Genomic DNA, 144,179 nt, shown 5'->3' on the forward strand with positions numbered 1-144,179 from the left:
TAATGTACTGTAAAATAGGGTGTTACTCTTATTGCCACTTAACTCGTGTTTGTCTAACAGTTCAACTTTTTGCCAGTCTACAACTCACATTGACAAACTGCGCTTGACATTTATTTACAGATCAAAACAAAAGGGTAATTCCCTATTGATTTGACGTTCATCAGATCTGTCAGTAATATCTTTCTTTTATAGTTGCCGTTAAATGGAAAAAAGCAAGCTACGAGGTATTCCATGTTTCCAAGGGCAGCAGGAATATGATGTGGCAGGACATCAGGCTTGAACCCACAGCATACTGTTTAGTGCAGACCTTAATTTAGCCATGAGACAGTCTTTTGTTAGCTTGAAGTGTAGACTTAGCCTGCATGTTAACTACAAGCAACCATCCAAGATCTCAGAAAGTAGGGATGTATCCTAATTCAAGCTTGGACCACATTGGTCTATCTGTAGAGAAAAAGGGGAATGAATAGAACACTAATATTCTGTATATTTGAGAGAACTTTAGTTGTTTCTACCCATCGATGCAATACAAGGTGGTCAATTTTGAAATGAGGTAATGCATCAGCAGTTTCTCTTGTCATTGCAGAACGTGAGAGTTTATTTAGAACTTGTCAAATGTCCAGATCAACTAGCCCATGTCAGCTAATGTTTTTTAGCCTGTTGATTTTGCTGTAATGTTTGAGTCATGCATTAGCAATCGGCCAACAAGAGGGGACAGAGCTTGTGGCCATAGACTGTGCCACATCTATTTCATGAGTGAAAAGGTTTGGCAAGCTCCGCAGTAAGCCACTTAAAGGACAACACTAGCTCACTGTCAAGTGTCACTTCAAAAGCACCAGTGGATAATACTAGGGTGTGTAACCTTTAACTAGGTAAGAACAAATTCTTATTTACAATGATGGCCAAACCCGGATGACGTTGGGCCAATTGTACGCCGCCCTATGGGACTCCCAATCACGGCCGGATGTGAAACAGCCTGTATTCAAACCAGGAACTGTAGTGACGCCTTTTGCACTGAGATGCAGTGCCTTAGACCGCTGCACCACTCGGGAGCCAATCTCTAAGATGCTGCTGAATGAAAATGTCAGCATGCAGGAAAATATCAGATGCATAATTGTAAACAATCACATTTAGCCCAAAACCAATAGTCTACTTTGCATAGTTGAAGATGGCGCAAAAAGCTACCGTGTTCTGTTGGCTCCATGACCATATTCCAGGAGTGTCCATTCCAAGTGCAGGGAATAGGTTTTGACCATTACCAATCAGTGATGGACATTTTGCAGTACAGTGACTTGTGAAAGTATTCACCACCCTTGGCATTTTTCTTTTCCTATTTTGTTGCTTTACAACCTGGAATTAAAAGGGATTTTGGGGGGGGGTTGGATCATTTGAGTTACACAACATGCCTACCACTTTGAAGATGCTAAATATTTGTGAAACAAGAAATTAGACAAAAACAACTTGAGTGTGCGTAACTATTCACCCACTGGGATTTTGGCCCATTGTTCAAGGAAAAACTGTTCCAGCTCCTTCAAGTTGGATGGGTTCTGCTGGTGTACAGCAATTTTTAAGTCATACCACATTCTCAATTGGATTGAGGTCTGGGCTTTGACTAGGCCATTCCAAGACATTTAAATGTTTCCCCTTAAACCACTCAAAGGTGTTGCTTTATCAGTATGTTTAGGGTCATTGTCCTGCTGGAAGGTGAACCTTTGTCTCAAATCTCTGGAAGACAAACAGGTTTCCCTCAAGAATTTCTCTGTATTTAGCACCATCCATCATTCCTTCAATTCTGACCGATTTCCCAGTCCCTGCCGATGGAACAACATCCCCACAGCATGATACTGCCACCACCATGCTTCACTGTGGGGATGGTGAGAGGTGTTGGGTTTGTGCCAGACATAGCATTTTCCTTGATGGCCAAAAAGCTCTATTTTAGTCTCTCGCATGCCTTTTGGCAAACACCAAATGTGTTTGCTTATTTTTTTTCTCTAAGCAATGGCTTTTTTCTGGCCACTCTTCCATAAAGCCCAGCTCTGTGGAGTGTACGACTTAAAGTGGTCCTATGGACAGATCCTCCAATCTCCACTGTGGAGCTTTGCAGCTCCTTCTGGGTTATCTTTACTCTCTGTTGCCTCTCTGATTAATGCCCTCCTTGCCTGAGCTGTGAGTTTTGGTGGGCGGCCCTCTCTTGGCAGGTTTGTGGTGGTGCCATATTCTTTCAATTTTTTAATAATGGATTTAATGGTGCTTCGTGGGATGTTTAAAGTTTTGGATCTTTTTTTATAACCCAACCCTGATCTGCACTTCTCCACAACTTTGTCCCTGACCTGTTTGGAGAACTCTTTGGGCTTCATGGTGCCCCTTGCTTAGTGGTGTTGCAGACTGAGGCCTTCAAGAACAGGTGTATTTTTACTGAGATCATGTGACACTTAGATTGCACACAGGTGAACTTTATTTAACTAATAATGTGACTTCTGAAGATAATTGGTTGCACTAGATCTTATTTAGGGGCTTCATAGCAAAGGGGGTGAATACATATGTGTGCACCATTTCTGTTTTGTATAATTGTTTTAAACAAGTTATTTTTCATTTCACTTCACCAATTTGGACTATTTTCTATGTCCATTACATGAAATCCAAACAAAAAATCCAGGTTGAAATGCAACAAAATAGGAAAACTGCCAAGGGGGATGAAATCTTTTGCAAGGCACTGTTGTAGTTTCCAATGTACCTAGAAGGAAAGAGGTATACCAAAACACAATGCAGATGAGACACAGATTAGCCAGCTAGATGAAGAATAATGTTAAAGTAATTTCTTCAGAGATACCCATTTATCAGTAAATTGTGTCATTGGATAGTTCTCCCCCGCTATTCTTATGCTAGAGTAAGACTGGCTAATAGGTTGAGACGGCTCTTTAAACATCTCGTTGTATCCGCAGGAAACACTGGGGAACTCATCTGTACACTATCCTGCAAGGTGAAGTGATGTTTTTATAAATTATGTTAACAATTCAAACTGGTGAAAATAAATTGCTATTAGCTACCAAAAACTCAAGTTCAGATCCAGAACCTCACTAGGATGCTCCACATTTGGCAGATTTGCCTGATCTGATCAGGCTGATGGCGTTTAAAGTCAGTGTCCACATTGTTGACAGATTGAGGAGCATCATGGTGATAAGAAAATATGTTGCTCAGGTACACATCTCGTAAAGTGACAACAGAAAAAAGTAAAGTAAGTATATAGGATAGTGTATTCTGCCATTGTTTCCCTCTTGCTATCTATCTAGCCAGCTACAGAGCTAACGGCAGTTCGGTAGCTAGGTCGAACCGGAATGAACTAAAACATATCAGGAATTATACTTGTAAACTCGACAGTTATGCTTCTCCAGCTCTGATTTTAGAATACACTGGGGTTTTAGCACCAGATCTCAAAGTTATAAACCATATTTGCTGTAATCATTATTTTGTACAATTATTTATTAGAGCAAGCCTACTTTCTCAGTCTTGCGCACACCAACTCTCCTGAACAAGCATGGCTGCATCTGCGTAAAATTGAAACCAGAGAAATTGTTGATATGCTCGAACACATGCGTGTGAGCCAATGTGCATCGAAAGAACATGCACACATAAAGTCAACCACCAATGAAATGGTGAGAAGGGCGGGCATTGCGTGATGACAAAAAAAAACGCTTTTGAATCAGATGACCTAAAAAAAAAATCTGTCTGGCCTTGTAGCTAGTACTAGCCGTTCTAATTATACTTCAGAGGTACTAGCTATTTGAGCTAGAAGTCTCTGGCAAAAGCGTGCCAACGACATTGTTGTAGAGATCTAGCTTGTAGCTAGCGGTTTCTCAATCGTGAACTCGAAATGTGGACGTGTAAAAACCTGTGGAAGAAGTTAGCCCCACTCGCCAGATCCTCTTCAACTTTGTGCCGGCAAAATGCAAGGGGAGTAGGTAAGTAACGTTAGCAGCTTGGTGAGCCCTGGATAGCCAGTGCAACTTGGAAACTGTGCAGTTGTTAGCCGGTTGGGTAGCCGGTTTCACTGTACACTACACCCCAAGTCAAACATGAACTACTTCAGTCTGATAACTTTGTTAGGGTAGCTAGTCAGTAACGTTAATGTGCAGCAAAATGCACTAACTACAGATTCGGCTAGCTAACGTTAATTAAGTGTCATATGTATGTAGGTAGGTAGCTAACTAGACAGACAGCTAACGTTAGCTAACTAGTTACTAACGTTAGATTAGTTAGCAGTAGTCAGGTGGGTAATGAAACACACGGGTATGTCTGCTAACTAGGATGAAATATTATCGCATTTAAACCGACGTGGCCCTGTCTTATCATAACTGTTGTGGCGCAACCTCCCCATGGCCATGTATTCCGCCAAGGTCGTTGCTAGAAAGCATGTCTACCGTGGCTACGTGGTGGGCACCGTCATCTCAATTTCATTGGACCATCGTGACATATTTTCTGCAGGAAAAAAGTTAAGTAAACCAGCTGAGCTAGATATGAACTTGAAACTTCAGTAATTTGTTATTCACATTTTGGGCGATATTCGAATGTTTGCAGAAATTATATAATTTGGGGAGGGGGGGCTGGGCTTGTAACACGGTCTCGGGTGCATATACACATAACGTTTATTTCAGACTGTTTATAATGTTAAACTGGATCATCCACCAGGTCTATATGTATTTTAGGAAGTATTGGTATGATTGAGCCATGAATCATTATCAGCCAGTCAGGTTATCTTTGCAGCTAAGGTCTTATTGAGATGGTGAGACAATGAACAGATTCAACTGATCTGTTAAACTACCTTTATGAAATCACCAGAATGATTGACTAGTGTCATCACTTGTCACATGCAGGCTATTTCTGTTTACATTATAACCATTAATCCACAGAAAAGTAATGTACTATTTGAGTTAGGCTAATGGAAAACACTACAGCAGGAGTCCTCAACTCTAGTCCAGGACAGCTACTATATGTTCAGGCTTTTGCTCCGGCCCAGCTTACTTAACACACACCTTGATTCATTTCAGTGTTGAACAATGACAGAAGACTGCCACTGGTTCCACAGGCCCACATGTCCTCAGGAACTCCAGGGAGTGGAGGGGACAACAACTTGTACTACCTTCTAGTGGGAGCAACCTGTGTAGGGGGAGGATTTTATGTAAGTAATAAGTGTCCTGCCCATTTATTTCAGTTATGCACACTAGTTTCAGTGCATTATACTTTTGTCTAATCACAATGTGAATGCAAAGGATTTTGATTGTAGTACTGTGAATCATGCTTTGTTGTGAAAGTGTACTGTCACGTGCACCTGCTTAGAGCTATAGGCTAGCTTTAAAAAAAACAAACAAAAAAAAACAAGTAGGGCAAATATATTGGACACCATAGGTCGTTGACCTTTGTAGCTGATGACTGTTTTAGTTCAGTCAAAATGTCATCAAGGCTTCAAACTGTAAGGTGCTATTTCAAGTCTGGTTGGCATTTGATGTCTTCTGGGTTTTGGCCAGAACTGTGTGGGTCACCCTATTAATGATTATGTATGGACTTTATTCAATGGAATTGAACAGTTGTTGTTGTCATTGCCCTCTTGCCTCATTCACCCATGTAGTACATGTCTTTTGACAGAGGCCTTTAAATACTGTGTGTTGGACCTTCTGGTTTTAAACCTGGCAAATGTAGTTATTTAAGATTCAAGTGAGTTGGGGAGGGGGGGGTCAAAAAGGGGCCTAGGTAGTCGGGCCTGGCAGCACGGCTGAATTTTAGATAACATTTTAGAGGCCCCCATTTTGGCAACGTAGAGAAAAAAAATGTAATGATAAAAAAAAAGCTAGTTTCCTGCAATTCTATGCATTTTGCTCTGGCTAATGCTGTTATTTTGCTCAAACATAATAACAAAATCAATACTGCTAAACGTGTGGTTTTTGGAATTTTCACTTCTCCCTGACTAGCTGTCTAGCTTTTATTTTGGTGATTTGTTAGTTCTCAATGATTATATTTAAAGAAAAAATACTGTGTTTTTCCATCCCGAAAGCAAATTTATTTTTACACTGTTTGGACATAGGCATCCTGAAAAAAAAAACGCTTAGGCGGCCTGCCCAAAGATTTCAATGGCAGAAAAATCCCTGAAAAGAGGATAAAGATGTAATGTTTTGTATCTTCACAGGCTTACCGCACCATCAAAGGAGACAAAGAGCGATATCAGGAACGAATTAATGAAATTGCTTCCAGACCAAATAAGGTAGTGCCAGAACAACCAATCACAGAGGCCCCAGGTGAGAAGGTTTGATTCATAACACACATTGGCAGTCTGAAGTCACGTCTGCATTTTTGGTCTTTACATTTCAACACAATTACCCTTGTGGTGTACATCTTGTCTTTCAGGCGAACAAGCTGCTGAAACTCCACAAGGTGAGAATTTTAGTTGCTTGCCGATAACAATCCTGTCCCCAACCCTTATGTCATACATTAACATGTAGTCTCTCTGTTTTATGTAACAATGTGCATGATGGTATAACATTAGTGGTCTGGTGAGAATTTAGCCCTTTATGATTATGTTGCATAGTTCAGATTAAAGCAAAATTGTTCTTCAATTTGACCCGGTGCGTTCTAGCTAGGCATTGAGTCTATTTTCGAGAAATTTTATAAACCAGTGTTCAAAACCTGGAATAAAGGATTATTTGATGACTTTTCTTAAGAGGAAAAACATGTAAGCCTAGTTATACAGTGCATTCGGAAAGTATTCAGACCCCTTCACTTTTTCCACATTTTGATACCATACAGCCTTATTCTAAAATGGATTAAATAGTGTTTCCCCCCCCCCCCCACAAGCTACACATAATACCCCATGACAAAGCAAAAACGGGTTTTTAGAAATGTTTACAAATTTATATATACACTGCTCACACTATATACACACTAAAATAACACATCCTAGATCTGAATGAATGAAATAATCTTATTAAATACTTTTTTCTTTACATAGTTGAATGTGCTGACAACAAAATCACACACAAATAATCAATGGAAATCCAAATTATCAACCCATGGAGGTCTGGATTTGGAGTCACACTCAAAATGAAAGTGGAAAACCACACTACAGGCTGATCCAACTTTGATGTAATGTCCTTAAAACAAGTCAAAATGAGGCTCAGTAGTGTGTGTGGCCTCCACGTGCCTGTATGACCTCCCTACAACGCCTGGGCATGCTCCTGATGAGGTGGCGGATGGTCTCCTGAGGGATCTCCTTCCAGACCTGGTCTAAAGCATCCGTCAACTCCTGGACAGTCTGCGGTGCAACGTGGCGTTGGTGGATGGAGCGAGACATGATGTGCTCAATTGGATTCAGGTCTGGGGAACGGGCGGGCCAGTCCATAGCATCAATGCCTTCCTCTTGCAGGAACTGCTGACACACTCCAGCCACATGAGGTCTAGCATTGTCTTGCATTAGGAGGAACCCAGGGCCAACCGCACCAGCATATGGTCTCACAAGGGGTCTGAGGATCTCATCTCGGTACCTAATGGCAGTCAGGCTACCTCTGGCGAGGCACATGGAGGGCTGTGCGGCCCCCCAAAGAAATGCCACCCCACACCATGACTGACCCACCGCCAAACCGGTCATGCTGGAGGATGTTGCAGGCAGCAGAACGTTCTCCACGGCGTCTCCAGACTCTGTCACGTCTGTCACGTGCTCAGTGTGAACCTGCTTTCATCTGTGAAGAGCACAGGGCGCCAGTGGCGAATTTGCCAATCTTGGTGTTCTCTGGCAAATGCCAAACGTCCTGCACGGTGTTGGGCTGTAAGCACAACCCCCACCTGTGGACGTCGGGCCCTCATACCACCCTCATGGAGTCTGTTTCTGACCGTTTGAGCAGACGCATGCACATTTGTGGCCTGCTGGAGGTCATTTTGCAGGGTTCTGGCAGTGCTCCTCCTTGCACAAAGGCGGAGGTAGCGGTCCTGCTGCTGGGTTGTTGCCCACCTACGGCCTCCTCCATGTCTCCTGATGTACTGGCCTGTCTCCTGGTAGCGCCTCCATGCTCTGGACACTACGCTGACAGACACAGCAAACCTTCTTGCCACAGCTCGCATTGATGTGCCATCCTGGATGAGCTGCACTACCTGAGCCACTTGTGTGGGTTGTAGACTCTGTCTCATGCTACCACTAGAGTGAAAGCACCGCCAGCATTCAAAAGTGACCAAAACATCAGCCAGGAAGCATAGGAACTGAGAAGTGGTCTGTGGTCCCCACCTGCAGAACCACTCCTTTATTGGGGGTGTCTTGCTAATTGCCTATAATTTCCACCTGTTGTCTATTCAGTGTTGCTTCCTAAGTGGACAGTTTGATTTCACAGAAGTGTGATTGACTTGGAGTTACGTTGTGTTGTTTAAGTGTTCCCTTTATTTTTTTTATTATATATATATATATATATATATTTAAAAAAACAGATTTTACATAAGTATTCAGACCCTTAATTCGGTAGCTTTTGGCAGTGATTACAGCCTCAAGTCTTTGGTATAAAGCTACAACCTGTATTTGGGGAGTTTCTCCTATTCTTATCTGCAGATCCTCTCAAGCTCTGTCAGGTTGGATGGGGAGTGTTGCTGCACAGCTATTTTCAGGTCTCTCTAGACATGTTCGATCGGGTTCGGGCTCTGGCTGGGCCACTCAAGGACATTCAGAGACTTGTCCCGAAGCCACTCCTGAGTTGTCTTGGCTGTGTGCTAAGTGTCGTTGTCCTGTTTGAAGGTGAACCTTTGCCCCAGTCTGAGGTCCTGAGCGCTCTGAAGCAGGTTTTCATCAAGGATCTCTCAGTACTTTGCTCCGTTCATCTTTCCCTCGATCCTGAATATTCTCCCAGTCCCAGCCATTAAAACATCTCCACAGCATGATTCACCGTAGGGATGGTGCCAGGTTTCCTCCAGATGTGACGCTTGGCATTCAGGCCAAAGGGTTAAATCTTGGCTGCATCAGACCAGAGAATCTTGTTTCTCATGGTCTGAGTGTCCTTTAGGTGCCTTTTGGCAAACTCCGGAGTGGGCTGTCGTGTGCCTTTTACAGAGGAGTGTCTTCCGTCTGGCCACTCTACCGTAAAGGCCTGATTGGTGGAGTGCTGCAGAGATTGTCATCCTTCTGGAAGGTTCTCAACAGAGGAACTCTGGAGCTCTGTCAGTGACCATCGGGTTCTTGGTCACCCCCCTGACCAAGGTCCTTCTCCCCTGATTGCTCAGTTTGGCCGGGCGGCCAGCTCTAGGAAGAGTCTTGGTAGTTCCAAACTTCTTCCATTTAAGAATGCTGGAGAACACTTTGTTCTTGGGGATCTTCAATGCTGCAGAAATGTTTTAGTATCTTCCCCAGATCTGTGCCTCGACACAAACCTGTCTCTGATGTCTACTGTCAATTCCTTCCACCTCATGGCTTGTTTTTTTTCTCTGAGATGCACTGTCAACTGTGGGACCGTATATAGACAGGTGTGCCTTTTTCCCAAATCATGTTCAATCAATTGAATTTACCACAGGTGTACTCCAAGTTGTAGAAACATCTTAAGGATGACACAACAGTGGCAAGGCTGATCACTGTCAACGATGAGACAGCCTATAGGGAGGAGGTCAAAGACCTATCAGTGTGGTGCTAGGCCAACAACCTCTCCCTCAATGTGAGCAAGACAAAGGAGATGATCGTGGACTACAGGAAAAGGTGGGCCAAACAGGCCCCCATTTACATCAACGGGGCTGTAGTGGAGCGGGTCTAGAGTTTCAAGTTCTTTGGTGTCCCCATCACCAACAAATTATCATGATCCAAACACACCAAGACAGTTGTGAAGAGGGCATGACAACACCTTTTCCCCCTCAGGAGACGGAAAAGATTTTGCATGGGTCCCCAGATCCTCAAAAAGTTCTACAGCTGCACCATCGAGAGCATCCTGACCGGTTGCATCACCGCCTGGTATGGCAACTGCTTGGTATCTGACCGTAAGGTGTTACAGAGGGTAGTGCGAACGGCCCAGTACAACACTGGGTTCAAGCTTCCTGCCATCCAGGACCTATATACCAGGTGGTGTCAGAGGAAGGCCCCAAAAATGGTCAGACTCCAGTCACCCAAGTCATAGACTGTTCTCTCTGCTACTGCACGGCAAGCGGTACCAGAGTGCCAAGTCTAGGTCCAAAAGGCCCTTAACAGCTTCTACCCCCAAGCTATAAGTCTGCTGAACAGCTAATCAAATGGCCACCCGGACTATTTACATTGACCCCCCCCCCCCCCCTTTTGTTTTTGCACTGCTGTTACTCGCTGCATAGTCACTTTACCCCCACCTACATTTACAAATTACCTCGACTAACCTGTGCCCCTGCACATTTACTTGGTTACCGGGCTCCATGTATATAGCCTTGTTATTGTTATGTAATTCTGTTACTTTTATTTTAACTATTTCTTGAACCTCACTGTTGGTTAAGGGCTTGTAAGTAAGCATTTCACGGTTGTTGTATTTGGCACATGTGACAAATAACATATGATTTCAGGATCAATGGCAACAGGATGCACCTGAGCTCAATTTAGAGTCTCATAGCAAAGGGTCTGCATACTTATGTAAATAAGGAGTTTCATTTTTTTTTTTAAATATACATTAGCAAACATTTCTAAAAACCTGTTATCGCTTTGTCTTTATGGGTATTGTGTGTAGATTGAGAATTGTATTTAATACATTTTAGAATAAGGCTGTAACGTAACAAAATGTGTAAAAAGTCAAGGGGACTGAACACTTTCCGAATGTCCTGTATATTTCACATTTAGATGTTTATTGTCGAACTCTGGAAAAGCACCACTAGGGGCATGGATGCTTATGTTGGATAATTTGTATTTATTTACATGGTTCGGTTTTTATTTGTGACTTTTCAGATTTTAAAGTTTGGTGGGCATAGCAAGATTTCACTGAAAACATGAATACTCTATAAAGCAGTTACCCTGGCATCACACCAATGTCACTTCTGTTTGCAACACTAATTTGGCTGTTATTAATAGTTTGTAAATGATGTGTTCAAAGTAAAGCTAACACATGAAAACTATAGTTTTGTCTACCAACCTACCATGCTTCTGCTTTCCATTTGTTCAACCTAGTCATTGTCTATCATCTTGCACTTACCAGGCTGCCTTTAGCTTTGCTGAGCTTGATCCTTTAAGTTTGGTCAATCATATGGCCCTTAGCTGTTGGAGCAGGGTAGAAGGCCTTTAGCTACTGATATGTGTTGAGTTTGCATGTGATCTCTCACCATGAAGAGACCTCTGTGCAGGGTTCGTCTCTGAACCTATAGCAGTTGAGAGCGAGGAGAGCTCTGCGCCTATAGCGGCTGAGAGCGAGGTGTCGCTTTCAGCTGTGGAGGAGAGCTCCCCACCTCCAGAGGAACCCGCCCCCTGTGAAACAACGGAACTATCTACAGGTTCTATAGAATATATAGCTATTTATATACGTATATTCCTCTGTCATGTCTGGAACTTCCAAATGCATTCACACCCCGTTATGTGTATAGAGGTGCTTAAGTTCTTAGACTGAGAGCTAGCTTATCTAGTTGCCTGTCCTGAGTGTTGCATGGGGCCGGTTTCTGGTCAAACCTCTTCTATCTGTGGCATGTGACTATTTCTCTGTTTTAACGCCCTCTTCAAGTGGCTCTCCTCCCTTCAGCACATTTCCCTGTTGTCTACTTTGTCCCTATTCTGCCATTTTTTTTTTGTCTTCTCAAACTTGGATCAACTGTCTGGGTGCAATGTGTACTCATCCGATCTTGTTTTGTGACAGCACATATGTTCTGAAACTTCACTCACATGTCCCGCCATACCATGTCCTTGAATGTAATGTGTACTACTTCAAACGTATAGCTAGGATGGGACTGGTTGGTGGGGGCATAGTCATTGGAGTTTGTCGGCTATCTATGGATGTCTGTTGGTTGACACAATACCTAGCCCACAGGTCCATGATTGTGAATGGATCTCCTCCTGTCTCACATTTTCTGTATCAATCAAACTTCAATAAGTTTGGTTTTAATAGTTTAAAATCTTGACTAACACCACAGCCTTTCCAATCTCTGTTTCTTTTCCCGTTATAACTACTGGATGTTATGGGAATGTTCTGTTTTTTTATTACATATTGTTGAAAAAGAATTTTGTGTGTTATTGCATTATGTTTTGCCTTAATGTTCTGGTTGTGTTAATTGAGGGAGGCAGATCCCACCTTTACAGTTAACTCCTATGAAGTCCATTAAGCTGCCTACATCATAGCAAATGGAGAAGAGCTAAAACCAGTGCAGCACATTTTCAAGCGTCCCGTTTTTGTATCACTCCCCTTAACCTTTACGGTCATGCCTACTAACAGAGATTGCACCTGTTACGGAAGATGCTCCTGCGGAAACTCCGGAAATAACCCCTATTGTCGAAGGTGAGGGTGATGGCTTAAAGTTGCTAGAAGAGAACTCCCCATTTTAGTCAAATCAATGCTTGGCCTGTAAGTATCATAGACCCCCAGAACGTTTTTAAAGAATGTTGGTCAAATACACAGAAGTGTCCCCTGAAGTTGCTGCAGTGGAACAAGAGGATCCTCCCACCACACCAGAGGCTGAGATTGGTAAGGCATGGTTGCATTGGATAAAGAAAGCAGGCCCTCCACTCCCATAGGTTTTTAATGTGGAGTTCACCCTATAATCATGGACTATGGATTACCCCCAACAGCACCTGAACCGGTGGTAGGACCAGCTCCTGAAGAATCAGTAGGGACGCCTGATGCTGATCCAGTAGTTGACAGTGGTAAGATCTGACTTCATGGAATAAATAATTGTTCACTTTTATTTTAGTGGAAATAGAGAGAGTTAATAATTTAGGACCCATGCTAACAGAAGCAGCACTTGTAGCTAGATCTGTCTCAGAAGAAGCAGTGGAGCAGCCAAGTGAACCAACTCTGAGTGGTAAGGGCTTTGGCCAATGAAGATGAAGTCTTTTTTTTTTTTTTTTGTCAAGTCACTACTAGCATAATGAATAAGCAGTTCCATTTTTAAAATGCCATTGTGCTAAACAGAACCGTCAGTGGAACCGTCCCCCGTGGAGGTTACAGAAGAGCCTCCTGCTTCCGTTGTGGAGAGTGGTAAGCACTCAGACCAGTGCATAGGAAAATGATCAAAATAGATTTTTCAGATTTTTTTCCCCCAATTGCCTAACGCTTCGGTTATACTAACAGAACCAACACCAGTAGCAGAAAGCCTTCCTGCAGAAACAGCGGAGCCACAGACAGAGACAGAGAGTGAGACAGAGAGTGGTAAGACCTGAGACCAACCTCTGCTGGTGTGGGAGGGGGCAGACAGACAACACATCACTATGGTTTTTCCTGTAAACACCATATGGTTACTTCCAACACATCTCTCCTTTTTTATTTCTTTATTCATATTCTGTTTATGGTTACGTTGATTTCATTTTTTTCCTTCCCAGTTAAGGTTACTCGTTGTCTATGTTTGGGTCCTGTTTATGCTAAGTGATAAAGCTCTCACATGGATGGATAACAATTTTACTTTTTTTGTTTTCCCTTAACTCCATTTGAATCTCCTTTCCTTTTTAAGGTTACTTGTGCAATGGTCATTGTACGGCTAAACGATAATCTCCTACACATGGTTCTGGTGTTTTTAGACTTGAGGTTTTCCATTGTACAGCAGGATGGAGCATGCTTGGGGTCTACCTCTGAGTCCACAGTATCAGATCAGGCAGTGATTTTACCTATTTGCTGTCCCAGCTGCGGAACCTGCAACTGTTGCACCTGCTGAGGTCCCTGCACCTACCCCTGTAGAGTTTCCCTCACACGCCCCCTACCTCTTGATTGGCGGAGGCACGGCCTCCTTCGCTGCAGCACGCTCCATCAGGGCCAGGGACCCAGGAGCCAGGGTTAGTGGGCCTCTCTCTGTTGATCTATGGAGTGACCAAGAACTTAGCAAGCTGTGTTATGATAGTAGGCTCATTATGGTTTGAGTTTTGCAGAATAATGCAGTCCTACTCCATGTTGATTTCTTTAGACCATAACTAATCTATTTTAGCTCCTTAACCAAAATCTATTTTTCTTTTGATATCTGTCCACAGGTATTGATTATCACTGATGAACCAGACCTTCCATACATGAGGCCTCCTCTCTCCAAGGAGCTGTGGTTCTCTGATGACCCCAGTGTGGTTGACACCTTGCGCTTCAAACAGTGGAATGGCAAGGAGAGAAGGTGTGTGTGTGTGTGTGCTCACATGTTAACAGAACACAATCAACATGTGCAATATTCTTGTATTAATGCGTGTTTATTTCTGGTTTTCAGCATCTACTTCCAGCCTCCCTCATTCTACGTCAGTCCTCAGGATTTGGAGAAAGTGGAGAATGGAGGAGTGGCTGTGCTCACTGGGAAAAAGGTTGGTGATTTTTTTTGTTTTTATAGCATAGTATTCTGGTCTTGAGCTATAATTGAAGAATTTGCTTCCATTTCATTAGTTATGCTATCTTTTCCAAACTTATTCCGATTTAGTAAAAGGATTTATCAAACCTTCTTGGAGATTGCAATGGACAGCACTCCAAGGATAATCTTTTAATAATTCAATTATTGGTGAATGATTTATTGGTGAATAAATTACTAACCCTATCCTTAGAGTGCTGTCGATTTCGCTCAATGTATTTTACTAATGAGAATCCAGCACCCAACCTCCATGAAGAATAATCTATGAGTGATGAGCATGTTGTCCTAATATCACATTTTTATCAAACCTTCCCCAATCTTCTTCAGGTGGTGCACATGGACGTGAGGGGCAACAAAGTGACACTGAGTGACAACACAGAGATCTCCTATGATAAGTGCCTGATTGCCACAGGTAAACCATGGTGAAAATCCAGTTTGAGCGCATCCTGTTTAGCTGCTGACTTGGGTGCAACATTCACAACAGGCTAGGACTGAGCAGTAATTAATTTGAGCTTTTTTCTTAAGGTGGAGTCCCAAGGAATCTGCAAGTGATTGAGCGAGCAGGAGAAGAGGTGACAAAGAGGACTACACTGTTTAGAAAGGTAAACACATTGATTCTTTAGGCAATGTTTTAAAAGGTGTGTGTGCAGTAGCCACAAGACGAGGATTCATTCATTTGGTGTTTGGTACCATTGACATGACAACAAAACATGCTGAAGCTAGGTTCTTTACAATGTTAGGTAGGGGCTATTATTTAGTCATCTTCAGGGACTGGTGTTAATGCATCACAAGCCTGGGGGCTCTATTTTCGGGCTGGAGTTAAGGCGGCGCTAGTGTCAAACGCACGTTAGTTTTGCCATGACGAAATTGCAAACAGTCGCGCTGGCATTTTCCAGCCCTAACGCCAGGTTTAGCAATTTACCTGTCTTATATTAGCTCAATTGCACTCAGTTGGGTGGGGTGAAAATGTGTGCGGTGTCCTTATGTGCTAATTTCAGGCAGTACTGATAGGGATATTTAAGACCAACCAAACGCTGGTTTTATTGATAACGTAGTTGGTTATGGCATGAATTTTGACCTCAAAAACGCAGCCTATCCAGCCAAGAAGCACACTGCACATATGAACATGGAACAAGAGCAGCCTAATGTGCTTTTGGTGCCTGTATACTTTGTATTTAGAAATGTAAAAAAACGAATGTTTCTTCCCATTTTCGTTAAATTTTATTAAAAACCAAGCATTGCCTTCTCAATGAAGGCTTTTTTTGTCTGCCCAATTCAATCGCGAAGTAGTCAGAACTGTCGATAAAGGGTTTGGCTTCTGATACAGCTTGGAAGTAAATATTCATCATCAAAGCTTTCTTAAAATATCAAGTTTGAGAGGAGTAAAACTGAGCTGACATTCCTTTTTTTTTATCTATGCATTGTAGGCAGGCCCACATTATTTTAGTCATGTAGGTCCCGTTTTGGACGTGCGTAAAACCCCCTCCATGATGCAGGCTACATGTCCATGATGCAGGCTACATGTCCATGATGCAGGCTACATGTCCATGATGCAGGCTACATGTCTTTTTAACCTGTCGATTACATTTTTTTTTTTTATATACATCTTTACATTTATTATTTAAAAAACAACATATTGCTTTTTCATTTAATTTTATTACAACCAAACTTGTTAGAATAAATTACCTTCCTGGTTTTATGTTGACAACGTCCATAGCGCACTTGCAATGCAACTTCTGGAGATCTGACCTGTAAAATGGTTGGATTATGTTCATTAAAAAAACAGGCCTATTTGGGAGCAGTATTAACGACATTATCCTTTGCTATTTATATTGGATCTTTGTCCAGCTACTACTGTGAAAAGTTTGGATAAGTGTAAACTCTTCATAGTCTGTGTCATTTTAATATTATATGCCCACAGGTAGAAATGATGGTGCCTGTAAGTGTGACAGCCTATGTTTTGTTTAGAATTTGATTCAAATTATTCCTTCTCTTTTTAGGCCTTTATCAATAATTCATTTACAGTAGGCCTAGCCCCTATATCAGTGTGAATGCTATTGAAGCCATGCAATTACTTAGAACAATGTGGACTGCAAATGGGTTCAAGTTAACCTATTTATCAAAGATGGGATAGGTCTACATTTTGTTATTTCGTTTCTGTAAGTCATTTAACAAACTATAACGGACTAACATTGGAATTGGAGTTGATTCCAAGGCAATACAGAACTTGAAGCAACCACATATCGCCATACCCACAAATTGTTTATTTATCAAAACCTAGCCTTTTCGCGCCAACGCCAGCAAGTGCACCGATAACTGTGATGGTGAAATTAGTAAAAATATTTCTGACACCCCTGAACCTATAGCGCTACCTCCTGCACTTAGATTTACCATTGCGTTAGGTTGGTTACAATGGAGCCCTGAGTTATGTCATGTATTTCCTGTTTTGCGTAAAACCATAGTGACGTCGATCATTCAAAATAAATGATGGTTTAAGATAAGTGCCAGCAAGTATGTTTTTTGACAGGGAATACTTGTAGTTACTTTTCAAATCCACCTCATGAAAATGCTTTTTTGATGTCATCCCTAGGTTGAAGATTTCAAAGCTTTGGATAAGGTCTCCAGAGACACCAAATCCATCACCATCATTGGAGGAGGTTTCTTGGGGAGTGAGCTGGCCTGTGCCCTGGGCAGGAGATGTAAGTTAAGTAGGGCTGACCCCATTTTGTCCACTGGTCGATTGTTTGGTTGATAGGCTATTGGTAGACCAAGATTTCATAGTGTACAAGGCACCTGTCACAGTGGATTTATCCATTGGGGAGACCATGGAGATGGCACAGTCCATCAGTCTAATACATGTGAAACTAAAATTGTATATGGTGGTTATATTATGTGAGAACGTTGGTGCAACACAAATAAAATATTATTTTATAACAAATGCGCTTTCTCCTGCTTTGGATAGTGGTCGCTGTCCGCAATTCTGAAACACATCAGTGCGCTGTTGAATTGACGCCATTTCCTAGACCATGTTGCTATGTGCATAATATCAAAGTTAACCAGCATATTGGTGTTGAGAACAATGTAGCAGCAGAGTTGGTAGATGAGAAAACAGCCCTTGCCTTAATTATCTTAAGAAAAGTGAGGAGAGAGGAATACCCAATTTAATTAGTTTTATAATCAATAGCCTAACTGTTAAATGTGACTTGTTTTATAAATCATCTGTATATACAGTGCATTTGGAATGTCTACCCCTTTTTCCAAATTGTTACTTTACAGCCTTATTCTAAAATTGATTCAATATTTTTTTTCTCATCACAATACCTCATAATGACAAAGCAAAAACAGGTTTTTAGAAATGTTGCAAATGTATAAAAAACAAAACAAATACCGTATTCAGACCCTTTGCTGTAAGACTCGAAATTGAGCTCAGGTCCATCCTGTTTCCATTGATCATCCTTGAAATGTTTCTACAACTTGATTGGAGTCCCCTGCAATAAATTCAATTGATTGGACATGATTTGGACAGGCACACACCTGTCCTTCAGTTGACCATGCATGTCAGAACAAAAACCAAGTCATGAGGTCGAAGGAATTGTCTGTAGAGCGCGGAGACAGGATTGTGTCGAGGCACAGATCCGGGGAGGTAACAAAAAATGTCTGCAGCGTTGAAGGTCTCCAAGAACACAGTGGCCTCCTTCATTCTTAAATGGATGAAGTTTGGAACCACCAAGACTCTTCCTATAGCTGGCCACCCGGCCAAACTGAGCAATCGAGGGAGAAGGGCCTTGGTCAGAGAGGTGACTAAGAAGTTCCTGGAGAACCTTCCAGAAGGACAACCATCTCTGCAGCACTCCACCAGTCATGTCTTTATGGTAGTGGCCAGACAGAAGCCACTCCTCAGTAAAAGGTCTGATGAAACCAAGATTGAACCCTTTGGCCTGAATGCCAAGCGTCATGTCTGGAGGAAAGCTGGCACCATCCCTACGGTTAAGCATCATGCTGTGGGGATGTTTTGCAGGGACTGGGAGACTAGTCAGGATTGAGGGAAAGATGAACGGAGTACAGAGATCCTTGATGAAAACCTACACCAGAGCGCTCAGGACCTCAGACTGGGGCAAAGGTTCACCTTCCATGAGGACAATGACCCTAAGCACACAGCCAAGACAACACAGGAGTGGCTTTGGGACAAGTCTCTGAGTGGCCCAGCTAAGAGCCCGGACTTGAACCTGATCGAACATCTCTGGAGAGACCTGAAAATAGCTGTGCAGCAAAGCTCCCCATCCAACCTGATAAAGCTTGAGAGGATCTGCAGAGAAGAATGGGAGAAACTCCCCAAATACAGGTGTGCCAAGCTTTTGGTATTATAGTGGTTAGAGCGCTGGGCCAGTAACCGAAAGGTTGCTAGATCGAATCCCTGAGCTGACAAGGTAAAAATCTGTCATTCTGCTCCTGAACAAGGCATTTAACCCACTGTTCCCAGGCCGTCATTGTAAATAAGAATTTGTTCTTAACTGACTTGCCTGGTTGAATAAAGGTAAACATAAAAAATTTAAAAAAACAAGACTCGAGGCTGTAATCATGGCCAAAGGTGCTTCAAGTACTGAGTCTGAATACTTAAGGAAATGTGATATTTCAGTTTTTGTATTTTTTTGATCAGCTTGATGAAGGAAAAAAATCGATTTAATCAATTTTAGAATAAGGCTGTAACAAAATGTCAAAAGTAAAGGGGTCTGAATACTTACCAAATGCACTGTATCTACAGAAATAAGACCGATCCTGTTTGGGTGCTTGTTTAATAGCACCAAGTCTCATGCAACAATTTCACAAATGTGGTTGTTTTTAATCTTTGCTATGCTGTAATAAAGGCTTTACACTTTTTTTTTGTTAGACCATGGTATTGTTATTTAGTGTTTACGCTGTTCCAAATGGTCAAATTATGTTTATAATAGCCCTCCTTATAATAACCCTTTATAATAACTAGGTTTACTAGCCTTGTATTCCATCATTGATCTATAGGCCTAAGAGCGCATCCTGTTTAGTCTTAATAGCTTAGTTAACTTAGGCCTATATTTCAATACTGATTCAGTAGCCTATATAAATCATGAATTTGTTCATGTCACACAGCATAGGAGTCATTCATGATATGAAATGCAATCAAGTATTTTGTTTAAAATAAAATAACAAAGCGACCATTGAACAATTAGCCTTTAACAATAAATAGGCCTAAACCGTTCCATTTCGGAAATTGCATTCACAGATGAATGTGACTGTTTTTAGTCTTTTCTGTAATAAAGGCTTTGCAAAACAAAAATTACAACAGACTCTCAAGTACTTATAATTTGTGTTTATGTGGTTCCAAACGGTCAGGAAAATGATATTGTAATCTAACAGCACTTGTTTGGCGCACATAATATCCACGCAGCTCTTGCTCCATACCTTATTTTTCTTGATCGCCAGTATTTTCCACAACCAGTCAAATTTGTTCCACACATCAGACTTCCCCTTTACCTCCTGCGGAACCAGTAAACATTCCCCCGTTGCGAGTTTATTTGTCACGTCCTCTGCATCCATTTTGTTGTCACGTTACGGTGTTCAGAGTTTGTTTATAACCAATTTATTGATCTGCTAATAATATTCTATTGGTCACGTGCATTCGATAGGGAATGTTTCTGAAAGACAAATGAGAGCTTTCGGTAACACAACAGTACAATGCACACAGTTGTTTTGTGGTGGTCGCTGCAGCAGGGAGGACAGAGGGAGAACGGGTGCTAGTCACACAGTCCCTCGCCGTCTTTAAAATAATCTAAAAAATTAACACAGCGCTGTAAGTCTGTGCCAGGCACATTCAAATCAATTGCGGTCGAACTCCCTCTAGTCATTTGTGTGTCTTACTTTAAGCGAACTGTTTGAAATAATTATCAGACAAGCTCAGTGCATATAGTTGACTTGATTAAAACACATAGGATGCGTCTATGGCCCAAATTTGACACTATTGCTGAACCAACATTCACCACAGTGAAATGCCCCTTTTGTAATGTGTCTCTGTCCATCCTTCTCCCAGCTGCTGATTCTGACCTGGAGGTAATCCAGATGTTCCCTGAGAAGGGCAACATGGGAAAGGTGCTGCCGGAGTATCTAAGCAACTGGACAACAGCCAAAGTCAAGAGCGGTAAGGAGGGGAAACCTCTTAATGTCTATTACTTGTATGTTTCACTAATGGACTGTGTATGGCAGTTTCTTCTCCCCTGTGTTATTGACTGAGGCGGCCATTGCCAACCTCGCCTGGTTGATACATATTTAAAATAATTCATCTATCACCTTTTACAGAGGGAGTGACGATCATCACAGAAGCGTTGGTAAAAGCTGTGAGCTTCAAAGATGGTAAAGTGGAGATCAAACTGAAGGATGGTCGTGTGGTGAAGACGGACCATATTGTTGCAGCTGTTGGGCTTGAGCCCAGCGTAGAGCTGGCCAAGTCAGCAGGTCTGGAGGTAGACTCTGACTTTGGGGGCTTTCGGGTCAACGCAGAACTGCAGGCTAGGTCCAATATATGGGTGGTAAGTGCAAATTCAAGTGGTTGTCTTCGGCTCCTACTTCATTTTTTTCTGAAAGGTCAATTCTCAGTAAAGAAGAGCTCCCCCATTGAAAGATTGAGAACATCTCATAAGATGTGCATCCTTTACTCTCATTCTCAAGCACAAGGAAACTAAAAAGTGTTGTCATTTATTATCGATGTGTCATGACTATATAGGCCACTGTTGTGATCCTTTGTGTCCTCTGTTTACAGGCAGGTGATGCAGCGTGCTTCTATGACATCAGACTGGGCCGCAGGCGAGTGGAGCACCATGACCATGCAGTCGTGAGTGGCCGGCTGGCCGGAGAGAACATGACGGGAGCCAATAAGCCCTACTGGCATCAGTCCATGTTCTGGTACGAGTCATATCATTCAGTTTCCTTGTCAGTAGTCGTCAGTGACTCCCTCTCCTCTAACCTTTTATCTCATGTCCTATTGTGTCCCACAGGAGTGACCTGGGGCCTGATGTCGGCTATGAGGCCATTGGGATAGTAGACAGTAGCCTTCCAACGGTTGGGGTATTTGCCAAAGCCACTGCTAAGGACACCCCCAAAGCTGCCACAGAGAAGTCGGGTATAACCATCCACATTATACTGATTTACAGTCAACATAATTGTCAGATTCCAGCCACCCAAGTCATAGACTGTTTTCTCTGCTACTACACTGCAAGCGGTTCCGATGCACCAAGTCTGGAGCCAACAGGACCCTGAATAGCTTCTACCCCCAAACCATAAGACTGCTAAATAGTTAGTTAAATAGCTACCCGGACTATCTGCATTGACCCTTTTTGCATGAACTCTTTTGACTCATAACATACGTTGTTGCTACTGTTTATTATCTATCCTGTTGCCTAGTCACTTTACACCTACCTATATGTACATATCTACCTCTATTACCTTGCACATTGACTCGGTACTAGTACCCTGTGTATATTGCGAAGTTATCGTTGCTCATTGTGTAATTATTCCTCGCGGTATCATTTTTTATTTCATCTCTGCATTGTTGGGAAGGGCCTGTAAGTAAGCATTTCACTGTTAGTCTACACCTGTTGTTTACAAAGCATGTGACGACAAATATTTGATTTGATTCTACAGAAGGACCTCTATTTTACAAATCAAAAAAAACAAAAAACAATTGTTTCAAAGACATAGACTGAGCGTCTTTCCGATCCTGATAGGAACTGGAATCCGTTCGGAGAGTGAGACTGAGGGGACGGCCAGTAGCCCTGTAGCCTCCTCCACCCCTGAACCCCCTCCAGTACCCGAGCAGAAGGACAACTACGGGAAAGGAGTGATCTTCTATCTGCGAGACAAAGTGGTGGTGGGCATTATCCTGTGGAACGTGTTCAACAGAATGCCCGTTGCAAGGAAGGTGAGAACTGTCACAAATGTCAGAGGATACATATTTCTCTGTTCTTTAACCCGCTCCATGTCACTTAAGTGATGTTGAAAACAGTTAAATATAGACTGCTTTGCATTCTTGTCTTTGCAGATCATCAAAGATGGAGAGGAACATGCCGATCTGAATGAAGTGGCTAAGCTCTTCAACATTCACGAGGACTGAGTCTTCTCTCCTCTGGGGAGGCTGAGCCTATGCTGGGAGAGATGTGTGCTGTCACTACTCATAAAGGCTTTGAACTTTCACAGTCATCGCCAGGCTTTGGCAGACCCCACTATGATGCTGCACTTGAAAAGGGAGAATCTCTGGACACAAATCTACTCTGTACATTTTAATGTCGCTGAAATATTGTCATGTTTGTAATTTCTATCACATGCATGTTTTTTTCTTATTTTCTATTCAAGGTAGTGAGTAGAAATATTCCCCATGTCGATCAGTCTATATAGAATGAATGCCGCCCCCATATCCCCAGATCTATTCTGCGTTTTGTGATCAAGGTGAAATTATCCATCCCGGGAATACAGGTGACGGTGTACAAGCCTAACAACATACTGGAACATAGAGGTTGTTTTTCACTGTGACCAGAGCAGCTCCTATTGTTAAAGGCTGCAATAAACATGTTTTTAAATTGAAATGATCCTTGCATTGTTATTTCCAAAGATGTTATCACTCAGTTAGGAGAACTGGTTCTGATATAGACTAAGCACTAAAGTCCCTTGATACATTTCCAAAATAACTTGTATTATAACCTGGTTTCACATTGTTTAAATGTTGGTAATTAAATCACACAAGCTCAAATATGGAGTCTCTTATGCAGTCGCTTTTGCTATGGTTTACCATGTTGAGACCGTTTTGTTGAACAAAAGACCCATTGCTCACCTGCCTGCACTGCTCCCACATAGACTGTTGCTGTCCTGGGAGTTCTCAGGTTAAAGTGCCATGGCTCTCCTCAGAGTGGATGGGAACAGGCAGTCCTGCTCCAAGGGTGCCTGACCTGTGTGGGCTACAGCATACAGAACCACTCACTGGGAAAGTAGGTCTGCAGTATAACTTTATACTCTACAGAAGGCTGCCACATTAAAATTAAAGCTGGCCTACTTAACCACTATGGAACTGGGAATGCTTTTACATGCAGAAGACTTGCATGATTTTAAAGAAAAAAAAAATTCTCCCAATCTGCTGACACTATTTGGCTCTTAAACACCTCCCTGTGGGAAAGCGGGAAAGTTTTTATAGATGTGAAGGAAATGTCTTAACACATGTGAGGTACAGCTAGCATCGCTTTTGCTAAGATAGTCTGCCATAGGCATAATTATTAAAAGTAATGTGTGAAATGTATTGTCGCCTTATGTTTGGCCCTGTCCGGGGGGTATCATCGGATGGGGCCACAGTGTCTTCTGATCCCTCCTGTCTCAGCCTCCAGTATTTATGCTGCAGTAGTTTATGTGTCGGGGGGCTAGGGTCAGTCTGTTACATCTGGAGTATTTCTCTTGTCTTATCCGGTGTCCTGTGTGTATTTAAATATGCTCTCTCTAATTCTCTCTTTCTGTCTTTCTCTCGGAGGACCTGAGCCCTAGGACCATGCCTCAGGACTACCTGGTATGATGACTCCTTGCTGTCCCCAGTCCACCTGGCCGTGCTGCTGCTCCAGTTTCAACTGTTCTGCCTGCGGCTATGGAACCCTGACCTGTTCACCGGACGTGCTTGTTGCACCCTCGACAACTACTATGATTATTATTATTTGACCATGCTGGTCATTTATGAACATTTTAACATTTTAACATCTTGACCATGTTCTGTAATAATATCCACCCTGCACAGCCAGAAGAGGACTGGCCACCCCTCATAGCCTGGTTCCTCTCTAGGTTTCTTCCTAGGTTTTTGGCCTTTCTAGGGAGTTTTTCCTAGGGAGTTTTTCCTAGCCACCGTGCTTCTTTCACATGCTTTGCTTGCTGTTTGGGGTTTTAGGCTGGGTTTCTGTACAGCACTTTGAGAATATCAGCTGATGTACGAAGGGCTATATAAATACATTTGATTTGATTATGTCTGACTGTTCCTCCAAAGGTGTGATAATTTATCTAGGTGTTGAAAGAGACAAGTAATTAACCTGTGAACAGAAAACGTATCCCTTCGAGGGGTAGTTTAATTAACTAGTCGAGAGAACTTCTCATAAGAAAGAAATATACAAAATGTCTTTCACTTTTGTATTGTACACCTTGAAATTACTTTCCTTTTGATAACAATGTTGTGCCCTTTATTCTTTAATTTGTCTGCTTAACTGCCTTGAGTGCCCCTCTTCATTCTTGAATAATTCAAAATCCTTTTACCAATTAATGTTTATTTAATACATTCTTGAAATTAATTATTTTAATAATGGAGGTAGACTTGTATCTAGAAATATGCTTAACAAAAATATAAATGCAATTTCTAAGATTTTACTGAGTTACAGTTCATATAAGGAAATCAGTCAATTGAAATTAATTCATTAGGCCCTAATCTATGGATTTCACATGACTGGGCAGGGATGCAGCCATTGGTGGACCTTGGAGGGCATAGGCCCACCCACTGGGGAGCCAGGCACAGCCAATCAGAATGGGTTTATCCCCATAAAAGGGCTTTATTACAGACAGAAATACTCCTCAGTAATATCCCCCATGTGGTCTGCGGTTGTACGTATTACCAAATTCTCTAAAATGACGTTGGAGGGGGATAATGGTAGAGAAATTAGCATTAAATTCTCTGGCAACAACTCTGGTGGACATTCATGCAGTCAGCATGCCAATTGCACGCTCCCTTAAAACTTGAGATCTGTGGCATTGTGTTGTGTGGAAAAACTGCACATTTTAAAGTGGTATTTTATTGTCCCCCAGCCCAATGTAATGATCATGCTGTTTAATCAACTTCTTGATATGCTACACCTACCAAGGTGGATGAATTATCTTGGCAAAGGAGAAATGCTCACTAACAGGGATGTAAACAAATTTGTGCACAACATTTGAGAGAAATATGCTTTTTGTGCGTATGGAACATTTCTGGGATTTCTTTTTTCAGCTCATGAAACATGGGACCAACACTACATGTTGCGTTTATATTTTTGTTCAGTGTATATATATTTGGGGAATGTATGTCCATGTTCTCTGTTATGATTGTGTTTTTATTTTTAGGTGAAAAAGGTATTTATTTAATAGAAAATGCCTTGACTGTGGATCCAAAATGTGCTCATTAACCTGTTGGGGCTAGGGGGCAGTATTTGCACGGCCGGATAAAAAACGTACCCGATTTAAACTGGTTACTACTCTTGCCCAGAAACGAGAATATGCATATAATTAGTAGATTTGGATAGAAAACACTCAAAAGTTTCTAAAACTGTTTGAATGGTGTCTGTGAGTATAACAGAACTCATATGGCAGGCCAAAACCTGAGAAGATTCCATACAGGAAGTGCCCTGTCTGACAATTTGTTGTCCTTCTGTTGCATCTCTATCGAAAATACAGCATCTGTGCTGTAACGTGACACTTTTTAAGGCTCCCATTGGCTCTCTAAAGCCGCCAGAAAGTGGAATGGGGTGTCTGCTGTCTCTGGGCGAAGAACAGCAGGAGAGTTTGTGAGTGGTCAGCCTGGGGACAGTGACACTGGAGATGCGCGGTCACGAGAATTCTCCATTTTTTTCTTTCAGCCTTTGAATGAATACAACGTTGCCCTGTTGGAATATTATCGCTATTTTACGAGAATAGCATAAAAATGTATTTTAAACAGCATTTGACATGCTTCTAAGTACGGTAATGGAATATTTTTTAATTTTTTGTCACGAAATGCACTCGCGCGTCACCCTTCGGATAGTGACCTGAACGCACAAACAAAACGGAGCTATTTGAATATAACTATGGATTATTTGGAACCAAAACAGCATTTGTTGTTGAAGTACAAGTCCTGGGAGTGCATTCTGACGAAGAACAGCAAAGGTAATCCAATTTTTCTAATAGTAATTCTGAGTTTAGTGAGTCCCAAACTTGGTGGGTGTCAAAATAGCTAGCCGTGATCGCCGAGCTATGTACTCAGAATATTGCAAAATTTGCTTTCGCCGAAAACCTATTTTAAAATCTGACACTGCGATTGCATAAAGGAGTTCTGTATCTATAATTCTTTAAATAATTGTAATGTATTTTGTGAACATTTATCATGAGTAATTTAGTAAATTCACCGGAAGTTTTCGGTGGGTATGCTAGTTGTGAACATCACGTGCTAATGTAAAAAGCTGTTTTTTTATATAAATATGAACTTGATTGAACAAAACATGCATGTATTGTATAACATAATGTCCTAGGAGTGTCATCTGATGAAGATCATCAAAGGTTAGTGCTGCATTTAGCTGTGGTTTTGGTTTTTGTGACATATATGCTTGCTTTGAAAATGGCTGTGTGATTATTTTTGGCAGGGTACTCTCCTGACATAATCTAATGTTTTGCTTTCGCTGTAAAGCCTTTTTGAAATCGGACAATGTGGTTAGATTAACGAGAGTCTTGTCTTTAAAATGGTGTAAAATAGTCATATGTTTGAGAAATTGAAGTTATAGCTGTTGACTAGGGTGGGACGCAAGCGTCCCACCTCGCCCAGGGAGGTTACAGTCTAAAGCCATCATAAGATAAAGTCTCTAAATATTTGGAACTTTAAAGATGCATAGACTTAAAAAAAAAGAGGTCTCAAATGCTGCTGTCTCTTTAAATATTCCTGCTGTTATTCCTGGAGCATGCATTTGGCTATGAAAAAGACATAAAGCTTGTGGGTCTTCAACACAAAAAAATCACATGGCAAAACTTCCCCAGACCTTGAATTATAGACCAGCATCATCTTGGATGTTACACCTGCAGAGAGCCGGAGGCTCAGAGGGCTCAATAAGGATTTGTCTGGGTAGAGGAGCAACATCATGTTTCTCAGCCTAGGTTCACAGACTCTTCACTGAGTTATATGCCTCTAAACATTACTTCATCCATTTGTATTTTATTTTATACATAGAGCTGTAAGCAGAGAATGCTTTCACTAGTCCTATGGATGGTATGGGTCTCCTCGGTCTGCTTTCTACAATGCAGGTAAGATACATAATTTTCTTGCCTTTTGGCTTAGTAAGTACTTATTGTTTTATTATAGCCTATGCCTGTGGTTGTTTGAGTAAAACTTAAAGGAGACTAAGAAAAATGAAGATGTTTCAATGTGCATTTATGTGTAAACTGAAGAAATGGAGATCTGCTACTTTTGAAGTGAGAGAAGTTGTTGTTCCATGGGGAATGTGCAATGTTTTCCCAATTATATGAAAATCACAGAGAAATAAAATCATTTTTTTCACCTTGAAAGGTTCATATGTTCAAGATAATGTTTTTTAAATGTGCCTAAAAATAATACATGTAAAATACATATTTAATTGATTTTGATGAGCTAATCATGTTCTACATTACATTTTGTAAAAATAATGACCAATAACTGTAGGATATTTATTTGGACTGTATACTAAAAGGTGTATGACGTAGTTATTCCTCCAAATTCTGCAGACTTTTACCCTGTATTAAATATTTATTCATACAACAACTCTACATTTAGCTTAACAATTTTATACAATTCTGCTGTTAGTCTAATGCATTGGGACTAGACCGTAGAAGTCCTACACTTAACAAAGTAGGATCATCTGTGAAAGAAAAGCGCTGATAGAGGGAGCAAGGTGATTTGGACTGTTGGGAAAGACACAGTGGAGAGACGATTTTGTCCAGGGATTAGATATACGCAGTCTACATAAAGGAGAAAGCTACCTGACCTGTGTGTTTACTAAAATCAATATAAATGATCACACCAACACAAGTACCATCTCTTCATTGTAATACATGAATATTCAAATTTTATTACAAAAAATAGTCACTACTTTACTGCTTGTGGCTGATTACAAAGAAATAGTAATTACAAAAAGCATATCATCCCTACCATTCTTATTCCCGCCTTATATTTTCAAAGAAACATGTTTTGCAGAAAATCACTTGGTGAGCAGAGTATGTAACTCTTCACCTTTATGAATCAAATCCTTTCTATCACATCCCTTTATTATGACCATCTGAAACAGTAGTTGCCCATCAGTTCCAGATAATACCACTCCTGACATTCCTCTCACAGTTTGCTCCTCTTCCTCCCCTCTGGCAGGCCTGGGTCCTGTAAGGAGATGAAGCTACCTAGCAGGGTAGGGAAGGCCCCTTCCCCATCTGACTTTCTGGATAAACTCATGGGAAGGACATCTGGGTATGACGCCCGCATTAGACCCAACTTCAAAGGTATAATGCAATACATTGTAGATGATACAACAATACATATACAGTTATACACATTATGATACAGTACAGTAAAGCCTAAACAGGTGGCTGTAGTACAGTAGCTTTAAAGAATATATTTAAGATACAATTGGATATAAATCTGAAAGATTTCCACTTTCATATTATAATTATTATTTATTTTGATACTTGAAGCCGGAACTACTCAGAGCATTTGTTTTTGGTTAGAAAAGTGTCATTTTGCGTGTATGTTAACCCACAGACCTTGGGCTCTATTAAATCCGCGTCGCAGAAGTTCAGCCTTACAGTGTGATTGAAATGTAAAGGCAATATTCCCGCTTTAGCGGAGACTGCATTTACAGTATATGCTGCATATGTTAGCTCAATCGGAAATGACCTTAAAATGTTATCTCGGGATCTGAATGAATAGAGCCCCTAGTTCAGTCTGTTTCTCCACAGCCAGCGAAGCCAGCAGATTCCCTCTGACATAGTTCCTCTTTATTTCTCAAGGGTCAAATCTCATCATATATATTTTATATTTGCTGCACATCACTGAAATATGCCAGTGAATGCAATGCAAAGTAACTCCCTGCCGATTGTCTATAAATACACTAATTTAAGTAGAATCAATAAATTATACCCTCTTAGGAAATGAGATTATGAAATATTTATGATGTCAGTAGTTGAGAGATGCAATATACTAATGGGAGCATACTGGAAACGACAACCATTTTATCCTGTCTGTTTGTGATTACTCAATCTAATACAAGACAGCTTGCCACATTATAAACTGTGTAAACACATCCACCGCTGTGCAGTCAATCATCTCTAAAATGAAAGGCCACCACTTGCTCCCTACATCCCTACTCAAAACCTGCTCATCAAGCCTGCTTATGTTTCTCACCACCCTGATCAACAAGTCCCTGCTGACCGGAGAGGTACAGTACCATCAATCTTCAAAACAGCTGCAGTCACCCCCTTACTGAAGAAACCCAACTTTGACCAGCACATCCTTTCCAACTACAGGCCCATCTCCAACCTCCCCTTCCTATCAAAAGTACTGGAGAAAGTGGTTGCGAAACCAGCTTCAATCGCATCTGTCATCTAATCAGTTGTAAAAGGTTTTCCAATCTGACTTCTGGCCCTTGCACGGCACCGAAACAGCTCTGATTAAAGTTACCAATGACCTGCTGATGGCTGCTGATTCTGGATCTCCTAGCATCCTCCTCCTCTTAGATCTCAGTGCTGCTTTTGACTCTGTACACCACATCATCCTCCTGTGGCATCTCAGCGAGCACACTGCTGTCTCTGGAACAGCTCTGAACTGGTTCTCCTCCTACCTCTTCCAATAGGTCATACCATCACTCTCCCAACCAGATGCATAGAAATTCATCCACGCCTTCATCTTCTCTCAGAATGACTACGACAATGCGCTGTTTGGGGCCTCCCAGCTAAATCCCTACAGAGGCTCCAACTAATCCAGAACAGTGCTGCCAGGGTCCTGACCAGGACCAAGAAGTCAGACCATATCACCCCGACCCTGGTCCAACTCCACTGACTACCAGTCAACTACAGGATTGACTCAAAATGGTCATGCTTGTATTTAAAGCCCAGCGACCTCATCTCAATCAGCGAGCCACCTTGCACTCTCTGCTACAAGTCAATCCTACTGCTTCATGTCCTCAAGACACATCTCTGAACTATGGCGGACCGACACTTCTGGTCCCTTGCCCCTCGCCTATTGAATGCTCTCCCTGGCCATCTGAGAGCTGCACCATCACTCTGAACTTTTAAAACGGGCCTTAAAACCCACTTCTACAGACTGAATTTTTGATAGTCCTAGTCCCAATCTAAAATGTATTTAGCACCCAGCCCACTATTGCTATTTTACCTGCCTTGATTCTAAATGTATGTTGTTTTTATTGTATATATACAGTATCAAAAATAACTCTGTAATGAAAAGCTTTATACATATGTATTATTATTATTATATACTGAACAAAAATATAAACGCAACAATTTCATTGAGTTACAATTCATATAAGGAAATCAGTCAATTGAAATAAAGTGATTAGCCCCTAATCGATGGATTTCACATGACTGGGCAGGGGGACAGCCATAGGTGGGCCTGGGAGGGCATAGGCCCATTCAATTGGGAGCCAGGCCCACCCACTGGGGGAGCCAGGCCCAGCCAATCAGAATGAGGTTTTCCCCACAAAAGGGCTTTATTAACGACAGAAATACTCCTCAGTTTCATCAGCTGTCTGAGTGGCTGGTCTCAGACGATCCCGCAGGTGAACAAGATGGATGTAGAGGTCCTGGGCTGGCGTGGTTACACGTGGTCTGCGGTTGTGAGGCCAGTTGGTCATACTGACAAATTCTCTAAAATGACATTGGAGGCGGCTTATGGTAGAGACATGAACATTCAATTCTCTGGCAACAACTCTGGTGGACATTCCTACAGTCAGCATACCAATTGCACGATCCCTTAAAACTTGAGATCTGTGGCATTGGGTTGTGTGACAAAATTTAGATTGTTTATTTTTTACATTTTTACATTTACGTCATTTAGCAGACGCTCTTATCCAGAGCGACTTACAAATTGGTGCATTCACCTTATGATATCCAGTGGAACAACCACTTTACAATAGTACATCTATATATTTTTTGGGGGGGGGTTAGAAGGATTACTATATCCTATCCCAGGTATTCCTTAAAGAGGTGGGGTTTCAGGTGTCTTTGGAAGGTGGTGATTGACTCCGCTGTCCTGGCGTCGTGAGGGAGCTTGTTCCACCATTGGGGTGCCAGAGCAGCGAACAGTTTTGACTGGGCTGAGCGGGAACTGTGCTTCTGCAGCGGTAGGGGGGCCAGCAGGCCAGAGGTGGATGAACGCAGTGCCCTTGTTTGGGAGTAGGGCCTGATCAGAGCCTGAAGGTACGGAGGTGCCGTTCCCCTCACAGCTCCGTAGGCAACCAGGTAAGCTAGTTGAGAACAAGTTCTCATTTACAACTGCGACCTGGCCAAGATAAAGCAAAGCAGTGCGACAAACAACAACACAGAGTTACACATGGAATAAACAAGCGTACAGTCAATAACACAATAGAAAAAAAAGAAAGTCTATATACAGTGTGTGCAAATGGCGTGAGGAGGTAAGGCAATAAATAGGCCATAGTAGCGAAGTAATTACAATTTAGCAAATGAACACTGGAGTGATAGATGAGCAGATGGTGATGTGCAAGTAGAAATACTGGTGTGAAAAAGAGCAGAAAAGTAAATAAAAACAATATGGGGATGAAGTAGGTAGATTGGGTGGGCTATTTACAGATGGGCTATGTACAGCTGCAGCAATCGGTTAGCTGCTCAGATAGCTGATGTGAAGGAAATATAAGTCTCCAGCTTCAGCGATTTTTGCAATTCGTTCCAGTCATTGGCAGCAGAGAACTGGAAGTAAAGGCAGCCAAATGAGGTGTTGCTTTACCTAGCATAGACTTATAGATGACCTGGAGCCAGTGGGTCTGGCGACGAATATGTAGCGAGGGCCAGCCGACTAGAGCATACAGGTCGCAGTGGTGGGTGGTATAAGGGGCTTTGGTGACAAAACGGATGGCACTGTGATAGACTGCATCCAGTTTGCTGAGTAGAGTATTGGAAGCTATTTTGTAAATGACATCGCCAAAGTCGAGGATCGGTAGGATAGTCAGTTTTAGGTGGGTATGTTTGGCGGCGTGAGTGAAGGAGGCTTTGTTGCGAAATAGGAAGCCGATTCTAGATTTAAGTTTGGATTGGAGATGTTTAATATGAGTCTGGAAGGAGAGTTTACAGTCTAGCCAGACACCTAGGTATTTGTAGTTGTCCACATATTCTAAGTCAGAACTGTCCAGAGTAGTGATGCTAGTCGGGCGGGCGGGTGCGGGCAGCAAACGTTTGAAAAGCATGCATTTGGTTTTACTAGCGTTTAAGAGCAGTTGGAGGCCACGGAAGGAGAGTTCTATGGCATTGACGCTTGTTTGGAGGTTACAGTGTCCAAAGAAGGGCCAGATGTACAGTGGGGGAAAAAAGTATTTGATCCCCTGCTGATTTTGTACGTTTGCCCACTGATAAAGAAAGGATCAGTCTATCATTTTAATGGTAGGTTTATTTGAACAGTGAGAGACAGAATAACAACAAAAGAAATCCAGAAAAACGCATGTCAAAAATGTTATAAATTGATTTGCATTTTAATGAGGGAAATAAGTATTTGACCCCCTCTCAATCAGAAAGATTTCTGGCTCCCAGGTGTCTTTTATACAGGTAACGAGCTGAGATTAGGAGCACACTCTTAAAGGGAGTGCTCCTAACCGCAGCTTGTTACCTGTAAAAAAGACACCTGTCCACAGAAGCAATCAATCAATCAGATTCCAAACTCTCCACCATGGCCAAGACCAAAGAGCTCTCCAAGGATGTCAGGGACAAGATTGTAGACCTACACAAGGCTGGAATGGGCTACAGGACCATCACCAAGCAGCTTGGCGAGAAGGTGACAACATTTGGTGTGATTATTCGCAAATGGAAGAAACATAAAAGAACTGTCAATATCCCTCGGCCTGGGGCTCCATGCAAGATCTCACCTCGTGGGGTTGCAATGATCATTAGAACGGTGAGGAATCAGCCCAGAACTACACGGGAGGATCTTGTCAATGATCTCAAGGCAGCTGGGACCATAGTCACCAAGAAAACAATTGGTAACACACTACGCCGTGAAGGACTGAAATCCTGCAGCGCCCGCCAGGTCCCCCTGCTCAAGAATACATATACATGCCCGTCTGAAGTTTTCCTCTGAATCATTCAGATGTCCATTGGCAAACTGGTGAAAGTGTTGTGGTCAGATGAGACCAAAATGGAGCTCTTTGGCATCAACTCAACTTGCCGTGTTTGGAGGAGGAATGCTGCCTATGACCCCAAGAACACCATCTCCACCGTCAAACATGGAGGTGGAAACATTATGCTTTGGGGGTGTTTTTCTGCTAAGGGGACAGGACAACTTCACCGCATCAAAGGGATGATGGATGGGGCCATGTACCGTCAAATCTTGGGTGAGAACCTCCTTCCCTCAGCCAGGGCATTGAAAATGGGTCATGGATGGGTATTCCAGCATGACAATGACCCAAAACACACGGCCAAGGCAACAAAGGAGTGGCTCAAGAAGAAGCACATTTAGGTCCTCGAGTGGCCTAGCCAGTCTCCAGACATTAATCCCATAGAAAATCTGTGGAGGGAGCTGAAGGTTCGAGTTGCCAAACGTCAGCCTCGAAACCTTAATGACTTGGAGAAGATCTGCAAAGAGGAGTGGGACAAAATCCCTCCTGAGATGTGTGCAAACCTGGTGGCCAACTACAAGAAACGTCTGACCTCTGTGATTGCCAACAAGGGTTTTGCCACCAAGTACTAAGTCATGTTTTGCAGAGGGGTCAGATACTTATTTCCCTCATTAAAATGCAAATCATTTTATTACATTTTTGACATGCATTTTTCTGGATTTTTGTTTTGTTTTTCTGTCTCTCACTGTTCAAATAAACCTACCATTAAAATTATAGACTGATCATTTCTTTGTAAGTGGGCAAACGTACAAAATCAGCAGGGGATCAAATACTTTTCCCCCCCACTGTATACAGAATGGTGTCGTCTGCGTAGAGGTGGATCAGGGAATCACCCGCAGCAAGAGCGACATCAGATATATATATGTATATACATATACATACAGAGAAAAGAGTCGGTCCAAGAATTGAGCCCTGTGGTACCCCCATAGAGAATGCCAGAGGTCCAGACAACAGGCCCTCCAATTTGACACACTGAACTCTGTCTGAGAAGTAGTTGGTGAACCAGGCGAGGCAGTCATTTGAGAAACCAAGGCTGTTGAGTCTGCCGATAAGAATACGGTGATTGACAGAGTCGAAAGCCTTGGCCAGGTCGATGAAGACAGCTGCACAGTACTGTCTTTTATCGATGGCTGTTATGATTTCGTTTAGTACCTTGAGCGTGGTTGAGGTGCACCTGTGACCAGCTCGAAAACTGGATTGCACAGCGGAGAAGGTACGGTGGGATTCGAAATGGTCAGTGATCTGTTTCTAGTCTTCGAAAGCCAAGTTAATAAAGGCAGGGCAGGATGGATATAGGTCTATAACAGTTTGGGTCTAGAGTGTCACCCCCTTTGAAGAGGGGGGTGACCGCGGCAGCTTTCCAATCTTTAGGGATCTCGGACGATACGAAAGAGAGGTTGAACAGATTGGTAATAGGGGTTGCAACAATGGTGGAGGATAATTTTAGAAAGAGAGGGTCCAGATTGTCTAGCCCAGCTGATTTGTACGGGTCCAGGTTTTGCAGCTCTTTCAGAACATCTGCTATCTGGATTTGGGTGAAGGAGAAGCTGGGGAGGCTTGGGCAAGTAACTGCGGGGGGTGCAGAGTTGTTGGCCGGGGTTGGGATAGCCAGGAGGAAAGCATGGCCAGCCGTAGAGAAACGCTTATTGAAATTCTCGATTATCGTGGATTTATCGGTGGTGACAGTGTTACCTAGCCTCAGTGCAGTGGGCAGCTGGGAGGAGGTGCTCTTATTCTCCATGGACTTTACAGTGTCCTAAAACTTTTTGGAGTTAGAGCTACAGGATGCAAATTTCTGTTTGAAAAAGCTAGCCTTTGCTTTCCTGACTGACTGCGTGTATTGGTTCCTGACTTCCCTGAAAAGTTGCATATCGCGGGGACTATTCGATGCTAGTGCAGTCCGCCACAGGTGGCCTTTTATTGTCCCCAGGTTCTTGATATGCCACACCTGTTATGTGGATTGGTTATCTTGGCAAATGAGAAATGTTCACTAACAGGGATGTAATCAAATTTGTGCACAAAATTTGTGCTTATGGAAAATGTCTGGGATCTTTTATTTCAGCTCATGAAACATGGGGCCAACACTTTACATGTTGCGTTTATATTTTTGTTCAGTATATACAGTAAAATAGTTCTTATTCCATTGTGTGCTGGAATACAATATTATCCCGTCATTAAATAGACCTGACAATGTTTTCAGATCCGTTTTTATTTGCCACAGATGCTCTGCCACAGATCTTTTCCTTGAAATATGAATAAATATGTATGAATGATGAATGAACATGTATTGTATGAGTAATGCATTTTACAGTACAGGCTAAGCAATGAAAAAATGGTCTCTTTCAGAAAATAGTATAGTGAAACACATGGAAATTATAATCCAGTATATATGAGTAGCTGTGTTTCTCATGGACTATTTTTCAGGTCCTCCTGTGAATGTCACCATCAACCTGTTCATCAACAGCTTTGGGTCCATCACAGAAACCACTATGGTGAGGGCTTTTTATCCTCATCCACCTTTCCTCCAAACAGCGGCTGTTCGCTCACTTTAATACACTGTCTCTTTTCTACTATAACGACCATAGGACTATCGGCTCAATGTATTTCTACGGCAACAATGGAATGACCCACGACTAGCCTATAAGGAGTACCCTGATGACTCTCTGGACCTGGATCCTTCCATGTTGGACTCCATCTGGAAACCTGACCTTTTCTTTGCCAATGAAAAAGGGGCAAACTTTCACGAAGTCACCACAGACAACAAACTGCTGCGGATATTCCAAAATGGGAATGTCCTCTACAGTATCAGGTGACCGGTGTCTCTAAAACAGTAGTGTCTCCTCATAATGATATATAAGAGTACAATTGTGTTATTTATAACATGTGATCACTAACAATAATTATCAACACTCAATTTGAAGCCAAAAGTAATATTAGTGTACATAGCTCCCCATGCCTGTCTTCTATTTACCCTCTCACTATGTGCTTCTGGTTCTGTGAGTCAGGTTAACTCTGGTCCTGTCCTGCCCTATGGATCTGATGAACTTCCCTATGGACATTCAGACATGCTCTATGCAGCTGGAAAGCTGTGAGTTTTCTTTTACCTCTTTTTTTTTATCCATTCTTTGCACTCGGCTAGTTTCACTTCCTGGTGCCTCTTTTTCCCCATTCTCTACACTTGACTAGACAGGCTTTTGATGTTGACAACTTTATAAATAAACTTGCCTCTCCCTCTGTAGCGGGCTAGATCATGAATAAAAGAAACCCGTGTTCTCCCTTCTCCTCTGTGCTCTAGTTGGCTACACCATGAATGACCTGTGTTTCCAGTGGCTGGACATTGGCCCTGTGCAGGTGGCTGATGACCTAATGCTTCCTCAGTTTGTGTTGAAAGAGGAGAAAGACTTGGGCTACTGCACCAAACACTACAACACAGGTAGATTCTGGACTCTCAATGGAATGTTATTGCCACACTTTGCTTAATGACAATGTATTCATCTCTAACCATCTGGCATCTACTGGCAGGTAAATTCGCCTGCATCGAGGTAAAGTTCCACCTGGAGAGACAGATGGGTTACTACCTGATCCAGATGTACATCCCCAGCCTGCTAACCGTCATCCTCTCCTGGGTCTCCTTCTGGATCAACATGGATGCTGCCCCAGCTAGAGTGGGCCTTGGTATCACCACAGTGCTCACCATGACAACACAAAGCTCTGGGTCCAGGGCATCCTTGCCTAAGGTAAGAGAGGAAATGTTTGATCTTTTATTTTGCTCAGGTGTTCTAGCTGGACAATCTACATACATTCAATCAAAATTGATTTCAAAAGATTATTTAATTCAGAAAATGCCAGTTACCAGTTTTATACTTAATACTTTTATACAGTTACCAGTTTTATACTTTTATACCTATTCATCACAGGTTATTTCAGTTGTTTACCTGCATGTTGAAGTTCTAACACTTATTCATCTGTTTGTAGGTATCTTATGTGAAGGCCATTGATATCTGGATGGCTGTGTGTCTTCTTTTTGTGTTTGCTGCACTGCTGGAGTATGCCGCAGTAAACTTTGTCTCACGACAGCACAAAGAGTTCTTCAGACTGAGGAAAAAGATCAAAGAACAACAGCGGCAGAGAACTGTGAGTACAAGACCCTGTGCAGCCCACTCCCTCAGGCTGCTGTCACCTGCTATTCCCTCTATGCCCTGTTATGCAGCAGCAACACAGTTCACCTGGCTGTCGTATCATGCTGGGAGATCCACAGACCTGTTCTAAATTCAAGTCATTTTCTTCCTTCTTCTGGCTATAATTGCTCTACTCAACAGCTTGGCTTTCCATTTCACTTTGGACTTCAAAATAAACAAGTAACCCAAAAGAGTGATCAAAAAAAGAATTATCTGGAATTATTGAACTGACTTGTGGTAGTAGTTTGTCTGTAGCTCCACAGTTAGCCTTCCACTATATTATGAACATTTCCAATACTTTTCCCTGACACCTCCATCTAGATCAGTTCCAGGGACCAGGTAGCCTACTGTTTTACCTAAGTCTCATCTTATTTTGAGACCTTTACACATTCAGTTGGTATTTCTCAGACTCTGTTAACATACTTGAATGTCATCAGTAATGTGTCACTGCATGTTGTTTAGATTGAATCACAGTATTCCCGTATGCCTGCTAAACCTCCATGTTGCTCTGGCTCTATCAGCAGGGAAGTGGAAGTGGTGAGAGCAGCAAAGTGAAAGGTAACAGCGTGCCAGGCAACAACACCTGCCAGGGGACCTCGTCTGGCCCTCAGCAGTGCAGTGTCTGTGCCAGGGTAAAAACTCCTACTTTTCTCACATTGACTGGAGTCTAGTTTAATGGGGATATTCCACTGTTTGTCCACTTAGAAAAACAAAATGGTAGATCTCACAGTGATACGGTTGTCATCGCTATCTGTTTAATCTCTCATGTGAAATGTATTCATCACAAAATCCAAGTCCTTTTTTACTTTGCCACACTTGAATAATTATAATACTGTATGTGGCAAGAAATGTGGAGAAAATGTTGCAGGTTGAGGGTGACAGACATATTTGACCCTTTTCCTTTTGTTCTTTCCTAGGAGCAGGAACTGGCAGAGCAGAGTCAGGCCTATTTCCTCCATAGTTATGGAGTAGCAGAAGATGCACCACCAGAGATGGATGCCCCAATCTTTCAGGCCTTACCTCCTGGGTCTCCACTGTATGACATCCGCAGGCAGTTTGTAGATCGGGCAAAAAGGATTGACACTATATCCAGGGCTGTGTTCCCTCTGAGTTTCCTCTGCTTCAATGTTTTCTATTGGCTCACCTACAAAGTGCTGCGGAATGAAGCCATCCGAGCTACTCTGTGACAAACCAACATCTGAGGAATGGATTATAGCACTAGAAACCAATACCGAGTTGAATCTAGTCTTCCACAGAACACTTTGAGACAATGTTAGAAATCCATCAGCTGTGCCAATGGATAAAGAACTGACTGCATGTCCATTCATTTTTTTATGAAAATAAGCAAACTTTGTCTCTTCGAAGTTTCATCCTTAAGTTTTTTTTACAATTCCAATGGAACGCACTAATGGCATAATAGGCCTTCTTGCACTATGGATACTTTTAATGTCACCCCCATGGAGGGCACAAGTCCAGATACTGAAGCAGGACTGCATGGAAAAATATATATTTTTTGGTATTTCAGAATTGTATTTATTTTGTACTCTTGTGGATTGCCACATTACCGAATTGGCAAATCATAAACCCCTACAAATATATTGATTTCAACATATGGTACACTTTGTGATTGTACATTATTGGTACAGAAGTGAATGCTAGACATATTGAATTGTCTAGTTAGGCAATGTCCTTGATTATCATACTGTGTCAAGTATTGACTTTGTCATCCTCAATTAAAACAAATCAAAAAGCCAAATGAATGACTGCTGTTACCACTGTCTCAGTGATGCTCCTAAACTTGTGTCCATTCTGAAAGAAAACATACATAAGAGGGTAATGGAAGTTCAGGATACAGCTTTAGGAGTATTAAATCCACAGCTAATCCATTAGAAACACTGAATAATACATGGGGATTATCTAGTTTGTTTTCTGAGGAGTATTTAACAACTAGAACCTACATTCTGCTCACATTTGATAGTCAATTAGGGGGGGGAAGGCATCATCCAAACTTCACTACAGATCAAAATGAAATCACATTTTATTGGTCACATGGTTCGCGCTTCTAGTTCCGACCATGCAGTAATATCTAAATTTCACAACTACCTTTTACACAAAAGTGTAAAGGAATAAGAATATGTACATATATGGATGAACGGCATAGGCAAGATGCAGTAGATGGTATAGAGTACAGTATATACATATGAGATGAGTAACGTAGGGTATGTAAACATATATATATATGGATGGCCGAACGGCAGAGGCAAGCTGCAGTAGATGGTATATACATATGAAATGAGTAACATAGGATATGTAACCATTATATAAAGTGGCATTGTTAAGTGACTAGTGATACATTTATTACATCCAATTTTTTATTATAAAAGTGGCTAGAGATTTTAGTCAGTATGTTGGCAGCAGCCACTCAATGTTAGTGATGGCTGTCTGATGGCCTTGAGATAGAAGCTGTTTTCCAGTCTCTCGGTCCCAGCTTTGATGCACCTGTACTGACCTCGCCTTCTGGATGATAGCGGGGTGAACAGGCAGTGGCTTGGGGGTTGTTGTCCTTGATATTTTTGGCCTTCCTGTGACATCGGGTGGTGTAGGTGTCCTGGAGGGCACGTAGTTTGCCCCCGGTGATGCGTTGTGCAGACCTCACTACCCTCTGGAGAGCCTTACGGTTGTGGGCGGAGCAGTTGCCATACCAGGCGGTGATACAGCCTGATAGGATGCCCTCGATTGTGCATCTGGAAAAGTTTGAGTGTTTCTGGTGACAAGCCAAATTTCTTCAGCCTCCTGAGGTTGAAGAGGCGCTGTTTTGCCTTCACCACACTGTGTGTGGGTGGACCATTTGTTTGTCCGTGATGTGTACGCCGAGGAACTTTCCACCTTCTCCACTGCGGTCCCGTCGATGTGGATAGAGGGCGTGCTCCCTCTGCTGTTTCCTGAAGTCCACGATCATCTCCTTTGTTTTGTTGACGTTGAGTGTGAGGTTGTTTTCCTAACACCACACTCCAAGGGCCCTCACCTCCTCCCTGTAGGCTGTCTCATCGTTGTCGGTAATCAAGCCTACCACTGTAGTGTCGTCTGCAAACTTGATGATTGAGTTGTAGGCATGCATGGCCACGCAGTCATGGGTGAACAGGGAGTACAGGAAAGGGCTGAGAACGCACCCTTGTGGGGCCCCAGTGTTGAGGATCAGCTGGATGGAGATGTTTCCTACCCTCACCACCTGGGGGCGTCCCGTCAAAGTCCAGGACCCAGTTGCACAGGGCGGGGTCGAGATCCAGGGTCTCAAGCTTAATGACGAGTTTGGAGGCTACTATGGTGTTAAATGCTGAGCTGTAGTCGATGAACAGCATTCTTACATAGGTATACCTCTTGTCCAGATGGGTTCGGGCAGTGTGACTGCGTCGTGTGGCCCTATTGGGGCAGTAAGCAAATTGAAGTGGGTCTAGGGTGTCAGGTAGGGTGGAGGTGATATGATTTTTTTGATTAATCTCTCATAGCACTTCATGATGACAGAAGTGAGTGCTACGGGGCGATAGTCGTTTACCTCAGTTACCTTAGCTTTCTTGGGAACAGGAACAATGGTGGCCCTCTTGAAGCATATGGGAACAGCAGACTGAGATAGGGATTGATTGAATATGTCCTTAAACACACCAGCCAGCTGGTCTGTGCATGCTCTGAAGACGCGGCTAGGGATGCTGTCTGGGCCGGCAGCTTTGCGAGGGTTAACAAGTTTAAATGTTTTACTCACGTTGGCTGCAGTGAAGGAGAGGCCGCAGGTTTTGGTAGCGGGCCGTATTGGTGGCACTGTATGGTCCTCAAAGCGAGCAATGAAGTTTAGTTTGTCTTTGAGCAAGCCGTCGGGGTCCGAGACAGGGCTGGTTTTCTTTCTGTAGTCCGTGATTGACTGTAGACCCTGCCACATATTTCTCGTGTCTGAGCTGTTGAATTGGGACTACTTTGTCTCTATACTGATGCTTAACTTGTTTGATTGCCTGGCGGAGGGAATAGCTACACTGTTTGTATTCAGTCATGTTTCCGGTTGCCTTGCCCTGATTAAAAGCAGTGGTTCGTGCGAATGCTGCCATCAAACCACGGTTTCTGGTTGGGGAAGGTTTTAATAGTCGCCGTGGGTACAACATCACCGATGCACTTGCTAATAAACTCGCTCACCGAATCAGCGTATACATCAATGTTGTTCGACGCTATCCGGAAGATATCCCAGTCCACGTGATCGAAGCAATCTTGAAGCGTGGAATCAGATTGGTCGGACCAGCGTTGAACAGACCTGAGCACGGGTATTTTCTGTTTTAGTTTCTGTCTATAGGCTGGGAGCAACAAAATGGAGTCGTGGTCAGATTTGCCAAAAGGAGGGCATTTTCATGTGTAACTGCATGTGTCAGACAATTCAAGATCACTTGTCTGACTGGTTCCAATGTATACTAGAAGTTTATTATCAAGTGACAACAGTAAATACAGTACAAGTTCAGGTACAGTTAGAATATAGATTTTATTGATAAAAGCGGCCCAAGAAAAGAGAAACTGTTTAAAACTGGATGACCTGGCCCTGAAAGAGTAAGAAAAAGGATAGTGATTAGGTAAAAAAAAAAATACATTTCACAGATTGCTGCAAATAGATTCAAATCACCATCTATAAGAAGCTAAAATGTCTTAGTGTCCAACCAGTAATATTACCTTCCTCTTCTTGTCTCCTCCCAGTTCAAAGTGTTTGCATCGCTTGATGGGTACCATTCTCTTTTGCCGACAGTTGGGCTCCACACACTCCAGCCTCAACACAATCTTCTTTGTAGTTTTAGCCTGCAGGACAAATCACAAGGGTTCAAGCATGCAACATAAAAATATGGAAATTATTCATGTGCCGACTAGGGTAGACATGGTAACTAAAACAGAGGCAATTTGAAAACAAGTCCCATCTTTAGAAGGGAAGACTAGGGTAACAGTGCATTTGTAAAATATTTCCCCATTGTGATTCTTGCATACCTTCTTCCTGAAAATAGGCTTTGTCTGGCCACCATAACCAGATTGCTTTCGGTCGTATCTCCTTTTGCCTAAAATAGATTGTTACCTGATTAATGCATGCCGAGGTAGACACCACGCATAAATACATGTGAATGTTCAAGCAGACAGAGACTGGGAAGTAACGACACATGGCAGCTCTGCTTCTAGTTCCTAAGTTTAAAAGTCCTAAGTTTACAAGCATTTCGCTACAACCGCAATAACTTCTGCTAAATACGTGTATGTGACCAATACAATTTGATTTGAACGTTAAACTCCGTAGCAAACTTACCCTGTGCATACAGAGAATCCTTGCCCTTCTTGTACTGGGTAACTTTGTGAGTTTGATGTTTTTTACATTTCTTGCAGTAAGTCCTGCGGGTCTTCGGTACGTTTACCTAAATACAACATAAACACTAGTAAATGACTGTACCAAAGATATAGTTAAGACTTCCTCTCTACTGAAGCCTGTGTCACATTGCTTGCTAGCAATTTCAATAACGTTAGCTAGCGATATTGCGAAGTAACGTTACACATTGGAAGTGTTCGCTTAGCTAACGTTAGCTACGTGGCTGGCTAGCTAACACCTCTGCGAATACGTTAGCTAGGGCCGCAACCAACTGGCTCGTATGTATGTCTGTACATTAGCTAATATACATATTAGAAAAAGATGTGAATTAGAAATGCGTGGAGAATAAACATACCATGACTGCACACTCCTGGGGCAGGAGCTCAAATGAAGAAAAATGTAAGGAGACCACATGTAAATGACGTATACCGGTAGTAAACCGGAAATGTGTGGGTCGGCTGGAGAGCGTTTTCTCTAAACCTAACCCTAGCCATTTTCCTAACCTTAACCCCAGTCTCCTAACCCACTACGTTAATTATCTTAACCTGCTGTGTAAGTTCTCCTAACCTGCTACGAAAAAGTCACTTCGGTATAGTGGCGTGAAAATTGTGCCGTCATGTCGATTAAGTCCATTTAACAGAAGATAATATCCTTGTATGGAAAGTACTGCTAAGTGATTTGTATGGCTGTTCCCTCTGTGGGCCTACGTTGTGACAATGAAATATAACTTTTTCATAAATTTGAACTATTACTGAGAGCCAGAATATTGAATAACTGCATGTGGAAATGTACTTTTGTGCAAAATAATTAAACGGTTAGAGAGAAACATTGAATTATGAATTTATTAATTCTTGAAAATGTAAAAAATATCAACATCATGAAATATTACACATAGACAAAGATGGGCCTGACACCATAAAACAACACATCATATTTCCATCCAGTAGTACATTTGGCCACTGGACATCCATAATGTACACTTATTTTGTGAAACGTATTCCTTATCAGCCTGTTTGTTCACTTCAATGTGTATTAAGGTGGATAAAACACACATGGATCTCAGTAGTGATATGTGCTTGATCATAGTGAGAGGAATCTTGAAGGCTATCCGTTAAGGATAGGTGTTGTTAGGTTCACAGTCTGGTCTCTGGAATGGCAAACAAGTCAAAAAGGTGATGCAACACCTATGGGGCCAAAAACAAAAAGAACAGACATTTAAATGTACTAAGTACACACCATTAGAGAATATCCAGAGATGGTCAAAGAAGGCTGGCATACTTTTCAGACATATTTTTCTGATGTCATAAGGATTATGCAGTGGAGATATCCCATTGATCATTATCAGAAGAATGCAGCCTTTGTTTTTTAAACGTTTTTTTATTTCACCTTTATTTAACCAGGTAGGCTAGTTGAGAACAAGTTCTCATTTACAACTGCGACCTGACCAAGATAAAGCACAGCAGTTCGACACATAAAACAACACAGAGTTACACATGGAATAAGCAAACATGCAGTCAATAATACAGTAGAAAAAGAAAAATCTATATACAGTGAGTGCAAATGAGGTAAGATAAGGGAGGTATGGCAATAAATAGGCCATGGTGGCGAAGTAATTACAATATAGCAATTAGGCACTGGAATGGTAGTTGTGCAGAAGATTCATGTGCAAGTAGAGATACTGGGGTGCAAAGGAGCAAGATAAATAAATAAATACAGTATGAGGATGAGGTAGTTGGGTGGGCTGTTTACAGATGGGCTATGTACAGGTGCAGTGATCTGTGAGCTGCTCTGACAGCTGGTGCTTAAAGTTAGTGAGGGAGATATAGATCTCCAGCTTCATTGATTTTTGCAGTTCGTCCCAGTCACTGGCAGCAGAGAACTGGAAGGAAAGGCGGCCAAAGGAGGAATTGGCTTTGGGGGTGACCAGTGAGATATACCTGCTGAAGCGTGTGCTACAGGTGGGTGCTGCTATGGTGACCAGTGAGCTGAGATAAGGCGGGTCTTTACCTAGCAGAGACTTGTAGATGACCTGGAGCCAGTGGGTTTGGCGACGAGTATGAAGCGATGGCCAGCCAACGAGAGCATACAGGTCGCAGTGGTGGGTAATATATGGGGCTTTGGTGACAAAACGGATGGCACTGTGATAAACTGCATCCAATTCGTTGAGTAGAGTGTTGGAGGCTATTTTATAGATGACATCGCCGAAGTCGATGGTCAGTTTTGCGAGGGTATGTTTGGCAGCATGAGTGAAGGATGCTTTGTTGCGAAATAGGAAGCTGATTCTAGATTTAAGTTTGGATTGGAGATGCTTAATGTGAGTCTGGAAGGAGAGTTTACAGTCTAGCCAGACACCTAGGTATTTGTAGTTGTCCACATATTCTAAGTCAGAACCGTCCAGAGTAGTGATGCTGGACAGGCGGGCAGGTGCGGGCAGTGATCGGTTGAAGAGCATGCACTTAGTTTTACTAGCGTTTAAGAGCAGTTGGAGGCCACGGAAGGAGAGTTGTATGGCATTGAAGCTCGTCTGGAGGTTAGTTAACACAGTGTCCAAAGAAGGGCCAGAAGTATACAGAATGGTGTCGTCTGCGTAGAGGTGGATCAGAGAATGACCAGCAGCGAGAGCGACATCATTGATGTATACAGAGAAGAGAGTCAGCCCGAGAATTGAACCCTGTGGCACCCCCATAGAGACTGCAAGAGGTCCGGACAACAGGCCCTCCGATTTGACACACTGAACTCTATCAGAGAAGTAGTTGGTGAACCAGGCGAGGCAATAATTTGAGAAACCAAGGCTGTTGAGTCTGCCAATAGGAATACAGTGATTGACAGAGTCAAAAGCCTTGACCAGGTCGATGAATACGGCGGCACAGTAATGTCTCTTATCGATGGCGGTTATGATATCGTTTAGGACCTTGAGCGTGGCTGAGGTGCACCCATGACTGTTATGTATGGTACGACGTGCTGTACGTTGTTATGGTTTACGACAGTGTGCTGCTTTACGGACGAATGGGTTGTCAGAATGAGTGGCACATGTCATTAAAACGATAGAGTGATGTACAATGAAACTGTGCAGATGTGCGTTCTTCTACAGCTAGGCTAGATATAACATTGGCGACGAAGATGGCTGAATTCAGTTTACCACCGCCAGCACCATTCCTCCCCGTGCCTGGCGAACCTCCAGTCCCGTGGAATAACTGGCTCGAAAGCTTTAACACTTATATCGAAGCTATGGACTTTTCTACAATCTCCGACAAGCGGAGGACAGCACTGCTCCGTCACTGCCTCGGTACAGAGGGACAGAGGATTTTCAGAGCGCTTGGATCGGCTCCTACATTCACTGCTGCAGTCAGCCTCCTACGGAACCACTTCGCCGGGAAAGAGCGAGTGCTTCTCCGACGCTACCGGCTACGGAAGAGACACCAACGGCCGGGTGAGTCCATTCAAAGCTATGTGGCTAATCTGAGGGATTTGGCTAGCTCTTGTAACTATGGGACACTTCAGGACGAGATCATCAGGGATCAGTTGATAGAGGGGACGTTATGTGAAAAGACACGGGAGAAACTGCTTTTGGAATCGGATAATTTACAACTAGATGGAGCTATTAAAATAGCACTCCAGGTTGATGCGGCGTTGGAATGCTCTACTATGCTAACAGACAGATCTGCAGCATACACTCGGCCCCCAGCCATCCTCACACAGCAGCTTCAGCCCGAGCAGGCGCACTACAACGATCACGCGCTGCGCATGGCCTCCCACGTTGATAGCTGCATGGACACAGACACCGGCATGCCCGTGCAGCAGGCACACAGACAAACAAACAGAAGTAGCTGTGGCAACTGTGGGGCTAGCTCTCACAATTCAAGGGCTTCAAACTGCCCAGCCCGTGGGAAAATATGCAAGAACTGTTCAAAATACAATCACTTTGCGAAAGTGTGTCGTTCTGCCCCAGTTACTAGCTCCACCCAGCACAGGCCCTTAGTTTCATCTCACTCTCAACATGAACACACTGAAATCCGAACTGTCTCCACCAACCATGTGTCATTCAGGACATGCACTGTGTAGCTGGTTGAGGTGGGTTTGCCTTTGCTGCTGGATACTGGCGCTGCGGTGTCATTGCTCAACCTTGCCACCTTGCCACCTTGCCACAAGTTTTTCAGTCACCTACCACTCCAACAGCCCTCCACTGCCCTGTGTGGGTACGGTAGATCCAAGATAGACATTGTAGGCACCCTCCAGGTCCCAGTACACTACGGCACCAAGCATCTGCCATCATTCACATTTCATGTTGCAAAGCGGGGTGCCAACCTCTTGGGCCTCGACCTCTTCACAGGCTTGGGATTCACACTGAGAGATGACAGTGGGTCAGCTATCCACCAGGTTACCTGCACATGGCAACAGAACTGGCCAACTCTGTTTGATGGACTGGGCTGCCTCACAGCCTTTACTCACAGGCCCCTAGTGAATCCGAAAGTGACCCCAGTCATGCAGCCCCTGCGGCGCATTCCCTTTGCACTGCGTGATGACGTCACAAAAGATCTCCAGGCACAGTTGGATGCAGGCATCATTGAGCCAGTCAATGCTGCCCCCTGGATTTCAAACTTAGTCATTGCAACCAAAAAGTCAGGTGGAATCTGGGCCTGCGTGGATCTCCGTGCTGTGAACAAGGCCGTTGTCCCAGATAAGTACCCCTTGCCTACAGCTGAGGAGCTGACCGCACAATTCCATGGCTCCACGATCTTCACGAAGCTTGACCTTCGTCAGGGTTATCTTCAGGTACCCCTCCATGCAGCTAGCAGAGATCTCACGACCTTTGTCACACATGCTGGCGTGTTCAGATATACACGCATGCCTTTTGGACTTAGCTCCGCCCCCAGCTGCTTCCAGAAGGTGATGAGCACCATCCTCGCTGGAATACCTGGGGGTGGCGGTCTATCTGGATGACATCGTGGTCCATGGCCCTGACCTCCACATCCATGATTATCGACTCCACAGAGTATTCAGCGCTCTACTGCAGAACAACCTGACCCTTAACGGTGGAAAGTGCACCTTTGCAGCTCCAGCCGTCGAGTTTGTGGGGTTCCGCCTGTCGGCCAAAGGCAATGCCCCACTCATGTCGAACATTGAAGCCGTCCACAGGATCCCGGAACCGACCTCAGCCTCTCAGGTGGCCTCATTCTTGGGCATGACAGCTTACTACCTCCGGTTTCTGCCCCACTACTCCCAGACCACAGCGCCCCTTCGCCAGCTCCTCAAGAAGGATGAGCCATGGGCCTGGACGGCAGCCTACTCAGACACGGTCCGCTCACTGAAGAGCCAGCTCACCACAGCCCCAGTCTTGGCTCACTTTGACCCCGTCTGCCCCACCATTGTCACATGTGATGCCTCAGCTGGAGCACTAGGAGCTGTCCTCTCACAGCTGCAGAATGGCATTGAGAGGCCCGTCGCCTACGCCTCAAGGGCCCTGAGCCCCACAGAACAACGGTACTCTGTGGGCGAACGAGAAGCACTGGCCTGTGTCTGGGCGTGCGAAAGGTGGCACCTCTACCTATATGGCCGTCTGTTCACGCTCCGAACCGACCACCAGTCCCTCACAACGCTACTGTCGTCATCAGGAACTGGCCACAAGCCACTTCGGCTGCACAGATGGGCCGACCGCCTCAGACAGTACGACTATCAGCTGAAGTTCACTCCGGGGAGGGATAACGTGGTGGCAGACCTCCGCTCACGCTCCTTTGATGCTCCTACTCCGACTGTCTTGCCAGACGACAACGAAACAGAGCTTGTACAAATGCTTTACGCTCCTCTTCAGTCAGTCGTCTCACTGGAGGAGCTGAAGCAAGCATCGGAACAGGATCCCACACTGTCTACCCTGCGCACCTACATACGCACTGGATGGCCAGCCCACGTGCCGGAAGAGCTGGCGACTTTCGCCAGGGTGAAGCACGAACTTTCTTGCTGGGAAGAAGTCTGTGTCTCTCGAGGGTTTTGCACTGTGGTCCCAAGTGGTCTGCGTGCGCGTGTTCTATCCATGGCGCACGAGGGGCACTTGGGCATAGTGAAGGTCAAACAGCGATGTTGAGACCTTGTGTGGTGGCCAGGCATCGACCACGACATTGAAGCCCTGGTCAGGGATTGTGCTGCATGCCTCCTCAGTGGGAAAACAGGACAGTCCGCCCCACCCCCCCTGCAGCCTCTCGCATGGCCGTCCCGCCCCTGGGAGCACATCCAACTGGACACCTGTGGCGAGATCCATGGACACGCAGTCCCTCACCATCAGCGCTTCCTGGTGGTGGTGTATGACCTCCACTCTAAGTGGCCAGAAGTGGTTCCTGTCGGAACTGTCACAGCACAGGCCATCGTGGACATCCTAGACAGCCTGTTCACAAGGTGGGGCCTACCCCTCACCCTTACCACGGACAATGGGCCCCAGCTAATCTCTGCCGAGTTCTCCTCATATCTCAGCAACAAGGGAATCAAACACATCCGCACGGCCTACTACAACCCACAAGCTAACGGAGGGGTGGAACGCTTCAACCAAACGCTGAAGAACGGCATCAGAGCGCACCTGGTCCAGGGGTGCACGTTCCAAACTGCTTTGAATCAAACGCTAATGCACTACAGAGCAAGCAAACACACAACAACACAGGTCTCCCCTGCATCCCTCATGCTAGGTCGTGAGATGGAACTGCCACTGGACAGACTCAGAACACAGAGAGTTGCAGAACCGGGCGCTAGGTGCACCCAAGAAAAGCAGGCAGTGACCAGGCACCAAAGAGCAATGAAACAGCGTTTTGACAAGGCACACAGGATGAAGAAGTCGATAATCCAAGTGTCTGACTGGGTCCGAGCCCGACGGCCTCAGCAGTGCAACAAAATGGCCTCATTCTGGTCGGACCCCCTGCAGGTCAGTCGACAACTGGTACCCGCCACATTCATGTTGAGCAATGGATCACGCTGGCACGCCAGCCGCCTCAGAAAAGTCCCTGCCCCTCAAGGAATACGAATGCACACAGAACAGACATGCAGGCCAGAGACGCCACCGGATGGACCTCCCCCACCACTACCACCCGAGCCCCAGCCTCTGTGGGCTCCCCAAGGGCCAGAGCCACAAGCGGTGGCGGTTGAAGAAAGGCCTATGCGGGCACGAACTCGCCCTGCTCATCTGGGGGACTACTTAACCTCTTTTCATTCTTAGGCTCCGGTAGGTGTCTTAGTCAACCTCCAGGTTAATGGATTGAACTGGCTAGTTTGGAGAGTCCTTCCGTTTAAGGGTTAATGTTTATTTCTTACAGGTATCACTCTAGGTTCTTGCCCTATGGACATTTTATATATGCTACCAGTCCCTGGTTTTGGAAAGGGGGGGGAAATGTTATGTATGGTACGACGTGCTGTACGTCATACTGTACGTTGTTATGGTTTACGACAGTGTGCTGCTTTACGGACGAATGGGTTGTCAGAATGAGTGGCACATGTCATTAAAACGACAGAGTGATGTACAATGTGAAACTGTGCAGATGTGCGTTCTTCTACAGCTAGGCTAGATATAACAATGACCAGCTCTGAAACCAGATTGCATAGCAGAGAAGGTACGGTGGGTTATCACCCCTTTGAACTTACCGTTCTCTCTGGTCTCTAAGGGGAAGACGTTCTTCAGTTGCTCTATGACCTGTTGAAGGTGATAGGCTGTAACACCCTGCTCTGGCTCCAAGGCCGGCCCTGATTACACATAGGGAAAACACAGGCATGAGGGCTCCCTTTTAGACAAGCCCCTAATAGCAACATGTCTTTGATAGTTAATCCTCATATCAAACTAGCGTAGTATGTTACTTGGGGTTTCTGTGTTGGAGGCTCCTGAGTTTAGCTGTCTCCCCAGCTGGTCTCTTCGTGACACAGGAGAGTACACAGATGATGGTGTTCCAGTCGATACATTGTCCTCTGAATCCTCTCTGTTCTGTTGGACTCACAAAACATATTCTAATATCACAAGACAATAAAAGGATGCACTTTCATGTGGATAGGACTGTGCATTCGAGGCATCCCCCTATTTGCTAACCTCTGGCTGAGACTCACCTGTTGTAGAATCTCCCTGAGCCGGTGGAGCTGGGACTCTAGCTCCTTGTTGTGGTCCTCCAGGATCTGCATGCGGGTTTCCAGCCTGCCCTTATGGTGCCTCAGGTCTTTGGCCTCAGCCAGCAAGGCCTGGTCCTGGTAGTCCTCCTGGTCCACAGAGCCCTCCCTCAGGTGTGGACATGCCTGGGCCTCAGCGTGCTGCCACTTCAGACGTCGGTACTCCCCCTGGAGCACCCTGGGGGAAATTACACCTTTGTGACCCCAGGCACTCATTTGTGTTTTTATGTTTTCATCTATGCTCTTATGGCAGATCAGAGGTAAACACATGATGATTGGATATGATTCGATACCCTGATGGCAGAAATATTTTGATTTGGACGTGATTGGACTGACCTCACCACTCATGAAATGATAAGGACATGAGCGTTAGTGACCTCTCACCTGTTCTCATTCTCCAGCATGGCCAGTGTCCTCTGCAGCTCATCCTGGGTCTCACAGCCTGTATAACCCAGGTAATGATGACAGGAGGCCAGGGAGTCCTGCTCCAGGCGGTCAAGATACTGATCCTCATCCCTGGCCATTAACAGAGGGAAGGACAGAATGAACTATGCGGACATGTAAGAAAACCTGAGTAAAGATAATGTAATGTTAATCTTGGAAACAGTCTCATTTTGTATCATTAAGTAAGAGCTTTATATGATGAACTTACAGGCTCTCATTGAAGAAGGAGCAGTTCTGGTCCTCTATGTCAGCGAGTCTTGAACAGAAGCAGACAGTAAAAACATACAGTACCAGTCAAAAGTTTGGACACACCTACTCATTCAAGGGTTTTTCTTAATTTTTTACTATTTTCTACATTGTAGAATAATAGTGAAGACAACCAAACTATGAAATAACACATATGGAATCATGTAGTAACCCCAAAAATGTTTTAAAAAAATCGAAATATATTTGAGATTTGAGATTCTTCAAAGTAGCCACCCTTTGCCTTGATGACAGCTTTGCACACTCTTGGCATTCTCTCAACCAGATTCAAGAGGTAGTCTCCTGGAATGCATTTCAATTAACAGGTTTGCCTTTTTAAAAGTTCATTTGTAGAATTGATTTCCTTCTTAATGCGTTTGAGCCAATCAGTTGTGTTGTGACCAGGTAGGGGTGTTATACAGAAGATAGCCCTATTTGGTAAAAGACCAAGTTCATATAATGGCAAGAAAAGCTCAAATAGGCAAAGAGAAATGACAGTCCATCATTACTTTAAGACATGAAGGTCAGTCAATCCGGAAAATGTCAAGAACCTTGTAAGTTTCTTAAAGTGCAGTCGCAAAAACCATCAAGCGATATGATGAAACTGACTCTCATGAGGACCGCCACAGGAAAGAAGACCCAGAGTTACCTCTGCTGCAGAGGATAAGTTCATTAGAGTTAACTGCACCTCAGATTGCAGCACAAATAAATGCTTCACAGATTTCAAGTAACAGACAAATCTCAACATCAACTGTTCAGAGGAGACTGCGTGAATCAGGCCTTCATGCTCGAATTGCTGCAAAGAAACCACTACTAAAGGACACCAATAATAAGAAGAGACTTGCTTAGTCCAAGAAACACGAGCAATGCACATTAGACCGGTGGAAATCCATTCTTTGGTCTGATGAGCCAAAATGTGAGATTTTTGGTTCCAACCGCCATGTCTTTGTGAGACGCGGAGTAGGTGAACGGACGATCTCCGCATGTGTGGTTCCCTCCGTAAAGCATGGGGGAGGAGGTGTGATGGTGCTTTGCTGGTTACACTGTCAGTGATTTATTTAGAATTCAAGGCACACTTAACCAGCATGGCTACCACAGCATTCTGCAGCAATACACCATCCCATCTGATTGCGTTTAGTGGGACAATCATTTGTTTTTCCACTGGACAATGACCCAAAACACACCTCCAGGCTGTGTAAGGGCTATTTGACCAAGGAGAGTGGTGGAGTGCTGCATCAGATGACCTGGCCTCCACAATCACCCGATCTCAACACAAATGAGATGGTTTGGGATGAGTTGGACCGCAGAGTGAAGGAAAAGCAGCCAACGAGTTTGGGAACTCCTTCAAGACTGTTGGAAAAGCATTCCAGGTGAAGCTGGTTGAGATAATGCCAAGAGTGTGAAAAGCTGTCATCAAGATAAAGGGTGGCTACTTTGAAGAATCTCATATATAAAATATATTTTGATTTGTTTAACACTTTTTTGGTTACTACATGATTCCATATGTGATATTTCATAGTTTTGATGTCTTCACTATTATTCTACAATGTAGAAAATAGTAAAAATAAAGAAAAACCCTTGAATGAGTAGGTGTTTCCAAACCTATGACTGGAACTGTAGTTCACTGTGAGGTAAATTGAATATGTATCATGGGAGGGAATTCCAAGAAGTACAAATGCAGCAGTCTAAACATTACAAGGGGGAACAACTGTTGCTCCTTCTGTTGCTCCTAAATCAGGCTTCTGTGCTTTTCTGTAGACACTTTCCTTAGCAGAATTACATTTCTGTGTTTTCTTCACTTTTTGCTTTAATTTCTTATAAACATGATCTTGCAGAGAAAGAGGACACGCCAGACTAAATGTTTTAATATGATTAAGCCGAAATAAGGGAGTCACGCCACTCCACCATACTCATTAGTGGCATGATGTTCATCTGTGTGGAGAAGATTATTTCAGAGAAAAGGCACACTGTGAGCAGTGCTGCTGAGGGCCGAATGTAGGGACAGATAAAGACTGCATGCATGGATAGTGAACAGATGAAAATTAAGAAGTTACTAGAGAGTTTTTTTTTTAGATTTCTTCACTGACATTGAAGTAAAGAAACTGACAAATGTGTGGCTGACATAATACTTGCTTTGTTGAAGTAACCACAGTGCTGCCGGGGAACACGTAGTGTTCAGCAGGCTGCTGATCTCAGCCCAGCTGTTCCAAATATAGGCTGCAGGAGTTATTGCCTGAGAAACTGGATTATAAGGTTCTGTGGACACTGCTAACCTTTGGCGTGCTCTCCTCCTGGCCCTAGTGCTGGTAGGCTTCAGGCCCACTTTTCTGACTCAGCCTGACCCAACACCCCCAGGGTGAAGTCCACCCAGCTAATGGGCAGGAGCAGGTGGCTGATGCTATATTAGGATTTCTTGACTCATACCTGCAGGCATAGTGCTCAATCCTGGAGTGTGTGTCCGAGTGGGGAAGCCTCGGGGATGAGCTGGGCCTAAAGGAAGCACAGAGATGTCAATCAAAGTCAGGAGTCAATCTGTGCTGACAGTCTCCGGATGTGCCATCACATAAGACCTCCCAGGCTTTAGAACTAATTCTGTGGACTCACGTCTCCTCACTCCCTGACCTCAAGACAGACTGTACAGGCAGGTAGCCCCTCTGGGGATGCTTGCTGAAGTACTGCTTTGATCTGAACTTGTTCTTCAATGTTTTGGCAAAATCACGCATCCTCTCCCCTGAAGTGGTCTGTCAGAGATCAGAAAATAATGTACATTTCAATTCCATGGGACTATTCTTGTAGCCATGCTTGCGTGTAGTATGGCCTAATAAAATTAGTCTTACTGGGGTGTAGTACTCCATGATAGGGTAAATTAAAGCCTTGCCCTTGGTAGTACGCCCGGACAGGAAGCAGCTCTGACAAATGTCCACATTGAACTGCTTGAGGCTTCTGTATCTGGGGGAAAATGAGTTAAAAGCCAAAATATTATTGACATTCTCTAGATGGTTGAAATGGTGTTTCCCTGTCGAGGCCCTGTGGTTAACCTGAAGCCTTTGATGGGACACTGTTTGCAGATGGAGCACTTGGCCTGGTGTTGGGCGTTCTCTGCCTGGACCACTCGCTGCAGCACGGGCAGCCACACAACGGACTGGGGCTCCAGGCTCATCCACTCCAGGAAGTGGGACAGCTGGATGGAGGTCTTCCCAGGAGCCTACAGCCACACGGTGGGGAGGAGAAGAGGACCATGAGACCACCAGAGATCCCGAAGGCAGGGCCTGTGCTCTCTGGCACCCTGAGGGCAGCTGGTCCCCTTCAGAGACTGACTAAGTAGAGCTGTAGGAAATTACTGGAGCTTCACAGTCATTCATTGCCAGAAATAATTCATGACATTGATGATAAGAAATGTTAAAGAAAAGCCTCATGAGTCACTAATGTTCATTACTGGACTAAATTCTCATTAAAAGGGTTTGAAAGGCACTCCATGTAAAATTTCTTGAGGGCCTAGATGAGAGAAATTGCATAATTAAGTTGTCATTCCCATTTGGGTTCCAGTGGTGTGCTCTAATCCAGCTGTGGAGCCTGATAAAGCCTGTCTACTATAGTAGCATCCCGATGCCACTGGAGTAAAGGACTGCTGAGTATCTATCATGGGGACATACCAGAGGACAAATCACATATTTACTACACAAACAGACATGCATGTGGACATACAAATATACACAATATACACAAATACACCAATGTACACATATGTACCTCCGTAAAGCCCACACAAACAAGCTGACAGACAGCAAAAGGTCAGAGCGACAGAGCCTGTGGTAATTAGCCCTTTCAGATAAGTCAACACAGCCTATTAAAATGCCATGACCCCTTTGACATAGTTGACTGTTTACTAATCTCACTCAGATATGTCAAGATGAAACAGAGGCAGCAGAAATATGACTGGCTGATCTAAAAGAGTCTATCAGAAACAAGGCATGGATGTCTCAGTATTTATCATGAATGTTTGACATTAGCTTTTAACATTATACAGTTTGAGTTAGCATAACTGTCATCATAGATGGTTAGTTGAATAGGGCTCACAGTGTTTAATCAGGCATATGCATCTCTCCACCATGGTCTCAGAACTACTCAAAGACTTATTAACAGCCTCAAATCCTCTGTGACCTTAGTCTGCTGCTCACATTATTTGTTATAGATTAAAGAATGTTCAAAATCCACTTCGATAATCAACAACATCACATATCAAGATTGGAGATAATCTAATGACAAGTAGCAGTTTTTAACACAGATTGGATTTTACTTATTGTAATCTCACACAATAACAGGGAATTAGATGGGGAAAACCTTAGCTATACTTAACAGTAGCAGCTAGTTTGACCAATGTAAATCCTAGCTCACCATGCGAAAGCAGCTGGCCACGCTTGGCTCCACATTGCTCCCTCCAAAGGCAGCCACCTCTCCTAGCTGCCATGGGATCTGGATTATCTCCTGAAGCAGGGAATTGAGGTGCTGCTGGTCAGCACATCCACCAGGCCCAGACACCTGCCAGAACAGATCTGACATACCCTCTCCTCAGACAGGACATATAGGACACAACCTGCACTTCTCTGTACTCTTGAACTTGCTTGTAGTGATTATGTGAGTTACGGTTGTTTGGAAATACATCATATACAGTAACAAAGCACATCTTACATTTGCATTTCTCCTGAATGTCAGCATTGCATAGACACACCAGTCCTGTCTTGAAGGATAGGATTCTCACCTGCCCATTACGGCCACTAGAGGGAGCAGAGAGAGAAAAAGAGGACGTCTCAGTGTTTGACTGCCACACATTATGGGGTGAGGTGGATGTTTTTTCACAGTGGTATACATTCTTACTCAACAGAGTCAACTGCCATCTAAGCATGAGATAATGCAGTAATACACCCTCACTATCTCTCTCCTTCTCACACACAAATGCACATGGTTCATTACCCACGCACATTCATAAGATATCCAGGTGTTAGCCCCAGAGCGCTATACTCACTGTTTTGGCCTTCAGCTGCTCAGCTGAAGTGCATATGAATGCATTTATAGCGCCACACACACACACACACACACACACACACACACACACACACACACACACACACACACACACACACACACACACACACACACACACACACACACACACACACACACACACACACACTCACACACGTTCAGCTAACCTTGTGGGGACACACAATTCAGTCCCATTCAAAATCCTATTTTCCCTAACCCTAACCCTACTCTTACCTTAACCCTAACCCTAACCCAAGAACCCAACCTTAATCCTAAACCTAAACCTAGCTCCTAACCCTAATCCTAAAACCAACCCTAGCTCCTAACCCTAAACATAATTCTAACCCTAACACTAATTCTAACCTTAACCCTAAACCCACTAGAAATAGCATTTGACCTTGTGGGGACTAACAAAATGTCCCCAAATGGTCAAATGTTTGTTTGTTTACTACTCTTGTGGGGACTTCTGATCCCCACAAGAAGTTAAACACGTCCACACAGTCTTCACATACAATCTCCCAGGGACAAATGCACGCTATCCAAAGAGCGTAAAGGCCGCAGTATAAAACACACACACGCAAACTGAGCGCTGTCACGCAACATTGGATATTTATTTGATACTTGGTTGGTGATGTTGCCCTGGGGAATATTGTTCACTAAACTGAATGGCTAATCCAAGGAGCCCTGCTAAGAGTGATGTACTGTAGCTAAATTATCTAAGAGATAGAGAGAGCAACCCCTGATGTGGGGCTGACCTAGGATGTCTCTTAGAGGAAGAGAGAAAGATGCAGAGAGAGATGGAGGGAAAATATTTAAGGTAAAGAGTGGAGAGAGTGACATGTTATGGAATAGATAGAGATTGGAAATAGAAAGGCTAAAGGATAGACAAAAAGGGGAATAAACTGTAGAAAATGAAGAAGATGTTCCATTAGGCAGACCTGTCGTATACGTTGAGCAGCCAGTTGAGACACATGTCCACACAGAGTGGGATGTCGAGCAAGACGCCATGTTTCTCCTCCAGCTGCTCGTACAGGCTGGTCAGAGCATGGATGAATTCCAGGACATCTATAACCTCAACAGCGTCCGCCACGGGGTCATCATACCCCGACCCCAGGCCCTGGAAAACCTCTGCCACACAGCCAAGGCTCAGCTTGTCCACTTTGGGTAGAGGGGAAAGGGAGAAGGGCGCTAGCTGTGACACTACTGCTGCGGTGATTGAGTGGGGCTATTAATATGACAGGCCACTGGACACAGTAACACACTCACATCTCAAGGCCTGTTGTACACGTCGCAGCTTCAAGGCTGTTCGGTAGGCAGAGAATCTGATATTGTTCAGATCAGCTGGGGAAAGATGGTAAATAATGGCATCTTTAGATCAACACCATAATAGGAAGCATCCTTGCAATCATATGGCGATCCTTTTCTTCAGTCTTACCAAGTGCCTGGTAGAGCTCTTTCATCTGTGGATGATCCCAACAAGTGGTCTGGGTTTGATGGCTGTAGCAAGAGAGAGTAACATGTAGAGAGACGTAGAGGGACAGGGGTCACAGTAAATATGGAGGTCACAGTAAACAAACTGGGACACGGGTCACAAAAAGAGGGAAACTGTTGTGACATGCTACAGTGGTTCTTCCTTTAAAAGTTGCGGCCTTACTGCAGCACAGCTTGCGGAGTGCTGCATAATTATAAGGCACGTTATTTAAGTGTCAGCCATTGTTGCCAGAATGACACAATTTACCACAATCTGCCACCATCTACCACAAACGGTCGCTGCATAAGCTCTAAACTTTTAAAGGAAGAACCACTGTATGGTGCTAGACTTGTATTTGTGCTGGAAGGCTGCTGTTTTTTCACACTGGTTTTGTGTTTTTATTTATGCTTACTTAATGTAGTATGGCACTTTGTTGGGCGATATGGCACGTTCCCATGGAATCTGCACTGAACCTAAAATGAAACAATGTAAATCAAGCAAGCACAACAATGTAGCATGGAAAATGTAACCAGAAGAGCAAGGGCACACAACATGGCAAATGTAACCAGTGTTCTGAGGGGGTTCTCCAGCAGAGAAAGAGAGAAACAGCTTACCAGAGAGGAAATGCTGGGACCTGGGCCCAAAGTCTCTGTGGGCATCCTGCAGTTGCCTCAGCCTCTTCTCAGTGGACTCCTGCAACAGGGAAACACACACACTACAGCACACACATCTCTAAGCCTGCTACAGCATATTCCCAGGGACAGAGTAACATACTACATGGGATCTGACAACAAGAGGCTTTAGAAAAGTGATGGGAAAAATGAGACTGCTGGAGAACATTGTTGCAGGGGCAGATCAGGATTATAAAATCTCATATAGGATTTTAGCCTCTCCCTTTTTTGTACCTCCAGCAGTTTCCACCTGGCGTTGAGTTGCTGCAGACCGTGGGTGTTGTCCTCTGACAGGGGGACACTGGAGATGGTCAGCTGGTGGACTAGCTGGTTGACATGCTTCATGCCTTCCTGACCCTGAGTCAGCTCCTCCTGGAACAACTACAACATAGAGGCCATGCCAGTCACTAACATGGCAACCATTTGCCAATCATAACACAACATCCTGGTATGTAGGGTCTTTGACCAAATATGCTGTATCTGCTGGTAAAGCAATCTAGAATAAATCAAACTATATAATGTGCAGAGAATAGCTGCTAATTTAGTTATTCTATGCCCATGCGCACTCATTAAGCATTTGGAGCATATCAGCTCACTTTCAATGTTAGTCTAAGTAGTCATTATATAATGGAAAATAAAAATGGACCTTAGTAGTGGAAAACAAAATGGTTGTATGTTGTTGATTCCTGCATACCTTGGTGGCATCGATGTGGTCCTGCAGTGAGTCAATGAGGAGGTTTCCAATGGGCCCCCAGGCCTCCTGCACCCCCTCAGCCTGCTCCATGTCCAGGCACAGCTCCTCCACAGCCCGCTGTAGCTCTGTGAGGCGCTCCAGAGTACACTGCATGTGTTTGTGACGCTGAACACTGCGTGTCATCACACTCTCCCACAGGTCTCTGGCCACTGCGGCCTGCCTCCACACCCAGCGACCGACACTCTGCTGCCGAGTACTCACGTCTACAGACAGGAGATGCAGAGGAACAGAAAGGGCAGATCTCACTGGAGAGACAATGACAAATCAGGATTCAGCTTATTATGAGATAAGCATTTTCTTCCTAACCAGGAACACATAACTAACTTCTTAACTTATTGGTCTGATAATTGGGTTTGCCATATCTTGTTGACTTCCCCACCTTTGCTGTCATCTGGATCCACATTGGCACATTGTGACAGAAAGGCCTGAGCGGACTCCAACACCGAGTAAATAAAGGGTCCCCGAGACTTTAACTCCTCAACGAAAACCTAAAAAAGAGATCAACAGAACAGACATCCGTTCCATCATCATTCTATCTGCTCTGGGTTAAGTGCTGCACATAGCAGCATAACAAGATTTAACGTTAATAAAACCAGAAAACTGGAGTATGCATACGACACTGGATATCTTGTTTTTTTCATCCTTGTAACTGAATTAGATAACAGACCTCTGTGGACTTGCAAATATAGCCAGGAGCAAACAAGAGAAGAAATATTCACAAGCTTAGGCTCCAGACTGAATCTGTGTTGATTTCCAATGACAATACATTCAGACTACATCATAATGTGGGTTGAAGTACTCTCTCTCTATTTAGAATTTCACTTGGACTACATTTCATACATTGCATGCGTTGGGCATTTGTGATTCAGTACAACAGACAGACGTCAAAGACTGTAGAGATGATTTTGTATGGGCATATAAAGACCATCAAAACCATTCTTGCCAACCGCCCCATAAACAATGGCTTAATGTGAAATAACTGTACAAGGCCATTATTATATTTTATTTATATACGGCACATGTATATTGTGTACATATCCTGCAAAAAAATGGACAATAAAAGTCAAACAAATAAAATGTTCACCACCGTTCAAAAGCTTGGGGTCACTTAGAAATGCCCTTGTTTTTGAAAGAAAAGCACTATTAAAATAACATCAAATTGATCAGAAATACAGTGTAAACACTGTTAATGTTGTAAATGACTATTGTATCTGGAAACGGCTGATTTGTAATGTAATATCTACATAGGCGTTCAGAGGCCCATTATCAGCAACAATCACTCCTGTGTTCCAATGGCACGTTGTGTTAACTAATCCAAGTTTATCATTTGAAAAGGCTAATTGATCCTTAGAAAACCCTTTTGCAATTATGTTAGCATAGCTGAAAACTGTTGTTCTGATTGAAGAAGCAATAAAACTGGCCTTCCTTCGACTAGTTGAGTATCTGGAGCATCAGCATTTGTGGGCTCGATTACAGGCTCAAAATGGCCAGAAACAAAGAACTTCCTTCTGAAACTCGTCAGTCTATTCTTGTTCTGAGAAATGAAGGCTATTCCATGCGAAAAATTGCCAAGAAACTGACTATCTCGTACAACGCTGTGTACTACTCACTTCACAGAACAGCGCAAACTGGCTCTAACCAGAATAGAAAGAGGAGTGGGAGGCCCCGGTGCACAACTGAGCAAGAGGACAAGCACATTAGAGTCTAGTTTGAGAAACAGATGCCTCACAAGTCCTCAACTGGCAGCTTCTTTAAATAGTACCCGCAAAACACCAGTCTCAACGTCAACAGTGAAGAGGCGACTCTGGGATACTGGCCTTCTAGGCAGAGTTGCAAAGAAAAAGCCATATCTCAGACTGGCCAATAAAAATAAAAGATTAAGATGGGCAAAAGAACACAGACACTGGACAGAGATATGGCTTTTTCTTTGCAACTCTGCCTAGAAGGCTAGCATCCCAGAGTCGACTATTCACTTTTGACATTGAGACTGGTGTTTTGTGGGTACTATTTAATGAAGCTGCCAGTTGAGGACTTGTGAGGCATCTGTTTCTCAAACTAGACTCTAATGTGCTTGTCCTCCTGCTCAGTTGTGCACCGGGGCCTCCCACTCCTCTTTCTATTCTGGTTAGAGCCAGTTTGCGCTGTTCTGTGAAGGGAGTAGTACACAGCGTTGTACGAGATCTTCAGTTTCTTGGCAATTTCTCACATGGAATAGCCTTCATTTCTCGGAACAAGAATAGACTGACGAGTTTCAGAAGAAAGTTCTTTGTTCTGGCCATTTTGAGCCTTTAATCAAACCCACAAATGCTGATGCTCCAGATACTCAACTAGTCTATAGAAAGACAGTTTTATTGTTTCTTTAATCAGAACAACAGTTTTCAGCTGTGCTAACATAATTGCAAAATGGTTTTCTAATGATCAATTATCCTTTTCAAATGATTAACTTGGATTAGCTAACACAACGTGCCATTGGAACACAGGAGTGATGGTTGCTGATAATGGGCCTCTGTACGCCTATGTAGATATTCCATTAAAAAGAAATCTGCCGTTTCCAGCTACAATAGTCATTTACAACATTAACAATGTCTACACTGTATTTCTGATCAAATGTATGTTCTTTTAATGGACAAAAAATGTGTTTTTCTTTCAAAAACAAGGACATTTCTAAGTGAGCCCAAACTTATGAACAGTAGTGTATATCTTATAGATTGTTTTGGCCTACCTGATGTACCTCACTCTGATGCTTGTAGATTGTTATATCGCCATGTAAAGGCAAACTGTCAGATAGCTCCTCATCCTTCACAGATAGCCAATCAATGATGCCCTGTAGCGAACGCTGTAGCCTCTCGTTAATGTCTGCGAGAGTCTCCAGTCCTACACTGTGTGCATTGGAAATACATTTTGAAACACAGACAAACACTAATCGTACATGCATTGTTAAATGTTGAGTAAATACAGCATTTTTCTCACAAATCATTCCAAAATATGTGAAAAGTTTGAAAGTGGGTAATCTTTATGCGTGGGTGGTTAAGAATTTCAAACACATTAATGGATGTATTTGAAATGTACTGTAATGACTTCCTCAGAAAACCGAGCAAGACCATGCTCTCCATCTAGGCCTATCAGCACAGTGCGAGAATCTCAATTGCATAAACCTCGCATCCCCTCTCCTCGCCTCCTTCTCAAAACCTATTGGATGAGATAGCCAGAGGTGAACTTCTCCAATGGGTTTTGAGAAGGAGGCGAGGGGAGAGGACGTGAGGAGTATGCAATTGAGATTGCCCTAGAGTTCAACAGTGACCCCTGAGCTGACCTAAATTTCAAGAGTCAATCAATGTCCTGCTAGAGGCCACTTCTGAGCCCAGCAGTCTGAACGAGGGAACCCTCAAACGCACAATCCAACATGGTACTGACAAGTAACATTCTTGCAGGGCATGTTCCCCTCTGCGTTATCTATGATTCAGAGCAACGTCTACTTTCTGTCAGTTCAATGTCAACACCAGCAATTAAAATGCTACATCCAGCCTGTCTATTAAGTGCTGTGAGAGTCAGTGGGGGTCCCTTCATGGTTTATGTGCTAATTAAAGCCTGGGAGATAAGCTCTGGGTTAGCACTAATTTACCCCGCTCTCCATAGAATTCTCCCTGGTTCAATAAGTTCCACTTTCCTCAGCAGTGACAAAAACAACACAGCACACAAGTAGCAATTTACCAAAACTGTAAACGGTAACCAAACAGGAAATAATGGAATTGACAAAACAGAGCCACAGACACAGGTCCAGAAAGTCAGGGGCTAAATTAACAGATGGCAGATGATAAGTCGCATGATATAAATACATCTAGGAGGGCACATCACAACATATTTGTTAAAGAAAACACACCACAGTTAAGGATATTGTGGAATAAATATCTATTCTAATAATGATAATAATTTATTGAACTTTAATAGCACTTTTCATTACAGACAGAATCTCAAACCGCTTGTTAAGCAAAATAAACAACAAGCAATTTAAAAATGATTATGTGATCTTACCATCACACAAATGCATGCTTCAAACTACCAGGGTTGTGTTTGACTTCTACTGGCATCACAGTAAAAATAAAAATGGGTTGTTCTGTATGGAAGCTGAAAGCTAATGCCCGGGGAAATGCAGGGTTGCATCTCTCTCCTTTCGCTTGACTGGTTTACCTTGTGTAATAATTAACCCAGAAACATCAGTCCTCCCATCAGCGTACACAGGACATACACACATGGACAGGCATAACACACACACACATACTGTACACACACACTGCACAAATAAACATGCTCTTCGTGGACTCATGCTCATATTAAGACTCAACTTATACATAATATTATGAAAACACATTCATGCATATTACATTACATACATTAATACATATATTACATACAAAGTTCATACTAAGTATGTGTGGTTTCTGCAGATCCAAGGCTAACGCTAACATTTCAGACATGGCCAGTCAACAGAAATACATACTTTCTGCCCAGTGCTATACACTTCTTCTCTCCAAGCATTAGGAATAATGCATTATACACAAATCCTGCCTCTGCACAGTCCTACCTGGTGTTATGAGGACTGTGTTGGACTCCCCTACACCACAGACACATCTCACAGTCTTCACACTGCCCTCCCTGCTGGCTGGCTGGTCCTCTGCCGTCTCTGGCCCACTCCTGGTCCCTCGGAACCCCAGGGTGTGGCTGTGGCTCACACTGACACTGTGGCATGGAGAGGCGTCCCCGAGCTAGATGAGACACAAGCAGGTACACATGACAGATGGCCATTACAATACAAACAAATAAACAGCAAACGTAGACAAGAATCGGACTAAATCTTTAAGTGATTTATTCCTGCAAACTATATACTGTATCTGTTCTCATCTTTAAGCATGGTTGTGATCCTGACTGAGCCACTGTACACACTACAGTAAAATGTGTCACTGCAAATAAGGCAACCATTCTGTGTCTTGTGCCAAATCTATGAGACTTGGCATTACTGCATACTGGGAATCATGCTCTCTAGCACTACATATGTAGGACCTTAATTTGACCTATATTGTCACAGCAAAATAATCCTGCAGCAACAGGATTTGAACGGTTAGTCCATAATGTTGCTTGATCGATGGTTAGGCTATTAGCTGGCCAAACGTCAACTACATGAAAAGTGCAATACTGTTAATATGTGTGTTAGAGTGGGCTTTCAGTGAATTTATGCAAATCACAAAACTAATTTGCATTTCCTAGGGTGCAGGAAGATTCTCAGCAACAAAAGAGTGATCAAATTAAGATACTACACCTACATCATTGCCAGGAAAAACATAAAATGCTTGTGACAGACATAACTTGCAGGGCTGAGTCATTTGGCAAAAGAGCCCAATATCACACATAATACAGTTATTGTATGCCACAATATCTTAGTAAAACAGGACTAAACAGAAATGGTTTCCTTATCATTTAGGGCCCTCTCACTATCGTAAAAATATAATTTTTGTGAGAAGTGAGAACCTTGCCTATGTTTGCATTAGAGTGATGTTTCCAAAATAACTTTGGTATTAGCTGGGGCGGAGTAGTGCAGTGCAGTTTCGTGTGCCCCCGAAAGGTTAGAGTAAGCCCCCCCCTTACTTGAGGATACATTTTTTCTTCCATTGGGCAGAAAGAAAAATGTGCAGTATTTATGCGAATCTCATACGGTTTTACACATTTTGCCACGAGGCTGAGAGAAAATGTTCCTGTTTTAGAGCTCAGTACCTTGACACAAGGCGAGACCAAGATGCAGACACAGAAGGCAGATGGTTGGAGTCTTACAATATTTATTAATCCAATAGGGGAAGGCAAGAATGGTTGTGGACAGGCAAAAGGGTCAAAACCAGTTCAGAGTCCAAAAGGTACCGAAGGGCAGGCAGAATCAAGGTCAGGACAGGCAGGATGATCAGGCAGGTGGGAAGGTAGTACAGAGTCAGGCAGTGGTCAAAACCAGGAAGACTAACAAAAGGAGAATAGCAAAAGGAGTACAGGAAAAATACACTGGTTGACTTGACTAACAGACAAGGCAAACTGGCACAGAGAGACAGGAAACACAGGGATAAATACACCGGGGAGAATAAGTGACACCTGTAGGGGGTGGACACAATCACAAGGACAGGTGAAATAAATCAGGGTGTGACATTCAGAGATTTTTGAAAGACGGGACAATCTAAAAAAAAAACACTAAAATGTATCTTAATAATATTAACAACATTTTAATATATACACTGAACAAAAATATAAACACAGCATCAAGTTTCAAGTTTCAATGTCACAAGTGCAGTAAAATGCCTTTCTTGCAAACTCAAAACAAGATTTGAAAGTTACAGTTCATAAGGAAATCAGTCAGTTGAAATAAATAAATTAGGCCTTAATCTATGGATTTCACATGACTGAGAATACAGATATGCCTCTGTTGGTCACAGACACCTTAAAAAAAGGTACAGTTGAAGTCGGAAGTTTACATACACTTAGGTTGGAGTCATTAAAACTCGTTTTTCAACCACTCCACAAATTTCTTGTTAACAAACTATAGTTTTGGCAAGTCGGTTAGGACATCTACTTCGTGCATGACACAAGTCATTTTTCCAACAATTGTTTACAGACAGATTATTTCACTTATAATTCACTGTATCATAATTCCAGTGGGTCAGAAGTTTACATACACTAAGTTGACTGTGCCTTTAAACAGCTTGAAAAATTCCAGAAAATGATGTCATGGCTTTAGAAGCTTCTGATAGGCTAATTGACATCATTTGAGTCAATTGGAGATGTACCTGTGGATGTATTTCAAGGCTTACCTTCAAACTCAGTGCCTCTTTGCTTGACATCATGGGAAAATCAAAAGAAATCAGCCAAGACCTCAGAAAAAAAATTGTAGACCTCCACAAGTCTGGTTTGTCCTTGGGAGCAATTTCCAAACATCTGAAGGTACCACGTTTATCAGTACAAACAATAGTACGCAAGTATAAACACCATGGGACCACGCAGCCGTCATACCGCTCAGGAAGGAGACACGTTCTGTCTCCTAGAGATGAACGTACTTTGGTGCAAAAAGTGCAAATCAATCCCAGAACAACAGCAAAGGACCTTGTAAATATGCTGGAGGAAACAGGTACAAAAGTATCTATATCCACAGTAAAACGAGTCCTATATCAACATGACCTGAAAGGCCGCTCAGCAAGGAAGAAGCAACTGCTCCAAAACCGCCATAAAAAAGCCAGACTACGGTTTGCAACTGCACATGGGAACAAAGATCGTACTTTTTGGAGAAATGTCCTTTAGTCTGATGAAACAAAAATAGAACTGTTTGGCCATATTCACCATCGTTATGTTTGGAGGAAAAAGGGGGAGGCTTGCAAGGCGAAGAACACCATCCCAACCGTGAAGGACGGAGGTGGCAGCATCATGTTGTGGGGGTGCTTTGCTGCAGGAGGGACTGGTGCACTTCACAAAATAGATGGCATCATGAGGAAGTAAAATTATGTGGATATATTGAAGCAACATCGCAAGACATCAGTCAGGACGTTAAAGCTTGATCGCAAATGGGTCTTCCAAATGGACAGTGACCCCAAGCATACTTCCAAAGTTGTGGCAAAATGGCTTAAGGACAATAAAGTCAAGGTATTGGAGTGGCCATCACAAAGCCCTGACCTCAACCTTAGAGAAAATTTGTGGGCAGAACTGAAAAAGCGTGTGCGAGCAAAGAGGTCTACAAACCTGACTCAGTTACACCAGCTCTGTCAGGAGGAATTTGCCAAAATTCACCCAACTTATTGTGGGAAGCTTGTGGAAGGCTACCCGAAACGTTTGACCCAAGTTAAACAATTTAAAGGAAATGCTACCACATACTAATTGAGTGTATGTAAACTTCTGACCAACTGGGAATGTGATGAAAGAAATAAAAGCTGAAATAAATAATTCTGTCTACTATTATTCTGACATTTCACATTCTTAAAATAAAGTGGCGATCCTAACTGACATAAGACAGGGAATTTTTACTCTGATTAAATGTCAGGAATTGTGAAAAACTGAGTTTAAATGTATTTGTCTAAGGTGTATGTAGACTTCCGACTTCAACTGTAGGGGCTTGGATCAGAAAACCAGTCAGTATTTGGTGTGACCACCATTTGCCTCATGCAGCAAGACACATCTCCTTCGCATAGAGTTGATCAGGTTGTTGATTGTGGCCTGTGGAATGTTGTCCCACTCCTCTTCAATGGCTGTGCAAAGTTGCTGGATATTGGCGGAAACTGGAACATGCTGTTGTACACATCGATCCAGAGCATCCCAAAGGTACTCAATGGGTGACATGTATGGTGAATACTCACTCACCAGAACTGGGACATTTTCAGCTTCCAGGAATTGTGTACAGATCCTTGCGACATGGGGCCGTGCATTATCATGCTGAAACATGAGGTGATGGCGGCGGATGAATGCCACGACAATGGGCCTCAGGATCTCGTTATGGCATCTCTGTTTATTCAAATTGCCATCTGTAAAATGCAATTGTGTTTGTTGTCTGTAGATTATCCCTGCCCATACCATAACCCCACCGCCACCATGGGGCACTCTGTTCACAACGTTGACATCAGCAAACCACTCACCCACACGACGCCATCTGCCCGGTACAACTGAAACCAGTGGCCATCGAAGGAGAGCATATGCCCACTGAAGTCGGTTACGACTCCGAACTACAGTCAGGTCAATACCCTGGTGAGGATGATGAGCATGCAGATGAGTTTTCTGAGACGCTTTCTGATAGTTTCTGCAGAAATTCTTCGGTTGTGCAAACCCACAGTTTCATCAGCTGTCCAGGTGGTTGGTCTCAGACGATCCCGCAGGTGATGAAGCCGGATTTGGAAGTCCTGGACCGGCGTGGTTACATGTGGTCTGCAGTTGTGAAGCCGGTTGGGCATACGGCCAAATTCTCTAAAATGACGTTGGAGGAGGCTTATGGTAGAGACATTAACATTAAATTCTCTGGCAACAGCTCTGGTGGATATTCCTGCAGTCAGCATGCCAACTGCACACTCCCTCAAAACTTGAGACATCTGTGACATGGTGTTGTGAGACAAAACTGCATATTTAGAGTGGCCTTGTATTATCCCAAGGACGAGGTGCAACTGTGTAATGATCATGCTGTTATGATTGTGACAATGGTGGTTCGAATATTGTATGTTTAAATTGATAAAAAATAGAGAACTTTATAGACCATGAGTGTCTTATTGCACTATATGTAATGAAGACATGAATAAGGGGTCATGGTATAGCTGACCCTGCTCATTCCTGATTCATTTAGGATTATAGACAAACCTGATGGAGTTATCCAAATCTCCGGACAATATTTTTTAGGAATCACAGTTTTGCGAAGAATAACTATTTAAAGTCACTGCAAGAAACTACATTTTTTTGTTAATATCCATTATTGGCAGTTTTTAGATTTTTTTTACTTTTTGGGAGAGTTTATAATTGTGATCCTTTGCTCCAAACAAGGGAATTTCCAAGCATAGAGCCGACATGGAAATTAATAATATTGAAAGTATTTTGAAAAATCACCAAACACATCTTTTCCCTTATAAAATTCCACTAAATGTCATTTTTAAGCAAAATAATTATGCAACAAAATCCTTAATTTTTTTACTATAAAAAGAAAGTTTCCGATGGACAAGGGTTGTCCCGACTTTCAAGAATCTCTGAGCTAATTTCCTGCTTTTCTACACATTTTGCCATGAGGTTGAGAGAAAATGTTGCAGTTTTAAAGCTATTTTCCTATAATTCTAAACATTTCTTTCATATGCTATGCTATCTGAGGGGCCCGACCCCCTGGGCTCGGGGGTGTGTGCTACGCCAGTGCTGGCGCGGGAATTCAACTCTGTTGCCTGACAAGAAGCAAGTTTGTCTCACACTGTCTGCTCTATGATACGTGATCTGATATAAGCCTTTTAGATTCAATTTCTGGCTTAGGACCAGAGCTTTAGAATTAGTGAAGTGCCCTTAAAAAAGAATGAACTGAAAAAACATGTTGACACTTACAACTGTGGCCTAAGGAATTACATGACAGAAAAAAGTGACTGCATTTATGCATATATGCATATCCGCTGCTGTAAAGAAGTACTCATCATTATTTGTTGATGAGCACACAACTCAATACATCAAATTCCCTGAGTGAGATCTGATCTTCTCTGATTGAAAGGGTTTTTACAGTGGTGGTGGTCAACTAGTCTTTTTTCTACCTCCCAGCAGGCTCAACAGCCTGGTCTCATAGACAGCTATGGAAAATATAGATGCAAACTCCCTTGGTAGGTAGTGTGGTCTACAGCTTATCATGAGGTACTCTACCTCAGGTGAGCAATACCTCGAGACTTCCTTAATATTAGACATCACGCACAAGCTGTTATTGACAAATAGACACACACACCACCACATTTACTATATAACGTTTAGCAAACGTCTCCAGTGCGTCTCTACGGCCCAGGTTATCCTGCGCCTGCTCTACGCACGGTACCCCCCGTTCACCAGCACAGCCTAGTTCGTCCTGTGCCGGCGCTCCGCCCTTGCTTGGCTCAAATAACCATCCAGCCAGGACGCGGTGTGCCAGCTCTAAGCTCCAGACCTCCGGTACGCCTCCGGAGCCCAGTACGTCCTGTGCCTCCTCCTCGCACTCGCCCTGAGGTGCGTGTTACTAGTCTGGCGCCTCCTATGCCAGCTCCACGCATCAAGCCTCCAGTGCGCCTGCCCAGTCCGAGGTGTCCTGTTCCTGCTCCCCGCACTCGCACTGAGGTGCGTGTTACTAGTCTGGCGCCTCCTATGCCAGTCCCACGCATCAGGCCTCCAGCGACACTCCCCAGTCCAGAGCCTCCAGCGACGCTCCCCAGCCAGGGGCCTCCAGCGACGCTCCCCAGCCCGGAGCCTCCAGCAACGCTCCCCAGCCCGGGGCCTCCAGCGACGCTCCCCAGCCCGGAGCCTCCAGCGACGCTCCCAAGCCCGGAGCCTCCAGCGACGCTCCTCAGCCGACGAACTAGGCTGTGCTTGTCCGCAGCCCGGAGCCTCCAGCGGCGGTCCGCAGCCCGGAGTCTTCAGCGGCGGCCTTTAGCCCGGAGTCTTCAGCGGCGGTTGGCGGTCCGAAGCCTCCGGCGATGATCCATGGTCTGGTTCCTCCAGACATACAGAAGGGGGTGGATCAGCGGGAGCCGCCGCCATAGACATTAGTCACCCAGCCTACCCTCCCTTTGTGTTTTTTTTTGGGGGGTTTGTTGTTTGGGGGGGGTTTGTTGTTGGTTTTGTAGGTGTGGTCGAAGTCCGCACCTTTGGGGGGGGGGGTACTGTCACGTCCTGACCATAGTAAGTTGTTATTTTCTATGGTAGAGTAGGTCAGGACGTGACAGGGGGTGTTTGTCCATTTTTGTATTTCTATGTTTAGTTTGTAGTTTTGTATTTCTAAAAAACTCTCCTTTATCTAACCACATTGCCCGATTTCAAAAAGGCTTTACAATGAAAGCAAAACATTAGATTATGTCAGGAGAGTACCCAGCCAGAAATAATCACACACCCATTTTTCAAGCTAGCATATAATGTCCCAAAAACCAAAACCACAGCTAAATGCAGCACTAACCTTTGATGATCTTCATCAGATGACACTCCTAGTACATTATGTTATACAATACATGCATGTTTTGTTCAATCAAGTTCATATTTATAGCAAAAAACTGCTTTTTACATTAGCATGTTTTGTTCAGAACTAGCATACCCACCGAAAACTTCCGGTGAATTTACTAAATTACTCACGATAAACGTTCACAAAAAACATAACAATTATTTTAAGAATTATAGATACAGAACTCCTTTATGCAATCGCGGTGTCCAATTTTAAAATAGCTTTTCGGTGAAAGCACATTTTGCAATATTCTGAGTAGATAGCCCGGCCATCATGGCTAGCTATTTTGACACCCACCAAGTTTGGCACTCACCAAACTCAGATTTACTATAAGAAAAATTGGATTACCTTTGCTGTTCTTCGTCAGAATGCACTCCCAGGACTTCTACTTCAACACCCAATGTTGTTTTGGTTCCAAATAATCCATAGTTATATCCAAATAGCTGCGTTTTGTTCTTGCGTTCAAGACACTATCCAAAGGGTGACGCGCCGGCGCGTATCGTGAGAAAAAAAATTCAAAATATTCCATTACCGTACTTCGAAGCATGTCAAACGCTGTTTAAAATCTAATTTTATGCGATTTTTCTCGTAAAACAGCGATAATATTCCAACCGGGAGACGTTGTTTTCGTTCAAACACTGAAAATAGAAAATGGGGTCTTCACATGCACACGCGCGCCAGTGTCATTGTTCTCAGAACGACCACTTTCCAAAACCCCTACTGTTTTTTGCCCAGGGACTGCAGAGTTATCATTCAACGTTCTGGTGCCTTCTGAGAGCCTATGGGAGCCTTAGAAAATGTCACGTTACAGCAGAGATCCTCTATTTTCGATAAAGAGGCTACAGAAGGCCAAGAAATGGTCAGACAGGGCACTTCCCATATAGAATCTTCTCAGGTTTTGGCCTGCCATATGAGTTCTGTTATACTCACAGACACCATTCAAACAGTTTTAGAAACTTTAGGGTGTTTTCTATCCAAATCAAATAATTATATGCATATTCTAGTTTCTGGGCAGGAGTAATAACCAGATTAAATCGGGTACGTTTTTTATCCGGCCGTGAAAATACTGCCCCCTATCCTAAACAGGTTAAAATGCAAATCAATTTATAACATTTTTGACATGTGTTTTTCTGGATTTTTTTTGCTGTTATTCTGACTCTCACTGTTCAAATAAACCTACCATTAAAATTATAGACTGATAATTTCTTTGTCAGTAGGCAAACGTACAAAATCAGCAGGGGATCAAATACTTTTTTCCCTCACTGTATGTAGTCACTCCCCTTGCTACGAAGCCCCTAAATAAGATCTGGTGCAACCAATTACATTCAGAAGTCACATAATTAGTTAAATAAAGTCTACCTGTGTGCAATCTAAGTGTCACATTATCTCAGTATATATACACCTGTTCTGAAAGCCCCCAGAGTCTGCAAAACCACTAAGCAAGGGGCACCACCAACCAAGCAGCACTATAAAGACCAAGGAGCTCTCCAAACAGGTCAGGGACAAAGTTGTGGAGAAGTACAGATCAGGGTATCAATCAATCAGATTCCAAGCAATCAAGATTCCAAGCAATCAATCAGATTCCAAACTCTCCACCATGGCCAAGACCAAAGAGCTCTCCAAGGATGTCAGGGACAAGATTGTAGACCTACACAAGGCTGGAATGGGCTACAAGACCATCGCCAAGCAGCTTGGTGAGAAGGTGACAACAGTTGGTGCAATTATTCGCAAATGGAAGAAACACAAAAGAACTGTCAATCTCCCTCGGCCTGGGGCTCCATGCAAGATTTCACCTTGTGGAGTTGCAATGATCATGAGAACGGTGAGGAATCAGCCCAGAACTACACGGGAGGATCTTGTCAATGATCTCAAGGCAGCTGGGACCATAGTCACCAAGAAAACAATTGGTAACACACTACGCCGTGAAGGACTGAAATCCTGGAGCGCCCGCAAGGTCCCCTTGCTCAAGAAAGCACATATACATGCCCGTCTGAAGTTTGCCAATGAACATCTGAATGATTCAGAGGACAACTGGGTGAAAGTGTTGTGGTCAGATGAGACCAAAATGGAGCTTTTTGGCATCAACTCAACTCGCCGTGTTTGGAGGAGGAGGAATGCTGCCTATGTCCCCAAGAACACCATCCTCACCGTCAAACATAGAGGTGGAAACATTATGCTTTGGCGGTGTTTTTCTGCTAAGGGACAGGACAACTTCATCGCATCAAAGGGACGATGGACGGGGCCATGTACCGTCAAATCTTGGGTGAGAACCTCCTTCCCTCAGCCAGGGCATTGAAAATGGGTCGTGGATGGGTATTCCAGCATGACAATGACCCAAAACATACGGCCAAGGCAACAAAGGAGTGGCTCAAGAAGAAGCACATTAAGGTCCTGGAGTGGCCTAGCCAGTCTCCAGACCTCAATCCCATAGAAAATCTGTGGAGGGAGCTGAAGGTTCGAGTTGCCAAACGTCAGCCTCGAAACCTTAATGACTTGGAGAAGATCTGCAAAGAGGAGTGGGACAAAATCCCTCCTGAGATGTGTGCAAACCTGGGGGCCAACTACAAGAAACGTCTGACCTCTGTGATCGCCAACAAGGGTTTTGCCACCAAGAACTAAGTCATGTTTTGCAGAGGGGTCAAATACTTATTACTCTCATTAAAATGCTAATCATTTTATAAGATTTTTGACATGCGTTTTTCTGGATTTTTTTGTTGTTATTCTGTCTCTCACTGTTCAAATAAACCTACCATTAAAATTATAGACTGATCATTTCTTTGTCAGTGGGAAAACGTACAAAATCAGCAGGGGATCAAATACTTTTTTCCTTCACTGTATGCACGCACCACTTTTCCGTTGTTTATTTTTTCACATTTTTTTGAAACAAGTTATTTTTTTCATTTCACTTCACCAATTTGGACTATTTTGTGTATGTCCATTACATGAAATCCAAATAAAAATCTATTTAAATTACAGGTTGTAATGCAACAAAATAGGAAAAACGCTAAGGGGGTGAATACTTTTGCAAGGCACTGTATAACAGTAAAAGTAACTATTATTTTCAACCCAGCAAGCCTTGGAAATCTGTGTTAAAGGTTTAGACATTCTCATCCTACCACAGAGAAAATCCTTTAAATAGTTAAATTAATTCACTCCTCAGGCTTTCAAATTATTTCATGAGCACTCTTTTTGAAGACAAGTCTCTGAAATAATGAACTGTACAATGCAGAGAAATAAAATGGTTAATACGCTTAGCTGAGCAGAAAATCTAATTAATCTGGTGTTTTCAGCCAGAGAGGAAAACAAGTCAACACCTCTGTCTCTGCAAACTAACACAGACACACATACGGGATAAACGAACAAAGCAAACATTCAAAGTAAATCAACGTCATACGTAAATATCAATATTTGTCTATTGTGCAAAGACATGGCTTTTCCCCACAATAGCATTCAAGCTGTGGCAATTTGGTATCAGCATAAACAAAGCACTGATTTGAACCCATTTTAAGCAGACCTCAGAGTTCCAGCAGCACTATATTAGTATGGTAATAGTATGGTTACTGCCGTTTATTTTATTTAACCTTTATTTAACTAGGCAAGTCAGTTAAGAACAAATTCGTATTTACAATGACGGCCTACCAAAACGCAAAAGGCCTCATGCGGGGACGGGGGCATGGGATTCAAAATAAAAAATAAATACAATATAAATATAGGACAAAACACACAACAAGAGAGACAACGCAACACTACATAAAGAGAGACCTAAGACAACAACATACTGTAACAAGGCAGCAACACATGAGGCAGCAACACAGCATTGTAGCAACACAACATTGTAGCAGCACAAAACATGGTACAAACATGATTGGGCACAGACAACAGCACAAAGGACAAGAAGGTTGAGACAACAATACATCACACAAAGCAGCAACAACTGTCAGTAAGAGTGTCCATGATTGAGTCTTTTAATGAAGAGATTGAGATAAAACTGTCCAGTTTGAGTGTTTGTTGCAGCTCGTTCCAGTCGCTAGCTGCAGCGAACTGAAAAGAGGAGCGACCCAGGGATGTGTGTGCTTTGGGGACCTTTAACAGAATGTGACTGACAGAACGGGTGTTGTATGTGGAGGATGAGGGCTGCCTTAAGAGTCTGGCACATACACTTTAGTACAGACACTTTAGTAAATAAGGCAAGTGCCTTCACATCCCTCTATGTTGCCTGAGTGACTGAAAACCAAAGACACATTATTAAAAGATTACAGTTTCAGAGTAGTACACATGCTTGACTGTTGTATTTCTACTTACGGTCAATGTCCCTGGTCAGGTTGGTGGTCATCCTGTTACAGAGCCCTGATTCCATTCCATTGGAGTGACTGTGGTCTGGAGGACATCGCATAATGTGCTGCTGTTTCACATGGATCTCCTCATGCAGTCTGTGAGTCTTTAACATACAATGACAGCATAACAATCTCAGACTGCTTACGACTTCACATTAGTTAATTGCACTTCTGGGCAAATTGTGTTATACAACTCTTGATTGGTATGAAGGAAAATACACAACTTACAAACTATTATCAACTACATAGAAATGAATGACTCCAGATATCAACACACACAGACAAAAGTGATTCACATCTGAATCTTACCATTGTGCTCAATCGTTCCACAGACTGGACAATGTTCCGAGGACCACCAAAAGTCTCTGTGGCTCCTGAGAGAGAGGACGTCCACAATCTGCTCACTGCCACACCCGTCCTGCTGCATCACCCACAGCGCCAAAAGGAGGAGAGAAATTGAAAAGCAAATGAAAGCGAGCAGCCAGCAGCAACGGAGCCGATGAGGATAATGCCACATTAACTCATCCTCATCTTCACTGCACTCAAGTAGACTTCCAGAGGACAACACATGCACAGGGACCTCCAGCGCCTCATAGAGTAGGCTGAGGGGGAAGGGAAGGGTGAGGAGGGGAGGGGAGGGGGTGGCTGAATCACTGGAACTGGCAGTGTCTAGGTTCTCTATGGGGAAGGATTCTCTTGTGATGTCCAATATTACATATCTTCTGTGATGAGATGTCTAGTGGTGCCTTATGGTAATCAATAAGTAAATGGGAAATAGTGGGGTTATCTTCATGCTATAATGAAAGCTATTCACAGTTCAAGGTCATTTCTTATTATGGCATGGTAGTACCCTTAGGACATATGTCTATACAAGGATTAATATCAGTATGTGCTTCTAAAAGCCAAATTCAGAGTCGCTCTCAGTGGTCAAACATTCATTGACTACCAGCATTTAAAGTTTATGAAATCTATGGGATCAAATCTATAAACTAAGAAATGGCACCACCTGGTGCCTGGATAGCAATTTACAGTAGCTCTAACAGGGGAAGAGCTGTCCACCAGTGGTGTAAACTACTTTAAAGTACTACTTAAGTTGTTTTTTGGGGTATCTGTACTTTACTTTACTATTTCTATTTTTTACAACTTTTAATTTTACATCACTACATTCCTAACGAAAATATTATACTTTTTAATCCATACATTTTCCCTGACAACCCAAAGTACATGTTGAATGCTTAGCAGAACAGGAAAATTGTGAAATTCACACATTAATCAAGATAACACATGGTCATCCCTACTGCCTATGTTCTGGGGGACTCACTAAACACACATGCATCTTTTGTAAATAATGTGTGTGTTGGTGTGTGCCCCTGGCTATCCGTACATTTTAAAAACAAGACAATGGTGCCATCTGCTTTGCTTAATATAAGGAATATGAAATTATTTATACTTTTACTTTTACTTTTGATACTTAAGTATATTTAAAACCAAATACTTAAAAAACTTCTACTCAAGTACTATTTTACTGGGTGACTTTCACTTGAGTAACCTTCTAATAAGGTATCAATACTTTTACTCAGCGATGACAATTGGGTTATTTGCCCACCACTGCTGTCCACCACACACCACTCAATAAATGGCTACAACAACACATATTTGAAAATTCTAAATTTGTTCAACAATATTATCTAATTGGTATGCTTTTCACACAGACAGTTTAGTATGTCGATTAAATTATATCCTGTGTGAGTTGAATACCAGCTAGAATGAAGCACATTACAGAATTACAAATTGTAAAAACCATTCTGCTGTGCAGCTAGTACCCCACAATGTGTGTCAGCCATTGTGATAGATAGAGGACTCTAGATGGATATAACCAATGATGTATATACACCAAATGACTGACAATGGGTACTGTTTTGAAATCCCGCACCTCCATCTTAGCACTCCCCCACCAGTCTAAAATATTTTATTAATGTATACATTTGTTTTTGCCATGTTTATTCTATTACAGACACCTTAATGCATACTTTTAAATTATATGTGATCAACAAAAAATGTAAAATAATTAAAGTTCTAATGTTACTGTACTGACTAAAACAATAAAATACTTAAATACATGTAATTTTGTCTTTGAAACATTTTACTGAAATACTGTAGAATTCCATTCATTCCTTTGGAGGAATGCTCCTTCAAAGCCTCCCACTGGCCAATACATAGCATCAGCAATTCAGGGTTTATATACATCACTGGGTATAACTCGTTTTAATTTCGACATTGCCATTGAGGGCTTCTACCATTTTAAAGTAGTCAACTGGGTGGGGATTCCTCTGGGTTGGGAGCAATGACTGTATATATGAATGGACAAAGCTATCGATCACGTGACACCATTCATACCTATGTGAAGACTCAATAGCGCATTGAAGCCAAATGAAGTCAGACATAACATGCGCAATTTGAGCTATTATAGGAAGTGACGTTGCAGGTTAGCTCAGTGCTCCCTCTCTCATTGAGTAACTCAAGTTGAAGGCCTACCAGGCTACTGCAGGCTGCCATTAGCAACTAAATTATCCTTAATTTCTTCTGTGGGTGATTTTAAAATAATCGGTTCAAGGACATACAGTGCATTCAAAAAGTATTCAGGCCCCTTGACTTTTTCCACATTTTGTTACATTACAGCCTTATTCTAAAATGTATAAAATTGGTTTTCCCCTTATCAATTTACACACAATACCCCACAATGACAAAGCAAAAAATGTTTTAGACATTTTTGCAAATTTATAAAAGAAAAAAACTGAAATATCAACATTTACATAAGTATTCAGACCCTTTACTCAGTACTTTGTTGAAGCACCTTAAGCAGTGATTATAGTCTTGAGTCTTCTTGGGTATTGTCACGTCTGTGTCTGCGTCTGCGTCTGCGTCTGCTCCTGCTCCTGCTCCTGCTCCTCCCCTCCAGCGTACAACGTCGCCAGAGTACTAACCACCGGTCCTGGGATACATCATTACGCACACCTGGCACTCATCATTAATTGCACCTGTGACTCATTATGATTCACACCTGGACTCCATTACCTTCATTTCCTCCCCTTTATATGTCTCCCTTCTCAGGCCGGTGGTTTCTGGTCCCCTAGCTGATGCTGTCCCCCACGACACACCTCCACCCCTGGACATCAAGGGGAGCCCGGCGTATGCTGTCAGATCCCTACTGGACTCCCAACGTCGTGGGGGTCGGCTCCAGTATCTGGTGGACTGGGAGGAGTATGGCCCAGAGGAGCGGTGTTGGGTTCCGGTGGAGGACATTCTGGACCCAAACATCCTCCCTGATTTCCACCATTCGCCGCCTGGAACGACCCGCTCCTCGTCCTCGGGTCGTCCTGCGGCTGGAGCCGCACATCAGAGGGAAGGGGGTACTGTCACGTCTGCTCCTTCTCCTCCCCTCTGGCGTACGACGTCGCCAGAGTACTAACCACCGGTCCTGGGATTCCTTGATTCACACCTAGACTCCATTACCTTAATTTCCTCCCCTTTATGTCACTCTCCCAGGTTCACTCACCAGTTGGTATTGTTATTGTGTATCGGCATACTGCCTTATGTTAGTGTCGTGGTCTTGTTTTATTAAAGCGTTTCACCTGCACCTGCTTCCGACTCACCGCCCCATCATTACAGGTATGAGACTACAGGCTTGGCGCGTATTTGGGGAGTTTCTCCCATTCTTCTCTGTAGATCCTCTCAAGCTCTGTCAGGTTGGATGAGGAGCATCGTTGCACAGCTATTTTCAAGTCTCTCCAGAGATGTTCAATCGGGTTCAAGTCCGGGCCACTGAAGGACATTCAGAGTCTTGTCCCTTTGCCCAAGTCTGAGGTCCTGAGCACAATGGAGCAGGTTTTCATCAAGGATCTCTCTTTGTACTTTGCTTAGTTCATCTTCCCCTCGATCCTGACTAGTCTTCCAGTCACTGCTGCCAAAAAACCCAGCCACAGCCTGATGCTATGATCACCATGCTTCACCGTAGGGATGGTCCCAGGTTTACTCTAGACGTGACGCTTAGAATTCAGGCCAAAGGGTTCAATCTTGGTTTCATCAGACCAGAGAATCTTGTTTCTCATGGTCTGATTTGTCCTTTAGGTGCCTTTTGGCAAACTCCAAGCGGGCTGTCATGTGCCTTTTACTGAGGAGTGGCTTCCGTCTGGCCACTCTACCATAAAGGCCTGATTGGTGGAGGGATGTAGAGATAGTTGTCCTTCTGGAAGGTTCTCCCATCTCCACAGAGGAACTTTGGAGCTCTGTCAGAGTTATCGGGTTCTTGGTCACCATCCTGACCAAGACGCTTCTCCCCCGATTGTTCAGTTTGCCCAGGCGGCCAGCTCTAGAAAGTCTTGGTGGTTCCAAACTTCTTCCATTGAAGAATGATGCAGAAATGTTTTGATACCCTTGCCCAGATCTGTGCCTTGACACAATCCTGTCTATGAGCGCTACGGACATTTCCTTCGACCTCATGGCTTGGTTTTTGCTCTTACATGCACTGTCAACTGTGGGACATTATTTAGACAGGTGTGCCTTTCCAAATCATGTGCAATTAATTGAATTAACCACAGGTGGACTCCAATCAAGTTGTAGACTCATCTCAAGGATGATCAATGGAAACAGGATGCACCTGAGCTCAATTTCGAGTCTCAAAGCAATGGGTCTCAATACTTATGTAAATAAGGTATTTCGGTTTTATTATTTTGTATACATTTGCAAAAAGTTCTAAACCTGTTTCCACTTTGTCATTATGGGGTATTGTGTGTAGATTGATGAGGGAAAAAATGAATTTAATACATTTTAGAACAAGGCTGTAATGTAACAAAATATGGAAAAAGGTTAGGGGTCTGAATACTTTCTGAAAGCACTGTACATCTGCTGTATTAGAAGCAATTATTGGTACCATGATTGTCTTTGAAGAAAAAAATATTTACATAAAGATTGCCTCCATTCACTATAATGGGGGATCCTGTTTTTTGCTAACAATGCCTTTAGTACCGGGTCGGTCTTGAATTTCAATGAGAGGGGGAAGTCTTTCTCCTCTGGTCAGGAGCAAGGGGCCAGGGTTCTGGTCTAGAAACACGGTTTCAACTGCTCCTATAGTTTTGCTTCTGTACCTCGGTTTAACTGACATCCGGGCCCTGAAAGACAATTTCCATAGACGGCCACATAGAAAAGTCAGATAAAACATTTCTGTCGTCATTATTGTGGATTACGTTTTTCTGGACCCCGCAAGGTTGAAGTTCACCCCTCCCGCTCTTTAAAAAAATGTAATAGAATTTGTCAGCCAGACTGCCACTCACAAAGAATAAACCACCGATCGCTGTGCATGGTGCTGAAATTGCGACATGTCTATGCGGCTGCATACCTATTGAATCAATTATAGGCTCTCTGTGAAGCCAGGGCATGTATAGCTTTGCTTTGGCTAATGGATAAATGTTTATTGGTAGGTGTATTTGGTTGTCATTTTCTCATGTTAAGCCTAACATTTCAAGAAGCTATACACGGTGTTCCAATGCTATCAGTTTGAGACTTCTAGCTGGTGGCAATAAATACATTACTTGTTCAGTAATTAAAGTTGGAAATTCAAACATTGCCTATTGTTATATATATATATATATATATATATATATATATATATATATATATATATGCACAACTCCCTTTTGTCCAGTTTCCCTGATGTTGCTACGGCAATCAAACTGTTTTTACCATCCCTATAACTGTCGCTTCTGTGGAGAGATCGTTTTCTAAGCTAAAACTCATAAAGAACTACCTAAGAAGCATTAGGCTCTCGGTCTGAAATGCGCTTTTGAACACCTGAGTAAACTCCACTCAATGCACCGGCACCGTCGTAGCCTTCAAAACAATTAATTTGCGGAGACTGCTGGGGTGTCCGGTACGCCAGTGTGATGTCATTGCTGCTTGCACTGCTCCCTGCTTTCACTGAGTGCTAGTGTGCATGTGAAATTGGTCTGTATAATCCGGATGCAACTCGGATAGATAGACAGTCCATGAATCGGACATCTTGGATATTTCAGTTGTAGGGAGCTATCAGCCAATTGTCAGAGCATTGTCTTCTTCGAATTTGAATGCCTTTGGTTTGTAAATGGATTTTAGCTATATCACCACCATCTAGTGGCCACAATAAATAAATGAATGACATGCAGGTTTTGGTTGAGTACACCAGCACTGCAGGTGGCTGGCGGGTAAATCATAATGAATATAGCCTCAATGGCGCTGCCCATGCTGTCATAGATGCCATAATAGCCCAGATACAAAGATGAGTCCTCTATCTATCTCTATGGTCTCAGCAGATCTCAAAGGTCGTGAAGACCACTTGTGGCATTTCACATTTGTTTGAATTCTATATAATCTCGCATAAACTTTTATTTTGTTCAACCTGTATATGTATGTATTTACACTACCTTTGTTTGCAATGATGGTGGGGAACCACCAAAAATAGTAGACTTTGATACTTTTTAGACATACTGCTGACGTTTACAGAGGCCTGGAATAGCTTCCGTTTGTCAGTCGCGTTGATTGGACAGTAGACCGTGGGAAGATCTTAATTTGAATTCTTCTCGCGTCCTCTCTCCTTCTCAAAACCCATTGTATGAGAAAGCCAGAGGTACCGCCCCTCTGGTCTTCTCCTCCAATGGGTTTTGAGAAGGAGACGAGGAGAAAGGACGCGAGGCGATACAATTGAGATGGTCCCTGTTTCTGCTTTCACTTGCCCAGTGAGCTACGGCGCACACTGGTAGAAGGACTCGGATATTCTATAACACTTCAATGGAGGAACAGCCCAAAGATCGGGCACAAGATAGACGATATCACCACTATGGAGAAGAAAGAAATCATATTCAATACAAATCATCTCTAAAAAATGATCAGATCTACTTCCAGTACCAGGAAACGCAGACGAAGAAAACAGGTTGGGCCATCCGGAAAAGTTAGCCAGCTAATACAAATTACTTAACTAGCTAGATAGCCACATTATTACCGACGTCAATGTAGCGTGCTAGCTCGCAGGACAGTCATAGCAGGATGGTAGCGAGCTGGTAAATATCAATTTAACTTATTAGCTAGCTGTGACTAGAGTTGAGTATGGCTAGTTTAGGGATAGTTAAACGTCGCGTGACAGCTGTCGCTGGTGGTTTGACAGAGGGGATTGACCTTGTGCGCCGGTTTTACCACCCATTTCTACATTTATGGTACTCTGACAATTCCCCTGTTTGACTAATTAGTCATTTTGTAGTTCAATTATTTTGTGACGTGAATACGTTGAGTTTATCCCACAAAGTAAGGGCTAATTTGGTATGAATTCCGTGAAATATTTTGTTAACAAAAACAAGCCGGCTCCACTGGAATGTTCTGAATTGCCATTTCCTGTCGGCCATGTTAGAAAATGCAAGCGGGGAAGCTAACGAGCTAGCTGGCTAATCCTAATAACGAGAGAGTATATAAAATAAGTTTCAATGTTATTTTGTTTACAAATTACCACTTGGCTGCAGTCAGGGCTACAAAAGCAAGATGACTAGTTACCTAACTTAATTTTGAGACTTTCCAGTGATTAAATAACTACTGGAGCTAGTGCCAGACATTTTACACTTACGCAGCTGCGGCTTGGTCGGGCCTGTTGCGTCTAACTAACTAGCCATGAAGCCACGCAAACATGTTAGCCTGGGTAGATGACCTGAGGAGTGTTAACAGTTAGAATTGTCTTTTCAGTTAGCTGATTGATGCATAGGATTTAGATTTTTAATAAACAATTCTGAAACAATTGCTTACTGATGTTTTTAGCTACATGATTTGAAATGTAATTGTAGCGTCACCAGTTTCTTTAGACTAGTTTAGACTTGATGGTATGCATGCAAACAAAATTGTGCATACTTTGAACCCTCTCTTCAGTTCAGATAAGGAAAATAAAACGCTTAACACAATTTGTTATTCTATAACATTACATAAGATGTTATTTGTTAACTCATATTGTATACATATCTCTTAGGAGCAAGATGGCAAATCATTAATTTAGTTGAAAGCTTTGTCTTTAGACGCTAGTGTGGTAAGTACTGTTGAATTCGCTAAAGTCAGGCTCAGTCACACTGACAACCACCTTCCGGTTACCAAAAGTTATAGGAGTGTAGGTAATGGCTATTTCTACATACAGCACACGTTTTTCTGAAGTGATTTAAGTATGGTATCTGTTAACAAGTAGGCTATGGGACTATTATGTTCAAGGGAATCTGATCTGGGCACTGGCATGGTTGCTTGCTACCAGCTGACCTATTCAGTCTAAATTGCCATGATACAGCATGTCTTATAAAGGCCTCACCATGTTTCCTGCAAAAGGAGCTTCGAGGTTGCATAGGTCTTGTAAACAGATTAGGGCTGTTAGTCCCTCTTGATATAGAGAGGTGGTAGGGAATTATGGAATTTCCTTGGACTTATGTTTGTGTGTGTGTGTTCACATGTTATTGTATCACTGGCAGTGCAATTTTCTTTTGTTTCCGTTTACAGGCAATGGGAAAATAAACACCAGTGACGTGGAGGGGGAGAAGATACTGTCTGCAAATTATTTTTTTTGTATCCCTCGACCCACCAACAGCAATGGTAACAGACATTTGATAAACACTAATGTAAAACAGAACTCAACACGAAAGGTTTATACCACTCTTTCAAAAATGGACAGCAAAGAAGGTGTTGATCACAAGAAGAAGATGGACAGTGACAAGGACTTGGATTTCGCTAATGACTATGAGGGAAAGCTGTTGGACAAGGAGTCTGCATTGCTTCTGAATGGGGTGGTAAACTCTGCTCATATTACCAATGGTTACTCCATCAAGTCACCCCCTGACAACGATGGCAGTGGCTCAGAAAGTGGATATACTACTCCTAAGAAACGCAAGGCCAGACGTAACAGCATCAAGAACACAGAGCATGTGACAAGCGAAAAGGAGCGAGCCATGCAGCAGGGTAATGCTACACAGGAGCCAGAGGCTTCTGGACTTGAACCAATGGAGAAAGCGGTGAACTCGAGACTTGTTCATAAAGCAGATGCCCAGACAGCAGTCAGGCAGATGGTGGCCCCAGAAGTGGCTATAGATGAGTTGCAGAGGAAAAACTCAGACAGTAAAACTGCTGCAGTTGCCCTTGGTAAAAAGTTTGAGGATAGGCCCAAAGCCAAGCTCTCAACCTCTTCAAAAGAGGACTCTTGGACTTTATTCAAGCCCCCTCCAGTATTTCCTGTGGACAACAGTAGTGCTAAAATAGTGCCCAAGATCAGTTATGCAAGTAAAGTTAAGGAGAACCTCAACAAAGCAGCCCAAGCTGGAGGAGAGGTACATCCTCCTCAGGTGCCTGGTAGATTATCACAGGTCCCCATGTCTGCTATGAAAACCATCACCTCAGCTAGCGTTACTAATGGTTCTGTTTCTGGAGATGGAAATGGTTATCCCTCTGTCGGTACCTTCTTCACTCCTGCTGCTAGTAGTATTCCACCAGCCCCCTCTCTTCCATGCGGGGAGAATGTAGCATCCTTTTTGGACAATGACTGTAGTTCTTCAACCAACCTTACAGCAGATCTGAGAAAGTGTACTCTTTTCATTTACCCCCTAAACCCTTTAAATATGCAACCTGTGCTCCCGAGTGCTCGCCAAGTGGACACCCCGGCTGCTCAGACAAATCAGAAAGCCTTGGGGGACATCTTCCAGAATCAGTGGGGGCTGTCCTTCATCAATGAGCCAAATGTGGGGCCAGAAGGAGGAAGCGGGCCGGTGGCTGCTATGGAGGGAAAGGCTACGGTGGTCACATTTCAAGGGGAGCCATGCCCTGCTGTTGCAGCTGAGCCAGGCCTTGATGCTAGCCTATCAATCCCAGAGCCTTTGCGTCTCACTTTGGCTCAAGACTCAGAGAAAAGGACTAGTGCCTCAGCTTGCCCCCCTGCTACAATGAAGGGTGAGGATGGGGCAAAGGCTCAGCTGTCTGGACCGGATGAGACAAAGGGCGAGGCAAAGGGTCTAGGTGCACTTGTGTTGGCCTCTGGTAAAGACATTAGTGATGAGCCTGCACAGGCCCCCCTGACCAACCTGGTGTTGGGTCCGTCTAAAGAGCAGGCCCACTCTAAGAGCCTGGACAGAGGTAGCTGGGGGTTGTTTGATCTGAAAGCTGCTGTTACTTATCACACTAAAGGTAAGTCCTCTTGCTCTGCTGTGTCATTTCTATAAACGCATAACACATGGTAGTACCAGTGCTTGACTTGGGATGAAAGAGGTGCAGGCCCATTAGACCATGTTCACAAATGTACATTATGCTATAGCTAGATCTGATTATTCACTGCTAAGGGTTCATACACATTTTGACTGATGGAATTTCATGACTTCTAACAAAATTTCTATGACCAATAATTAGTGGTGTCTCCTACATGAAAAACTCTTCGCAAATGTGGTATTGACACGAAGGCTGCTGGTCTGTTTTCTATATGAGCAGCTGATGTTTAGGCTACAATGTGGTGTTTTAGAGCGGGGCTTGAACAAAAGCCTGCACACCCAGTAGCTCTCCTATAGGATGGTTGGCCACCCTTGATATAGAATATTACAACCAAATACTTTTGTATTTATTCAGTTATTCCCTCATTCAGTGAATCAGAAATAACATTGATAAGTTAGGCTACTTCAAAGCAAGTTAGCTAACTAAGACATGTTTATCTATAACCTTATAAGGTTAAAATATCTATGCACAGCATAGAAGTTGTTTGTCGATTAGGCTATTGGAATATTTTTACCGTCGGAATTGCATGGCTAGCCTACTGTTTTAATAGAGGAATCCCAGCTTTCCAATAATGGTGTCAGATTTATTTCGCAATAGTGCTGGTGGAAAGGCATTACAACATTAATGCTTATAGCTAAATGGTTAAGTAGCGAGAGAGCTTGTAGTATGACTAGTTATGTTTTGAATTGGCTATATAGTTAGTCTATCATTATTTTATAGGCTACCTCCTCGGGCAACGGCCCACTGGCACACATGCAAATGATGCACAGCACACACAGAGACACGCTGAAGGTTAGGCCTAATTCTGATTATGGCTGATAGATTGATAATGTACTGTATTTAGGAAAATGCAATATTAAAATTCCATGACTTTCCCTTATTTGACAACTTGGACCAGCGCATCCTGCGCATTCTCAATCTGCGCATTGTCTACTGGCACACATACACCGGATTCACAGACTAGTGGCAAATAAACCTGAACAAAGTGGAATCAGGAAATGAATGCCCACTCTCCATTGCTATTCCATGCATGTCCCACCTTCATTCCGCTTTGATCAACCTTTTTTTGACGCTGTGTGTGAATCCGGGCCAGCGATAGGCAACTTTGTTTCATAGAGGAGCCGGTACGCAGTTCTCAAAAAATTGGAGGTGCCGGTACAGCACTCCAGACAGCTCTGGCCCAAGTCGAGCACTGGTTATTACACATTGGTAGCTTTAACCTACTATTTCACTTGCACCAAAAGCTTTTAATCCTTTAGCATCACATAATTGTGTGTCTAATAATAAAATGTATTATGCACTTGGAGGTATTAATTGATCTTTGTTTTTTTTCTATACAGAAATGGAATACGTTTTCAATTTGCAAAAACAAGGTAAAGGTCTCTCTTCTGTATAGTGTTTTCAAAGTTGTGAAATTGGGTTTTCTATTTGATGTTCAAAAGGTATACAGCTGAAGTTTGAATAACATACATTATGAATTGCTAACTAAGTTCCACAGGGCCTACACACTGAAACATTTCTGTCCTTTCCTTCCTCCAGATCCAAAAAGAGTTGTCTTCTATGACAAGACCAAGGATGGACCTGATCAGTGAGGTAGTGATTGTCTGTCAACACTAACCTTCTCCCTACCTGGGTGCTGCAGTTATCTTTTTTGGTGGTTATAATCCCTTTGGAAAAACAAAATCGAGACAACTGTGATATTGGGACTGACGGATGAGTGTCCTGTGACAGACTTTCATTGGAATATAGAATGGGATAATGGGGACACATTTTTTGCTGGGGGGTGGGGGGCATCGCTGCAGAGGAAGACAAGGGGAGGGGTAATGTGAGGACATACAAATCCAAGTATTGGAATTAAGTTGAGCGCAGAAGCTTCCGCTGATGCTCTTGACTACACAAAGACGCAAACACTTGAAAGAGATATTGGGTGCCTCAGTCTCCCATGTGAACGGACACTTGTGACACTTTCTGCTGTGTTAGACATTGGTCTCATAGCGCCTTCCTCTGGGTGTTGAGGAGAAATAAGATGAAGGCCCAAACTGCACCTCCCAAGCCTTTATCCTGTTGCCCATTGAACTATATGGCGAGTATCGGTCTGACAGTAAGATGCCTCAATCATTTTATGTCCTCATGCATTCAAATTATTCCAATATATGTAGATCTGTGCTATGATTTATACATACACATCAGTATATGTGCAAATTTGAATTCATTTTGAAATAAAATGAACTATAAGCTCAGATAAGAATGCCTTGAAATTGAAAGATTACGAGAAGACTGTTAGGCTGCAGGTTAAATGATAAATATATTTGAGGGAAAGCATTTGTCTTAATTACTTTAGTGAAATAACTATGCCCAGCAAAGAACTGACTGCTGGGTGTCTCTTGATACCTATTTTGTTTGGTATGGTTTAGCGATTTCAGATGTGATCTACAGTAGGAACAAACTTCCAGAGCACAGATAGTTTCATTCTAATTGGACACTTCTCTAAAGACGGGTCATAATCTTGTGGTTCGGTTCTCACTTTTTGGTAGGCATGCTAATCAGTTGAAAAAAGTTTAATTATGTAATTGTCTTCATCTGAGTTTTGCTTTTGTTTATTATTTTGACTCTTCTTAAGCCCTTGCAGTTGTCAGTCCACATATTTAATTAATTTCAAATGAAGATGGATGTAGGCTATTCCTTAATTTGTAGCTTCTCTTGAGCTATTCACCTTATTGTGGGAGTTTTCTGAAAGATGAGAAGTGACTTATTGTGGCACAAGGGCTATGTATGTGATTTCTTTAAAAAAAATTGTTTTGGTGTATTTGATCCGTAAGAGGCTCAAGATGTCAGTAATTCATTAGACCTACCTAGGTTATATCTGCTGATACTACATGGAGAAATGGCTCATTTCCTTATTTTCTTGCTCAAACAATTTGCTTTTTATTTGCTAGCCAACTTATTCAGCCTAGGATACTTTGTGCTTTTTCAGCATTTGGTCTTTTAATCTCTCTCTAGTTATGACAATGTATTTCTTGCACAAAGTATTGGTGTGGATGAGACGTGAGAAGTCGCAGTTTAATATAACCAAGAAAAGATGACAACCATCGCAATACTAATTATTTCATGTCGCAGACCAGCCACTCTTTGTTATACTGTTTGTAGAGATGTGGTGATGACGTTTCATAATAGAGTATCATCCAGTCAGTGTCTTTGATCAAAGTGGTTGTGTCGAGGCCTATACATGGCAAGGCAGGCCACATTTGGTAATACAATGAGTGGACAGCCACAATGTCATTGGAACTACCATCTTTCTCTTCTTTTTTTTGAGCTAAGGGAGGAAGTGTCTTAGTTTATTTTCTCTAGCATAAGTGATTTGTTTATTGTGTGGATTAATAGCACTTTATGTAACACTTTTTTTTTTTTATATATATTTTAATTACTACAGATACACATACTATATATATATATAAAAATGACATGAAATACTAACTTCTTTTAAGAATGGCTTTGGACTGTTGTTCTTTGTAAGACAAATGAATAAATACCGAAATACAAAATGTCACTCAGGTAGTATTGGTAAAGCCATGACAAAGTTGGATAATTTTGTTTTCTGCCAAATGGTTCAGAACAAGATCCTCGTATTGTGCTCAAATATGAATTGGAGTGATATTTAATAATGAACTACAGAGCTGTGATTAAAATACCAAAACATTTAGCTTGCAGAAAACACTGACATGGCTTGCAATCAGCTGTCATAGATGTTATGTAGGCTTCGAACCTTTAAGTTCTCTGTTCAGGAAATTTCACTTTAATAAGCACACTGATTTCCACCGGTTTCCACCTGTTATAGGACAGTGTGACATCTTACTGTCCTTGATTTATTTAAATGTTTTTTTCACCTCATCATTCATGGGCTGAAGCATTTCTGAGTGTACCCACTGCTGAATCCCAGTCCAGGTTATATGCAAAGGCAGGAATCTATGCCAGAGATTCCTAGTCCAGCCCTCTCTTGGGGTTCCTGGTGACCTCTTGGCTTATTCTTCCAGACAGAGGGAACTACAAGAAAGTCAAACACACCCCTGTTGTGTACAAAACTGTGTCTCACACACACTTAAGTTACTTCACTGTGGAATTCTAAGCAGAGGATAGACCTCTGGGACGTGGTAATTAAGACCTTTTGTTTTGCTTCCATTGTATGCTGTGTGTTGAAGTGTTATCAGATTAGCTCAGCTTCAATCAAGAGCACGGTATCTTATTTTGCTAATGCTGCACAATAGCAAAAATATCACTTATTGACTTGATTGGCAGCGGTAATTATTTTTGTGCGATGGACAACCCAGTTTGCAATGGTGGGCATTAGCGGCTAAAACTGTTGAGTTTTTGTGCTTTGATTGTTTATGCACAGTTGATGTAACTTCACTGGGTTCCCTAAATATTGGAATAGGAAACACCAGATCATAGCATGAGGTAAAAAAGCCAAAACAAGTTGTCTTTTTCATAACTCTAACCTCCTTTTTTTTAAATTTGTTAAAACATTTTTTTAAACTTTTGATCCTGAGTGGAAGAACAAGAAGCCCTATGCTTCTTTGTAAAACAGGGGGAGCAGTCTCTTGCATGGGTGTGTAGAAGTGTGCTAACAGTCCAAAGTACTTCATCTGTTCATTGTTTTGATTCAGACATGTCCCCTTATGTTGAATTTGATTCTTAAAGGCCCTGTGCAGTCAAATGTAATTTCCCGTGTTTTATATATTTCCACACTGAGGTTGTAATAATATTGTGATAATGACCAGAAATTTCAGCCTGTGTTGGTGGGATAGAGTTTTGGCCTGCCTGGTGACATCACTACGCGGTAAATTAGTTAATAGACCAATAAGAAAGAGTTCCAAACCTCTCTGCTAGTAACATCTAGGCAAGTTTTCAGTTTTCCCCCTCCCCATTCAGGCCACTCCCAGACAGTCCTAGCAATGCTTTTGTTGAGAAATTGTTCTTTGCTAAGAAGCTATTGTATTTTTTTTTTTATACTTTTTTTTTTCTCCAATTAAAACAGTCAAAAAGAATCACACTAAGGTATCTAATTGTTCCCAGAAATGATTTGATATTTAGGTAATGGCTGCATTGGACCTTTTTTAAGAGGGATCAGTGATCTCCAGGGAAATATTGCAAAAGTCTTCAAACACTTAAGCAAAATGGGTATTTTTGTTTTTTTATGTGCATTTCAGAAAACATATAGCTATATTACTTAACGATAGTGTTGTAGCCTGTAAACCAAAAACTGGTTCTTAATGGAGATTGTTTTATGAGCACTCTGCTGGGCAAGTGAGTGAGTTGGTGTGCTTTGTGTGATGAAAGAAAAGCATGAAAGTGATGAGTGTCTGTATTTTCAACCCCCTTAGGAGGTGCAAGCACCTCAAGGATACTCACACAGGCCTCTGCGTTCCGAATGATTGGTTCGGCCACTTTGCCTAGCTGTTTGGTGTGCGTGTGAAAGTGAGTTCTTCCAATTATATGCAAGTGTCCCATTTTTTTTTTTTTTTCAAGACCTCATGTTCAGGTGCCTGAGTGAAAAGTATGCTTTTACAGTAATTGTAAGTTTTTTTTTTTTTTTGTGTGTATTGAAAATTGTTACTAAAATGATGTGCCATTTTCTTTGTCCAATATTTCTTTCTAAAACATTTTGCAATGCTGTTGAACATTTCTTACAGCTTCATTTGTTGCTTCCTTTCACTGACATGGAAGAAGCTGAAAGCAATGTGCATTTTAGCTGTTTTGAATTAATTTCACAGCTCTCAATCATATGACCTGCAAATAATTGTTCAGTGGGCTTGCGTTTTGAATAAACTGCTTGCTGGTATATTCTAGTCAGTCCGTTGTTATGGTCTGAAGTAGAGCAACGTTGACTTTTACTTTTCAATTGATCTAACACGTGTTTAATAAGCTGTTTTATTTTTGAATTGTCACTTAATTTATTTGTAGTTGCACAACCAGAGCGAAACTACTTTGCTTTAAAGGAAAATGGGGAGAATTAGGCTAAGGTGTCTCATTTGATCATAACACAGACCTACTTTTCTAAAGACCATTTTCGTTACTGTATATTGAAGCTAAATTCTCAATTTTATATAAAGCCCCAATGTTCAGATCCTTGTGGCTGAAAACAATGTTAAGCCTACTCCTTGCTTAGTTTTGCTATTTATCAGAGTACACATGATTTTATGTTCAATGCATTTCCTCATAGTAATGGTGGCAACGTGAGCACTGAACACAAAGTGTTCCTGATAAGAATTTCTCCCTGATGTTCATCACGTGTTAAAGGGGAGTAATGTACTGTTTGACAACCATCTTATTTCAAGTTTGCCAAAGGTACAGTACACAACTCAGATATTCAGCTACTGTATGGTCCATGCACTTAGATTGGAAAGACTTTGATGGTTTAAGCCTAAGCCACCTGTTGTCTCAGCCAGTCAGGTTTGGGTGGGACCACAGCAGCTGAATGCCATTGTGGGAGTCTGTATTTGTTAGGGCCCCCCCCTCCAAAAAACATAAATAGAAATAACAAATACCAAAAGTGCTGCTTCTTCCAGTTATCGATTGTCTGTAATGGGAAATGCTGGACTTAGGATGAAAATGGAGCACAAAACACTGTCTCCCACTTTTTGCTGTCCATGCCTGCTGTTAAAATGTTTTTATATGGGGGGGGAGTGGGCGTGCGCACGCATGTTTACTCTCTTTGGCACCTGAGATATTTGTAGACACACACATCGCTATTTTAACGACAAGGAAGAAGTGTTTTATTTCTGGGGCTCCACAGTGCTACTGCGGTCATACGGAATATGTGTCTGAAGATTACAGCTGTGTGGTGCCAAGTCCATCTCTGTACCAGTTCTCACTGTCATATCTTGTGCCTGTTGATGAGTTATCAATCTGCTCCAAGTAAATTGACCCCTCAGAATTTGAGGCAACAGCAGAAAGTGTATTTTGTTTTATAATTTGACATTTAAGTGTTAATGTGACATCTGAAATGGTTTAACAAATGCATCACATTATGAGTACCTAAATGTATTTTTTTATTTTTAAAGCATGATATCCCTTAAATTCCAAACCAATGTAATAAATTAAAGAAATTCAGTGTTCACAATTTCAGTTTCCATTAGTGTTACATTTCCTTTAAAAATTCTTACCGGTTTCAGTTGTTTTGTTCTCCCTTACCCTAACATTTTCAATTAAAATTTCATTGCATGGAAATAAAGGATTTCACAGTAGGTCTGGGACAAGACTTGGAAAATTGAAGTGCACCTGATTCCACAGGAGGCTGGTGAGGGGAGGATGGCTCATAATAATGTCTGGACCGGAAACCATGTATTTGAGTTCGATACCATTCCATTTATTCCGTTCCAGCCATTACCATGACCCTGTCCTCACCAATTAAGGTGCCGTCAACCTCCTGTGCCTGAATCGACAATAGAGCCCCACAGTAGAGGTGTCATAATACCCATAAAACCTAGCGGTGGTTCCAATTGTTTTTCCACCATTCATTTTTACCATAAGGTTTTTTTTAGAAACCCTTAAAATAAAGGGCTGTGTTTCTCATCGGCTTACCTGGCGTGACGTTTTAATAACCATAAATCTCTCCCGGACAAGGTGAGTTACCAATATATTTGGCACTATTTACTCTGATTTTAAAATGCTTTTAAAATTACCATCAAAGTAGACATGCAAGACTACAAATCCCTGCAAGCTCCTGCACGTCATCTCTAACTGACACCTTTGCTAACAGGTATTGTCGATTTAAAACTTGCACAAAACAGTTCACAGAATTGTCCATTTAAAGAAATGTAGCCAATTTATTCATTACTACATTTAACTCACATAGTTAATCCTGAGATTCTTACCTTTGCCTCGATTCGGCAGTCTCGTCCAGATTACGGCATTTGTGGTTTTTTTTTAAATAATAGCCAAATTCACAGCTAGTTAGCATTTCATTTTTGGGGGGGAGGATAAATACAGACGACTATATTGATAAGTCACCTTGTCCCAGAGAGATTTACACGGTTATCAAAACGACATGAAACACAGCACATTTTAAGTTCCTAAAAATGAATGGTGGGAAAATGATTGGAACCATTTCCCTGTTTGACTGCTAGGTTTTATGGGTATTATGACTCATACTGTGGTACTCCATCGCTGAATTGCTATGAAAATGGAAGGTTGCTGCAGCACCTGACCATGTGCTATAGACGGCTATGTTGGTGAGCATTGAAAGTTGAGTAATACCATGTTTTATTTGTGGCGCCATTCTTCCATTTATATCAGTATTTTGGGATGAACAAATGTTGAAACCAGATGGAAAAGGGGTATACATTGGTCTGGAAACCAAAAAAGGTTGCGTTTGTAATTCTAAACACAGTTCCTTCTATGCTACAGGTAGAGAACAAAACACGGAAACCCTCAGTGGTGGAAAAAGTACCCAATTGTCATACTTGATTAAAAGTAAAGATAACTTAATAGAAAATGGCTCTAGTGAAAGGCACCCAGTAAAATACTAATTGAATAAAAGTCTAAAAGTATTTGGTTTTAAATATACTTAAATATCAAAGTAAATGTAATTGCTAAAATATACTTTATCAAAAGTTAAAGTATAAATAATTCCTTATATTAAGCAAACCAGACCGCACCATTTTCTTGTTTTTTCAAATTACGGATAGGCATGTGCCCATTCCAACCGTCAGACATAATTTACAAACGAAGCATTTGTGTTTAGTGGGTCCGCCAGATCAGAAGCAGCAGAGATGACCATGGATGCTCTCTTGATAAGTGTGTGAATTGGACCATTTTTCTGTCCTGCTAAGCATTCAAAATGTAACTTTTGGGTGTTAGGGAAAATGTATGGAGTAAAAAGTACATTATTTTATTTAGGAATGTAGGGAACCAAAATATAAATAGTAAAGCACAGAGACCCCCCAAAAACAACTTAAGTAGTACTTTAAAGTATTTTTACTGAAGTACTTTACACCACTGGAAACTGTGGGCAAATGAGGAACAACAAGTACCCAAAGCAGAGGCTACATTAGGTAACCCATTCATAAACATTTGAGTCTACTTTAGATAGACAAATTCATGTTTTTCTGCTATGTCTGGAAATAATCATGAGTGGTAAAGTGCTGTCCCAGTTACCCTGACAACACCCCCATCTCCTGGTGGTCCTGAAACACTGCAGTATAGCTATTCATATTGTGGCAAGCAGTACTTCTTGGGATTGGGTTTGCTGTTAGCTAGAATTAAGCTATGTAAAGCTGATGGCTGTGTGTCTGTCTTTGTTTCTGTGTGTCTGGACTTTCTGCTTCTCTCAGGTCTCAGGTGCTGAGTAACAGATCTAAATTGTTTTCTGATCTACTTTGACTGATCTGCCTCGCTCAGTGGCGTCCATCTGCAAAGCCCAGCTGGAGTGTAACGCACAGGAAGAGAGTGGATTTGAACCTCCATTCCTGAAGCCAGAACATCAACCCACTTGTTCAATATTGTTCTTCTCTCTTGGTTTCATCCATTTCCTCTCCTATGCGTCTGTCAACCTTAGTTAGGTGTTCTACTATTTATTTATGCATGTGTATCATATGTTTGTAGCTAGTTAAGGTTCACACATCTCTTATCTGATTAATCCTCTTCCAGGCTCACAGCCCCAACCAACAAGCATGGCTTTAAAAACAAAAATTCAGTGTAGACTTGATATTTATCTAAGAAGCATAAGGCAATGTATGAATAAATCAGTATACACATCTCTTTTCAATAGTGTATGAACTATGTACTGTATGAATACTTTCCAGTAATAGCCGTGTTATTTTATATTAGTGCTGAAGTTTGATTTGGGAAAACCTTTGGTTCTAATAATATCCTGTGCAGTTCTGGCTGCGCCTTGCTCTCCCTCTCCCATCCTTCCCTGTTCACTGCCAATGAACCTGTCTCAGCTGTTTTTCATTTTTTTGCTTCCTCTGTCATGAGGTGTTTATACCGACACAACTTGCTTGTTTAACCCATTGTGTTATACATGTACTCTTTACTGATCTCCTTTTTGTACTTAGTGACAAAAGGTCTCAGAATATTGTTGTTGATTTCTGTCTGCAGGAAGTTGCCCTGCTATGTAGGGCTGCCGGAAAACGTGTGGCAACCATACATTTTCCAATTTTGATGCATTTATATGTTGATGTTGCATTTATATTTTTGTTCAGTATATAGTATGTGAGCTAAAAACATCTTTAAAGTATTCTTTTTAGAAAGTTCCAATGTTAGTCCCCACTACAACTACCCAATACTGTCACAGTTCACAATAAGGTTCCATTTGTAAGGGGTTTATAAAAGGGTTATAATTGTTAACGATTATTTAATTATTTGTAAATGTATAACCATTAATAAATTGTTATTTCATTGGTCAAAATAGTGCAATAACTGGTCAGTGTTTGCCAAGTAGTGAGCCAATATTTACCTCCAGTTATTAACAATTTATAAATGCACTTACAAATGCTTATAATATTGAACCTTTATGTATCACCATGCAACCTTATTTTCAAAACTTTGTTCTGGTCTTTTGTGGGAGTTAAATCTGCGTTTAAGGGAATAGTTATTTTCTCACTTTTGGGTGTGATGTATTGGTGCTCTGTCCCAGGACTTGGCCCACCTTTGAACAGCCCCAGAACATTATTCTTCCTCCACCAAACTTTACAGTTGGCACTATGTATTCGGGCAGATAGCCTTCTCCTGGCATCCGGCAAAGCCAGATTTGTCCTTCGGACTGCCAGATGGTGAAGCGTGATTCATCACTTCAGAGAACACGTTTTCACCGCTCCAGAGTCCAATGTCGGTGAGCTTTACACCACTCCAGTTGACGCTTGGCATTGAGTATGGTGAGCTAAGGCTTGTGTGTGGCTGCTTGGCCATGGAAACCCATTTCATGAACAGTTCTTTTGCTGACATTGCTTCCAGAGGCAGTTTGGATCTCGGTAGGTAATGTTGCAACCTAGGACAGACGATGTTTACGTGCTTCAGCACTTGGCGGTCCCGTTCTGTGAGTTTGTGTGGCCTACCACTTTGCGGCTGAACCGTTGTTCAGCCGCAAAGTACTTATGAGGTGTTTGACAAAAGTCTCATATTTAGCTTTTTGTTTTAAGTTTAATTTCACGATATATTATTAAATACATATGAGAACATGATATCATGCTTTGGTTTAGCATTTCAGTTCATCTTTAAAGAAGACAGAAGACTGCGTGAAAGAAACAATGTTCACAAGATAACAATCTTTGGCATGATATAGTTAACTAGCTAAGTAGATCACGTTCGCTGGCTAAACGTTTGCTGCCAGCTAGCTAGCTAACATCAACATAACAGAATTTTCATGCAATTTGTTTAGCTAGTTTTTTTGGATTAACATGCCAGCTAGCTAGTTACCTAACCTTTGAACTCAGGTACTGTCTCTAGCTAGGTAACTTGTTAGTTAGCTAGCTAGCATCCTTTGTCAGCACACTAGTGGTTACAATGTTAACAACCAGATCTCAGAGCATTTACTTAAATCCGAGACACTCCATTTAGTACAGGGGCTCCCAAAAATGTTTGGCCTACGACCCCATTTTGATATCTGAAAATTCTCGCGAACTCAACCATGTGAAATAAAATACATGTAATTAACAGCCAATGTTTACTTTTTAATTGGGTCAGATAGCTATGGCAGTCAATTGCAAAACATTCAAACAGTATTTCTAATTGTATTCTCAACTCACCTAGTTGTTGTAGTTTTTACCCCCTCATCGTTGCAACTCCCCAATGGGCCTGGGAGTGGCGAAGGTCGAGTGAAATATGACCCGCCAAACCGCGCTTCTTAACACACGCTTGCTTAACCCAGAAGCTAGCTGTAGCAATGTGTCTGATGAAACACTGTTCAACTGACAACTGAAGTCAGCCTACTGGCGCCCGGCCCGCCACAAGGAGTCGCTACAGCGCGATGAGCCAAGTAAAGTCAGGAACCAAAACTCCTCCATAGTGACCCGGAAATGCGTTGTCTGCAGCATTCGGTCACATGACCACTCGATCAGCTGTTCGATTTCACATAACGGCATGTCAACTGAGCCAGGATTACAGTCAAATAAATTTTTTTGTATTTCCCCTGCATGCTCGCATTCAGTTTCCCCAAATACTGTGTCTGTTACATATGCAAGGAGGCACATTTTCTTTTCATTACACAGAAAGTCAAGTCTGTTTTTTACATCCATTGCGAATGACAACAGTTCCTCTCTCATTTCAAAAAAATCTTTACAACACTCCCTGGGATAACCACCAAGCCTCGTGGGAAATAGAACATTGTCATCCCATTGGTAGCGTGACATTCTTCTTTGGTATATTTGCGATTGCCCAATTTAATGTGCATTCCACCACCTACTGTGCAGGATGGAAACAGGATTCCCCCAAATTTAACTAAATACCAAAACAACTACCAAACTACCCCAAGAAATTCTAAATAAACTAAACTAAATCAAACAACTTTTCTTTTAAAAATAAAACAGATGTAATCCCTACACAGGCTCAAGGGGAACCTGGGAGGGCGGGTCTTCTGGTGCCAGTACCCCTTGCAAGTCTTCAGATGTAAAATCCTGAAGTCCCAAAAACCTTCCTGCTGCAGCCACAATAATGTCCAGTTTCTTTGAAACTTGTGCCGTATCGTTTATAACTGTGGCAATGAATGCCACAAAATCCACCTTTTTAACACACAGGGTATATTTTGCCTGGCAGCAAACATTTACTACAGGCTGTGGTGCGTCCACTACCATATCTTCACTAGCATCACTTTTTTTCTCTCAATTTTTTAATCGCCTCCACATAGGAGATTCGATTGACCACTCAATCTTTTGCCACCTCAATCTCCTTCACCCTTACGGGGCACTCCAGGAACTCAGGATCATGATCCCCACCACAATTGCAACACCATCGTCCTTCTACACACCGTTCTTCAATATACTCTGTCCGTCTGCACATACTTGCCAAATCCTTTACAATTCTTACACTGCAATGGTTTGGGAACGAAAGCTCTTACAGCGTATCTTACATAACCAAAGAATCCGGACAACAGAAGTTTTGATCTTTGGAGTAGAGCACCAGTCAAAGGAGTAATCTCAGGTGTGACGACGGATGTTCAGGTTGAATCCCTGAAGAGAATTCCTGGTGTGATTGGTGCCCAGCATCTGACCCGCTGGGTGAATGGAGAAAAATAAGAAAGTCTGTCAGTCCTGTTGTTTTTTTTTGATAAAGAGCAAATACCTACGCATGTGAAGCTTGGTTATGTAAGATACGCTGTAAGAGCTTTTGTTCCCAAACCATTGCAGTGTAAGAATTGTAAAGGATTTGGCCATTTTTCAAGTATGTGCAGACGGACAGAGTATATTGAATAACGGTGTGTAGAAGAGGCTCACTGCAATCTTCCTCTGTTCTGCAGAAATACAATTAAATCAAAATAAGACCACTCCTGGTCACTCTGACAGACTCCACTTTTCCCAGCGCATACTTCACCATTTCCACACCTCAGGGGTCTCCCACATATGCGTCCTTACTCAAACGCATCCCAACAATAAGTGATTCATTATCATTCATACAAGTATCCTCCATTACAATCTTAGACAATTTCCTTTTTCTTACAGTTTTCGATACTACTGTTTATAGTGAAGACTAATGTCCATTCAGAACATTGGTCTTCACCAACTTTGCTCGACGCTCTACTTGAGTCGAACTGTTCATCCACTTCCACCATCTTTCGTAGCGTGAGATTGCATCTCAGCCCCGCACATTAATACACTGGGGTAAATAAAAAAATGGTGAAAGACCGACCCATCCAAGTGATACGCAGGGAGAGAGAAGTTGGGGAAGGTGCACGGAAGGGGAGATGGCGGAAGCAGGAGTGTCATTTGAAGCTGAAAGCACGTCGAGTACAGTTAGCAAGAAAGACGAGTGGACAACAGGGAAGTTCAACAATGGAACAAAATGGGCTAAAATTGTTGTGGAAAATGAGTCTGATGAATCGTTGTTTGTTGGAGTATGTTTTTTGGATAAGGATGTTTGTTTGGGAAACCCTTTTGAAGTCACGAGGATGGTGAAGGCGGCGTTGGGAAAAGTGGATGCAGTCAAGGTATCCAAGACTGGTATGGTGTTGATATCGTCTGTATCTAAAGAGCAAAAGGAGTGTACATTGTGGCTTGCGGAATAATCTACGCATGAAGTGAACAGCTTTGATTTTCAGAGCAGGGCACCGGTAAAAGGTGATATCTCTGGCATCCCGTTGGACATTGATAATCAATATCTTAGGCAAAAAATTCCAGGAGTAGTTAATGCACGTCACTTGACCCGTCTGGAGAATGGGAAAAAGGAGCATCTTTTATCTGTATTATTGGTGTTTGATGAGTATTTACCACCCTATGTAAAGTTGGGATAGATAAGATATGGCGTAAGATCGTTCATGCAAAACATGATGGAATGCAAGAAGTGTAAAAAGTTTGGCCATGTCTCAAGTGTTTGCAGACAGAAGGAATATGTTATTTAAGAGTCAATGTAAAATGTTGCAACTGTGGTGGGGGATCATATTTCTGAATTTCCTGAGTGCCCTGTTAGGGTGAAAGAGGTTGAGTTATCAATGATCAGGGCTGTACAGCAAATCTTCTATGTGGAGGCGGTGAAGAGCGTTGAAGGGGAAATAGGCCACAGTTCTGAAGAAGATGTGGCGGTGGATGTACCACAACCAGTTGCATATCTTATACGTCAATCAAGTGATTTGGATACTCTTATTGTAAAGAAGGTGGATTTTGTAGCATTTACAGCTACAGTTATTAATTGTACTGCACAAGTGTCCAAGAAGCTGGACATCATTATATCTGCAGCCGATATGTTTTTGGGCCTTATGACTTAACAGCAGAAGCACTGCAAGGACTACTGTCGCCAGGAAATGTTCCGCCATCACAGGATCCTTCTGAGCCTGTGTAGGAACCTGATTAAAACAGAAAAGCAGGCAATTTTAGTTTAATTAACATTTTGTTACAGATAGTTTGTATGGATTTAAAAAAATTATTTACTCCGCATTTTTTCCTTTTTGGATCCTTATTATCCACCTGTACAGTAGGTGGCGGAATGTACAAATAATTGTTGCGAACGCCATTAAACCAAAGAAGAAGACTCATCAAAACTGTTCCTGTTCATCCCCTGGCATATGCCTTTGAGCCTGTTTGTTGTTGTTCACTAGTAGTACCTTCAACTCATTTTGAGCAAGATAATGTAGTTGTAGACAGATTACACCACATGCTGAACAATTGCGAGTGGTGTGCTTGTGGCACAACTGTACTGTGATGCCCACAGTCACAGGACAACTACATTGTATTGTAATGACGTGGCTAGATCATAAATGAACAAAATGTCCAGACAAGAGGATTGCGTTTACGAATTCCCGGTTTATTAACCAAATTTAACACATGCTACTGTTTGACCATAGCCCACGCCAAATAAACCAAGGAAAACAGTATCAAACAACGGTGACCCATCTCTTGTTAAGACCAGACATAAAGAGAGAGAACAATGGCTAAGCATGGTCTTACATTTGCGGTGCTGCACCCTCCTGCCAAAACCCCCGCCACTCCACCAACCACAAGGATGCAGTGCTGCCAACTCCTCAGTAAGGAAAGTAGCTATTGGCTGTCCTAAAAGTCGCTAAATGACATCATCACCTTATTTGCATAATTGGCCATGTAAATGTAATTGTGATGGACGCTGTAGGAGAAAGGAATAACGTCGTGGGAGAGACAAAATGTGAGTATAAAACACCCTAAATATGTTTAGAACTACAAATGATCAAGCTACAGAGAGTGGCACACACAGCGAATAAGAACCAGATATTTGAGGCCATGCTCCTCCTTCAGCACTTTATGGACCCCATTGTTAATCCCCGTCATAACAGAGGTATTGTCAGTCCCTATCCCCAGGAGTTTTTCTTTTTTAAGACAACACTTCTCGAGGAAAGCCACAACAGCACGGGCTATAGATTTGGCATCTCCTCCCTCCAACTCAACAAGCCCCAGAAATGTTGATACAATTGTCTGCTTGGTGTCACTAAAGTACCTTATCACAACCTCCAGGTACTTAGAAACACTTACATCCGTGGACTCATCGAGGAGGAGGCTGAAACGCTGGTCACCCACATCTGCGACCAACTTTTTCAGAAAGTATGGTGCTAGAACACTATTAATCATTTCTGTGCACTTTACCCTGTGCATTTTGAAGTGGGTAGCAGCAGTGGAGTCTGAGAAAGCAGCTCTACATGCTTCTCCAATGTGATCACATGCCAGCATGGAACAGTGTTCAGCGATAGCTAATGCCATGGTGGCCTCAGCCTTTTTTGCAGAGTCAATTTTTTTAACCATAAATGACAGCTTCGTTTTGGATGGAACTGTTATAAGGCTTTGCCTTCTGAGTATGTTTTTGAGTTGTCATGTGTTTTTTTACATCACTAAGTTTGGCGTAGAAATCAGCCTTAAAATGCAGGCAGTATGCCCGTGAATCATCTCCAATAAACAGCTTCAACCAGCCTTTGAATTCAGAGTTTGATTCCCACTCCTTTCTGAGTGTACAGTTTAGACTGAGACATTACATTTTACATTTTAGTCATTTAGCAGACACTCTTATCCAGAGCAACTTACAGTTGTGAATGCATACATTTTTTTTAACATACTGGTCCCCTGTGGGAATTGAACCCACAACCCTAACGTTGCAAACACCATGCTCTACCAACTGAGCCACACGGGACCGTGATGAGCTAGCCATTGTTAGGGCTGTGTCAATTCAATTCTGGTATCAGAACAAAATGTAACACTTGGCTACTGAATATATTTTCAGCTGTTTATTAATAGAATTAGTCAAGCAGAATAAATGGTAAATGCAATCTTCGTATATACGGGTTCACTGTAACACCTCGCAGGGCAAACAGAGAACTGAAAATGACATCATAAGTTCTTCATTAATTACTCTGACAGAGATAGTTCCCGCTCACTGCTGGCCTGTCAGAGGGAGGATGAGCGTGGTTTAAACTTACTCATCCTATCGTTGGCGTGCAGGCTGGTCCCAGCCTCTAGACGCATCTTTGTTGCCAAGCATAGTTGTCTTCTAGCTTATCTTCATGTGTGTACCCGAGAGTCAGACACCCAAGGACAGTGCCTGTTTTTATGCTACAGTTAGGACAGTTTCTGATTTTGTGCTACAGCCATCTTCCATTCTACCAGCCCCTCCCGTACACCTGTCCTTGAGCAGCCCCACAACCAGGCATTGTGTGTGTGTGTCTAGAGTCTACTCAGCCTACACTCCTACTAGCCAGCAACCCTCCAGTTAGTCATGTCTATTATATGTTGCTCAATCTATGTTAATACAATATAAACCTCTTAGTGCATTACAGTCCATTCATACTTAGGCCTACATCTACTGTAAATGGTAATGCATCACATCTAATAAGTGAAATAAAACCCAACACCAGCTAGATGTTTAGCTTGTCACAGAGAGGCACACACACAGTGGACAAGGTGAGTAAGTGACTGAGGCTGTGTGAGTCAAAGGCAGTGATTTATTTTTGTGCAGTGATTTATTTTAGACAAAGAACATTTTACATTTACATCCTGCCCTGAATGTAATCCAGGGCGGGATCAGCCAGCGGCGGCTTCATTTGCTGTCTGGACTCGGAGGGGTGAACATCTCCTGCTCTGACTGCAGCTGGGAGGGACTGCTGCACGAGGACTGGGAGTGCTTTGGTACGGGGTGGGGCCCACGGCAGCACCCGCTGCTCGTTGAGAAGAATAAGAACGATACGTGCTTTCACATCAGTCTCTCCAAAAGTCTCCAATAACACCAGAAAAAGTCGCTAGATTTGTCGCTAGTCGATTTTTTGAAAATGTGTCGCTAGAGGGGTCTGAATACTCGCTAAATATAGCGACAAAGTCGCTAAGTTGGCAACACTGCAAGGATGCCCGGCATCGGAACATTCCAGGCATACCCGTGGTTGGCAGATAGCAGGTTGTTTGGCATGTCGGACCCCGTGAAACGTTACTAGGCATTGTTTGCATTTTAGAAGAGCTAGTTAGCTAGTAAGGAACTAGCTAGCTAGCTATTTACAGATTATCCTGTGTCACTACGCTGTTTGATCGCATTGATGTGTATTGATTGGGTGAAAGTGGAGATGTCATCAATGTCAATGAATGTAAACAAAACCTAATCAGAGACAATGCATTTGTTTGCTAGGAAAGCTAGCTAGCAAAATAAGTGAGTGAAGTCTGGTGAATTGTGCGACCCCACAAGTTGCCAAGATAATTAGCTAGTTGTTTACAACCACTTTTAGCTGGCAACTGTAATGACAGGTGCGTTTGTTGATATTTTACAGATCGTAACGCAATCCACTTTCAATGCCTATCTATTATTTGTAGGCTCCCTTGAATCCATTCCAAAATCGCACACAATCTATAATTATATATTTTCTTATTACCATACTTCTGATTACTGTTACAATCATAAGCATTCTATTTTTTAAGGACCTCATGTATTTCTTACAATAAGGGCACACTTAATAATCAGTATGCATGTTTCAGTCTTTACAGATTGACTGCTTATAGGCAATTCACCCTGAGGGCACTTGGGGAAGAGGAACTGAATGCCTATACCTGCCTGTATGATCCATGCAATATGATCGCAATTACTACGGATTTGAAAATGCTTTTTATGATGGAAACATTAGACCTCCTCATGCAGTCTATTTTACGTGTTGTTTATTATCCTTCATATATTTGATGCTACCTACTGTAGGAAATGGTGTAATGAATAACAAAATGGCAATTACATGTTAATTTATCCATGCAATTTAATTTATTCCACCACCAAATTGTTCCCTATAGAGTATATATACGAAAGACAGCCTCCCAAGCTCTTCTCATTCTAGGTATGTTGTCTCTCCCTGCACAATGCGCATGTGAGAGCCTTCTATTCACGCTCCTGGTGCATTCCAGGGCAAGATCAGTTATTGAAAAGAACTAATGGTGTTTCAAGTGCTTTTCAACTGAGAACTCAGATAAAAAAACTAGTTCAGATCATGACGTCAGTGATCTTTAGGTCGGAAAGTCTAGAAAGATGCCAAAGTTTCCAACTTCGAATTCCGAGTTGGATGACCTTTCAAAATGATTTTTCCTGAGTTTCCAGTTGTCTTGAAAGCACTGAAGTCAGAGATTTCAGAGTTCCCAGTTGTTTTGATCGTGGCATACGTTATCAGTCCATTTTGAGCTAGCTGCTATCTAAAGACACTGTCATCGAGACATGAACACACTATCACTGCTAGCTGTCAGTGAGAGGTGACCATGCAGATGACGTCACCGACTTGACGTTTTCAAGATGGCCGTGCACTGTGGGTCAGTGAGAACGTTTACAAAGTTTTTATTTACATATGCACATTTTTGCAATTTTAGGGGTTGAGACATGCTTTGTGATCGTATTAGGTTATTGAAATGACTCTTCATAAATCGTTTCAGTTCCACTGTAAAGTTTTATGGCAGACTACACCTATTGGTGTATTGCCGCCACCTACTGTACGGGGTATTGAAACAAAACAAAAATAATATATTCCATTGCGGGTAGGGGGGTGCCCGAGATAATACAAGAATCAATCAAACAACCATCCCTCTCCTTCAGTCACATTCAAATCACATCCCTACACAGGCTTAGATGCCTCTGAGGATGGAGCATTCATCGACAGGATTCCTTGTAATGCCTCTGCAGAAAAGTTTCCCAAAAACGCTCAGCCGCACTCACGATGCCTATTTTCTCAGATTTCCTTTGTTTGCGCTGTGAAGTTGATAATCAAAGTAATAAACGCTACAGAGTCTACCTTCTTAACATGTTGCATGTTAAGAAGGTAGATGTTAAGAAGGTAACAAGGAACATGTTAAGAAGGTAACAAGGAAAATCATCTTGTGTCTACTCCTACTACCATTACTTTTTCAACTGTATGCCTTTATTTCACTGTTCTCAATGCCTCCGGATAGGATACATTCTGAACAGCCCTTATTCTTGCAACCTCCATCTCCTTCACCCTAACAGGACACAATTGCAGCATTTAGGCTCAGCTGGCATATAATACTCCTCTCGTCTACATACACTTGACACATGACCAAATCATTTACATGTATATCACCCTGCATGGGTTTGGGCACGAAGGCTCTCACAGGGAATTTCATAACCCAAATACACGTGAGAAGGGAGACTTTTCATAAAAAAAACAACAATGGATGGAGTGGGCTTCCGCACTCCATCTACCATACGGGTCAGTCGTTGTGCACCAACCACTTGATCCAATTTTTCATGTATATCCTTTGCATTTACATCTAGCGGCACCCCAGAGATAACACCCTTGATATGCACTCTGCTTCGAAGATCCACACACGACACATTCCAATCTGGCCTTTGGACACTTCTCATAGCTAGCTACTGTATGTGTTACCTGTTGTTACTTCTACAGTAAATTCTGTAAATTTTTTGTTACCAATTTGAATAAATGTATTTTATGTACACATTTATTATTTTTCTTACATTTTGATTTAAGGGAGAATGTCACTGTAAATGTACAGTATTATACTGGCAGCAGGGTTGTATTAGAGCATTCCTGCTGAAATTTACAGCAGGGATGCTGTAATATGTTCTACAGTAAGGAAAATAGTACTCTAAAATAAAATATATTAAAGCATCTGTAAAGCAAATTACTGTATTAAGCTGGTAACTCTACTGCCAGTATAATGTTTTAAATTTACAGGGGAAAGTTTTACAGTGTAGGATAAAGTGGCTCGCCCTCTGCTTGCCCTGACCAAAAGTTACACTTCCAGTGTAGCATTAAAAAATCTACTTATTTTGCGACTCCCCTACTGGAATTCTTTGCAGTTTGGTTGTTTTCAGTTTTTTTTAAATCCACTACTTAATGGGACAACCACAGAGATGCCATACATTGTCAGTCTTTCACTTTAACAATGGGGATGAATCAGAAATATCAGTTTTAGACTACACCTGCTGGAATTCCTTACAGTTTTTTTTTCAGGGCAACTTTAGAGCAGGCTCAACTCAAAAAGGGCAACCCTTAAGGTCCCTGCTAAAACTAGGTTATGGAGTTTTACCTGGTTAAACTTCTTATGGATGGTGGCAGTGTTGAGTAGCTTGGATGACTGACGTACCCAGAGTAAACTGCCTGCTACTCACGTCCAGAAAGTAAGATATGCATATTATTAGTAGATTTGGATAGAAAACACTCTGAAGTTTATAAAACTGTTTGGATGATGTCTGTGAGTATAACAGAACTCATATGGCAGGCAAAAACTTGAGAAAAAAATCCAAACAGGAAGTGGTTTGTAGTTTTTCAAGTGATTGCCTATACAAACTACAGTGTCTGTGGGGTCATTTTGCACTTCCTAAGGCTTCCACTAGATGTCAACAGTCTTTAGAACCTTGTGTGAGGCTTCTACTGTGAAGTGAGGATGAATAAGAGCTCATTGAGTGAGAGGACTGCCAGCAGGGCATGAGCCTCATCCATGCGTGCTCACGTGAGAGGTAGCTCAGTTCCATTGCATATCTGAAGACAAAGGATTTCTCCTATTGCAGATTTATGATAAAAACATCCTAAAGATTGATTCTATACATCGTTTGACATGTTTCTACGAACTGTAATGGGATTTTTTTAGTTTTCGTCTGACCTGCGCGTTGTGAATTTGGATTTGTGAACTGAAGGCGCGAACAGAAAGGAGGCATTTGTACCTAAAGGATGGACTTTATCGAACAAAACAAACATTTATTGTTGAACTGGGATTCCTGGGAGTGCATTCTGATGAAGATCATCAAAGGTAAGTGAATATTTATAATGCTATTTCTGACTATTGTTGACTCCAACATGGCGGATACATTGTATGGCATGTTTTTGTGTCTGAGCGCCGTACTCAGATTATTGCATGGTGTGCTTTTTCGGTAAAGCTTTTTTGAAATCTGACACAGCGGTTGCATTAAGGAGAAGTGTATCTATAATCCTATGCATAACACTTGTATTTTCATCAACATTTATGATGTGTATTTCTGTAAATTGATGTGGCTCTCTGCAAAATCACAGATGTTTTGGAAGCAAAACATTACTGAACGTAACGCACCAATGTAAACTGAGATTTTTTTATATAAATATGAACTTTATCGAACAAAACATATATGTATTGTGTAACATGAAGTCATATGAGTGTAATCTGATGAAGATCATCAAAGGTTACACTTATCCCAAGATGACGTAGCAGTTCAGACGTCCTTTGTCTTCCTCTTGTCGTGTCCCGTGTATATATATATTTACATATTTTCTTCGCATATCTTTTTACATATTTTTTTTCTAAAAACTCAACCTCAAAACACTCTCCTGCAACCCGCCTCACCAATTTAAAAAATAAAAGTATTATTTACCTCAAATCTGAAATCCATAACAGAAGCTAGCCAGAGGTTAGCCAGTTCACTGGCTAACATTGGAGTTCAGCTAGCCACGGTTAGCGGTCCTCAGCTATCCATTAGCTCGAAAAGCTATCGCCAATTTTTGTACAGCGCGACTCAGACCAGAGCTTACCGGATCTATTCTCTCTCCACATCCCCGGATTTCTACCGCAGGCTCTGGACATTTACACCTGGATCTTGCAGCTAGCTAGCTGCTACCTGAGTGACTATTGGCAACGTTGGTCCCAGAGTTAACATAAATTATTCCGGAGCTAGCCAGCTGAAGAGTTTCATCAGCCACTCCTGGGCTATTCCGGGGCTAGCCAGCTGAAGAGTTCCATCAGCCTCTCCTGGGCTACAATCACCTATCCGGACCCGTTTTACTGCCGATGCGGAGCCCCATCGAGCCTTCACGACTGGACCACCGACGTTATCTGCCCGAGGGAGTTATCCAACTGGCCCCTCGTCGTGACGTAACCCGAATGCCCATCTGCGGCCCGCTAATCGTTAGCCGTCTTATCGGCTGCGATCTGAATAGGTCTATTCGGACAATTTTCTTGGGCCACTATAACTAACTATTTTGCCAATTGGGCTGGTCCCCCCTACCACACGGGACCCAACTAATCTACAAACGGAATCGCACGAGGTGGCTAAAAACAGACCTCCTCCATCTTCTACCAGCTTTCTACCTATGGCTCGGCTAGCTATCTAACTTTCACTGGACCCATTGATCACTAGGCTAAGCATGCCTCTCCTTAATGTCAATATGCCTTGTCCATTGCTGTTCTGGTTAGTGTTTATTGGCTTATTTCACTGTAGAGCCTCTAGCCCTGCTCATTATACCTTATCCAACCTCTCAGTTCCTCCACCCACACATGCTATGACATCTTCTGGTTTCAATGATGTTTCTAGAGACAATATCTCTCTCATCATCACTAAATGCCTAGGTTTACCTCCACTGTACTCACATCCTACCATACCTTTGTCTGTACATTATACCATGAAGCTATTTTATCGCCCCCAGAAACCTGCTCCTTTTTCTCTCTATTCCGGACGTCACAGACGACCAATTCTTATAGCTTTTAGCCGTACCTTTATCCTCATACTTCTCTGTTCCTCTGGTGATGTAGAGGTGAATCCAGGCTAACGTGTGCCTAGCTCCACTCCTACTCCCCAGGCGCTCTCTTTTGATGACTTCTGTAACCGTAATAGCCTTGGTTTCATGCATGTTAACATTAGAAGCCTCCTCCCTAAGTTTGTTTTATTCACTGCTTTAGCACACTCTGCCAACCCGGATGTCCTAGCCGTGTCTGAATCCTGGCTTAGGAAGTCCACCAAAAACTCTGAAATCTTCATCCCTAACTACGTTTTCAGACAAGATAGAACGGCCAAAGGGGGCGGTGTTGCAATCTACTGCAGAGATAGCCTGCAGAGTTCTGTCCTACTATCCAGGTCTGTACCCAAACAATTTGAACTTCTACTTTTAAAAATCCATCTCTCTAAAAACAAGTCTCTCACCGTTGCCGCCTGCTATAGACCACCCTCGGCCCCCAGCTGTGCTCTGGACACCATATGTGAACTGATTGCCCCCCATCTATCTTCAGAGCTCGTGCTACTAGGTGACCTAAACTGGGACATGCTTAACACCCCAGCCATCCTACAATCCAAGCTTGACGCCCTCAATCTCACACAAATTATTAATGAACCCACCAGGTACCACCCCAAAGCCGTAAACACTGGCACCCTCATAGATATCATCCTAACCAATTTGCCCTCTAAATACACCTCTGCTGTTTTCAACCAAGATCTCAGCGATCACTGCCTCATTGCCTGCATCCGTAATGGGTCTACGGTCAAACGACCTCCACTCATCACTGTCAAACGCTCCCTGAAACATTTCAGCGAGCAAGCCTTTCTAATCGACCTGGCCCTGGTATCCTGGAAGGATATTGACCTCATCCCGTCAGTAGAGGATGCCTGGTTATTTTTTTTAAATGCCTTCCTCACCATCTTAAATAAGCACGCCCCATTCAAGAAATTTAGAACCAGGAACAGATATAGACCTTGGTTCTCCCCAGACCTGACTGCCCTTAACCAACACAAAAACATCCTATGGCGTTCTGCATTAGCATCAAACAGCCCCCGTGATATGCAACTTTTCAGGGAAGTTAGAAACCAATATACACAGGCAGTTAGAAAAGCTAAGGCTAGCTTTTTCAAGCAGAAATTTGCTTCCTGCAACACAAATTCAAAAAAGTTCTGGGACATTGTAAAGTCCATGGAGAATAAGAACACCTCCTCCCAACTGCCCACTGCACTGAGGATAGGAAACTCTGTCACCACCGATAAACCCACTATAATTGAGAATTTCAATAAGCATTTTTCTACGGCTGGCCATGCTTTCCACCTGGCTACCCCTACTGCAGTCAACAGCACTGCACCCCCCACAGCTACTCGCCCAAGCCTTCCACATTTCTCCTTCTCCCAAATCCATTCAGCTAATGTTCTGAAAGAGCTGCAAAATCTGGACCCCTACAAATCAACCGGGCTAGACAATCTGGACCCTTTCTTTTTAAAATTATCTGCCGAAATTATTGCAACCCCTAATACTAGCCTGTTCAACCTCTCGTTCGTGTCGTCTGAGATTCCCATAGATTGGAAAGCAGCTGCTGTCATCCCCCTCTTCAAAGGAGGGGACACTCTTGACCCAAATTGCTATAGACCTATATCCATACTACCCTGCCTTTCTAAGGTCTTCGAAAGCCAAGTCAACAAACAGATTACCGACCATTTCGAATCCCACCGCACCTTCTCCGCTATGCAATCTGGTTTCAGAGCTGGTCATGGGTGCACCTCAGCCACGCTCAAGGTCCTAAACGATATCGTAACCGCCATCGATAAGAAACAATACTGTGCTGCCGTTTTCATTGACCTGGCCAAAGCTTTCGACTCTGTCAATCACCACATCCTCATCGGTAGACTCAATAGCCTTGGTTTCTCTAATGATTGCATCGCCTGGTTCGCCAACTACTTCTCTGATAGAGTTCAGTGTGTCAAATCGGAGGGCCTGTTGTCCGGACCTCTGGCAGTCTCTCTAGGGGTGCCACAGGGTTCAATTCTTGGGCCAACTCTTTTCTCTGTATACATCAATGATGTCGCTCTTGCTGCTGGTGAGTCTCTGATCCACCTCTACGCAGACGACACCATTCTGTATACTTCTGGCCCTTCTTTGGACACTGTGTTAACAACCCTCCAGACGAGCTTCAATGTCATACAACTCTCCTTCCGTGGCCTCCAACTGCTCCTAAATACAAGTAAAACTAAATGCATGCTCTTCAACCGATCGCTGCCTGCACCTGCCTGCCTGTCCTGCATCACTACTCTGGACGGTTCTGACTTAGAATATGTGGACAACTACAAATACCTAGGTGTCTGGTTAGACTGTAAACTCTCCTTCCAGACTCACATCAAACATCTCCAATCCAAAGTTAAATCAAGAATTGGCTTCCTATTTCGCAACAAAGCATCCTTCACTCATGCTGCCAAACATACCCTCGTAAAACTGACCATCCTACCGATCCTCGACTTTGGCGATGTCATTTACAAAATAGCCTCCAATACCCTACTCAACAAACTGGATGCAATCTATCACAGTGCCATCCGTTTTGTCCAAAGCCCCATATACTACCCACCACTGCGACCTGTACGCTCTCGTTGGCTGGCCTTCGCTTCATAATCGTCGCCAAACCCACTGGCTCCAGGTCATCTCAATTCCTCCTTTGGCCGTCTCTCTTTCCATTTCTCTGCTGCCAATGACAGGAACGAACTACAAAAATCTCTGAAACTGGAAACACTTATCTCCCTCACTATCTTTAAGCACCAGCTGTCAGAGCAGCTCACAGATCACTGCACCTGTACATAGCCCATCTATAATTTAGCCCAAACAACTACCTCTTCCCCTACTGTATTTATTTATTTAATTTATTTTATTTAGCTCCTTTGCACCCCATTATCTCTATTTCTACTTTGCACTTTCTTCTACTACAAATCTACCATTCCAGTGTTTTACTTGCTATATTGTATTTACTTTGCCACCATGGACTTTTTTGCCTTTACCTCCCTTATCTCACCTCATTTGCTCACATTGTACATAGACTTATTTTTCTACTGTATTATTGACTGTATATTTGTTTTACTCCATGTGTAACTCTGTGTTGTTGTATGTTGTCAAACTGCTTTGCTTTATCTTGGCCAGGTCGCAATTGTAAATGACAACTTGTTCTCAACTTGCCTACCTGGTTTAAATAAAGGTGAAATAAAAAAATGAAATAAAAAAAGGTTAGTGATTCATTTTATCTCTATTTCTGCATTTTGTGACTGCTCTCTTTGGCTGAAAAATTGCTGTTTTTTTGTGTATAGGCGATGACCAAACATAATCATATGGTTTGCTTTCGCCGTAAAGCCTTTTTGAAATCAGACACTGTGGCTGGATTAACAAGAAGTAAAGCTTTAAAATGGTGTATAATACTTGTATTTGAGGAATTTTAATTATGAGATTTTTGTTGTTTTGAATTTGGCGCCCTGCACTTTCACTGGCTGTTGTCATATCGATCCCGCTAACGGGATTCAAGCCATAAGAAGTTTTAACATCAGTAGAAAAAAAATGTCTCCACCATTCTGAGCTGTGGTGCCACCTCTGATGTTGTGTATGGGGCGGCAGCGTAGCCTAGTGGTTAGAGCGTTGGAGTAGTAATCGCAAGATCGACTCCCCAAGCTGACAAGGTACAAATCTGTCATTCTGCCCCTGAACAAGGAAGTTAACCCACTGTTCCTAGGCTGTCATTGAAAATAAGAATTTGTTCTTAAAACCTGTTAGGGACAGACGTTCCGCTGGTAGAGCGTGGCACGAAATACAAATACCTTAAAAATGCTGTAACTTCAATTTCTCAAACATATTACTATTTTACACCATTTTAAAGACTCTCGTTAATCTAACCACATTGTCCGATTTCAAAAAGGCTTTACAGCGAAAGCAAAACATTAGATTATGTCAGGAGAGTACCCTGCCAAAAATAATCACACAGCCATTTTCAAAGCAAGCATATATGTCACAAAAACCAAAACCACAGCTAAATGCAGCACTAACCTTTGATGATCTTCATCAGATGACACTCCTAGGACATTATGTTATACAATACATGCATGTTTTGTTCAATCAAGTTCATATTTATATCAAAAAACAGCTTTTTACATTAGCATGTGATGTTCAGAACTAGCATACCCACCGCAAACTTCTGGTGAATTTACTAAATTACTCATCATAAACGTTCACATAAAACATAACAATTATTTTAAGAATTATAGATACAGAACTCCTTTATGCAATCGCGGTGTCAGATTTTAAAATAGCTTTTCGGCGAAAGCACATTTTACAATATTCTGAGTAGATAGCTCGGCCATCACAGGCTAGCTAATTTGACACCCACCAAGTTTGGTGCTCACTAAACTCAGAATTACTATAAGAAAAATCTGATTACCTTTGCTGTTCTTCGTCAGAATGCACTCCCAGGACTTCTACTTCAACAACAAATGTTGTTTTGGTTCGAAATAATCCATAGTTACAATGAAATAGCTCCGTTTTGTTCGTGCGTTGAGGTCACTATCCGAAGGGTGACGCGCGAGCGCATTTCGTGACAAAAAAAATCGAAATATTCCATTACCGAAGCATGTCAAACGCTGTTTAAAATCAATTTTTATGCTATTTTTCTCGTAAAATAGCGATAATATTCCAACCGGGCGATGTTGTATTCGTTCAAAGACTGAAAGAAAAACATGGAGTCGTCTCGTGGACGCGCATCTCCAGTGTCATTGTTTCCTGCCTGACCACTTCCAAAAACCCCTGCTGTTTTTCGCCCAGAGACTGCAGAGACGTCATTCCACTTTCTGGCGCCTTCTGAGAGCCAATGGAAGCCTTAGAAAATGTCACGTTACAGCAGAGATGCTGTATTTGTGATAGAGATGCCACAGAAGGAGAACAAATTGTCAGACAGGGCACTTCCTGTATGGAATCTTCTCAGGTTTTGGCCTGCCATATGAGTTCTGTTATACTCACAGACACCATTCAAACAGTTTTAGAAACTTTTGAGTGTTTTCTATCCAAATCTACTAATTATATGCATATTCTAGTTTCTGGGCAGGAGTAGTAACCAGATTAAATCGGGTACGTTTTTTATCCGGCCGTGAAAATACTGCCCCCTATCCCAAACAGGTTTGTCTAGTTAAATAAAGGTAAAATATATATTTTTTTTAAATGATGATGTCATTGCTGAGTCTACCTCTGAGGCCTGTTTTCACTTAGGTTTCTGACACTCAGGTGTCTTTTCCAGCTCTAAACAAAAGAGGAGTTTGTTCAAGAGGGAACCACATAGAACATTTATTTTAAGTTCCTCGGCATACACATCATGGACAACTGAAATGGTCCACCCACACAAACAGTGTGGTGAAGAAAGCGCAACAGTGCCCCTTCAACCTCAGGAGGCTGAAGATATTTGGTTTGTCACCTAAAACTCTCACAATTGAGAGCATCCTGTCGGGCTGTATCACCGCCTGATACAACAACTGCACCGCCCACAACCACAGGGCTCTACAGAGGGTGGTGCGGTCTGCACAACGCATCACCGGGGACAAACTACCTGCCCTCCAGGACACTTAGAGCACCCGATGTCACAGGAAGGCAAAAAAGATCATCAAGGACAACAACCACCCGAGCCACTGCCTGTTCACCCCGCTACCCTCCAGAAGGCGAGGTCAGTACAGGAGCATCAAAGCTGGGACCAAGATTCCTTAAAAACAGCTTTTATCTCAAGGCCGTCAGACTGTTAAACAGCTAACACAGAGAGACTGCTTCCTACATACAGACTTGAAATCATTGGCCACTGTAATAAATGGATCACTAGTCACTTTAATAATGCCACTTTAATAATGTTTACATATCTTGCATTACTCATCTCATATGTATATACTGTATTTTATACAATCTATTGCATCTTGCCTATGCCCTTCTGTCATTGCTCATCCATATATTTATATGTACATACTCTTATTCCATCCCTTTACTTAGATTTGTGTGTATTAGGTAGTTGTTGTGGAACTGTTAGATTACTTGTTAGATATTGCTGCACTGTCGGAACTATAACATTTTATTTGAATGGAACTGCAGTAGAATTAGTGGGAGTATTAGTTGGTTAGATAGTTGTGTTTGATGGATTATGTATTTTGTGAATCATGGATATGATATTCCTTTTTCCTGGATTTTTGGGAACTATGTAATGGTGCTTTTTCACTTAACTGCAAACAACTAGCATGTTGTTATCTTGTTCTGAATCAGCTAGGCATGTTCTTTAATTCCAAAGCTTTTTTGTGCATCCCCTCAAGTCTGGAATGGCTTGAAGGCAGATAAGCATCAGAAAAGCCTAACTCTGTTTTGTTGTTGTTCCTTAAGCATCCTCAGGTCTGAGAGAAAGTGTGGCAGCTGCAGGGTAGACAGGATGTGTAGGGGAGAGGACGAAGATGAAAGGAAAGTCAACTACTTTAGGTCCCACACTGCCTGCCTGTGTCTGGGTCTCTTTCTATGTCTGTCATTCAAAGTGTTGCTATCATTTCCCTTCAGCTCTCTCACTCTTCTCTCACTCTCTCTTACCCTTTTTACTTTTCTGAAGTTGGCGGGGTAAAGGGGGCCAACAGATGAGAAGGAAAGTGAGAGAGAAGATGAATCAAAGAAAAAAAAATCGAATCGAATCAAATTTAGTTAGTTTGCCCCCGATGATGCATTGTGCAGACCGCACCACCCTCTGGAGAGCCTTGCATTTGTGGGCGGTGCAGTTGCCGTACCAGTCAGTGATACAGCCTGACAGGATGCTCTCAATTGTGCATCTGTAAAAGTTTGTGAGGATTTTAGGTGACAAATTTCTTCAGCCTCCTGAGGTTGAAGAGGCACTGTTGGGCCTCTTCACCACACTGTCTGTGTGGGTGGACCATTTCAGTTTGTCTGTGATGTGTACGCAGAGGAACATAAAACTTTCCACCTTCTCCACTGCTGTCCCGTCGATGTGGATAGGGGGGTGCTCCCTCTGCTGTTTCCTGAAGTCCACGATCATCTCCTTTGTTTTGTTGAAGTTGAGCGAGAGGTTGTTTTCCTGACACCACACTCCGAGTGCCCTCACGTCCTCCCTGTAGGTTGTCTCGTCGTTGTTGGTAATCAAGCCTACTATTGTTGTCGTCTGCAAACTTGATGATTGAGTTGGAGGCGTGCATAGCCACGCGGTCATGGGTGAACAGGGAGTTCAGGAGGGGGCTGAGCACGCACCCTTGTGGGGCCCCAGTGTTGAGGGTCAGCGAAGTGGAGGTGTTGTTTTCCACCTCTACCTGGGGGGCGGCCCGTCAGGAAGTCCACAACCCAATTGCACAGGGCGGGGTTGAGACCTAGGGCCTCAAGCTTAATGATGAGCTTGGAGAATACTATGGTGTTGAATGCTGAGCTATAGTAAATGAACAGCATTCTTACATAGGTATTGTCCAGATGGGATAGGCCAGTGTGATGGCGATTGTGTTGTCTGTGGACCTATTGGGACGGTAAAGCAAATTGAAGTGTGTCTAGGGTGACAGGTAAGGTGGAGGTGATATGATCCTTGACTTGTCTCTCAAAGCACTTTATGATGACAAAAGTGAGTACTACGGGGTGGTTAGTCATTTAGTTCAGTTACCTTTGCCTTCTTGGGTACAGGAACAATGGTGGCCATCTTGAAGCATGTGGGGACAGCAGACTGGGATAGGGAGAGATTGAATATGTTCGTAAACACACCAGCCAGCTGGTTAGCGCATGCTCTGAAGACGCGGCTACGGATGCTGTCTGGCCGGCAGCCTTACGAGGGTTACACGTTTAAATGTCTTACGCCTGTTGGCCCCGGAGAAGGAGAGTCCACAGTCCTTGGTAGCGGGCCGCGTCGGTGGCACTGTATTATCCTCAAAGCGGGCAAAGAAGGTGTTTAGTTTGTCTGGAAGCAAGACGTCGGTGTCCGTGATGTGGCTGGTTTTCCTTTTGTAGTCCGTGATTGTCTGTAGACCCTGCCACACACGTCTCGTGTCTGAGCCATTGAATTGCTACTCCACTTTGTCTCTATACTGATATTTCACTTTTTTGATTGCCTTGCGGAGGGAATAACTACACTGTTTGTATTCTGCCATATTCCCAGTCACCTTTCCATGGTTAAATGCGGTGGTTCGCGCTTTCAGTTTTGCGTGAATTCTGCCATCTATCCACAGTTTCTGGTTAGGGTAGGTTTTAATAGTCACATAAGGTAGATCTCCTATTCACTTCCTTTTAAACTCACTCACCAAATCAGCGTATACGTCGATATTATTCTGAGGCTACCCGGAACATGTTCCAATCCGCGTGATAAAAACAATCTTGAAGCATGGATTCCCGATTTGTCAGACCAGCGTTGAATAGTCCTTAGCACGGGTACATCCTGTTTGAGTTTCTGCCTATAGGAAGGGAGGAGCAAAATGGAGTTGTGGTTAGATTTGCCGAAAGGATGGCGGGGGAGGGCCTTGTATGCATCGGGGAAGTTAGAGCAACAGTGATCCAGTTACAGTCAATATTACAGTCAATATGCTGATAGAATTTAGGTAGCCTTGTTCTCAAATTTGTGTTGTTAAAATCCCCACCTACAATACAACGCAGCCTCAGGATATATGGTTTCCAGTTTGCATAGTCCAGTGAAGTTCCTTGAGGGCCGTTTGAGGGGGGATATACACGGCTGTGACAATAACCGAGGAGAATTCTCTTGGGAGATAATAAGGTTGGCATTTGATTGTGAGGAATTCTAGGTCAGGTGAACAAAAGGACTTGAGTTTCTGTATGATGTTACAATTACACCATGAGTTGTTAATCATGAAACATACACCCCCGCCCTCCTTTTGCCCTGAGAGATGTTTATTCATGTCTGCATGACGCACAAAGAATCAAGGTGGTTGTACCAACTCCGACAGCATATCCCGAGAGAGCCATGTTTCCGTGAAACAAAGTATGTTACAATCCCTGATGTCTCTCTGGAAAGCAACCATTGCCCTAATTTAATCTACCTTGTTATCTAGAGACTGGACATTAGCGAGTAATATAGTCTGAAGCAGTGGGTGGTGTGCACGCCTCCGAAATCTGACCAGAAGACCGCTCCGTCGTCCTCTTCTCCGGCGGCGTTGTTTTGGGTCAGCCTCTGGAATCAGTTCAAATGCCCTGGGTGGTTCGGACAAAGGATCCGCTTCGGGAAGGTCATATTCCTGGTTGTAGTGCTGGTAAGTTGATGTTGTTCTGATATCCAATAGTTCTTCCCGGCTGTATGTAATAACACTTAAGATTTTCTGGGCTAACAATGTAAGAAATAATACATTAAAAAAAATAATACTGCAACGTTTCCTAAGGACTAGAAGCGAGGCAGCCCTCTCTGTCAGTGCCATCTTGGGGGTACCCTCCTTGAAGGGTCACAGGAGAGGTGCAGTGTTGAGAGCTGGGGTGAGGCTCGAAGGAGACATTGGCGGTACAGATGAGGCCTCTCAAGATGTAGTCTCAGAAGTTCAAGAGACTCCAACAGACTTCTTGACTGTAAAGTTCACACAGTGCTGAAACGTACCCAGCCCACTTGGGGGACAACAATTATGGCGGATGTCATTCAAGGGTCTGGCTCATTTTGACTTGCTGCGGCTGTAAGCCGCCTTTCTCATGAACAGCCGCTGCCAGTCCAAAACCTTTTCAGTGCATTCCTCTTGTCAGTACTTTACTGTACATCTGGCTGCTCATGAAAAAACGGGGAGAAATTATAATTGACGCTCATTTTCAAACCCCACTGGGAGGATGTGTGGAGAAAAATGGGAAGGATTGAAATGGCCATGCAGTGGGTTATACAACAACTCATGTGGGAAGTCATTGGATATGTATTTGAGTGAATGGTTGATGAAAAATGATGATAATGTTGATGTTTCTTTGGCTGGCTCAACAGTGGAGTTTTCCCCATCATAGATATCACATTATATCCTCTTCTGCTTCTCCAACTAGGCCTCTCATGAGGGCTGGTCACCTGTGTTGAATATTTTGGCTTGGCCTCTACCAGCTAGGTCTACACCTGCCTCTGAGCTTGTCACTGCTTATAAGTTATTTAATGGCATGATAATTACCTGTCTGCTGTCCTGCAGGTCAAAGGTCATCCACAACCTAACATGTTCAATGTGACTCTCTTGCTCTCCTCCCCTTCCTGGTTAGTGGTTCAGACTGCTGTTGGGCCCTGCTCTGAGCCCTCCGGTGCCTCACCTCCCATGTGAGCTTATGGCGGTGCATCAGTCAGTGTTTATGACACTGATCCATTCCTGAGGCTATTACTCTGCTGATAGTAATAATTCTTCCATCATGGCCTGGTGAAATCCCCCCAGGGACGTGTGCTCCTGTAATGGACTGTCATCCTGTGCCATGGCCTTGAATCTGTGTAGGCCTAGTCTGTCAGCAGATATTAGAAAGGCTGTCGGCTTAAAGCAGACCTTCTCCCAAAATAAACTGGGCTTCCTTCCTCTATTTCCCTGGGCGTTATCTCCACCAGGGGATTAGCTTGGCTTCTGGTAGCCAACTGTTTGCTAACATAAATCCCTGGTATAGTGCATATCATAAGTATTCACCCTCCTTGGATTTCGTCAAATTTGATTGTGTTACAAAGTGCTATTAAAATGGATTTGTCATTTTTTTGTCAACGATCTACACAAAACTCGAATGTAAAAGTGGAAGAAAAATTCATTAAAAAAATATATATTACAGAAAAGGAAAACACATATCTTGATTAGATAAGTATTCACCCGAGTCAATACAGTACATGTTAGAAACACCTTTGGCAGCGATTACAGCTGTGAGTCTTTTTGGGTAAAACGGTCCGATTTCAACTTAGGGAATTTACACCTTTCTTACTCACTTCTCAGTAGTTGGTATTGACGACCCTTACCACCCCTGCTTGAAATGACGTTCAGCCTATAAAGCCTTCATAATGCCTTCATAAGCACTACATCAATGTGTTAAAGCATAACCATATGTCATGCTTTATAAAGGGTTCATTAATGTGGCATAACTGTGTGACAATCACCAATGTCAAATGTTGTATAAACCACTCTGTCAAATATGATATAAACGTGCTTTATAAAGGGTGACCTGTGCTGAAGGATGGCACAAGCTCTAAAGTGAAGTCATGTTTGTCACATTACACCTCATCTGGTTCCCAGACACTTCCGTGCGTCTGGTGGACCAATTGGCCTTCATCAAACTTGGCCTTCATTAGTTAGGGTTAAAATAAGTTATGGAAATGAAAAGGGTTTAGCCATAATTATGACTTTGTGGCTGTGTTAACTAGTGACGACCAGGGGGAAGGTTTTTGCTAGTAAAGGACATAGCCTGATGACAAATATTTTACTCAGTAAGGTCAGTCCCATAGAATTCTATGGTCACTCCCACTAAGGCCAACTTTGAATGGTCGATATCTCAGGCTTATATGTGCTGTGTGCACAATAGCCTGGGGACAACGCTACAACACTTGATGAAAGCCCCCAACATAAGGACACTTTAAAGTGGCTTTCTTCTGGAACCAAGTTACATGTTCCTCAGTACACAAACATGCACACAACACTTTAACAAGCAATACCGCCCAGTCAGGTCTTTGACACATTCACCCACTCCCCTGCTGAAAGATCAGCCACAAAATGTTGGCACCATTGTAACAGGTTGTAATCAAGCCCTGGTTTCCAGCAAGGGAACAGAAGAGGAATAACTGGTGGGGTAGTCTCAGGTTGGACTACTCCTAATCATCTTGGCTCTGACACACACACACACAGTTTTGTAGGTCCATCAACCCATTTAGACACCACTCACACCCTACAGTAACCTGTGGATCATGAGAGAATTTAGACACCACTCACACCCTACAGTAACCTGTGGATCATGAGAGTTTAGACACCACTCACACCCTACAGTAACCTGTGGATCATGAGAGAGTTTAGACACCACTCACACCCTACAGTAACCTGTGGATCATGAGAGAGTTTAGACACCACTCACACCCTACAGTAACCTGTGGATCATGAGAGAGTTTAGACACCACTCACACCCTACAGTAACCTGTGGATCATGAGAGAGTTTAGACACCACTCACACCCTACAGTAACCTGTGGATCATGAGAGAGTTTAGACACCACTCACACCCTACAGTAACCTGTGGATCATGAGAGAGTTTAGACACCACTCACACCCTACAGTAACCTGTGGATCATCAGAGAATTTAGACACCACTCACACCCTACAGTAACCTGTGGATCATGAGAGAACCTTCATAAATCAGCAGAACGTTAATAACCTATTTATTAACACTTTGTGAAGTGTCCTGTAATACTTTGAAGTGAGACACCGTAAGTCATTCATAACACATCCGTAAAGACTCTATATCGCATGACACTGTACTTTAAAGTCAGACCCCTTTGGTCATGTATAACACATACAGAAATGCCTTGTATCATATGACGCTATAATTACTATGAAGTCAGACAACTTTGGTCATTCATAACGCATAAAGTGCCTTTGGAAAATATTCAGACGCCTACAATTTGCCATATTTTGTTACTTTACAGCCTTATTCTAAAATGGATTAAATAAATACAAATCCTCAATCTACACACAATACCCCACAATGACAAATCAAAAACAGGTTTTTAGAAATGTTTGCCAAAATATGAAATATTAAAAACAGATACCTTATTTACATAAGTATTCAGACCCTTTGCTATGAGACTCTAAATTGAGCTCCAGTGCATCCTGTTTCCATTGATCATCCTTGAGATGTTTCTACAACTTGAGTGGAGTCCACATGTGGTAAATTCAATTGATTGGACATGATTTGGAAGGCACACACCTGCCTATATATGGTCCCACAGTTGACAGTGCATGTCAACGCAAAAACCAAGCTATGAGGTCGAAGGAATTGTTCGTAGATTTCCAAGACCGGATTGTGTCGAGGCACAGATCTGGGGAAGGGTACGAAAACATTTCTGCAGCATTGAAGGTCCCCAAGAACACAGTGGCCTCCATAATTCTTAAATGGAAGTTTGGAACGACCAAGACTCTTCCTAGAGCATGCTGCCTGGCCAAACTGAGCAAACGGGGGTGTAGGGACTTGGTCAGGGAGGTCACCAAGAACCCAATGGTCTAGAGTTCCTCTGTGGAGATGGGAGAACCTTCCAGAAGGACATCCATCTCTACAGCACTCCACCAATCAGGCCTTTTATGGTAGAGTGGCCAGATGGAAGCCACTCCTCAGTAAAAGGCACATGACAGCCCGCTTGGAGTTTGCCAAAAGGCACCAAAAGACTCTCAGACCATGAGAAACAAGATTCCCTGGTCTGATGAAACCAAGATTGAACTCTTGGCACCATCCCTACGGTGAAGCGTGGTGGTGGCAGCATCATGCTGTGGGGATGTTTTTCAGCAGAAGGGACTGGAAGACTAGGATCGAGGCAAAGATGAATGGAGCAAAGTGCAGAGATCCTTTATGAAAACCTGCTCTAGAGCGCTCAGAACCTCCGACTGGGGTGAAAGTTCACCTTCCAACAGGACAACGACCCTACACACACAGCCAAGACAACACATTAGTGGCTTCGGGACAAGTCTCTGAATGTCCTTGAGTGGCCCAGCCAGAGCCCGGACTTGAACCCAATCGAACCTCTCTGGAGAGACCTGAAAATAGCTGTGCAGTAATCCAACCAGACAGAGCTTGAGAGGATCTGCAGAGAAGAATGGGAGAAACTCCCCAAATACAGGTGTGCCAAGCTTGTAGCGTTATACCCAAGAAGACTTGAGGCTGTAATAGCTGCCAAAGGTGCTTCAACAAAGTACTGAGTAAAGGGTCTGAATACTTATGTAAATGTAATATTTCAGTTTATTCTTAAGAAATTAGCAAATTTCAAAAATCCTGTTTTTGCCCTGACATTATGGGGTATTGTGTGTAGATTGTGTGTAGGGGGGGAAACAATTTAATCAATTTTAGAATAAGGCTGTAACCTACCAAAATGTGGAAAAAGTCAAGCGGTCTGAATACTTTCAGAAGGCAATAAAGGCTTAATGATGACAAAAATGCTTAATGATTAACAAAAATGCGTTAACACTTAATTAATGATGACTAACAGCTAAAACAAATAAACATTAAAAGACATGTTGAAAAAATAAATTTCCTTTTATTTTTACATAAGTTAATACAAATTTTCTATGTTGTGTGGTTCTAGTTTCTGTATTTCTATGTTTTTTGGGGGGGGGGGTGATCTCCAATTAGAGGCTGCTGGTCATCGTTGTCTCTAATTGGGCATCATATATATTTAAGTTGTTGTTTTTCCCACTAGGTTTTGTGGGAGATTATTTTGTGTTAGTGTATGTTGCACCTCTTCGTCACGGTTTGTTGTTTTGTTTATTAGTATGTCTTAGTTTCACAGTTATAATAAAATGTGGAACGATACACACTCTGCGCCTTGGTCTCCTTCATCGTACGACAAACGTGACAGAATCTCCCACCACCAAAGGACCAAGCAGCGTGCCCAGGAGGAGCAGGGATCCTGGGCCCGGGAGAGAAGAGAATGGAGGACATCCTGGACCTGGGAGGAGGTAATGGCAGGGGACAAGACCCTGCCATGGAAGCAGGCGGAGACAGCGAGAGAGGAACGGCGACAATACGAGGAACTAGCACGGCAACGACGGAAGCCCGAGTGGCAGCTCCCAAAACTTTTTTTGGGGGGGCACACGGGGAGTTTGGTGGAGTCAGGTTTGGGACCTGAGCCAACTCCTCGTGCTTACTGTGGAGAGCCGAGGGATGAACCGGAGCCAGTCAGGGAGACGAGTGAGGAACTTGACGCAAGATTCCGGAGAGAGGTGTTGGCATTGAGAACGCTGCAGAGCGGGCGTGCTGAGGAGCGTGACACCAGTCCGGTGTCATATGCACCAGTTTCACGCATCTGGCCTTCAGTGTGCCTCCCCAGTCTGGTACGTCCTGTGTCTCCTCCACGCACTCGCTTTAGGGAGCGTGTGACCAGACAGGCACAGTGTTATGCAGTGATGCGCATCTCCAGTGCGTCTCCACAGCCGAGTGCGTCATGTGCCAGCGCCCCGCACGTGCCGGGCTAAAGTGAGCATTCAGCCTGGACGGGTTGTGCCAGCTCTACGCTCCAGATCTCCAGTGTGCCTCCACAGCCCAGTACGTCCTGTGCCTGCTCCTCGCACTCTCCCTGAAGTGCGTGTCACCAGTCTGGTGCCATCTGTCCCGGCTCCACGCACTAGGCCTCCAGTGAGTCTCTCCAGTCCGGTGTGTCCTGTTCCTGCTCTCCGCACTCGCCCTGAGGTGCGTGTTACCAGTCTGGCGCAACCTATGCCAGCCCCACTCATCAGGCCTCCAGTGCGCATTCCCAGTCCAGAGCTTCCGGCGACAGTTCCCAGTCCAAAGCTTTCGGCGACAGTTCCCAGTCCGGAGCTTCTGGCGACAGTTCCCAGTCCGGAGCTTCCGGCGACAGTTCCCAGTCCGGAGCTTCCGGCGACAGTTCCCAGTCCGGCGCTTCCGGCGACGTTTTACAGTCCGGAACCTCCTGAGACGGCCTACAGTCCGGAACCTCTTGAGACGTCCTACAGTCCGGAACCTCCAGCGACGTCCCCCAGTCCCGAGCCTCCAGCGACGGTCCCCCAGTCCGGAGTCTTCAGCGACAGTCCCCCAGTCCTCTTCGTCACGGTTTGTTGTTTTGTTTATTAGTTTATTTGTATGTCTTGCATAGTTTCACAGTTATAATAAAATGTGGAATGATACACACGCTGCACCTTGGTCTCCTTCATCATACGACAAACATGACAGGTTCTTGCTTCTCTGCCTGCTGGAGGTACTGCGTGTTGGTTCCAACCTTCAAATTAACAACAAAGAAAGTTATCAGGTCTGTTACGAAATGCCTTTGTCACACCATCTGGATAAGGGCATTTCTGTGGTGCACCAGAAATACTCTAAATGGGTAGATAGGAAACTCCATTTGATTTGTATTATATTCCTCTTTCATTTACAAATCCCATGACGTGACTGAGACATGGCTATATCTAGGAGGATTTGTATTTAGCTGAGCCTGCTAGCTAGTTAAATTTTGTTAGCTAGCAATTGCTGTGACATCACAAAATTATTTGAAATAACGATTGAGGTAGCTATGTAATCGAATGCAACACTTGAACTAATACAAATGAATTGAAATTACAATAAATAAAGGTTAACTTGTTTTTCGCTGTCCAGTCGCACCACAAGTGGGCATTTGATTTGCCAACTCATCACATGTGCACTTACTGCGCTACAGAAACACTGCAAACCAAACAACAGTGCAGGGCATGCACTGAATTAAAGGGCAACTACACTCAAATCAAAGTTTCTTAGATTTTTCCAGAATGATGTGATTTAAGCATGGTTGTGAACAAAGAAAATATGATTTTGTTGGTTTTCAATTAAGAAAGTGTGAAAAACTGGGGGGAAAACAGATTTTTGGGGGAGAATTCCGAAACCTTGAAAAGCAAAACTGAGAAAACATTTAGATGAAAAATGAAAACGGATTTTTAAAAGGCTCTAACCAACATGTTTTGCTGTGCATGACTGCACTTTAGAATGTGTGTCATCCTACAACATGTTGGGGAAAGTTGAGGTCAGGTCCAGTATTGGCTATGCACCGTAGTATAATATAACATTTTGCAGATGTTTTTATCAAAAACGACTTAGTCATGTGTGCATACATTTTTACGCATGGCAAGATTATAAATGCTTTGCGAAGCCTTTATTTAATATGATTTATAAAGCCTTTATTAAACGGTGATTATGCCACCCTTTATAAAGCACAGGTGTCATATTTGACATAGTTGGTTATGTCACATTTGATATTGGTGGTTGTCACACAGAGACAGTTATGCCACATTTATGAACCCTTTATAGAGCAGGACATACAGTTATATATTTTTTGTGACATTTATGTAGTGTTTATGAAGGCTTAATGAAGCCTTTAAGGTGCACGTCATTTAAAGCAGGAACCAATTTACCTTTGCAGACATGGTTCCCTTGCTCTTGCTGAACATATTTTCAACGTGGAGTTTTCATTCAATAGGGTTTTCAGTACATTTATCTTAAGCTATCCCTTTAAATACGTTGTACCTTTTAATTCGAATTTTGTGTACAGACTCAATAGAATACAGTGAACGGTTTCTGAATACAGGGATCAATGAAAGAAAGCTATCTATGCATATTCGTCTCTGTCTGAGCACCAGCTGGTAGATTTAAAAATACTCTGACCTTGTAGATTATTTAGGCAAATTTGAGTTAGGAAAGTACTGTATGTATGAATATTTTTTTTGTACGTTTGGAGAGCCTTTATGCACGAAATATAGGCCTATTGATGAATCAAATACAATGGTTTGATTCATCCTGAAAGTTGTAATATTGAAGTTCAATCATGAAATATTGGAAGGTGGAAAAAAAGTGTACAACAGGGTTTGAACAATAGTCATATACATCTACCCTAATTCTCACTAATCATGGAACTGTATGACAACGGTCCAGTAGTGGTAAACCGTGCGCCAAGCTCCATTTTTAACCTGCTACGCGTGGTCTGAGTTCCATAATGATTCCAATAAACTAGATGTCCCAAATCATCGCACAAAGTTAGCCTAATATGATTAATTAAATGATTTAACCTTTATTTTAACAGGGAAGACGTATTGCTAGCGACCCTCAGGAACAAGTTTTACAGACGTGACAGAGGAAAGAAAGGTAAACGGAATGGAATGTTGCGGAATTTACAGAAATTTAAAAAACGAACACTAAAGTGACAGTTATAAATATATGTGGGCATTACTGATGGTGGCTCCCGATAGTGGCTAATATTTAACATGATACAAATTGTAAAATAAACCTGGAGAAAAGTCCAGGCATATAATTAAGATTATAAAGCGCATACAACACCTCGGCAGGTTCAGTCCTACACAAGCCTATTGCTTGGGTGTCCAAATTTCATGCACGCAAATTATGAGCGCGCATATTTAAAATTCGGAATAACGACACAGCTATTTATAGACTATTTCACTGTGGAAAAGTGGACACAATTCATGTCATGTTGATATGATTTTCAGTTTGCTTCCATATGGCTGGTTTCACATTCGTCTCAAGGGATCATAAGGAAAAATAATCTAAAACAATTACTATGTGTATTGACAATCCCATTCTCCAAATATATTACTCATTCACCTAGCTCTTATAAATAGCTCATCAATTTATAAATTACAGTGCATGGAAAATGCTACTACTTATATCGGGAAAAAAAATAGAAGCTTTTTCCATTTGGAACCGGCAGGTTCGCCAGACCTTATTAATGGTTTCCTCGCGCATAAACGTAGTGGAATTATGAGGTCAGGATATTGCATATCTGTAAACACACCTCCGCCACACCTTCATTTCAATTCACACCCCGAACTATGAATGGCATGCTCATCTACCAATCGGTGCCGTTCTTTGAGGCATTGGGAAAGCCCACTGGTCTTTGTGGTTGAATCTGTGCCTGAAAAACAATACTCGACTGATTTTACGCATTGTATGTATGTGATACAGATATGGTGCAATCATTAAATCATGTTAAATACTATTATTGCACACAGAGTGAGTCCATGCATCTTATATGATTTGTTAAGCACATCTTTACTCCTGAACGTATTTAGGCTTGCCATAACAAAGGGGGTGGATGTTTATATAAACAAGACGTTTTAGTTCTTTATTTTGTATTAATTTGTAAATATTTATAGAATTTTCATTTTGACATTGAGGTATTTTCTGTATTATTAATTTCAATCCCACTTTGTAATGCAACAACGTGGGAAGAATCCAAGGTGAGTGAATACTTATGATATGCACTGTACATGGCTGAAGAACAGTATGGGTTGTGGTGTGTGTTCTGTGTGTGACCCTATTATTGGTGATCCAGTCCCTTGGGATTGCCATGAGCTCTTGCAATGTACCAGGGAAAGGAAAGCTGCAACTAGCATCTTGAACAAATTGTTGCTTTCCACAGAACGTGTTGATTTAATCCATTTTCATTAACACATTGGGTATTTTTTTGTACCCCTATCTCAGCATCATCAGTATATCTGGCTCCTTCTAGAATGTGGACTATGTGTCTTACCTGACCAGTCTCCTTAAAGTAGAGTTGGTTTGTGACTCAGTGTACATTACCGGTCAAACGTTTTAGAACACCTACTCATTCAAGGGTTTTTCTTTATTTTTACTATTTTCTACATTGTAAAATAATACTGAAGACATCAAAACTATGAAATAACACATATGGAATCATGTAGTAACCAAAAAACTGTTAAACAAATCTAAATATTTTATATTTAAGATTATTCAAATAGCCACCTTTTGCCCTGATGACAGCTTTGCACACTATTGGCATTCTCTCAACCAGCTTCACCTGGAATGCTTTTCCAACAGTCTTGAAGGAGTTCCCACATATGCCAAGCACATATGCCATCTTAATTTGGTTGAGGTCGGGGGATTGTGGAGGGCAGGTTATCTGATGCAGCACTCCATCAATCTACTTCTCGATCAAATAGCCCTTATACAGCCTGGAGGTGTATTGGGTCATTGTCCTGTTGAAAAACAAATGATTATCCCACTAAGCCCAAACCAGATGGGATGGTATATCGCTGCAGAATGCTGTGGTAGCCATGCTGGTTAAGTGTGCCTTGAATTCTAAATAAATCACAGACAGTGTCACCAGCAAAGCACCCCCACACCATAACACCTCCTCCTCCATGCTTTACGGTGGGAAATACACATGAGGAGATCATCCGTTCACCCGCACCGTGTCTCACAAAGACACGGCGGTTGGAACCAAAAATCTCAATTTGGACTCATCAGACCAAAGGACAGATTTGCACCAGTCTAATGTCAATTGCTCGTGTTTCTTGGCCCAAGCAAGTCTCTGATTCACGCAGTCTCCTCTAAACAGTTGACATTGAAATGTGTCTGTTGAACTCTTTGAAGCATTTATTTGGGCTGCAATTTGAGGCTGGTAACTCTAATGAACTTATCCTCTGCATCAGAGGTAACTCTGGGTCATCCATTCCTGTGGTGGTTCTCATGAGAGCCAGTTTTATCATAGCGCTTGATGGTTTTTGCAACTGCACTTGAAGAAACTTTAAAAGTTATTGAAATGTTCCATGTTGACTGACCAACTAGGGATATCTTCTGTATACCCCCCTACTTTGTCACAACACAACTGATTGCCTCAAACGCATTAAGAAGGAAAGAAATTCAACAAATGAACTTTTAAGAAGGCACACCTGTTAATTGAAATGCATTCCAGGTGACTACCTCATGAAGCTGGTTGAGAGAATGCCAAGAGTGTGCAAAGCCCTCATAAAGGCAAAGGGTGGCTATTTGAAGAATCTCAAATATAAAATATATTTTGATTTGTGTCAAAAAAATTGGTTACTACAGGATTTCATATGTTATTTCATAGTTTGTCTTCACTATTATTCTACAATGTACAAAATAGTAAAAATAAAGAAAAACCCTTGAATGAGTAGGTGTTCTAAAACTTTTGACCGGTAGCGTATGTCTTCTGTATGTAACGGTCATCATAATGGATGGACCAAGGCGCAGCGGGTTGAGTGCTCATATTTAACTTTTAATGTGAACACTTAATAAACAAAACAGGAAACCGATAAACGGACGACAAAGTCTTGCAGGCAACACACAGCTATGCAAAAAAAAAACAACAAAAAAAAAAACAATCTCACACAAATCCCAGGACAAACACATTCCTATTTATAGGACCTTCAATCAGAGGCAACGATAGACAGCTGCCTCCAATTGAAGGCCCCAACCCCAATTACCTAAACATAGAAATAGAAATGACTAGACAGAACATAGAAATACACTAACATAGAACAATGACAAAAACGCCGGAATACATAAACCAAACACCCCTCTACATACACACACACCCCGAACCATATAAAAAAAATACCCCCTGCCAAGTCCTGACCAAACTATAATAACAAATAACCCCTTTACTGGTCAGGACGTGACACTGTAGCTGTGTTGGAATGGACCTATCAGGGCCAGTTTTTAACACACACGTACTTCCACTGAGGAGGAGCTGAAGCTATGTGCGCTTTTCACTAGAGACCAACAGGAACAAAGTGTATGCCATGAATACTCTAAATAACACTTGCTATGGGATGCTGGAATGTTATTTACATGAGTATGAACAGATGAGATGATCGTGGACTACAGGAAAAGGCAGGTCTAACAGGCCCATTAACATCGACGGGGCTGTAGTGGAGCAGGTCGAGAGTTTCAAGTTCCTTGGTGTCCACATCACCACGAACTATCATGGTCCAAACACACCAAGACAGTCGTGAAGAGGGCACGACAAAACCTTTTCCCCCTCAGGAGACTGAAAAGATTTTGCATGGGTCCCCAGATCCTCAAAAAGTTCTATAGCTGCACCATCAAGAGCATCCTGACCGGTTGCATCACCGCCTGGTATGGCAACTGCTTGGCATCTGACCGTAAGGCGCTACAGAGGGTAGTGCGTACTGCCCAGTACAACACTGGGGCCAAGCTTCCTGCCATCCAGGACCTATATAATAGGCGGTGTCAGAGGAAAGCCCCAAAAACTGTCAGAGACTCCAGTCACCCAAGTCGTAGACTGTTTTCTCTGCTACCACACAGCAAGCGGTACCGGAGCGCTCAAGTCTAGGACCAAAAGGCTCCTTAACAGCTTCTTCCCCCAAGCCATAAGACTGCTGAACAATTCATCAAATGGCCACTGGACTATTTACATTGACACCCCCCTCCATTTGTTTTGTACATTGCAGCTACTCACTGTTTATTATCTATGCATAGTCACTTCACCCCTACCTACATGTACAAATTACCTCAACTAACCTGTACCCCCGCACACTGACTCGGAACCGGTAACCCCTGTACAGTGGGGGGAAAAAGTATTTGATCCCCTGCTGATTTTGTACATTTGCCCACTTACAAAGAAATGATTAGTCTATAATTTTAATGGTAGGTTTATATGAACAGTGAGAGACAGAATAACAACAAAAGAATCCAGAAAAATGCATGTCAAAAATGTAATAAACTGATTGCATTTTAATGAGGGAAATAAGTATTTGACCCCCCTGCAAAACATGACTTAGTACTTGGTGGCAAAACCCTTGTTGGCAATCACAGAGGTCAGACGTTTCTTGTAGTTGGCCACCAGGTTTGCACACATCTCAGGAGGGATTTTGTCCCACTCCTCTTTGCGGATCTTCTCCAAGTCATTAAGGTTTCGAGGCTGACGTTTGGCAACTCGAACCTTCAGCTCCCTCCACAGATTTTCTATGGGATTAAGGTCTGGAGACTGGCTAGGCCACTCCAGGACTTTAATGTGCTTCTTCTTGAGCCACTCCTTTGTTGCCTTGGCCGTGTGTTTTGGGTCTTTGTCATGCTGGAATACCCATCCACGACCCATTTTCAATGCCCTGGCTGAGGGAAGGAGGTTCTCACCCAAGATTTGACAGTACATGGCCCCGTTAAATGATGCGGTGAAGTTGTCCGGTTCCCTTAGCAGAAAAACACCCCCAAAGCATAATGTTTCCACCTCCATGTTTGACGGTGGAGATGGTGTTCTTGGGGTCATAGGCAGCATTCCTCCTCCTCCAAAGACGGCGAGTTGAGTTGATGCCAAAGAGCTCCATTTTGGTCTCATCTGACCACAACACTTTCACCAGTTGTCCTCTGAATCATTCAGATGTTCATTGCAAACTTTAGACGGGCATGTATATGTATTCTTGAGCAGGGGGACCTTGCGGGCGCTGCAGGATTTCAGTCCTTCACGGCGTAGTGTGTTACCAATTGTTTTCTTGGTGACTATGGTCCCAGCTGCCTTGAGATCATTGACAAGATCCTCCCGTGTAGTTCTGGGCTGATTCCTCACCGTTCTCATGATCATTGCCACCCCACGAGGTGAGATCTTGCATGGAGCCCCAGGCCGAGGGATATTGACAGTTCTTTTGTGTTTCTTCCATTTGCGAATAATCGCACCAAATGCTGTCACTTTCTCACCAAGCTGCTTGGCGATGGTCTTGTAGCCCATTCCAGCCTTGTGTAGGTCTACAATCTTGTCCCTGACATCCTTGGAGAGCTCTTTGGTCTTGGCCATGGTGGAGAGTTTGGAATCTGATTGATTGATTGCTTCTGTGGACAGGTGTCTTTTTTTACAGGTAACAAACTGAAATTAGGAGCACTCCCTTTAAGAGTGTGCTCCTAATCTCAGCTCGTTACCTGCATAAAAGACACCTGGGAGCCAGAAATCTTTCTGATTGAGAGGGGGTCAAATACTTATTTCCCTCATTAAAATGCAAATCAATTAATAACATTTTTCACGTGCGTTTTTCTGGATATTTTTGTTATTCTGACTCTCACTGTTCAAATAAACCTACCATTAAAATTATAGACTGATCCTTTCTTTATCAGTGGGCAAATGTACAAAATCAGCAGGGGATCAAATACTTTTTTCCCCCACTGTATATATCCTTGTTTTTTACATTTTATTGTGTTACTTTTTATTATTTTTTACTTTAGTTCATTTGGTAAATATTTTCTTAACTCTTCTTGAACTGCACTGTTGGTTAAGGGCTTGTAAGTAAGCATTTCACGGTAAGGTCTACACTTGTTTTATTCGGCGCATGTGACAAGTAAAGTTTGATTTGATTTTGATTACTGGGGGCGGCAGGTAGCTTAGTGGTTAGAGCGTTGGGCAAGTAACCGAAAAGCTGCTAGATCGAATCCCCGAGCTGACAAGGTAAAAATCTGTTGTTTTGCACCTGAACAAGGCAGTTAACCCACTGTTCCTAGGCTGTCATTGTAAATAATAATTTGTTCTTAACTGACTTGCCTAGTTAAATAAAGGTTAAATATTTTTTTTAACTACTTAATACTCCACCAGCCCTTGAGAATATTCTCCACTTGAGACATGACCTCTAGTGGACTCCGAATAAGTCTTGCTTCTTGGGTCACTTCCCTGTGCTGTGGTTTAGTTGTCATCTATTCACCTGGCTAAACATTGTCAGTATTTTAGCATGTGTCATCCCATCCTGTTCGATTTATGAATCATATGAACAGACAATGCTGTTTTCTTGCACAGTGTTTGTTGTTATTCTCTGTGAATTTTCCTTGTAAATGCTAATAAGTACATGAGAACAAATTCAAAGCACTGGGAGGTGACATTATTAATGGAAAATGTTTATGTAACATTATAGGTGTTAAAAAAAGATTGAGCCCCCTAATCTTCTTTGACTTTCAGTGCAGTGGTACTACCACTGGCTAACATAATGATCCCCTGTAGATGGTGCTGTGGGCCCGTGACCATTCATAAGTAAAGGGAAAGGAGGAGCCCCTTCAACATGCTTCTGAGGCTGCGTTTACACAGACAGCCCAATTCTGGTATTTTCTTCCCCACTAATTGGTATTTTTTTACCAATCACATCAGATCGTTTTCAGAGCTGATCTGATTGGTCAGAAGTGAACAAAAATATCTAAATTCGGTTGCCTGTCTAAATTTAACCTTAGAAGCTTTTCAGTTCAAACATGTTCTCTAATACAACTTTGATATGACTGGTTGTCAAGTGCTTCAAGTTCTTTGATGTCCACATCACTGAGGATTTATCATGGTCCTTTCACACCAGCACAGTCGTGAAGAAGGCGCGGCAGTGCCTCTTCCACCTCATGCCAGGCGGTGTCTGAGAATGTCCATTTTTCAGGCCTAAGACCCCAGCCACCCAATACATGGACTGTTGTACATGCTCCTGTCAGGCAGACAGTACCGGGGAATCAAGGCTCAGACCAAAAGTCTCCTAAACAGCTTCTATCCCCTGGCCATAAATGGCTAACCATTACTGCTCCCGCTCACACCTACACTGCTGCTACAATGATACTGCTACAGATTGACTGACCTTCATGTCTTAACTTCTCTAGGGTAGGGGGCAGTATTTTGACGTCCGGATGAAAGGCGTGCCCGTAGTAAACTGCCTGCTACTCAGGCTCAGAAGGTAGGATATGCATATTATTAGTAGATTTGGATAGAAAACACTCTGAAGTTTCTAGAACTGTTTGAATGATGTCTGTGAGTATAACAAAACTCATATGGCAGGCAAAAACCTGAGAAAAATCCAACCAGGAAGTGTGGAAATCTGAGGTTTGTAGTTTTTCAAGTGATTGCCTATACAGTATACAGTGACTTAGGGTTCATTTTGCACTTCCTAAGGCTTCCACTAGATGTCAACAGTCTTTAGAACGATGTTTCATGCTTCTACTGTGACTGGGGAGAGAATAAGAGGTCCTGGAGTCAGATGACTGAGAGAATGACATGAGTTCAGTGGCGCGCTTACGTGAGACTTAGCTGTGTTCCTTTTCATTTTTGAAGACATTGGAATTGTCCGGTTGGAATATTACTGAAGATTTATGATAAAAACATCCTAAAGATTGATGCTATACATCGTTTGACATGTTTCTACGAACGTAAATATAACTTTTTGTTGACTTTTTGTCGTGACATTTTGCGCGCGCTTCCTGCATTTGGAGTAGTGGACTAAACGCGCAAACAAAAAGGAGGTATTTGGACATAAATGATGGACTTTATCGAGCAAAACAAACATTTATTGTGGAACTGGGATTCCTGGGAGTGCATTCTGATGAAGATCATCAAAGGTAAGTGAATATTTATAATGTAATTTTTGTCATTTCTGTTGACTCCAAAATGGCGGGTATCTGTAAGGCTTGTTTTGATATCTGAGCGCTGTACTCAGATTATTGCAAATAATATTTTCTTTCGCCGTAAAGCTTTTTTGAAATCTGATACAGCGGTTGCATTAAGGAGAAGTGTATCTATAATTCTTTGAATAACTGTTGAATATTTTATCAACGTTTATGATGAGTATTTCTGTAAATTGATGTGCTCATTCACCAGAAGTTTTGGGAGGCAAAATATTTCTGAACATTACACGCCAATGTAAAATGTTTTTTTTTTATATAAATATGAACTTTATCGAGCAAAACATACATGTATTGTGTAACATGAAGTCCTATGAGTGCCATCTGATGAAGATCATCAAAGGTTAGTGATTAATTTTAGCTGTATTTTTGGTTTTTGTGACACCTCTCCTTGCTTAGAAAATGGCTATGTGTTTTATTATTTATTGTTTATTAACTATGCATAGTCACTTCACCCCTACCTACATGTACAAATTACCTCAACTAACCTGTACCACCGCACACTGACTCGGAACCGGTAACCCCTGTACATATCCTCATTTTTTACATTTTATTGTGTTACTTTTTATAATTTTTTACTTTAGTTCATTTGGTAAATATTTTCTAAATTCTTCTTGAACTGCACTGTTAGTTAAGGGCTTGTAAGTAAGCGTTTCACGGTAAGGTCTACACTTGTCTTAAAAGTTTCATTTGATTTTGATTACTGGGGGCGGCAGGTAGCTTAGTGGTTAGAGTGTTGGGCCAATAACCGAAAGGTTGCTAGATCAAATCCCTGAGCTGACAAGGTAAAAATCTGTTGTTCTGCCCCTGAACAAGTCAGTTAGCCTAGGATCAGTGGGTTGTCATTGTAAATAAGAATTTGTTCTTAACTGACTTGCCTAGTTACATTTTTATAAACAACTTAATACTCCACCAGCCCTTGAGAATATTCTCCACTTGAGACATGACCTCTAGTGGACTCCGAATGAGTCTTGTTTCTTGGGTCACTTCCCTGTGCTGTGGTTTAGTTCTCATCCATTCACCTGGCTAAACATTGGCAGTATTTTAGCATGTGTCATCCCATCCTGTTCGATTTATGAATCATATGAACAGACAATGCTGTTTTCTTGCACAGTGTTTGTTGTTATTCTCTGTGAATTTTCCTTGTAAATGCTAATAAGTACATGAGAACAAATTAATTGAAATGTGTCTGTTACTTGAACTCTGTGAAGCATTTATTTGGGCTGCAATCTGAGGTGCAATTAACTGAGGTGAACTTATCCTCTGCAGCAGAGGTACCTCGTTTCCTGTGGCTGTCCTCATGAGAGACAGTTTTGTCATAGCGCTTGATGGTTTTTGCGACTGCACTTGAAGAAACTTTCAAAACTGTTGACATTTTCTGGATTGACTGACCTTCATGTCTTAAAGTAATGATGGACCATCGTTTCTCTTTGCTTTTTTGAGCTGTTCTTGCCATAATATGGACTTGGTCTTTTACCAAATAGGGCCATCTTCTTTGTACCACCCCTACTTTGTCACAACACAACTGATTGGCTCAAACGCATTAAGGAAAGACTTTCCATAAATTAACTTTTAACAAGGCACACCTGTTAATTGAAATGCATTCCTGGTGACTAATTTATGAAGCTTGTTGAGAGAATGCCAAGAGTGTGCAAAGCTGTTATCAAGGCAACGGGTGGCTACTTTGAAGAATCTCATATCAAATATGTGTTATTTCATAGTTTTTATGTCTTCACTATTATTCTACAATGTAGAAATTAGTAAGAATAAAGAACCTTTGAATGAGTAGGTGTGTCCAAACTTTTGACTTGTACTGTACATGGTGCTGAATCCTTCACCTCAGAAACAAGCTTGTGATGAGAATAAAAAAACAGATCAACTAAGATAGCACCACAGATACGCTGTGCATGTTTGCACAGGCAGTCAGTGAACTGTTCAAATCAAAGGAGAAAACAGATGTTCTATGAAATAAGACTGCATGTTGGCAAAATGCGACTTTTGCAGAGTTGAGCAAGTATTTGTTATTCATTGTATCTTTGAAAGAATTCACAGGTACAGGGGGTTTGAAAAGATGGCCTCCAGATCTCTCTGCTTTGAATTGAAGATATAGTGTTGTTGTTGTCGTCCGTCCCTCTCGTCCTCCCCATTCTCTCAAATCCCTCACTTTAGCTTTATGTTGACAGTATCTGTGGTCCCACATGGGTCCTCTCTGTTCACAGTCACTGTCTGCTTTTGTCAGCCCAGGCAAAAGTCATGACGCCTCTCATTGTGGTGGCCAATATGACAAACAGGGAACAAGATTACCCTTGACATGGGGGCAGGAAGGATGGGACTGAGGCTTTGTCTCAGAGAGTGTCCTTGTCTGTGACACGGCTCTCTCTTATTGCATGTTGGAGGCAGTGAGGGCTTGTTCCAGCCCACTGATTGATCTGATCCTGCTGGATTTGGACAATACAAATACAGAAAGTGTGTTTTTAGTGCTGTGATCTGTCTCTTTCTACCCCCCCTCTCTGTGTCATATAACGAGAGGCCCAGCGGGCGTCAGCTCTAGTCCAGGTCTCAGTGTAATGGATGGGCTACTGTGAATGGAGGAGGTTGATAACAGCCGTTAAATACAGCCATTCACACACTGCCCCTGTGCCATTATTTCATTTGTCCCAAAAGTGCAGCAAGAAAAATAGCACAGTAAGTAAAATAATGATAGTATTGTGTCAACATATGGCTGAGAAAAATGAGAGCTTTTTATATTGTTTTGCATACTATTCTGGCTGTGTGTATTCAGTATTCATAAGGGGGGGTTGTGTGATACTGTTTTAGAATAGCCACATTAAAAATAGACGAGAGAAAGAGATCCTCACAACATGCTGTACTGTAAGTAATACAATTAAAGCTGACACGTTACCTTCTAACAAAAATCGTTTTCAAATAACCCCAAAAAATATCCTTACAATATTTCCAGTTCAAATATCATGAGAATCTACCAGTCTGTTATAACTGAAGTCCTGTATAAAACCTGTAGTTGTCATTAGGATTGGCAGAGTGCATGCATGGCCTCTCTACCTGCTGTTACTTTCCATGTCCCAGCACCAGATGGTAGATAGATCCTATTCATTTGTGGTCTCTACACCCAGGTCTCAATTCAAAAGAAACCCAGCTAGTCAGGGCTTACAAAGCCAAGAGGTTAAATGAAAGGAGCTCATGAAAGCTTGAGATTTCCCACCGCCACAATTTGTCCAGTCCCTGTAGCTGACAAAAGAGATATTTGAGATCAGGCTAAGCATCATTTGAAGGCAATGACCTTGCCTCTGTCTCTTATTATTAACCTTATTTTTGCTGTTAAAAAAGACAGTGGAGCTTGACGCGCCAATCTCACCCTGCTGTACCTGGAGAAATGCCTGAATGATAATAGAACCTGTGACTGTTCACGCACAATCATCTGGAAAGCAATCCTGATGGTTAAAGGCCTGGCTTTGGTGTGGAGATGAGTTATAAACACACAAATGAAAATGATAGATAGTAAAAAACAGTCCCATATGTGTGACATGAATTCCAGAGTGAATGTGGACAATGATAACCTGGTTCAACAGAAGATCTCATTGAGAGTTAAGCTCAAAATGAAGTGAAAAGCGCCCTGGTTCTCGTTCCTATAAATACACCTTTAAACATACAGACTGGGTTGTATTCAACGTCAATTGTGATCCATCATGATCAGTATTGCAAATAAGTCCTCAATGCAATAGTCTACCTGCCATTGATGTAGCAGTGGTGAAAGCCAACCTAATATGAAGAAAGTGAGAGGCTCTCATCATGCCTTGCTCTTCAGAGCAAAAGCGTAAGCTTTGTGGACCGCATGCCAGATCCATACACTGTGTTATTACAATACCTGCATGCTGTGTTTGAATGAATATTGACTTCTAAAAGTGTGCTGGGTGTTGTCAGTGTGTGTGCGGTTGATGCTGCACAGAGCGCAAAAGCTCAGCTGCATTTCATCCTGCTGGCTCCAGTCCAAGCTTTCCCTAATATTTCCTTTAAAAGTCTTTCCAGGCATGTAATTAATTTTTTTCTGGTTAGATTCCTGGCAAGGATCTGTAGTGTAGGTAGAAATGATTCCAATGGAGCATGGACTGGAATTGAATTGATCAGAATGCCTTCGACTATTCCACTCAAGTGGACTGAGCGTAATAAATGCATAAAACTAGAAAAGTTTAGGATGGCGTCTGGCAGGCCATCTGAGGAGGATGTGCCAAGCAGCAGCTGGGGTTGTGCCAAACACACCAATTAATATCAGAAGCCACGTTGAGTGCTGAGCGTGCCCCATCAACAGAGCTGTCACGTCAAGAGGGCCCATTCGTTGTGCAGGTGATGCAGCAACACTGGCTCCCATTTGATTACCGCCCATCCATCCGCCCCCACTGCCAGCCCACACAGCCGCCCTCCAACCAAGATCAATGGGAAGATGGCGAACCCAGTGATGGGAGGCCCATTACCCAGACATCACTCCACCTCCGTGGGGCAGGAGGCAAGCCTACAGTCAGACTGTATTGATGAGCCAGGCCCTGGAGAGACATACTAGCCAACCAGCAGTAAGGTTTTCCTCATTCCTTCATAAGGCCCAGTCAAATACTTCCCACTGTCTGTACATCTATGGGAAGTGTTTACTATAGATCTTATATTATGGACTTCTCTGACGTTCAGTGATGAAAGCATTCAGATTCAGGTTATAACTCCTAAGGCTGGGATTCCTTCAAACCCGCCATAAAAATGTTGACGCAGTCTTTATTTACAATATACAGTACATCCCGTGCCCACACACTTTCATTCTGAGAAGTGAAACATACCTGTGAGAGGGGTCTCCCTGGTAGTAGTTTTTATACCGTACTAAAGACCAGTCTGGGTTAATTTGTCCATTGGCAAAATAGTTACTGTGTAAATATTGCAATGTAGGTTTGATTGAATTGAGCCCTAAATGTAATAACATTTCAGTTTGTCATTAAAAGGTGTCCCCAAAAACAACAATGAAATAGAAAATGATATTATTCTATATTGAAAGCACAGTCAGGTTTTTAAATGTTATCGCTGAAGAGGAACTGGCTGCCAGTCACTTTGACGGACAGCTCTAAATGTAACTATATCGCAGTGTGTGAAATGGAGAGGAAATGGCTTTGAGTGACTTATTTTATCTGTTGACTTATATCCTGCTCATATTTACCATAAAACCCCCTATCATCGCACCTCACTCCATCATCCGCCTCCTCAACTGCTTTGTCTTCCACAAGAAAAGAAATGGAATCTCATGGGGCCTCAAAGCTTATTAGCTTATGAACTATGACTGACATTTCACCATTGAGCCTGATGTGTGTTTTGTTTTGTGGTGTTTATGTGTTTCTTTGATGATTTGCATAAAGAGAGGAAAAAAAGGATGAGAACATTCTCTCACCTCATTGTCATGTATGAGAAGATTAGATGTCTAGGAAATCTAATCTAATAATGTCTGTCACACATTTATCAATTAATTGATGTTGCTTAAGTATTCTTAATGAAATAGTGGCTGTGAGATGTGACAACTGACAAATGCACACACACACACACGCACACAAAAACTGGTATCTGTACGCTTAGAACCCCAGCTATTTCCAGGGACTGGGATCAGGCTGTGTTGACTGCCAATGATGAGATATTGATTAGCCGGGAAATGTCATTGTTGAATAATAGCCTGAAGCCATGAGAGTTTCTCTGAAAGGAGGGGGGAGTGTTCCTCTGCTGCCACTGGGTGAAGCTGTTATCGCTCGGTTCCATCTGCGCTTGGACAGAAAGGCCTCTGTCTATAGTGCGTGCAACACAGTTCACTGAGTAGTTGTCATCTGTAGCAAATAGAAGGGCAGATGCTTGGTGCATGTGTACTTCCTACTGAAACGATGCGGATGTTTGGAAGGTCTTTGATTTTGGCTTCCCTTTTTGCTCTTTATTTTTGAATCTGTAGTTAAGTATAGTGTAAGAAAGAAACTAGGCTGCCGTGAAATCGGACTGAAGGTTGAAAACATAGAGATACACCTCTGTCAGTCATCTCAGTAAAGGGTCCAGAGTGAGGTAAACGATGAGACAGAAGCTTTCTGAAATTGCCTTCACAATTTCTGTCCATACTACTGTATATGATAGAGTAATAGTCTGCTTTTGAGAGAATTCTCTCATATATGAGATATAGAATAGCATTCCCACATGTGCACATTGGGGGATTGTTGACATACAGTATATTTGACATTTGTGTCTTAAAGCATAATTGAGAAATATTTAATGGAAGTTGGATCATGTGTGTCATTTTGGCCTTAAAAAGAAAAAATCCACTCAAATCGTTTGGGATGTGGCTTCATCCACCCAGCAAAACTCACCTTGACCTTTCAGAATACAACACACATTGTCCACTGGCAAGGAGCACAGCTTTTTAAAGGCACAGTCAACTTAGTGTATGTAAACTTCTGACCCACTGGAATTGTGAAATAATCTGCCTGTAAACAATTGTTGAAAAAATGACTTGTGTCATGCACAAAGTACATGTCCTAACTGACTTGCCAAAACTATAGTTTGTTAACAAGAAATTTCTGGAGTGGTTGAAAACGAGTTTTAATGACTCCAACCTAAATGTATGTAAACGTCCGACTTCAACTGTATGTCTATAGGCAGCTGCCTCTGATGTGCTAGTGATGGCTGTTTAGCAGTTTGATGGCCTTGAGATTGAAAAACAGTTTCTGTCTCTCGGTCCCAGCTTTGATGCACCTGTACTGACCTCACCTTCTGGATGTTAGCAGGGTGAACAGTCAGTGGCTCGGGTGGTTGCTGTCCTTGATGATCTTTATGGCCTTCCTATGGCATCGGGTGCTGTAGGTGTCCAGGAAGGCGGGAAGTTTGCCCCCGGTAATGCGTTGGGCAGACAGTGCCACCCTCTGGAGAGCTTTGCGGTTGTGGGCGGTGCAGTTGCCGTACCAGGCGTTGATACAGCCCAACAGGATGCTCTCAATTGTGCATTTGTAAAAGTTTGTGAGGGTTTTAGGTGTTACGTCAAATTTCTTTCGTCTCCTGAGGTTGAAGAGGCGCTGTTGGGCCTTCACCACACTGTCTGTGTGGGTGGACCATTTCAGTTTGTCAGTGATGTGTACGCCAAGGCACTTGAAGCTTTCCACCTTCTCCACTGCGGTCCCATCGATGTTGATAGGGGGGTGCTCCCTCTGCTGTTTCCTGAAGTCCACAATCATCTCCTTTGTTTTGTTGACGTTGAGTGAGAGGTTGTTTTCCTGACACCACACTCAGAGTGCCCTCACGTCCTCCCTGTAGGCTGTCTCGTCGTTGTTGGTAATCAAGTCCACTACTGTTGTGTCGTCTGAAAACTTGATGATTGAGTTGAAGGTGTGCTTGGCCACGCAGTCATGGGTGAACAGGGAGTACAGGAGGGGGCTGAGCACGCACCCTTATGGGGCCCCAGTGTTGAGGATCAGCGAAGAGGTGTTGTTTCCTACCTTCACCACCTGGGGGCGACCCTTCAGGAACTCCAGGACCCAGTTGTATAGGGCGGGGTTCAGACCCAGGGCCTCGAGCTTGATGAGCTTGGAGGGTTCTATGGTGTTGAATGCTGAGTTATAGTCAATGAACAGCATTCTGACGTAGGTATGCCTCGTCTAGATGGGACAGGGCAATGTGGTGGCGATTGCATCGTCTGTTGATCTATTGGGGCAGTAAGCAAATTGAAGTGGGACTAGGGTGGCAGGTAAGGTGGTGTGAGTGGCCTAGTTAATGTTTTGACTTAAATCGGCTTGAAAATCTATGGCAAATCTTGAAAATGGCTGTCTACAATGATCAACAACCAACTTGACAGAGCTTGAATTGTTTAAAGAATAATGGGCAAATATTGTACAATCCAGGTGTTCAAAGCCCCAGAAAGAGTTACAGCTGTAATTGCTGTCAACGCTGATTCTAACATGTATTGACTTGGGGTGTGAATACCTATACAAATTACATATACATCTCTATTTCATTTACAAAAAATTTCAAACATTTCTAAAACGTGTGTAGATGGGTCAGATTTTGTATTTATTTCATCCATTTTGAAATCAGGCTGTAACACAACAAAATGTGGAATAAGTCAAGGGGTTTGAAGACTTTCTGAAGGCATATACCAAAAAAAATTGCCAAATCAAAAATGGTATGGTTTCAATATTCATGTTTATACAGTAAGCGCCAAACGTATTGGGGAGTGTGACACGTTTGTTTGTTTGGGCTCTGTTCTCCAGCACTTTGAAGTGATACAAGTACAGAGTCAACTTTAATTTCAGGGTATTTTCATCCATAACAGGTGAACCGTTTAGAAATAACAGAACTTTTTATACATAATCCCCCCATTTTTGTGGACCAGAGGTATTGGGAAAAATTCACGTGTATTAAAGTAGTGAAATGTTTAGTATTTGGTCCCATATTCAGCGAACGCAATGATTGCAT

The 144,179-nt window shown here is 42.6% G+C and overlaps 5 protein-coding genes across 16 annotated transcripts; 3 read left to right on the top strand and 2 right to left on the bottom strand.

Annotated features, from left to right (window-relative positions):
- The first annotated feature begins 3,668 nt into the window (after window positions 1-3,668).
- Window positions 3,669-23,072, top strand: aifm1 (apoptosis inducing factor mitochondrion associated 1). Of its 10 annotated transcripts, none has more exons than XM_014137474.2 (23): window positions 3,669-3,956; window positions 5,043-5,173; window positions 6,176-6,284; window positions 6,394-6,420; window positions 11,296-11,442; window positions 12,372-12,434; window positions 12,555-12,620; window positions 12,725-12,799; window positions 12,889-12,957; window positions 13,068-13,133; window positions 13,227-13,304; window positions 13,773-13,921; window positions 14,114-14,244; window positions 14,335-14,425; window positions 14,794-14,878; window positions 14,992-15,068; window positions 17,057-17,165; window positions 20,528-20,635; window positions 20,794-21,023; window positions 21,254-21,396; window positions 21,489-21,613; window positions 22,218-22,411; window positions 22,532-23,072. In XM_014137474.2, exons 1-23 carry the CDS (start codon window positions 3,869-3,871, stop codon window positions 22,601-22,603), a joined length of 2,433 nt encoding a protein of 810 aa, XP_013992949.1. In that variant the 5' UTR covers window positions 3,669-3,868; the 3' UTR covers window positions 22,604-23,072. The 10 variants fall into 10 exon arrangements, with proteins under 10 accessions (XP_013992949.1, XP_013992950.1, XP_013992952.1 ...); XM_014137475.2 differs by having other exon boundaries at window positions 12,904-12,957; XM_014137477.2 differs by lacking the exon at window positions 12,889-12,957.
- A 5,510-nt stretch (window positions 23,073-28,582) lies between these two features.
- glra4b (glycine receptor, alpha 4b) lies at window positions 28,583-39,524 on the top strand. The gene is made up of 9 exons (XM_014138049.2): window positions 28,583-28,746; window positions 36,024-36,091; window positions 36,185-36,408; window positions 36,605-36,687; window positions 36,895-37,032; window positions 37,122-37,336; window positions 37,575-37,733; window positions 38,299-38,409; window positions 38,695-39,524. Exons 1-9 carry the CDS (start codon window positions 28,638-28,640, stop codon window positions 38,962-38,964), a joined length of 1,377 nt encoding a protein of 458 aa, XP_013993524.2. The 5' UTR covers window positions 28,583-28,637; the 3' UTR covers window positions 38,965-39,524.
- Window positions 39,525-42,274: 2,750 nt separating this feature from the next.
- On the bottom strand, window positions 42,275-43,766 carry rpl36a (ribosomal protein L36A). Its single transcript, XM_014138035.2, has 6 exons — window positions 43,761-43,766; window positions 43,504-43,674; window positions 43,092-43,197; window positions 42,785-42,852; window positions 42,479-42,601; window positions 42,275-42,350 (listed from the first exon to the last, which is right to left on the bottom strand). Exons 1-6 carry the CDS (start codon window positions 43,764-43,766, stop codon window positions 42,330-42,332), a joined length of 495 nt encoding a protein of 164 aa, XP_013993510.2. The 3' UTR covers window positions 42,275-42,329.
- Window positions 43,767-43,976: 210 nt separating this feature from the next.
- Window positions 43,977-76,538, bottom strand: LOC106567764 (dystrophin-related protein 2). Of its 2 annotated transcripts, XM_014137470.2 has the most exons (24): window positions 76,243-76,538; window positions 75,902-76,037; window positions 64,484-64,664; window positions 62,624-62,780; window positions 60,281-60,389; window positions 59,842-60,104; window positions 59,382-59,528; window positions 59,091-59,169; window positions 58,889-58,949; window positions 58,441-58,502; window positions 58,272-58,346; window positions 57,944-58,163; window positions 56,652-56,737; window positions 56,358-56,515; window positions 55,001-55,167; window positions 54,800-54,911; window positions 54,567-54,703; window positions 54,387-54,452; window positions 51,928-51,975; window positions 51,660-51,791; window positions 51,219-51,453; window positions 50,976-51,099; window positions 50,766-50,864; window positions 43,977-44,332 (listed from the first exon to the last, which is right to left on the bottom strand). In XM_014137470.2, exons 1-24 carry the CDS (start codon window positions 76,243-76,245, stop codon window positions 44,313-44,315), a joined length of 2,877 nt encoding a protein of 958 aa, XP_013992945.1. In that variant the 5' UTR covers window positions 76,246-76,538; the 3' UTR covers window positions 43,977-44,312. The 2 variants fall into 2 exon arrangements, with proteins under 2 accessions (XP_013992945.1, XP_045548286.1); XM_045692330.1 differs by lacking the exons at window positions 64,484-64,664; window positions 75,902-76,037; window positions 76,243-76,538 and adding an exon at window positions 63,934-64,283.
- Window positions 76,539-82,686: 6,148 nt separating this feature from the next.
- Window positions 82,687-93,346, top strand: LOC106567765 (nuclear FMR1 interacting protein 2-like). 2 transcript variants are annotated; one of them, XM_045692331.1, is made up of 4 exons: window positions 82,687-82,894; window positions 84,481-86,151; window positions 87,570-87,602; window positions 87,769-93,346. In XM_045692331.1, the coding sequence occupies exons 1-4, from the start codon at window positions 82,753-82,755 to the stop codon at window positions 87,819-87,821; spliced, it is 1,899 nt and encodes a 632-aa protein (XP_045548287.1). In that variant the 5' UTR covers window positions 82,687-82,752; the 3' UTR covers window positions 87,822-93,346. The 2 variants fall into 2 exon arrangements, with proteins under 2 accessions (XP_045548287.1, XP_013992948.2); XM_014137473.2 differs by having other exon boundaries at window positions 82,693-83,021.
- The last annotated feature ends 50,833 nt before the right edge of the window (window positions 93,347-144,179 follow it).

The sequence above is a fragment of the Salmo salar genome, chromosome ssa13, assembly GCF_905237065.1.
Source record: "Salmo salar chromosome ssa13, Ssal_v3.1, whole genome shotgun sequence".
Lineage (NCBI taxonomy): Eukaryota > Metazoa > Chordata > Actinopteri > Salmoniformes > Salmonidae > Salmo > Salmo salar.

Bases quoted from the DNA above. Each gene is read 5' to 3' on its own strand.
- aifm1 (XM_014137474.2), top strand. From the start codon at position 3,869: ATGTGGACGTGTAAAAACCTGTGGAAGAAGTTAGCCCCACTCGCCAGA. The intron at 12,800-12,888 runs GTAAGATCTGAC...CCATGCTAACAG, and splicing joins TGATCCAGTAGTTGACAGTG to AAGCAGCACTTGTAGCTAGA. The intron at 15,069-17,056 runs GTAAACACATTG...TGTCATCCCTAG, and splicing joins GGACTACACTGTTTAGAAAG to GTTGAAGATTTCAAAGCTTT.
- glra4b (XM_014138049.2), top strand. From the start codon at position 28,638: ATGAAGCTACCTAGCAGGGTAGGGAAGGCCCCTTCCCCATCTGACTTT. The intron at 28,747-36,023 runs GTATAATGCAAT...ACTATTTTTCAG, and splicing joins CATTAGACCCAACTTCAAAG to GTCCTCCTGTGAATGTCACC. The intron at 36,688-36,894 runs GTGAGTTTTCTT...TCTGTGCTCTAG, and splicing joins CTCTATGCAGCTGGAAAGCT to TTGGCTACACCATGAATGAC.
- rpl36a (XM_014138035.2), bottom strand. The intron at 43,198-43,503 runs GTATGTTTATTC...TGTTGTATTTAG, and splicing joins CCCAGGAGTGTGCAGTCATG to GTAAACGTACCGAAGACCCG. The intron at 42,351-42,478 runs GTAATATTACTG...TTACTCTTTCAG, and splicing joins GAGGAGACAAGAAGAGGAAG to GGCCAGGTCATCCAGTTTTA.
- LOC106567764 (XM_014137470.2), bottom strand. The intron at 59,529-59,841 runs GTATGCAGGAAT...TCTATGTTGTAG, and splicing joins ACCACATCGATGCCACCAAG to TTGTTCCAGGAGGAGCTGAC. The intron at 50,865-50,975 runs GTAACATACTAC...ATGTGTAATCAG, and splicing joins CTCCAACACAGAAACCCCAA to GGCCGGCCTTGGAGCCAGAG.
- LOC106567765 (XM_045692331.1), top strand. From the start codon at position 82,753: ATGGAGGAACAGCCCAAAGATCGGGCACAAGATAGACGATATCACCAC. The intron at 82,895-84,480 runs GTTGGGCCATCC...TTCCGTTTACAG, and splicing joins AACGCAGACGAAGAAAACAG to GCAATGGGAAAATAAACACC. The intron at 87,603-87,768 runs GTAAAGGTCTCT...TCCTTCCTCCAG, and splicing joins TTTCAATTTGCAAAAACAAG to ATCCAAAAAGAGTTGTCTTC.